The 116,149-nt window shown below is 46.4% G+C and overlaps 1 protein-coding gene across 3 annotated transcripts; it reads left to right on the forward strand.

The window, feature by feature from the left end:
* The first annotated feature begins 24,327 nt into the window (after positions 1-24,327).
* ces2b (carboxylesterase 2b) lies at positions 24,328-98,847 on the forward strand. Of its 3 annotated transcripts, XM_084169147.1 has the most exons (49): positions 24,328-24,467; positions 28,018-28,207; positions 28,330-28,468; positions 34,255-34,388; positions 35,457-35,610; positions 35,895-35,999; positions 36,180-36,281; positions 36,550-36,693; positions 37,112-37,189; positions 37,285-37,432; positions 37,612-37,758; positions 37,875-37,947; positions 38,264-38,443; positions 40,405-40,605; positions 40,881-41,019; positions 46,364-46,497; positions 47,559-47,712; positions 47,995-48,099; positions 48,280-48,381; positions 48,650-48,793; positions 49,214-49,291; positions 49,387-49,534; positions 49,714-49,860; positions 49,977-50,049; positions 50,350-50,529; positions 52,491-52,691; positions 52,967-53,105; positions 58,450-58,583; positions 59,652-59,805; positions 60,092-60,196; positions 60,363-60,464; positions 62,216-62,359; positions 64,064-64,141; positions 64,237-64,384; positions 64,564-64,710; positions 64,836-64,905; positions 72,877-73,056; positions 73,694-73,894; positions 74,123-74,261; positions 75,850-75,983; positions 88,742-88,895; positions 89,014-89,118; positions 89,242-89,343; positions 90,387-90,527; positions 92,913-92,990; positions 93,097-93,244; positions 96,999-97,148; positions 97,994-98,066; positions 98,249-98,847. In XM_084169147.1, the coding sequence occupies exons 1-49, from the start codon at positions 24,389-24,391 to the stop codon at positions 98,430-98,432; spliced, it is 6,489 nt and encodes a 2,162-aa protein (XP_084025273.1). In that variant the 5' UTR covers positions 24,328-24,388; the 3' UTR covers positions 98,433-98,847. The 3 variants fall into 3 exon arrangements, with proteins under 3 accessions (XP_084025273.1, XP_084025275.1, XP_084025274.1); XM_084169148.1 differs by lacking the exons at positions 24,328-24,467; positions 28,018-28,207; positions 28,330-28,468 and having other exon boundaries at positions 34,329-34,388; positions 35,462-35,610; XM_084169149.1 differs by lacking the exons at positions 90,387-90,527; positions 92,913-92,990; positions 93,097-93,244; ... (1 more) ...; positions 97,994-98,066; positions 98,249-98,847 and having other exon boundaries at positions 89,014-89,153.
* The last annotated feature ends 17,302 nt before the right edge of the window (positions 98,848-116,149 follow it).

Consider the following 116,149-nt stretch of genomic DNA (forward strand, 5'->3'; position numbering starts at 1 on the left):
ATGACATTCTCATATACTCCGCTACATGGGCCGAGCATGTGTCCCTGGTGCGTCAGGTGCTTGGTTGACTGTTGGTGCATGACCTGTATGTGAAGGCGGAGAAATGTCTGTTCTTCCAAGAGTCCATCTCCTTCATAGGGCACCGCCTGTCCGTGTCAGGTGTGGAGATGGAGATTGACCGCATTTCGGCCGTGCGTAATTGGCCGACTCCAACCACGGTGAAGGAGGTGCAGCGATTCTTGGGTTTTGCCAACTACTACCGGAGGTTTATCCGGGGCTTTGGTCAGGTAGCGGCTCCCATTACTTCCTTGCTGAAGGGGGGACCGGTGCGACTGCAGTGGTCAGCTGAGGCGGACAGGGCTTTTGGTCATCTGAAGGACCTGTTTACCTCAGCTCCAGTGCTGGCTCATCCGGATCCCTCCTTAGCATTCCAGGTTGAGGTGGACGCGTCTGAGGCTGGGATAGGAGCTGTACTGTCTCAGCGCTCGGGTACGCCACCAAAACTCTGCCCCTGTGCTTTCTTTTCAAAGAAGCTCAGTCCGGCGGAGCGCAACTATGATGTGGGGGACCGGGAGCTGTTAACTGTGGTTAAAGCTCTGAAAGTGTGGAGGCATTGGCTTGAGGGGCTAAACACCCTTTTCTCATTTTGACTGACCATCGCAATCGGGAGTACATCCGGGCAGCGAGGAGATTGAACCCTCACCAGGCAAGGTGGGCCATGTTCTTCACTCGTTTTGTGTTTACTCTTACTTACAGACCAGGTTCCCAGAACACTAAGGCAAACGCCCTGTCCCGACTGTATGACACAGAGGAGAGGTCCATTGAGCCCACTCCCATACTTCCGGCGTCGTGTCTGGTGGCACCGGTGGTGTGGGAGGTTGACGCGGACATCGAGCGGGCGTTACGTACCGAGCCCACTCCCCCCAGTGTCCAGAGGGTCGTATGTACGTGCCGCTCGAGGTTCGCGATCAATTAATCTATTGGGCTCACACGTCACCCTCCTCTGGTCATCCTGGCATCGGTCGGACAGTGCACTGTCTTAGTGGGAAGTACTGGTGGCCCACTTTAGCCAAGGACGTGAGGGTTTATGTTTCCTCCTGCTCGGTGTGCACCCAGTGTAAGGCACCTAGACACCTGAGGGAAATTACAACCCCTGCCCGTTCCACAACGGCCGTGATCCCACCTATCGGTGGATTTTGTTACGGACCTTCCCCCCTCACAAGGGAACACCACGATCCTGGTCGTTGTGGATCTGTTTTCTAAGTTCTGCTGTCTCATTCCTATGCCAGGTCTCCCTACGGCCCTACAAACTGCTGAGGCCCTATTTACACACGTCTTCCGGCACTACGGGGTGCCTGAGGATATCGGATCGGGGTCCCCAGTTGGGTGGGGAGCCTGCAGTATCTCGTGGAGTGGGAGGGGTACGGTCCGGAGGAACAGTGCTGGGTCCCTAGGAGGGACATCCTCGATCCCTCCATGTTGAGGGATTTCCACCTTAGTCATCCGACTCGCCCTGCTCCGCGTCCTCCTGGCCGTCCCCGAGGCCGGGGTCGGCACACGGCTGGAGCCGCGCATCAAGGGGGGGGTACTGTCACGAATTCAGCCGAGGCTGCCCCTCCTCCTTGCTCGGGCAGGCTTCGGCATTCGTCACCGGAGTACTAGCTGCTACCGATCCATGTTTCTATGTTCGACTTGTTTTGTCTGTATTGGTCTCACCTGTTTCCCATCATGTAATCATGTCTTCCCTATTTAACCCTCTGGCTCTCACTGTGTGTTGTGCGTGTTTGTCCATGTCTTGGTTGTGGTATGTGAGCGGGTTTGTTCCTCCCTGCGTGGAGGTATGTTATTTAAGATACCTACGAGTAAAGTACGTTTTTTCGATTAGCTCTGTGTCCTGCACCTGACTTCGTCCTACCGCATTACACTGACGCCTTGACACTCATGTTCACAAGTCTAGAAAGTAGTCGAAATTGATACCCAATGTGCTCAATTCGAAGTACCATAGCATCTTAATAAGTGATAACAGTCCAATTATGTTGTCCCTCAATCGTTCTTTACCAAAATATAATTACAGTTGGTGTTTTAACCCCTCCTTGCTCACTGACCAAGCATTCATTGATTTCATGACAGCCAAGTTGAATGAGTTCCTCAAGACTAATGACACAGAAGTGGTATCTCATTCTACACTATGAGAAACTTTTAACTGCCATTAAAAAAAGGGACTTGCATGAGACTGGATGAGATGGAAAAAACACTCCCAGCATTGGAGGAGACATACAGAACTTCACTCTCAGGTTGACTACAACAATATTTTGAAATTAAAATATGAATACAATTCTATTCTTGGTTCTCAGGACAGCAACCTCTTGTTAAAGCTGAGACAAAAACAATTTGAACTAGGTGACAAAACGTTTCTGGCTAGACAACTAAAGGGAGCACAGGCAAATAGAGCAATCCATAAAATCCAGTTTTGGGGTGGGCACCTTGCTTACAGATCCTAAAGAGATAAACAACTGCTTCAAAGAATTTTACTCAGAGCTATATTCTTCCAGATCCGATGCCTCTAGTTCTTATGTATAAGCCTTCTTTGATTCCATCAGCCTGCCAAAACTTGATGATAGCGCCAAAAGATTATTGTACTCAAATTTCACAACAGAGGAAATACTTGAGGTAAAAAAAGCTTTCCCATCTGGAAAGGCTCCAGGCACTGATGGTTCTGGCTGTACATTTGATAAAACATTCAGTGAAGTTCTCGCTCCCCTCTTACTCAGGGTGATCACAGATTCAACAGAAAATAATATTTTGCCGAAATAATTCTATGAAGCAAATAATTGCCTTCTGTTAAAAGGCAGAAAGGAAACAGATCCTGTAAATTATAGACATTTACATTTTTACATTTTACATTTTAGTCATTTAGCAGACGCTCTTATCCAGAGCAACTTACAGTTAGTGAGTGCATACATAGCATTGCTCAATTTCGATAAAACAATTGCTAACAGGTTGAACAAACATGTAACACCCATTATTAATCTGGATCAGATAGGGTTTATCCCTGGCAGGTTCTCTTTTTCTAATGTGTGCAGGCTGCTTAACATTCTATATGCAAATTATGGGAAAGGCTCTAAAGCGGCTATTATATCACTAGACGCTCAAAAATCGTTTAACCAAATAGAATGGTCATACGTGTTCGAAGCACTCACTAGGTTTGGATTTGGCGACTCATTTCCCGCCTGGGTCAAAATGCTTGCCCAACATTCTTTATTCTGACAAACAGCGACATATCCAGTCTGTCACGGATTCAGCCGAGGCTGCTCCTCCTCGCTCGGGCAGGCTTCGGCGTTCATCGTCCCCGGAGTACTAGCTGCTACCGATCGATGTTTCGGTGTTTGTCTTGTTTGGTCTTTATTGTTTACACCTGTTTCCCATTATGTTACATTGTATTCCCTTTAAAAACCCCTGTCTCTCATTGTTTGTTGTGTGTGATTGTTTTCCGTAAGGTCGGCAGTTGCTGTTTGTATGCGTGTATTGTTCCTCCCTGTTAGGAGGTTTTGTTTTGTATGTTCCTTTACTGTGCTAGTAAAGTACGTCTGCCAGTAGCTCGGTGTCCTGCACTTGACTTCGTTCACCGCATACATGTCACCTTGACACAGTCCCTTTGAACTACATAGATCTGTCCAGCAGGGTTGCCCACTCAGTCCTCTGCTCTTCGCTGTCACCCTTGAACCCCTAGCAATACAAATAAGGGATCATCCTAATAATTAAAGTAGGAAACATAGAAAGCCACATTTCGTTATATGCAGACAATGTGCTTCTATACCTCTCAGACCCAATATGCTTCAAACATTATTTTGTCTGATAAGGTGTTTGTTGAGTGGAGGGAGAAGGGACTGGCCACAATTGAAGACTTATACATACAGTGGGGGAAAAAAGTATTTAGTCAGCCACCAATTGTGCAAGTTCTCCCACTTAAAAAGATCAGAGAGGCCTATAATTTTCATCATAGGTACACGTCAACTATGACAGACAAAATGAGATTTTTTCCCCAGAAAATCACATTGTAGGATTTTTCATGAATTTATTTGCAAATTATGGTGGAAAATAAGTATTTGGTCAATAACAAAAGTTTCTCAATACTTTGTTATATACCCTTTGTTGGCAATGACACAGGTCAAACGTTTTCTGTAAGTCTTCACAAGGTTTTCACACACTGTTGCTGGTATTTTGGCCCATTCCTCCATGCAGATCTCCTCTAGAGCAGTGATGTTTTGGGGCTGTCGCTGGGCAACACGGACTTTCAACTCCCTCCAAAGATTTTATTAATTATTAATTAATTAATTAATATTAATATGCCATTTAGCAGACGCTTTTATCCAAAGCGACTTACAGTCATGCGTGCATACATTTTTTTTGTGTATGGGTGGTCCCGGGGATCGAACCCACTACCTTGGCGTTACAAGCGCCGTGCTCTACCAGCTGAGCTACAGAGGACCACCCATTTTCTATGGGGTTGAGATCTGGAGACTGGCTAGGCCACTCCAGGACCTTGAAATGCTTCTTACGAAGCCACTCCTTCGTTGCCCGGGCGGTGTGTTTGGGATCATTGTCATGCTGAAAGACCCAGCCACGTTTCATCTTCAATGCCCTTGCTGATGGAAGGAGGTTTTCACTCAAAATCTCACGATACATGGCCCCATTCATTCTTTCCTTTACACGGATCAGTCGTCCTGGTCCCTTTGCAGAAAAACAGCCCCGAAGCATGATGTTTCCACCCCCATGCTTCACAGTAGGTATGTTCTTTGGATGCAAATCAGCATTCTTTGTCCTCCAAACACGACGAGTTGAGTTTTTACCAAAAAGTTCTATTTTGGTTTCATCTGACCATATGACATTCTCCCAATCCTCTTCTGGATCATCCAAATGCACTCGAGCAAACTTCAGACGGGCCTGGACATGTACTGGCTTAAGCAGGGGGACACGTCTGGCACTGCAGGATTTGAGTCCCTGGCAGCGTAGTGTGTTACTGATGGTAGGCTTTGTTACTTTGGTCCCAGCTCTCTGCAGGTCATTCACTAGGTCCCCCCGTGTGGTTCTGTGATTTTTGCTCACCGTTCTTGTGATCATTTTAACCCCACGGGGTGAGATCTTGCGTGTAGCCCCAGATATAGGGAGATTATCAGTGGTCTTGTATGTCTTCCATTTCCTAATAATTGCTCCCACGGTTGATTTCTTCAAACCAAGCTGCTTACCTATTGCAGATTCAGTCTTCCCAGCCTGGTGCAGGTCTACAATTTTGTTTCTGGTGTCCTTTGACAGCTCTTTGGTCTTGGCCATAGTGGAGTTTGGAGTGTGACTGTTTGAGGTTGTGGACAGGTGTCTTTTATACTGATAACAAGTTCAAACAGGTGCCATTAATACCGGTAACGAGTGGAGGACAGAGGAACCTCTTAAAGAAGAAGTTACAGGTCTGTGAGAGCCAGAAATCTTGCTTGTTTGTAGGTGACCAAATACTTATTTTCCACCATAATTTGCAAATAAATTCATAAAAAATCCTACAATGTGATTTTCTGGATTTTTTTTTCTCAATTTGTCTGTCATAGTTGACGTGTACCTATGATGAAAATTACAGGCCTCTCTCATCTTTGTAAGTGGGAGAACTTGCACAATTGGTGGCTGACTAAATACTTTTTTCCCCACTGTAGATACAACAATGATATCAGGTTAATTAAAGTTTAATTCCCAGATAACCTATACAGGTATGATTAATCAATAACATTGCTTTTGCAAGTTCGTTAAAAGCCAACTCCAACATTACTGATCCAGTATTGATGATTCATTGTCATCTTTAAACCGAATAAAATCGTTTTTGCAGCTTCCAACGACTCAAAACCCAAAATTGTACAAAAGATTAAACAACTAATAATCATCAAAATGAGCACGCTATCAGAGGGGGTGCCATCTATTCCCCAGCTAATAAGTGAACCCTCACCCACAGAAAGATTGATCGCTGACCTCAGCAGTGATGCAAATCCAAACTATGCCGAAGGGTTGAGAATGTTAAATCACAATGCCATAAGCGCCCTCCAAAATAGGCCGGCAGGCACAGGCCTTGTAAAGGTTCTTTCCAGTTTAGCCGTGAACTATGCCCACCAGCAGAGATGGGCATTGGTCCAATACCGCTGTGCTCAGCAGAAGCACGAGCAAGAAACTGTTGAAATGAAGGGACAGGTGGAGAGAACCAGGAAGCTAATGACAAAAACGACAAAGACAAGATGCTGCTAGCCGAGGAGCTGCATTTGAGAACGGATCAATTAAAAGATCTGGCAAACACTTATGATGAAGAATGAGCACAAACTCTCGAACAAATCCGTTTTCTACAAGAACAACTTGATTTAGCCAACAGTAAATACGACGAAGTCCACGCAAAACTAGATGAATCTGACGAGCTAGCTAAAAACAAGGGCGACCAACTTGATGCCCTGCAAGCAGTTTTAAATGACACCACTCAAAGCAATAATGTTCTATTCCAAAAGCTGCAGACCAAAGACGATCAGTTAATGAACACCTTGACCAAGTTCGATGACAAAACAGCGGAACTCATTGAAGTCGCTGACCGAATGAATGATAAGAGAACCCAGGTGAGGAAGTTGGGAAACTTGACCTCTAAGCAAGCGGAGGCCATCTCATCACTGAATCTCTCGCTCCGCACTTGAGACCTCTCCCTGTTTACCATGACAGATAAGTATGAGGCCGAATGGAGCAACTGCGACACTCACGCGTCTAAAATAAATACCCTCAGCTCCCAAGTGGACTCTGCGATGCAGCAGAACACCACCCTTAAGTACCATCTGGAGGAACTCCAGAACAGCCACGCGCTACCGCGTGACTACCCAACAGAGCAACCAAGCTCGCAACCGGAGCCTGGGGAACGAAGGAGTGTAGACGACAGGAGGTTTCAGACTTCACCTCTCTTAGGGGTCCCTCAGTCTTTTCATCTTGGTCGTTCGGCCCAGAGTAACATGGCTCCTCTTCGCCAACTAAATTTAAATTTGGCTTTTCCTCTTGGCCCTTCGGTCAAAAATTCCCCACGGGAGGAAGCAGACGCTCCCCGCGCACTTGGCGCGGAACACCTTGAGAAAATCGTCAAAAACGTCCGCATCTTTGACGGGGTTCCAGGTAAGCCAAATGACACTGAGACGTTCTTAGCAGACATAGAGGACGCCTAGGATGGCTACCTGAACGCTACAAATGCTGACAGGCTTTACCTGTTGAAGCGAATGTCCAACAGACACGTGACAAGGTTCATCTGTCTACAACAGCAACACGTGCAAATGACTACTCTAAACTTGCCACAGCTTTGAAAATAGAATTCAGTGGTTCTGCGACTCACAAACACGACAGCTCACTGGCTAACACTGTCAAACAATCTCGGAATGAACACCCACAAGCCTACTATCATAGGCTTCGTTCAGCTTAGTTTGGCATGCTCACTGAAACAGGAATGGAAGAGCTATTACCATTCAAACAAATGTTTCTGTCAAACATGTATCCCAACTTGATTAACTACTTGGGCCCTACTGCCCACGTTGGTTTGCCAATCTCGGCACTCCGAGAGCTTGCGAGCACAGCTTTTGATGCATCCAAAGCGGGCTGGGCTGAGAGACAGACACTTCGGTTTTCAAGATTGGGGGGGTGCAATCACTCCAGTTGGAAGGTACGGCATCAGGGACAGGAGCGGGAAAAAATGACGCAACAGGTGTGCGGCTACCACGTACATACCACACCGATGACCACCGCAGTAACGATAGCTACAAAGAACGTCCCCAACCAAACAGGCCCCGCAGAGGTCGATCTGGCCACTACGTTCCTGCATCTAACCCTCACAAATGGTCAGGGAACAAGGGTAACAAGCGTATCAAGAGTAACAAAGGGTTCGATGACGACCAAAACGCAACCCAAGCCCTCTAGAAGCTCTGATAAGAGATGTACTGCAGCAAAAAAAAAAGAGAAAGGGGGAAAAGATAAGTCACCATGACTAGGCGTGAAATTGCCGGAGAATGGGTCCACGGAAATTAACACCATTTGCGAGGTCGGAAACGTTCACCTTAACCCCGCCCTCATCCCAGTCCAGGGCCCGCTCGATCTAGACACAAGCCCATGGGCTTTGTCTAGAGACCATGATATAGATGTTGCTGGGTCACGAAGTACAGCAATCTGTCTTAAAAATTGACACAGATAACTCACCACTCCGTTCTGCCAACCCACACCACTTTGTTGGCGATATGACAAGAAAAACCGACTCTAACAGGCCATACCTCAAAGCTGTCTTAGAGGACTGTTTGACCTGTGATGCACTGATAGATTCGGGTTCGACTATTTCCCTCATATCTCAAACTTTGCTCGATGAACTCAAAAGGGCAGTGGACCCAGCGAAACGTTGGTTAAAAACAGAACGATGCGACATTAAACTTCGAGGTTTCACTCAGGCTCTCGCCTCTTACCAAGCGTATCCTACTAAAACGGAACTTCTAAAGTGTGTCACTTGTCCACCCTGTGTACGTGACTTGCAATACGTTATGCAATACGTTATGCAACGACGACGGTTCGGCGTCATCAACTGACATACCCCAAGTAAACTTGGTAACGAGTCCGCCATTTGTGGCAGATGACAGGGTGGCTAGTTCAACTCGGAAACTAACCGAACATGAGGTTTTCCTATGTAGCTTGGGTGAATCACCAGCTGATACATACCGCCCGCCTAAACAGCACAATGGTTGAGGATGCCATACTGGCAACCTGGTCCGAAAAACCTGCAATCAGTTTGGAAATGTTCAACAACATTTCAAAAGCGGCTAACTGCCACCCCCTTGTTCCGAAAACGTTCAGATTCCCACTGGAAACAACTCCCCAGACGACACTCACCGCTTTAGGGGTATGTGCGCTGTCGATCCGCATTGGAAACAAGGAACAATTTCACTACTTACTGGTTGTCGCGAACCTCCCGCATACAGTCTACAGTGAGGGAAAAAAGTATTTGATCCCCTGCTGATTTTGTACGTTTGCCCACTGACAAAGAAATGATCGGTCTATAATTTTAATGGTAGGTTTATTTGAACAGTAAGAGACAGAATAACAACAACAAAAATACAGAAAAACGTATGTCAAAAATGTTATAAATTGATTTGCATTTTAATGAGGGAAATAAGTATTTGACCCCCTCTCAATCAGAAAGATTTCTGGCTCCCAGGTGTCTTTTATACAGGTAACGAGCTGAGATTAGGAGCACACTCTTAAAGGGAGTGCTCCTAATCTCAGTTTGTTACCTGTATAAAAGACACCTGTCCACAGAAGCAATCAATCAATCAGATTCCAAACTCTCCACCATGGCCAAGACCAAAGAGCTCTCCAAGGATGTCAGGGACAAGATTGTAGACCTACACAAGGCTGGAATGGGCTACAAGACCATCGCCAAGCAGCTTGGTGAGAAGGTGACAACAGTTGGTGCGATTATTCGCAAATGGAAGAAACACAAAATAACTGTCAATCTCCCTCGGCCTGGGGCTCCATGCAAGATCTCACCTCGTGGAGTTGCAATGATCATGAGAACGGTGAGAAATCAGCCCAGAACTACACGGGAGGATCTTGTCAATGATCTCAAGGCAGCTGGGACCATAGTCACCAAGAAAACAATTGGTAACACACTACGCCGTGAAGGACTGAAATCCTGCAGCACCCGCAAGGTCTCCCTGCTCAAGAAAGCATATATACAGGCCCGTCTGAAGTTTGCCAATGAACATCTGAATGATTCAGAGGAGAACTGGGTGAAAGTGTTGTGGTCAGATGAGACCAAAATTGAGCTCTTTGGCATCAACTCAACTCTCCGTGTTTGGAGGAGGAGGAATGCTGCCTATGACCCCAAGAACACCATCCCCACCGTCAAACATGGAGGTGGAAACATTATGCTTTGGGGGTGTTTTTCTGCTAAGGGGACAGGACAACTTCACCGCATCAAAGGGACGATGGACGGGGCCATGTACCGTCAAATCTTGGGTGAGAACCTCCTTCCCTCAGCCAGGGCATTGAAAATGGGTCGTGGATGGGTATTCCAGCATGACAATGACACAAAACACACGGCCAAGGCAACAAAGGAGTGGCTCAAGAAGAAGCACATTAAGGTCCTGGAGTGGCCTAGCCAGTCTCCAGACCTTAATCCCATAGAAAATCTGTGGAGGGAGCTGAAGGTTCGATTTGCCAAACGTCAGGCTCGAAACCTTAATGACTTGGAGAAGATCTGCAAAGAGGAGTGGGACAAAATCCCTCCTGAGATGTGTGCAAACCTGGTGGCCAACTACAAGAAACATCTGACCTCTGTGATTTCCAACAAGGGTTTTGCCACCAAGTACTAAGTCATGTTTTGCAGAGGGGTCAAATACTTATTTCCCTCATTAAAATGCAAATCAATTTATAATTTTTTTTACATGCGTTTTTCTGGATTTTGTTGTTGTTATTCTGTCTCTCACTGTTCAAATAAACCTACCATTAAAATTATAGACTGATCATGTCTTTGTCAGTGGGCAAACGTACAAAATCCTCGGCACATTCCATGATTTTGAACTTGTTGTTCCCGTAATTGGGCCTCTTCCTTCCTCCCTAGACCTATGTGGTGAGGAAGGGACGCTTTTTACTTGTCCGTCAAAGGCAATCGCAATAACTCCCGTATTGCCACTGGACGACACATCAACGTTCAGGCTGGATGTCAATTCTGACAACGACCTGTTGATACACTCCATCGTCACGGAGGATAATACTGCATCTTCTTCTGCACGTGAAGTACACACTGATAACGTAACAGCTAATGATTCCCCCACCATTGACAAGTCATCACCACCTGATGAAGACCTGTACAATGCTGCTGAACCATATCCTGGTTTCCATGCACAGGTACTACAGCTACTGATGGAGGCAGACGCACTTGTCAATGACACTGAAAGACATCAGTTGCGGGACTTATTTAACAAACTGAGAGATCTGGTCGACAGACTCACTGGATTGCGGGGTTACGGGTATTCATGTCGTGCGCATTCCTACGCCACCCGGAGCAGCTCCTACATTTGTGAGACAATACAAAATTCTGCTTGCAGCGTACTCGGCGGTAAGAGATTATCGACTCCCTATTAGCTAAACAGATAATCAGGGAATATAACAGTACGTACAGCGCTCCCGTGTGGCCTGTTTTGAAACCAACAGGTAAATGGCGTCTTACCATTGACTATAGACAACTCAACAAGCTGGTTCCGTTGTCTTGTTGGCCTATGACACAGCTCGACCAAGAGTTGCCAAAGGTGACAAACGCCAAATACTTCTCCACTGTCGACGTGGCGAATGGTTTCTGGACCATGACAGTCGACCCTCGTGACCAACACAAGTTGGCTTTCTCTTTCTCAAACAAGCTCTTCACGTTCAATCGTTGCCTATTCGGGTATTCGAACTCCGCCGCAGAGTTCAACATCTTCCTGCACAAGGCAATGCCAGATGCAGCCACCAGGGGAACCATAATCTATGTGGACGATGTTCTCATGAGGAGTGAAACTTGCTCACATCACCTCAACGAGATGGACCACGTTCTTAACCAACTAGGGACAGCAGGGGCTAAGCTGGCTATCATGAAAGGACAATGGTGCAGGACCAATGTCAACTATGTTGGACTTCTTTTGGGTGCTGAGGGCATCCTGCCACAATCTAGCAGAATCCAAGCAGTCCGCAACATCAAAACACCTGCTAACCTAAATGAGGTACGCAGCTTCTTGGGAGTATGTAATTACTCCCGTCAATTCATCGAAAATTGTGCTGACTTGTCAAAACCTTTGACCCGTCTTCTTCAGAAAGACACCCAGTTCATTTGGGATGCCACTCACAACGAAGCTGTGACTTCCTTGAAATACCTTCTTTGTGCAGCACCCTGCCTGGTCTACCCCAACAAAGACAATATGTTATTTTTGGAAGTAGGTTTCTCAGAGCACTGCCTTAGTGATGGGTTGTACCAAAAATACGACCAAGACATACGTGTGGTTGCTTACACAAGCAAAACACTCAACCCTGCTGAACACAAGTACTCAGACTGCGAAAAAGCGCTGCTGTCGAAATTCTGGGTGGTCAAGCACTTCACCTCTTATGTCAGAGGACAAAAGGTGATCATAGAAACATGTCACCAGCCGGTGACTTGTCTGAAAAGCCAAAGAAACAGTGAGGGTGCTGTACACAACAGCAGTATAGCAGCTTGGCTCATGACGCTGGAAAGCCATGATGTGGTTGTCACCCTTTGGGTGGTGCTTTGGCGGTGTGTCAACGCTGCGGTGAAGATGAAACCGACTTCGCACCAGCCATCGAACCATCACTACTTCGAAGACAACGTGTGTCTTGGCATGCCGATGGCATTTGTAGATGGCTGTTCTTACCGTCAGCTAGACCACTTGCAAGCTGGGGTGGGATTGGTATGGCACGACGACATTCCATGCAAACCGCTTCAATTTCAGCTAGGCAACAAGACCAGCCAGTTCGCAGAAGTAGATGGTTTACTTATCACACTGCAAACTGCGGTAAAACACGACTTGTCAGAACTGGTAATCTGCACCGACTCAAACTATGCCAGACTCACCTTCTTATGCCACTTGCCGTTTTGGAAACAAAAGCACATGACTACTTCAAGTGGCAAAGAAGTGAAAAACAAAGAGCTCATTCTAGCTTGCGATGACCTCATAACCAAACACAACATACAGGTGTATTGGAAAAAAGTAAAGGGACACTCCAAATCACCTGGTCGTGACAAACTTGGCAACGATCATGCTGACAGCATGGAGAAATCTGGTGCAATTCACGGCACCCCTTGGGTGTTCGATGCTTGGGATGCAATGATCACTGAGGAGCCCATGTTGTCTGCAGTAACGCGTAGCCATGTAGCACCGCAGGAATAATCTTCGCACAAACATAATGTGTTGCTAACTCATTCATTCTTGAATGGTGACCTGGAAGCAATGCAACACCAAGATTAGTCCCTCGCCACTTTCATGGCTTTCTTGTCTGATCCCATCAATCACCCAGTGTCCGAGCTGGCGTTCGCTGTACGCAACTAAACAGCACCTCACACTTGTAGATGACCTATTGGTTTATGTTTCAGAAACCGACACCACACAAAGGTGGGTGGTTCCTAAAACACAGAGGGGGATAATGATAGCTTATGCCCACGACGAGCCATGTGGGGGCCATAGGAGGGTCAAGGCTACATGTGAAACATTGCAACAGGTGGCCCACTGGCCTCACATGGAACAAGATGTGGCAGAATACATGAGGGGGTGTCTAGTTTGCTGCCAGTTTCAACCCTCCAAGCTACGTCACAGAGCACCCTTGCAGTGCAAGGGTGTGTCTTACCCTTGGAGCTTGATCCAGATCAACTGGGTCGGCCCAGTTGCCAGGTCGGCAAGAGGCAACAAGTATCTCCTCACAGTGACTTGCGCATTCACAAAGTGGGTAGAGTGCCTGCCCGCACCCAATGACACAACGGAAACCACAGCCGTTCTTTTGCTCAACCACGTTTTCTGTCATTTCGGCCTGCCAGGAGAAACCATGGACAGCGACAGAGGAACCCATTTTTCGGCTGCTGTAATGACCGAACTGTGGCGGCTCCTGGGAGTCAAAGCTAAACTCCACATTGTGTACCACCCTAGGAGCTCCGGCAGGGTAGAAAGGAGCAACCAAATAATCGTCACAATCTTGAGGAAATATGTGGCAGCCAACCACAAAGATTGGGCCCTCAAACTCCCACTCGTATTGATGGTGATCAGAGCCACAAGCAACAGGTCTACAGGAATAACACCATTTGAGATGATGACGGGCCAGCAAATGACGCTTCCACTGCATCTCCTGTACCAACCGGGAGATGTCGCCACGGCCACTGCGTACACGGCCCATCAATACGTGACAGACTTGCGAACCTACCTCCAGACTACCTTTGCGTACGCTCAAGGAAAGTTGGAAAGAAGTGCGGAAGATGACAAGACCCATGTCACGGTTTCGGCCGAGGCTGCTCCTCCTCCTTGTTCGGGCAGGCTTCGGCGGTCGTCGTCTCCGGAGTACTAGCTGCCACCGTTCTTTGTTTTCGATGTTTGTTTGGTTTGGTCTGTTTGGGACACCTGTTCACGTTTAGTGTTGATTATGTGTCCTATAAGTTCTCGTGGTTTCTGTCATGTGTTGTGTGTAATTGTTTCACCGGTCAGCAGGAGCTGTGAGTTATATTTCTCCATTTGTTTATTGAGAGAGTGTCCGCACTTGTGTGCACATTTAGTTTGTACTTTGTGGTTTACGCAGTGTGCGTAATTTTCACTTGCCTCCGGCTCTTTTGTAGCCATTTGTTTTTTCGTGTCTTTACTAAAGACTTTTGGACGAAGCCTCTGTGTCCTGTGCTTGATTTCCCACACCACATCCACGCTCGAACTGACAGAATTACACACCGCCTACATGGAATCAGCAGGAGCAGCAGCAGCGGCCGAGTCATTTGAGGAGCGCGTCCGCGGACAGGAGGACAGGATAAACCAAATCGGGACCGCTCTGCAGGGAGTAATAAATACCCTGCATAGATGGGAGACCAGTGGGGTACCCACGCCTCCCTCTACCTCACCACCACCATTGGTCAGTCCGCCCGTCCAAGCTCCGGAACCCAGTGGGATTCGGCTCTTGCTCCCGAGGGCGTATGATGGCACCGCTGCCGGGTGTCAGGGTTTCCTCTTACAAGTAGAACTCTACCTTGCCACCGTACACCCGTCGCCCTCGGGACACGAGAGCGTTTCCGCCCTCATCTCCTGTCTCACCGGCAAGGCGTTGGAATGGGCCAACGCCGAATGGAGGAGGATAGACGCCGCGACGATCACCTATGCGGAGTTCTCCCGCCGCTTCAGGGCTGTGTTCGACCATCCACCTGAGGGGAAAGCGGCGGGGGAGCGTCTATTCTACCTCCGGCAGGGGAGGAGGAGCGCCCAGGAGTTTGCACTGGAGTTCCGGACTCTAGCGGCAGATGCAGGGTGGAATGAGCGGGCCCTCATAGACCACTTCCGATGCAGCCTACGGGAGGACGTCCGTCGAGAGTTGGCTTGCAGGGACACCACCCTCACGTTCGACCAGTTGGTTGACATGGCCATTCGACTCGACACCCTGCTGGCCACCCGCGGACGTCCTGAGTGGGGGTCGTCCATTCCACCCTCCAGCACCTCCGAGCCGAGTCCTATGGAGCTCGGGGGTGCTGGCGCTAGAGAACGGAGGAGGAGTCCGAGGGGGGCCGTCCCCTGCACCAACTGTGGCCGTGGAGGAGACACTGCGGCTAGGTGCTGGGGGGGGTCTCCAGGGGGATGAGAAGGCAGGCCACGCACTTGGGGAGTCCTTCCAGGTGAGTAGGCGCCCCACTTACCCAGAGCTCTCTGTTGTGCACCTAACCATACCTGTTTGTTTTTCACAGGTTGCACCTCGTTCCCAGCATAAGGCGCTAGTAGATTCAGGCGCAGCTGGGAATTTTGTAGATCGGAAATTTTGTGTACAGTTAGGGATTCCTCTCCTTCCTGTCAACAATCCCTTCCCTGTACATGCTCTAGATAGCCGTCCGTTGGGATCGGGGTTGATTAGGGAGGTCACAGCGCCACTTAGGATGGGGACGCAGGGGGGTCATGAGGAGACTATTCAGCTATATCTGATCGACTCTCCTGCGTATCCGGTGGTGCTGGGGCTTCCCTGGTTGATTACCCATAATCCCTCTATTTCGTGGCAACAGAGGGCTCTTAAGGAGTGGTCTGACCAGTGTGTGGGGCGATGTCTGGGTGTTTCCGTGGGGGCGACCTCGGTGGAGAGTCCAAACCAAGTGCCCGCAATGCACGTTCCCCCCGAGTATGAGGATTTAGCACTCGTGTTTAGCAAGGCGAGGGCGACGCGATTGCCATCACATAGACAGGGGGATTGTGCGATAGACCTCCAGGTAGGAGCTGCGCTTCCGCGGAGCCATGTGTATCCTTTGTCTCAAGAGGAGAAGAGGGCTATGGAGACTTACATAGCCGAGTCTCTGAGACAGGGATACATACGGCCCTCCACTTCCCCTGCGTCCTTGAGCTTCTTTTTTGTGAAGAAAAAGGATGGAGGTTTGCGCCCGTGTATTGATTACCGCAGTCTCAATCAGATTACTGTGAAATACAGTTATCCACTCCCTCTGATTGCGACTATGACGGAGTCATTACACGGAGCGCGGTTCTTCACAAAGTTGGACCTCAGGAGCGCCTACAACTTGGTGCGCATTAGGGAGGGCGATGAATGGAAGACAGCATTTAGTACCACTTCGGGTCATTACGAGTATCTCGTCATGCCATACGGGTTAATGAATCTTCCAATCCTTCGTGGATGAGATCTTCCGGGATATGCAGGGGCAGGGAGTGGTCATGTACATTGACGACATTCTGGTGTACTCTTCTACCCGAGCCGAGCATGTAGCCCTGGTGCGCCGAGTGTTGAGGAGGTTGTTGGAGCATAACATGTATGTCAAGGCAGAGAAATGTCTGTTTTTCCAGGAGTCTATCTCCTTTTTGGGTTATCAGTTGTCCACGTCAGGGATGAAGATGGAGGTTGACCGTGTGTCAGCCGTGCGTAATTGGCAAACCCCAACCACGGTTAAAGAGGTGCAGCGGTTCTTGGGCTTTGCGAATTACTACCGGAGGTTTATCCGGGGTTTTGGACAGGTGGCAGCTCCCATAACGTCCCTTCTGAAGGGGGGTCCGGTGCGCTTGCAGTGGTCTGCTGAGGCGGATAGGGCTTTTAGGAGACTGAAGGACCTGTTTACTTCGGCCCCGGTGCTGGCGCATCCGGATCCCGCGTTACCATTCCAGGTAGAGGTGGACGCGTCTGAGGCCGGTATAGGGGCCGTGCTCTCGCAACGGTCCGGCACGCCACCTAAACTCCGTCCCTGTGCTTTTTACTCTAAAAAGCTCAGCCCGGCGGAGCGAAATTATGACGTAGGGGACAGGGAGCTGTTAGCCGTGGTACAGGCCCTAAAGGTGTGGAGGCATTGGCTTGAGGGGGCTCAACACCCTTTTCTCATTTTTACTGACCACCGTAACCTGGAGTACATCCGGGCAGCTAGGAGACTGAACCCTCGCCAGGCTCGGTGGAACATGTTTCTGGCCCGGTTCGTATTTAAGATCACGTACATCCTTGGGTCCCAGAACGGTAAGGCAGACGCCCTGTCCCGGCGGTATGACACGGAGGAGAGGTCCGTTGAGCCCACTCCCATACTACCGACGTCTTGTCTGGTGGCACCGGTGGTGTGGGAGGTCGATGCTGAAATCGAGCGGGCGTTGCGTACCGATCCTAGTCCTCCACAGTGTCCTGTGGGTCGGACGTACGTTCCGCTCGAGGTTCGGGATCAACTTATTTATTGGGCTCACACGTCACCCTCCTCTGGACATCCAGGTATTGGCCGGACAGTGCACTGCCTTAGCACTAAATACTGGTGGCCAACGTTAACCAGGGATGTGAGGGTTTATGTTTCCTCCTGCTCGGTGTGTGCCCAGTGTAAGGCACCCAGACACCTGCCCCGGGGTAAGTTACAACCCCTGCCCGTTCCACAACGACCCTGGTCTCACCTCTCGGTGGATTTTGTTACAGACCTTCCCCCCTCACAGGGGAATACCACCATCCTGGTCGTTGTGGATCGGTTCTCGAAGGCCTGTCGTCTCCTTCCCATGCCGGGTCTCCCTACTGCCCTACAGACCGCTGAGGCACTATTCACCCACGTCTTCCGGCATTACGGGGTACCCGAGGATATAGTGTCAGAACGAGGCCCCCAGTTTACCTCCCGAGTCTGGAGAGCGTTCATGGAGCGCTTGGGGGTCTCGGTGAGCCTTACCACGGGGTACCACCCAGAGAGCAATGGGCAGGTCGAACGTGTAAACCAGGATGTGGGTAGGTTTCTGAGGTCGTATTGCCAGGGCCGGCCGGAGGAGTGGGCGAGGTATGTTCCCTGGGCCGAGATGGCACAGAACTCTCTCCGCCACTCCTCCACCAAACTAACTCCTTTCCAATGTGTGTTAGGGTACCAACCGGCTCTGGCACCTTGGCATCAGAGCCAGATCGAGGCCCCTGCGGTGGATGAGTGGGTGCGGCGCTCGGAGGAGACGTGGAACGCTGCACACGTCCATCTGCAGCGGGCCATCCGTCGACACAAGGCGAGCGCCGATCTCCACCGCAGTGAGGGGCCGGTGTACGCACCGGGAGATCGAGTCTGGCTCTCGACCAGAGACCTACCCCCCCGCCTGCCCTGCCGGAAGCTGGGTCAGCGGTTTGTGGGGCCTTTTAAAGTCCTGAGGAGGTTGAACGAGGTGTGTTACAGGTTACAACTGCCTATTGATTATCATGTTAACCCCTCGTTCCATGTGTCTCTCTTCAGGCCGGTGGTAGCTGGTCCACTCCAGGACTGTGAGATAGGAGAGACTCCTCCGCCCCCGCTGGACATTGAGGGGGCTCCGGCGTACACAGTTCGGTCCATCCTGGATTCGAGACGTCGGATGGGGGGTCTCCAATATCTCGTGGAGTGGGAGGGGTACGGCCCGGAGGAGCGGTGCTGGGTGCCGAGGAGGGACATCTTAGACCCGTCTCTTCTGACTGAGTTCCATCGTGGTCATCCCACGCGCCCTGCTCCGCGTCCTCCTGGTCGTCCCCGAGGCCGGGGTCGGCGCACGGCTGGAGCCGCGCGTCAAGGGGGGGGTACTGTCACGGTTTCGGCCGAGGCTGCTCCTCCTCCTTGTTCGGGCAGGCTTCGGCGGTCGTCGTCTCCGGAGTACTAGCTGCCACCGTTCTTTGTTTTCGATGTTTGTTTGGTTTGGTCTGTTTGGTACACCTTTTCACGTTTAGTGTTGATTATGTGTCCTATAAGTTCTCGTGGTTTCTGTCATGTGTTGTGTGTAATTGTTTCACCGGTCAGCAGGAGCTGTGAGTTATATTTCTCCATTTGTTTATTGAGAGAGTGTCCGCACTTGTGTGCGCATTTAAGTTTGTACTTTGTGGTTTACGCAGTGTGCGTAATTTTCACTTGCCTCCGGCTCTTTTGTAGCCGTTTGTTTTTTCGTGTCTTTACTAAAGACTTTTGGACGAAGCCTCTGTGTCCTGCGCTTGATTTCCCACACCACATCCACGCTCGAACTGACAACCCATTACGACAAAAAGGCCTCACACCAGGAGTTTGAGGTCGGGTATATGATGTGGTACTACGTATACACCAAACCCATGGGCGTTGCGAAAAAGTTCCTGCCCCACTGGACAGGGCCACATGAGATCGTGTTAAAGCTGTCACCAGTTGCTTATCAAATCAGAATCAGCAAAGGTCGACAGAACATCACGTTCAAGTGGGTCCACAGGAACCAAATCAAGTTGTACACTCCCCCCATGGGAATAGAAGGGGTGCAAGCCAGCCCCAAATAGATAGAAACCTAGCCAATCAGAGGAACTAACAAAAGTCTTAAGTATCCTCAGCTGATCCCTTCCGGAAGGTCAGTACATTGCGCCTAACAGTACATATTTTCTTCTCTTCCCAGCTACAAGACACACATTTCGTTGTCATTGTTGATATTGTCCTGCGTTGTGCTGTTCAAAATAGGAAAATCAGCTACTTTTGTTGTCAAAATGTTTTTCTTTCAAAAAACAAACAAACAAAAACAAAATAAAACAAAACTGAGATAATCAAACAATATCTCTAATTATGCGTTTTTGTAGGATGGAGTTCCTTTGGATGATCCTGACACTCTGCGTCTTGGTCAAAACCAATCCAGCAGATGTACTCATGAGTGGACCCCCTACGGGAATCGTTCTCCATGATGATCCAGGACTCCTTATAACCAAATGCAGAGTACATAAGCAGAGGGTGTACGTCTGCCTAGATCCAGAGAACGTGTACCGCCAACACATTTCCCCTGCGGCACATATGAGTTGGGCCGGGGCTTACTGGACCACCCAGGCAGTTAAGCACGCTCAGCTAGACACTGCCCACATGTTGGCCCAACTCCAAAAGCTCACAGTCACCCAGTCAGAACTAGCAGAGCCCAGGCTAGAAAAACGATTCCTCAGGGCGCTACTCTCAATAGGTGTAGCCGTAGGGTCACTATTTGCTCTACGTACCACTGCCATCAACGCAGTCAGTCTAGCCACAGTCAAAGTAAATGTTAGGGAGATTACTGAAGAGATGCCACTTATCCAGAAACAGATGCAATCACACACACTCAGGTTGCAGCATGTGGGAAGGTCTCTCTAGGACACTATTCTGGTGGTAAACACACACGCTACTCTCATGAACAAAACCCTCCTGTCGGTAGGCAAGCTAGTAGAGATCATGAACCATGACTATGCCCATGTCCAATTGGTTCGATTGTTGTTGGAGGATTTTCTCTGTGAAGTTAGCTCTTCTATGGACCACTTAGCTATTAATAGAATCCCCTCATATCTAGTGCCACTCTCAATGGTGCACAACATATTGACCTCAGCTACCACAACCATGATAAAGCTATTACAGTCACACCTGGCCTATAGTCTGGGGTCTGTAATTCCAATACACGTTGATGTTAATCGAAATGAAATGGGATTTTTACTGACACTGCCGGTTGTTGAACTGGAGAATAGCTATAGGTTGAAAACAGTTCTAAACATAGGAGTTTGGCGCGACAACACCCATGTGAAAATCATCACACCTCCAGTCATAGCTTATCAGGAACACAATACAGATTTCTATCTCACCCCTAACCTGTTAATGTGTACTCTAACCAAAGACGTCCACTACTTGTGTCCTAGCAAACCCTTCGTCAGGGATAACACTGAGTGCCTTTGTGGCCTTAAGCCTATCACCAGCGAAGAACGCTGTAGAGCCAAACTAACAGCAAGAGGTGGAGTCACCACCACGCAAGTGGTAGGGAATCAATGGCTGATTAACACCCCATTCACGTCCGCCACTATGTCTTACGAACGCGATGACTCAACCACCCAGCTGAACCTCCCCAATCAGACAATTTTTGTTAAGGTAACAGAGGGGGCGATAATCCACATAGATGACCTAGCTCTATACCAACTTCCTGACAACTTCAGCTCAAGGGCACATCAACAGATTTTTCACCTAGTCGGCTCGGGGATTAGAACCAGCGACCTTTCGGTTACTGGCACAACGCTCTTAACCACTAAGCTACCTGCCGCCCACGGTACATGGTACTCACGAGATCAACGCACATGGGACAATAATGGACAAGGACAATGGGGAACAGAGGGCACATATATACACATACTAATCAGGGAAAATGGGAACCAGGTGTGTGTAATGAGACAAGACAGTCTGGGGTAGGTGGTAATGATCCATGTCAGTGATACCTAGAAGACCGGTGACGTAGACCTCCGGAGCTGGTGAATGGAATGAGCAGCAGTACCAGGGGGATCCGTGACAACTATTGGACTTTCAGCTGTTTGAAGCTGGTGTACAAAACCGAAAGTAAAAGGCGCAAAAACAAAACTTAAGTACGGGAAGCAAAGAAATAGCGCACACAGAACAGACATATCGCTTCTTAGACTTGCTTTCAATGAGAATGACAGATCTATAACACACATTTCTATGTGAATTTGGTCAGGTCATCCAAAAAGTTACATACTGCAGCTTTAAGGAGGTATTTCTCATTTAATTCAATTAAAATTCATTAAAAAATTACAAAGTCAAAAAGCTTTTGCCGTGGATTGGAGGGAAGAGGTCCCTAAACCAATAACAGTTGGTTGTATTCATGAAAGTCATATGGAATGGAAGCTATTGAAGTTTTAAGGAAGTATTTTTTAAATGTAAAGTCAATTAAAATTTATAGAAAATAGACAGTCAAAAGATACAAAAGGAATTGCAGTGGATTGTAGGCGAGGTCCCTTAACCAATAACAGTTGGTTGTATTCATGCAAGTCATATAGGGTGAAAGCTACGAATTTCCCTCAAAGAATTTCAGTTGACTGAATTTAAATTGAAATTACACACAGTCATTTCAAGCAATGAATAGCCCGTGTGAAGTTTAATGTAGCCTACTCGCATGCATTTCAAAACATCATAATTTTTCTTGTGTTGTGACATAGGCCTACCTGTTGTAAATAATGCAGGCCAAATGTGCAGGGCAGGCTAATGGTGGATCATTAACTGATAAAAAAACAATGACAAGTAGCCTTTGTACCTTAGGAAATAGTACAAAGGTTCTGTTAAGTAAGTGAGTGACAGGTAATCAGCCAGATTGTGGCAGAGCCATATACAGTGCATTTGGAAAGTATTCAGACCCCTTCACTTTTTCCACATTTTGTTACGTTACAGCCTTAAATTACTTTTTTCCCTCATCAATCTACACACAATACCCCATAACGGTAAAAAATGGAAATATCACATTTACATAAGTATTCAGACCGTTTGCTATGAGACTCGAAATTGAGTTCAGGTGCATCCTGTTTCCATTGATCATCTTTGAGATGTTTCTACAACTTGATTGGAGTCCAACTGTGGTAAATTATATTGATTTGACATGATTTGGAAAGGCACACACCTGTCTCTATAAGGTCCCACAGTTGACAGTGCATGTCAGAGCCAAAACCATGCCATGAGGTCGAAGGAATTGTCTGTAGAGCTCCGCGACAGGATTGTGTCGAGGCACAGATCTGGGGAAGGGTACCAAAAAATGTCTGCAGCATTGAAGGTCCCAAGAACACAGTGGCCACCATCATTCTTAAATGGAAGAAGTTTGGAACCACCAAGACTCTTCCTAGAGCTGGCCGCCCGGCCAAACTGAGCAATCAGGGGAAAAGGGCTTTGGTCAGGGAGGTGACCCAGAACCTGATGGTCACTCTGACAGAGCTCCAGAGTTCCTCTGTGGAGGTGGGAGAACCTTCAAGAAGGACAACCATTTCTGCAAAACTACACCAATCAGGCCTTTATGGTAGAGTGGCCAGACGGAAGCCACTCCTCAGTAAAAGGCACATGACAGACGCTTGGAGTTTGCCAAAAGGCACCTAAAGGACTCTCAGACCATCAGAAACAAGATTCTCTGGTCTGATGAAACCAAGATTGAACTCTTTGGCCTGAATGCCAAGCGTCACGTCTGGAGGAAACCTGGCACCATCCCTACGGTGAAGCATGGTGGTGGCGGCGTCATGCTGCGGGAATGTTTTTCAGTGGCAAGGACTGGGAGACTAGTCAGGACCGAGGGAAATATTAAACCTGCTCCAGAGCGCTCAGGACCTCAGACTGGGGCGAAGGTTCACCTTCCAACAGCACAACGAGCCTAAGCACACAGCCAAGACAACACAGGAGTGGCTTCGGGACAAGTCTCTGAATGTCCTTGAGTGGCCCAGCCAGACCCCAGACTTGAACCTGATCTAACATCTCTGGAGAGACCTGAAAATAGCTGTGCAGCGATGCTCCCCATCCAACCTGACAGAGCTTGAGAGGATCTGCAGAGAAGAATTTGAGAAACTTCCCAAAAACTGGTTTGCCAAGCTTGTAACGTCATACCCAAGAAGACTCGAGGCTGTAATCTGCCAAAGGTGCTTCAACAAAGTAATGAGTAAACGGTCTAAATACTTATGTAAATGTAATATTTCCGTTTTGTATTTTTAATACATTTGCTAAAATTTCTAAAAAACGTTTTTTGCTTTGTCATTGTGTGCTATTGTGCATAGATTGATGAGGGGAAAAAAACAATTTAATTCTTTTAGAATAAGGCTGTAACTTAACAAAATGTCGAAAAAGTCAAGGGGTCTGAATACTTTCCGAATGCACTGTAGCCTAGAGCTGTGGTGTATACAGTATTTTCTAGTCACGACACTGATAAGATACACAAGTGCAGCAAAAATAGAATTGTACTTTAGGTTGTATGTATGTTGGCCTATGCCATAATAATAATAATAATATTGGCTAAGGCTAAGCAGTTTTATTTGTAAAGGCTACATTCACATCTCTAAAACGTGAAGGACAGAATAAATGGCCATTGCAGAATAATTTACAGTGGTAGGATAAAAACTTTAACCTAAAAGATGTGATAATGCAGTTTTGCTTCTATAGGGTAATTGACTTGTTATACATACACAATTGACATGACCTCAAAGTCAAGGCTTTGGTCATTTAAGGACAACAACTCACGCCAACAATGAATTGCCCCACTCTCCCTATTCGGTACAAAGGTAAACGGCACACCTGTAAGGGTAAAACTATAAAGCCTAAGCAAATCCTTTCAACACAACTCTTTCCCGCAGTCTGTTGAGGTCTGGGGTTGTATAACAATAGGCGTGTCGCTGAGCCCTCAAATCATTGAATGTTGAGGCCATGAAGAAACCTACAGACTTACTGAGACTTTCACTGTCAATTGGCCTACTAATTCTATATACTTCGGCCGAATCCAATGGTAAGTAGGCTGATATCAGTCGTTGAAATATTGCATAGGCTAACAACTGTGGTCAGGAAATATAGAAGATATAGGATGTTGCCTAACTACCGTAGGCTACATGGCAGGTTGATATTTAAGTTTACATAATATAGGCTAGGGCTGGCACAAATACCGTGTAACCAATGGCTATGGATGAAGACGCCATGGAAATAAAATAACCGTCATAACCGGAAAAATATATTTTGGGTGTGTCGAATGAACAGCTGACTGAATGACCACTATGCAGCAGCAGCACACATAGAAATAGCATGAATAGAACAGGCTTGGAACCTCTAACCCTGGCAATTTGACTGGTAAACTCATTTGTACACTCGCAATGACTACCTGGTATTGTGATGCAATAATTTTCATGGTAATGTAGAATGTTCATTCAAATGATGTTAACTGATGTGACTCCTGCAATGGAATAGATGCGGTAAAGAGGTCATTCGAACTCGACCAAAACAATGGAATTGCCATGGAAACGCGTGGGGGGAAGGGCCATAGGGGAAAGGTCACGAGTTTCCTCATTGCCCGCCCAGCAAATTTAGTCTATATTTAGGCTATTGTTTATATGTGTATTTCACACTATGTTGAGGTACAAATCAGAGTATAATGCTTGTATGGAGGTCAACCCTAACACATGTTCATGTCATCGTTACCAATCAACTGCATTACAGTTAAAAAACGACTTTGACTACCATCAACGATTTCTGTATGCTAGCTATGCTAACCAGCTTATACGAATTGGAGTTAGAATTTAGCAGTCACTTCTTCTAAACCTGAAAAGGGACAACTAGTGCTTTTCTTTGAAAACATGCAATGCAATGGGACATTTGCATGATACCCAATTAGGAATATGTAGGCAAAAAAAATGGCTCCCGGCTTCCCAAGCCCAATCGAAGACACTGATCTGGTCTAGCCGCTACCCCCTTTGCTTCTGCAGGCCAGGGGCTACTCAGTCTCTCTTCAAGTGGACATGTGTAATGGAGTGCGTGGACAGAAAACCACATCCTTCATGTCCTCTGGAAATAAAGTTCCCTTTTGTGTGTCACTTATGTATAACTCTGTGAGATTGCTTAATTCCTCTGACCAGGAAAGGTGTCAGTGAGTCACAGACCAGGCCATCAGTATTCCGTTTTACATGATTGGGCCCTACCTATCCTCAGAGAGAGGATAATTACAGATATTTCACACACAGTTTAATAACACATTTATAATGGGATACAAATAAGCACAAGGTTTTTGGAGACTTTGATTTAGGGTAATTGAAAAATATATATTTAGATTTGTCCTGTACAGTTGTCCCTTTGGTCAAAGAGACACATTTAAGATTATTACAGCAACATACCCTGCTAGTGATTTTATTCACAACAGATCTACAGATCCTTGTACTTTAGTTTCTTCTTAAGTGGAAACTGTATTTTTTTCCTGCCCATGTTCTAAGCAACCTTTCATAGATATTAGTTGATGGCTGTCTTTTGAAAATTCCTGAAATACCACTCCTATCATTTTTATATGGATGTTATTCAAGATAGCATTTCTGACTTAATAAATGTGATCATTAATATGGGTAAATATCATATACACTACCGGTCAAACGTTTTAGAACACCTACTCATTCAAGGGTTGTTCTTGAGTTCCTACATTGTAGTATAATAGTGAAGACATTAAAACTATAAAATAACATACGAAATCATGTAGTAACCAAAAAAGTGTTAAACAAATCAAAATATATTTATATTTGGGATTCTTCAAATAGCCACTCTTTGCCTTAATGACAGTTTGCACACTCTTGGCATTCTCTCAACCAGCTTCATGAGATAGTCACCTGGAATGCATTTCAATTAACAAGTGTGCCTTCTTAAAAGTAAATTTGTGGAATTTCTTTCCTTCTTAATGCGTTTGAGCCAATCAGTTGTGTTGTGACAAGGTAAGGGGAGTATACAGAAATAGCCCTATTTGGTAAAAGACCAAGTCCATATTATGGCAAGATTATGGCAAGAGAAACGACAGTCCATCATTACTTTAAGACATGAAGGTCAGTCAATACTGCTGCAGAGGATAAGTTCATTAGAGTTACCAGCCTCAGAAATTGCAGCCCAAATAAATGCTTCACAGAGTACAAGTAACAGACACATCTCAACATCAACTGTTCAGAGGAAACTGTGTGAATCAGGCCATGGTCGAATTGCTGCAAAGAAACCACTACTAAAGGACACCAATAAGAATAAGAGACTTGCTTGGGTCAAGAAACACGAGCAATGGACATTAGACCGGTGGAAATGTGTCCTTTGGTCTGGAGTCCAAATTGGAGATTGTTGGTTCCAACCGCTGTGTCTTTGTGAGAAGCGGTGTGGGTGAACGGATGATCTCTGCATGTGTATTTCCCACCGTAAAGCATGGAGGAGGAGGTGTGAGGTCTGTGATTTATTTAGAATTCAAGGAACACTTAACCAGCATAGCTACCACAGCATTCTGCAGTGATATGCCATCCCATCTGGGTGGGCTTAGTGGGACTATCATTTGTTTTTCAACAGGACAATGACCCAATACACCTCCAGGCTGTGTAAGGGCTATTTTACCAAGAAGGAGAGTGATGGAGTGCTGCATCAGATGACCTGGCCTCCACAATCCCCCAACCTCAACCAAATTGAGATGGTTTGGGATGTGTCGGACCGCAGAGTGAAGGAAAAGCAGTCAACAAGTGCTCAGCATATGTGGGAACTCATTCAAGACTGTTGGAAAAGCATTCCAGGTGAAGCTGGTTGAGAGAATGCCAAGAGTGTGCAAAGCTGTCGTCAAGGCAAAGTGGGGCTATTTGAAGAATCTCAAATATTAAATATATTTTGATTTGTTTAACAATTTTTTGGTTACTACATGATTCCATATGTGTTATTTCATAGTTTTGATGTCTTCACTATTATTCTACAATGTATAAAATGTAAAAAATCAAGAAAAACCCTTAAGTGAATAGGTGTTCTAAATCTTTTGACCGGTAGTGTACATGTGTGTGGAAAGGCATTTTCTAATGACTTATTAATTAACAAAACATCTGAGAAGATATTGCTATCAGTAAATGTCTCACTACCTTATTTTTTAATGTGACCATTCTCTGCTCCAATGGAACTGCCGTATCCCTTGAAATATAACCCCCTTGTAGTTATTTCTGTGTTTTTTTTTGTCTAATAATCCCTAGTTTGTTCTGGGTTTTTTCCTCGTGCAATAATGTATTTGATGTTCATGCAATAAAAAACATATTTTATGCTAGTGCTATGGGAGAGGTACTTTCGACATACTGTGGCCTATAGCTATAGCACAGATATACATTATAGACAAAGGGTTACATTCAAAGCTGTTGACATGAGTTGTCAACAAGAATGGTATATGATCTGGATAAACAGACTGGATTATACACATTTGAAGGGTGTTTGAAACCTATTTTTACTCAATGAAAAGGAGTAACCATACATTCCCCTGTTTTTCTAAAGTAACACACCTATAACTAACTGCCTTAACATCTCAACAGCACCTGTGGTCCAGACCAAACTGGGGGGACTGAGAGGGCAGTATGTGAGCGTAAAGGGGAAGGAGACCGTGGTGCAGGCCTACCTGGGTGTGCCGTTTGCCAAACCACCTATTGGCCCCCTGAGACTGGCCCCGCCCCAGCCTGTGGAGGGATGGGAGGGAGTGAGGGACGCCACCCAGCAGCCTCTCATGTAAGACCCAGCAAGGTCACAAACAAACCATTCATCTCAAGTTCCTGGTTATTTGAATAAGGGTTAGATAAACAATGAGATTGAATACAATCAGACTTCTCAATGAGTTTTATGTTTTTCAGGTGTCTTCAAGACAGACAAATTACAAAAGACCTTTTCTCCAATGTGTCCATGACAGTGGAAATCCCAGAGGTGTCAGAAGATTGTCTTTATCTCAACATTTACACTCCAGTTAAACCTGCTGAGAAAACAAGGCTTCATGTAAGTAATATCAGACACTTAGCCAACAGTTGATTGACTTCCCAGTGATGCTGTTGAAACAATATAGAGTTGCGGGGACCAGAAAGTTAGGTCACACCGCGGTAGTGGCAGATTTGAATAATACAGGACATACTGGGTTAAAAAATATATTTGTAGTGCTTTAATGTTATTGTCATCAGCGATGCACTTTTTCAATGCAAATTTGTTAGGTGTGTATAGGCTACTGAAATGTATTATGTTTGTGATTTGTATTATTTTACATTTACATTTAAGTCATTCAGCAGACACTCTTATCCAGAGCGACTTACAAATTGGTGCATTCAACTTAGGATAGCCAGTGGGACAACCACCTTTTTTTTTTCCTGGGGTGGGGGGGGGGGGGGTAGAAGATTACTGTTATACTATTCCAGGTATTCCTTAAAGAGGAATTATGATTATGATTGATAATCATACTTTTTCAGGCAGTTATCGTAGTGAATAACTCCCAGTCATGTTGTCACGCGACGTGTATGCGGTCAGCGAAGTCAAACGCAGGACACAGAGCGGCTGGCAACGTACATTTACTGAACACAGTAAATATAGTGCAAAAACAACAAACCTCCAAACAGGGAGGAAAACACAATAACCCGTACACCAAAGCAACTGCCGGAATGACAAAGAACAATCACACACAATAACCAATGAGAGACAGGGGGTAATATAGGGAATACAATACAACATAATGGGAAACAGGTGTAAACAATAAAGACCAAACAAGACAAACACCGAAACATCAATCGGCAGTAGCTAGTACTCCGGGGACGACGAACGCCGAAGCCTGCCCGAGCAAGGAGGAGGAGCAGCCTTGGCTGAATCCGTGACAGTATCCCCCTCTTGACGCGTGGCTCCAGCCGGAGCCCAGGAGGACAGGAGGACGCGGAGCAGGGCGAGTCGGATGACTCCGGTGGAAATCCCTCAACAGGGAGGGATCTAGGATGTCCCTCCTAGGGACCCAGCACCGTTCCTCCGGACCGTACCCCTCCCACTCCACGAGACACTGCAGACCCCCCATCCGACGCCTCGAATCCAAGATGGAACGGACTGAGTACGCCGGAGCCCCCTCGATGTCTAGTGGGGGCGGAGGAGCCTCTCGTACCTCATTCTCCTGGAGTGGACCAGCTACCACCGGCATTAGGACAGACACATGGAACGAGGGGTTAATGCAGTAAATAATGGGCAGTTGTAACCTGTAACATACCTCATTCAATCTCCTCAGGACTTTAAATGGCCCCACAAACTGCCGACCCAGCTTCCGGCAGGGCAGGCGAAGGGGCAGGATTCGGGTCGAGAGCCAGACCCGATCTACCGGTGCATACACCGGAGCCTCACTGCGGTGGCGATTGGCGCTCGCCTTTTGCCGCCTGACAGCCCGCTGCAGATGGACATGCGCAGCGTTCCATGTTTCCTCCGAGCGCTGAAACCACTCATCCACCGCAGGGGCTTCGATCTGGCTCTGATGCCAGGGTGCCAGGACCGGCTGATAACCCAGCACACACTGAAAAGGCGGAAGATTAGTGGAGGAGTGGCGGAGTGAGTTTTGGGCTATCTCTGCCCAGGGGATAAACCCCGACCACTCCTCCTGCCGGTCCTGGCAATAGGACCTCAGAAACCTACCCACATCCTGGTTTACTCTCTCCACCTGCCCATTACTCTCAGGGTGAAAACCTGAGGTAAGGCTAATCGAGACCCCCAGACGTTCCATAAACGCCCTCCAGACTCTAGAGGTGAACTGGGGACCCCGATCAGACACTATATCCTCAGGCACCCCGTAGTGCCGGAAGACGTGAGTAAACAGGGCGTCGGCAGTTTGTAGGGCTGTAGGGAGACCTGGCATAGGAATGAGACGGCAGGCCTTAGAAAACCGATCCACAACGACCAAGATCGTAGTGTTCCCCTGGGAGGGGGGAAGGTCCGTGACAAAATCCACCGATAGGTGAGACCACGGCCGTTGTGGAACGGGTAGGGGTTGTAACTTCCCTCTGGGCAGGTGTCTAGGCGCCTTACACTGGGCGCACACCGAGCAGGAGGAAACGTAAACCCTCACGTCCCTAGCTAAAGTGGGCCACCAGTACTTCCCACTAAGGCAGTGCACTGTCCGACCAATACCAGGATGACCAGAGGAGGGTGACGTGTGAGCCCAATATATCAGTCGATCACGAACCTCGAGCGGCACGTACTTCCGTCCCTCTGGACACTGTGGGGGAGTAGGGTCGGCACGTAACGCCCGCTCGATGTCTGCATCGACCTCCCACACCACCAGTGCCACCAGACAAGACTCCGGAAGTATGGGAGTGGGCTCAATGGACCTCTCCTCTGTGTCATATCGTCGGGACAGGGCGTCTGCCTTAGCTTTCTGTGACCCTGGTCTATAGGTGAGCTTAAATACAAATCGGGTAAGAAACATGGCCCACCTAGCCTGGCGAGGGTTCAGTCTCCTCGCTGCCCGGATGCACTCCAGGTTACGATGGTCAGTCAGAATGAGAAAAGGGTGTTTAGCCCCCTCAAGCCAATGCCTCCACACCTTCAGGGCTTGAACCACCGCTAGCAGCTCCCTGTCCCCCACGTCATAATTGCGCTCCGCCGGACTGAGCTTCTTAGAATAGAAAGCACAGGGGCGGAGTTTGGGTGGCGTACCCGAGCGCTGAGACAATATAGCACCGATCCCCGCCTCGGACGCATATACCTCAACTTGGAACGCCAAAGAGGGATCCGGATGTGCCAGCACCGGAGCCGAGGTGAACAGGTCCTTCAGATGTCTAAACGCACTGTCCGCCTCAGCCGACCACTGCAGACGCACCGGGCCCCCCTTTAGCAGGGAGGTGATGGGAGCTGCTACCTGTCCAAAGCCCCGGATAAACCTCCGGTAGTAATTGGCAAAACACAAGAACCGCTGCACCTCCTTCACCGTGGTGGGAGTCTGCCAATTACGTACGGCTAAAACACGGTCAATCTCCATCTCCACCCCTGACGCGGACAACCGATGTTCCAGGAAGGAGATGGACTCCTGGAAGAACAGACATTTCTCCGCCTTCGCATACAGGTCAAGCTCCAACAGTCTACCAAGCACCCGACGCACCAGGGACACATGCTTGGCTCGTGTAGCGGAGTATATTAGAATGTCATCAATATACACCACTACACCCTGTCCATGCAAATCCCGGAAAATCTCGTCCACAAACGATTGGAAGACTGAAGGAGCATTCATTAAACCGTATGGCATGACGAGGTACTCATAGTGACCCGAGGTAGTACTGAATGCTGTCTTCCACTCATCTCCCTCCCTAATGCGCACTAGGTTGTACGCGCTCCTGAGATCCAATTTTGTGAAGAATCGCGCCCCGTGTAATGACTCCGTCATACTAGCAATCAGAGGGAGAGGATAGCTGTATTTGATTGTAATCTGATTGAGACCACGGTAATCAATACACGGGCGTAAACCCCCATCCTTCTTCTTCACAAAAAAGAAACTCGAGGACGCAGGGGAAGTGGACGATCGTATGTATCCCTGTCTCAGAGATTCGGTGACGTATGTCTCCATAGCCGCCGTCTCCTCCTGAGACAGAGGATACACATGACTACGAGGAAGCGCAGCGCCTACCTGGAGGTCTATCGCACAATCCCCCTGTCGATGAGGTGGTAATTGAGTCGCCTTCTTTTTACAGAAGGCGAGTGCCAAATCGGCATACTCAGGAGGAATGTGCATGGTGGGAACTTGGTTCGGGCTTTCCACCGTCGTTGCCCCTACGGAAACACCTACACACCGCCCGACACACTGATCAGACCATCCCTTGAGAGCCCTCTGTTGCCATGAAATGTTGGGGTCATGAGATGTTAACCAGGGAAGCCCCAACACCACGGAAAACGCAGGAGAATCAATCAAATATAACCGTATAATCTCCTCATGGCCCTCCTGCGTCTTCATCTTAAGTGGCGCTGTGACCTCCCTAATCAATTCCGACCCCAAAGGGCGGCTATCTAGGGCATGGATGGGAAAGGGCACATCAACTGGTACAATAGGAATCCCTAATTTATACGTGAACCGGCAATCGATAAAATTCCCAGCTGCGCCTGAATCTACTAGCGCCTTATGCTGGGAGTGAGGAGAAACCTCGGGAAACACAACTTTAATACACATATGCGCAACAGAGAGCTCTGGGTGAGTTTGGTGCTTACTCACCTGGAATGACTCATCAGTGCGCTGCCTACTGCCTCGATTCCTAGGAGACCCTCCCCAGCACCGACCCGCAGTGTGTCCTCTGCGGCCACAGTTGGTGCAGGGGACGGCCTCTCTCCTGGTCTCTCTCCTGGTCTCCCTAGCACCAGCACCCCCGAGCTCCATAGGGCTCGGCTCGGAAGTGCTGGGGGATGGAATGGACGGCCCGACTCCGGACGTCCGCGGGTAGCCAACAGGGTATCTAGGTGAATCGACATGTCCACCAGCTGATCGAAGCTTAGGTTGGTGTCCCTGCAGGCCAATTCCTGACGCACGTCCTCCCTCAGGCAACACCTGTAGTGGTCGATGCGGGCCCTCTCATTCCATCCCGCGTTGGCAGCCAGAGTCCGGAAGTCCAGTGCGCCCTCCTGCGCGCTCCTCTTCCCCTGTCTGAGGTGGAACAGATGCTCACCCGCCGCCTTCCCCTCTGGGGGATGATCGAATACCGCCCTGAAGCGGCGGGTGAACTCCGCATAGTTGACTGTAGCGGCGTCTATTCCCCCCCACTCGGCGTTGGCCCACTCCAGCGCCTTGCCGGACAGACAGGAGATGAGGGTGGACACGCTCTCGTATCCCGAGGGCACCGGGTGAATGGTTGCCAGGTAGAGTTCCACTTGGAGCAGGAAACCCTGACACCCGGCCGCTGTGCCATCATAAGCCCTCGGGAGCGAGAGCCGAATCCCACTGGTCCCCGGAGGTGAAGCGATGGGTATAGCTGATGGTGGTGGTATCGTCGGAGGAGGTGTGGGCAAACCTCCTCTTTCCCATCGCTCCATGGTGTTCACCACCCGTTCCATGGCGGTGCCGAGTGCCTGGATCATGGCCGCTTGTTGTGCTACGCGCTCCTCCATTGATCCAGCTGGCACCGCCGCTCCTGCTGACTCTTTGTCTAGGTGTGTGATTCTGTCACGCGACGTGTATGCGGTCAAACGCAGGACACAGAGTGGCTGGCAACAGAAATATAGTGCAAAAACAACAAACCTCCAAACAGGGAGGAAAACACAATAACCCGTACACCAAAGCAACTGCCGGAATGACAAAGAACAATCACACACAATAACCAATGAGAGACAGGGGGTAATATAGGGAATACAATACAACATAATGGGAAACAGGTGTAAACAATAAAGACCAAACAAGACAAACACCGAAACATCGATCGGCAGTAGCTAGTACTCCGGGGACGACGAACGCCGAAGCCTGCCCGAGCAAGGAGGAGGAGCAGCTTCGGCTGAATCCGTGACACATGTTTAGTGGAATACTTGTCAATGAGCAGTGAAGCTGTGCAGGGAAGATGTTTTCATCATTAGTCAAAGCTAATGATAACTGCTAAAAACGTCCAGGTCATCAAAGGCTACAAGTCCACACAGAAGCATAGTTCCCGAAGGGCAATTTGAGTTCAGCATAAAATAAGTTTAAAAATACAAAAAACATGAAACCATATAATACAACATACGTACGATGAGAAGTGCAAAGTGAATCTAAATGCAGCTGGTATTTACTTTTTTCAGCATGTATTGCTTGTGTTTCTCAGGTCATGGTTTGGATCCATGGTGGAGGATTCGCCATTGGCTCTGCATCAACATATGATGGTTCTGCTTTGGCTGCATCCCAGGATGTGGTTGTAGTGCTGATCCAATACCGTTTGGGACTGCTGGGGTTCTTCAGGTAAGACTGGAACCATTACAGAACCACACACAATTTGAGATTTTATATAGCCTGGTTATTGTTTTTATTGCGTTACGATTTCCTTATTGTTTAATTTTTTTGTCTTACTTTTTAACTCTGCACTGTTGGGAATGTGCTCATAAGTAAGCATTTCACGTTGAAGTCTACACCTGTTGTATTCATGGTATGTGACCAATAAAATTGGGTTTGATTTGATTTGGAAGTACAGTATTTCACGACTAGATGTTATAGATGGTTCCTCACCCTGAAAGTAGTCTATGGGCCGGGAGAAACTGTAATCCATGGTTCCCTTTTCTTTAAACAGTCACAACAAACGTCAGCTAACTTTAGCCTCCGCTAGCTAGAAATCAATGGAAGTGATCAGGACAACCGTGCAATTTTCTAAATGTCATGGTCAAATCAACTTGATTATTTGGTTTGACATTCCGTAAAGGTGATTTGGCCTTTTTTTAACATTGCACGGTTGCCCCTATAAAAGTGTTGGATTCGTAACCTCACTCCTCAGCCTGAAATGTCTCGACTTGCGTTGCTGAACTGCTATTTTTGCCGTGGCGCAACTGGCTAAGAACATACTGTAGTGTGATTTTAGGAGGCAGAGGATCCGAGTTCAAGTACTAGTAAGGACTTGTGAGGAAGGAAGCTATACTGTTAAAGGCCCAGTGCAGTCCAAATGTAGGGTTTTCTTGTGTTTTGTATCATATTGAACAACAGCTGATGAAACTAACACTGTCAAAGTGTGATCAGTGTTATTTTCTGATAGTTACTGGTTGAAAATACAATCTACGCAGGACCTTCTACTCATCAGGCTTTGCATGGGTGGAGTTTTGGCTTGCCTGGTGACATGAAGTTTTAATAGACCAATAACAAAGAGAGTTCCAAAGCTCTCTGCCAATACAGCTAGTTTTCAGTTTTCCCCTCCCCACTCAGATCACTCCCAGACAGTCCTAGGAAAATGTTTTTTGGTGTTGTAGTGGTTGCTGCAAGATAGTGTATTTGGAGTCTGCTGTTTTGGGCTCATTTTACTGGTTTCACATCTCTTCCATACAGCACAGGTGACAAGTATGCCCCAGGGAACATGGGACTAATTGACCAGGTGGAAGCTTTGCGGTGGGTCAAGGAGCACATACACAACTTTGGGGGCGACTCCAAGTCGGTCACCATATTTGGAGAGTCTGCTGGTGGAGTGAGTGTATCATTACTGGTGAGGACACACACACACACACACACACACACACACACACACACACACACGCACAACATATATTCAGCAATTTATGTAAATTGTAAAATATAATGCACTAAACATTTTGTCTAATGTATTTATTGTATCACTTATATTACCAAATAATTTCGGATTAAAATATGTTTCCACAAATACAGTATAATGTATGTATACTATTGTGTGTGTAATATAGTTGTATGTATTGAGAGACATCACTATCTTGAATAGCATCTTGATTCTTGTTGTGTTTCTTTCATCGCTAGCTTCTCTCTCCGTTGTCTACTGGTTTGTTCCATGGTGCGATAGCCGAGAGTGGTACCGCAGTGATGGACGCGCTCTTCAATCCCAATCCCCTGCCTGTGGCCCAGGTATTTTCAAACCTTCTCTGAACCAAACTCAGTACTGTGAGAGAGATACAGTATGAATAGCACAAAGCACATACATAAACAGATGTACTACAAAATCAATAGTTGTCATCCATCAATCAATGTCCTGATAGTCATTACAACCATGCCATGTCAAGCTATTCTATTGATCTCGTTTTATAGATGGTGGCAAACATGTCTGGTTGTGAAAGCACCAACACAGAGAAGATAGCAGACTGTGTGAGGAAGTTGACCGCTGACGACATTTTAAACATTCACAAACAGGTGAGACATCCTGGACAGTAGTCTATCTTGCCAGGGTTCTAGGTATCTCGAGGAAGGGCACCAGCCTTAACATTCGGTTATACTAAGCAGCAGGCAACATGTACGAATTATAATCGTAACATATGCTACTGTGTTGCCTAGTGAGGTAGGTGAATGAAAACACTGAGCCTAGAAATGCCAATGGTGTGACAGGAAACAGGCTTGATGTGGATAGAGGTTGCATCATAAAATATGCCTGACATGATTTATCAATCTTGTCTTTTTTAAGAATCAAATGCTAGCGTTTGTTGTGACTGTTGACGGGCAGTTCTTGCCAAAGTCGGCGATGGAAATTTCCCAAAACCATGAGATGCACAAGGTGCCGTTTATGACTGGAGTCAATGACAACGAAGGTGGCTGGATTATAGGAAAGGTGAGAGTCGGTTTTGAATTTGTGTCAACAATCAATGCTAGATTTTAGGCTGATAAAGATGGTGTCTCAATACAATGATAATACTTTTTTGCTGAAAGTTTTATGAGCCTAAAAGGTGTTGGAAAATGTGATTATTGAGTGACACAGGAGAAAGATCATTAGTTAACAAACATCATGTTAAATAACGTGATGCTAAAATTAATGGCATTGTCATTGTCAAGGTAAAAGCATTCAATGAACTAATGGTGAGGAGTGGATATAATCCTTTGACATCCTCAGTTTTAGTGCTCTGCGCAACCCAAATTTGACCTCAAATCTTCCATTTACACCATTGCATGATTTACACAATTAGCATATGTACCGTATTAAGATCATACTGTGGATTTTAGACAAGTAATAATGTGTTTTCTTCCCATAGTTATTTGCTCCTCCAGGTTGGGAGAATGGAGTGGACCGGGTGAAGGTCATGCCCATTATGGCCATGTTCTACCCTGATGTGAGACAAAAGCACACCATCACTCAGATGATATTGTCTAACTACTGATTACAATACATGTTGTGGCTACACTGAATGGTTGTTGTCTCCTTCAGCCCAAGGATCAGTGGATAACTGAGCTGATAGCAGATGAATACCTGGGAACCTCTGGAAATCGGGTGAAAAACCGTGATGGGTTCACTGAGCTGGTTGGGGACATTATGTTTACCATTCCTGCCCTTCAAACAGCAAACTTCCACAGAGGTAAGAGCACTATTTTAGGGCCAATAGAGTTCAGCATTAGGACTGGTATATCAGACACTAGACCTACTTCAGAGGTTTTCTCACAAAGCAATCACATTCTGAGGTCTTTGTACAGAAATCAAGTTTATTTCCAGAGAGGCCAATTCACCTTAATGTTACTGTCTTATCCCACACAACAGATGCAGGTGTGCCTGTGTACCTGTATGAGTTCCAGCAAACTCCCAGCATGCTTAAGAAGATGAGGCCGAGTTTTGTTGGGTCTGACCACGGAGATGAGCTTATGTTTGTTTTTGGATCCTGCTTCACATCACATGTTATAATGGATGGTAAAGGAATAATCTACCAATTCTACATGGACTACCCCTGATTTTTCCATAAATACTGAATATATTACAAGCACTCACCCCCAACTACTAACTAACTCTGGAATTGTTTATCTCAGTCTTGTGTACAGAGGAAGAGGAACAACTAAGCAAAATCATGATGAGTTACTGGGGTAACTTTGCTCATACAGGGTAGGGAACTGTTCTCCACCAGCAGTGGAAGCTGGTGGGGGGAGCTATAGGAGGACGGGCTCATTGTAATGGCTGGAATGGAATTACTGGAACGGAGTCAAACGTGGTTTTCATATGTTTGATCTGTTTGATACCGTTCCAATTATTCCATTCCAGCCATTGCAATGAGCCCGTCCTCCTATAGCTCCTCCGACCACCCTCCACTGTCCACCAGTTTCCAGAACATATCTGTAGAACCAAATTAATATGTAGGAACAGTGTATCATTCACAATTGTGTGTGTGTGTGTGTGTGTGTGTGTGTGTGTGTGTGTGTAGGTCTCCTAACGGGGCAGGCCTGGTTCAGTGGCCACAGTACGGACCAGAAGGAGATTACTTGGGTATTGGGCTGGAGCAGGTACCTGGTCAACACCTGAAGAGGGACCGCTTCACCTTCCTGACACAGACTGTTCCTGAGAAACTGCGCTTGGGTCGAGAGAAGATGGAGCACAGTAATCTGTAGGGTGCCACTATTTTATTTATGGTTAATTTACTGTATATCAGGGAGACGCAGGATGGCTAATGTGAATTAGATTTTGGAGCAATATGACTCCACTGAGAGGTGTCGGCAGCTGGGGCTATCTTTTCCACTGGGGGCATATTAATATTAAACTTTATTCATTTATTGTATTCCCTGATCCAAACAGACACCATACTGGAATGAATAATTGTATTACTTATAGGGATAGTTCATCTAAATTACAAAATGACATATTGGTGTTTTTATATGCTGACTAGACCGGGCACGCACATGCGCTATTGCACGCATGTTGATTTTGTCCATCCACACTATTTTAATTTTATTTTTTTAGTCATTTAGCAGACGCTCTTATCCAGAGCGACTTACAGGAGCAATTAGGGTCAAGTACCTTGCTCAAGGGCACATCGGCAGATTTTTCACCTAGTCGTCTCTGGGATTAGAACCAGCAACCTTTCGGTTACTGGCACAATGCTCTTAACCACTAAGCTACCTAGACGCGATCAGGACACGCAGGTTGAAATATCAAAACGAACTCAGAACCAACTATATGAATTTGGGGACAGGTCGAAACACATGAAACATTAATGGACATTTAGCTAGGTAGCTTGCTGTTGCTAGCTAATTTGTCCTGGGATATAAACATTGGGTTGTTATTTTACCTGAAATGCACAAGGTCCTTTTTTTCTGGAACTTTGTAGAATTTTTACCTATTTTGAGTCACACAAAATCGTGTGTTCTCTACTCCAACAATTAATCCACAGATTAAAGGGGAAACCTAGTTAGTTTCTAGTAATCTCTCCTTCAGTCTTCTTCTTCTGTGGACTTAATATGGCGGTTGGCAACCAACTTTGACTGGAGTGTGGACCTCAGTTCATCTTTCAGTCACCCACGTGGGTATACAGTACCAGTCAAAAGTATGGAAACACCTACTCATTCCAGGGTTTTTCTTTATTTTTACTATTTTCTACATTGTAGAATAATAGTGAAGACATCAAAACTATGAAATAACACATATGGAATCATGTAGTAACCAAAAGAGTGTTAAACAAATCTAAATATATCACACAGAAAAATACAATATAAAATTATATGAAATAAAAGTTACAAATAATTAAAGAGCAGCAGTAAAATAACAATAGCGAGGCTATATACAGGGGGTACCGGTACCGAGTCAATGTGCGGGGGCACCGGTTAGTCGAGTTAATTGAGGTAAATGCTAGAAAGTTAGCATTTGGAGATATTGGCCAGGTAAGAATGAACCAAAATCATGACTTAATCCTCTTGGTTCCCTTGTACTCATGGGGGTCATGTGTGGCTCAGTTGGTAGAACATGGCACTTGCAATGCCAGGGTTGTGGGTTAGATTCCCATGGGGGACCAGTACGAAAAAGTACAAAAATGTATGTACTCACTACTCTAAGTCGCTCCAGAGTGTCTGCTAAATGTAATTTTTGATTTAACTCATAAGGCATCTACCAGGGCTCTTAAAGATGCAGTCAGGGATCTTAACCACTTACAAATTCTTAACATATCATACGAATTTCCAATAAATAAATACAATTTTCACAGGATGTAACAAATCATATGAAATGGATGACATAGTACACAATTGTGCACAATGTTTGGCTTGTGAGCACTACTTTCAAAACTACTGGCTGAAATTATACAAAACCTCTGGAACATCACTTTAAGCCAACTCTTTTCAACCAGAGGGCTTTCATTCCTGTAGAATGGAGCATCTGTAGTAGTTTTTTTGCCTTCTCTGCTTTCTTTTTGCTTGTAGGTTGTAGTCCATTGCCTGTCTTGTTATATTTGTGGGTTTTCTGAATGTGAATGTATTTGCCTCTGTCATTGCCTCCCACTTTCAGTTGTTTCCTTCCCTCTATAGAACGTCATTCAGAGTTATCGTAAAACAATGTCAACTGGTGATTTCTCCACAGACCAAAAACTGGGCCGGTGGTCCAGACCAAACTGGGGGGTCTGAGAGGGCAGTATGTGAGCGTAAAGGGGAAGGAGATGGTGGTGCAGGCCTACTTGGGCGTGCCGTTTGCCAAACCACCTATTGGCCCCCTGAGACTGGCCCCGCCCCAGCCTGTGGAGGGATGGGAGGGAATTAGGGACGCCACCCAGCAGCCTCTCATGTAAGACCCAACAAGGTCACAAACAAACCATTAATATCAAGTTCCTGGTCATTTGAATAAGGGTTAGATAAACAATGAGATTGAATACAATCAATAAATACAGTGAGGCAAGCTGAATGCGCACAACTGAATTCTGAAAGCTTAACCTGTCTCGAGCAATGCTTTGCCATAAAGAAGACACAATTCAAATAATTATATTGGTTGTGTTGTAAATTAGTTTATTTAACACAAATCTGATTAAATTTGGACTTCTCAATGAGTTTTATGTTTTTCAGGTGTCTTCAAGACAGACAAATTACAGTAGACCTTTTCTCCAATGTGTCCTTGACAGTGGATATCCCAGAGGTGTCAGAAGATTGTCTTTACCTCAACATTTACACCCCGGTTAAACCTGCTGAGAATACCAAGCTTCCTGTAAGTAGACACCTATGGCCAACATAAGTGTGAGTGTGTCACGGTACACTAGTGGATGTGGTGGTAAAGTCAGGCGCAGGACACAGCGGATAAGTCCAACGACTTTACTGAGACTCAAATATGATAATAAAAAAATAAATGGCCTCGAAACCCACAGGAGGCAAAGAATACGCGCAACGCGTAAAATACACAAATGCAAACAGGTACCGACCAAAGACAAACGACAGGCGGACAACAACACACAACTCCAAAACATAACACAGGGAAACTTATAGGTGACATAATCAGGACAGAAAACGAAACAGGTGCACTAAACTAGACATGACCAAACAAACATCGAAACATCAAACGGTGGCAGCTAGTACTCCGGGGACGACGAACGCCGAAACCTGCCTGAACAAGGAGGAGGGGCAGCCTCGGCGGTATTCGTGACAGTACCCCCCACTTGATGCGCGGCTCCAGCCAGGAGGACGCGGAGCAGGGCACGTGGGATGGTTTCGGTGGAACTCCGTCAGGAGGGAGGGATCTAAGATATCCCTCCTAGGCATCCAGCACCGTTCCTCTGGACCGTACCCCTCCCACTCCACGAGACCCCCCATCCGACGTCTCGAATCCACGATGGACCGGACTGAGTACGCCGGAGCCCCCTCGATGTCCAGTGGGGGCGGGGGAGTCTCTTTTATCTCACAGTCCTGGAGTGGACCAGCTACCACCGGCCTGAGGAGAGACACATGGAACGAGGGGTTAATGTGATAATCATTAGGCAGTTGTAACTTGTAGCATACCTCGTTCAATCTCCTCAGGACTTTAAATGGCCCCACAAACCGCCGACCCAGCTTCCGGCAGGGCAGGCGAAGGGGCAGGTTTCGGGTCGAGAGCCAGACCCGATCTACCGGTGCATACACCGGAGCCTCACTGCGGTGGCGATCGGCGCTCGCCTTTTGCCGCCTGACAGCCCGCTGCAGATGGACATGCGCAGCGTTCCATGTTTCCTCCGAGCGCCGAAACCACTCATCCACCGCAGGGGCTTCGATCTGGCTCTGATGCCAGGGTGCCAGGACCGGCTGATAACCCAGCACACACTGAAAAGGCGGAAGATTAGTAGAGGAGTGGCGGAGTGAGTTTTGGGCTATCTCTGCCCAGGGGATAAACCCCGACCACTCCTCCTGCCGGTCCTGGCAATAGGACCTCAGAAACCTACCCACATCCTGGTTTACTCTCTCCACCTGCCCATTACTCTCAGGGTGAAAACCTGAGGTAAGGCTAATCGAGACCCCCAGACGTTCTATAAACGCCCTCCAGACTCTAGAGGTGAACTGGGGACCCCGATCAGACACTATATCCTCAGGCACCCCGTAGTGCCGGAAGACGTGAGTAAACAGGGCGTCGGCAGTTTGTAGGGCTGTAGGGAGACCTGGCATAGGAATGAGACGGCAGGCCTTAGAAAACCGATCCACAACGACCAAGATCGTAGTGTTCCCCTGGGAGGGGGGAAGGTCCGTGACAAAATCCACCGATAGGTGAGACCACGGCCGTTGTGGAACGGGTAGGGGTTGTAACTTCCCTCTGGGCAGGTGTCTAGGCGCCTTACACTGGGCGCACACCGAGCAGGAGGAAACGTAAACCCTCACGTCCCTAGCTAAAGTGGGCCACCAGTACTTCCCACTAAGGCAGTGCACTGTCCGACCAATACCAGGATGACCAGAGGAGGGTGACGTGTGAGCCCAATATATCAGTCGATCACGAACCTCGAGCGGCACGTACTTCCGTCCCTCTGGACACTGTGGGGGAGTAGGGTCGGCACGTAACGCCCGCTCGATGTCTGCATCGACCTCCCACACCACCAGTGCCACCAGACAAGACTCCGGAAGTATGGGAGTGGGCTCAATGGACCTCTCCTCTGTGTCATATCGTCGGGACAGGGCGTCTGCCTTAGCGTTCTGTGACCCTGGTCTATAGGTGAGCTTAAATACAAATCGGGTAAGAAACATGGCCCACCTAGCCTGGCGAGGGTTCAGTCTCCTCGCTGCCCGGATGCACTCCAGGTTACGATGGTCAGTCAGAATGAGAAAAGGGTGTTTAGCCCCCTCAAGCCAATGCCTCCACACCTTCAGGGCTTGAACCACCGCTAGCAGCTCCCTGTCCCCCACGTCATAATTGCGCTCCGCCGGACTGAGCTTCTTAGAATAGAAAGCACAGGGGCGGAGTTTGGGTGGCGTACCCGAGCGCTGAGACAATATAGCACCGATCCCCGCTTCGGACGCATATACCTCAACTTGGAACGCCAAAGAGGGATCCGGATGTGCCAGCACCGGAGCCGAGGTGAACAGGTCCTTCAGATGTCTAAACGCACTGTCCGCCTCAGCCGACCACTGCAGATGCACCGGGCCCCCCTTTAGCAGGGAGGTGATGGGAGCTGCTACCTGTCCAAAGCCCCGGATAAACCTCCGGTAGTAATTGGCAAAACCCAAGAACCGCTGCACCTCCTTTCACCGTGGTGGGAGTCTGCCAATTACGTACGGCTAAAACACGGTCAATCTCCATCTCCACCCCTGACGCGGACAACCGATGTCCCAGGAAGGAGATGGACTGCTGGAAGAACAGACGTTTCTCCGCCTTCGCATACAGGTCATGCTCCAACAGTCTACCAAGCACCCGACGCACCAGGGACACATGCTTCGCTCGTGTAGCGGAGTATATTAGAATGTCATCAATATACACCACTACACCCTGTCCATGCAAATCCCGGAAAATCTCGTCCACAAACGATTGGAAGACTGAAGGAGCATTCATTAAACCGTATGGCATGACGAGGTACTCATAGTGACCCGAGGTGGTACTGAATGCTGTCTTCCACTCATCTCCCTCCCTAATGCGCACCAGGTTGTACGCGCTCCTGAGATCCAATTTTGTGAAGAATCGCGCCCCGTGTAATGACTCCATCATACTAGCAATCAGAGGGAGAGGATAGCTGTATTTGATTGTAATCTGATTGAGACCACGGTAATCAATACACGGGCGTAAACCCCCATCCTTCTTCTTCACAAAAAAGAAACTTGAGGACGCAGGGGAAGTGGACGATCGTATGTATCCCTGTCTCAGAGATTCGGTGACGTATGTCTCCATAGCCGCCGTCTCCTCCTGAGACAGAGGATACACATGACTACGAGGAAGCGCAGCGCCTACCTGGAGGTCTATCGCACAATCCCCCTGTCGATGAGGTGGTAATTGAGTCGCCTTCTTTTTACAGAAGGCGAGTGCCAAATCGGCATACTCAGGAGGAATGTGCATGGTGGGAACTTGGTTCGGGCTTTCCACCGTCGTTGCCCCTACGGAAACACCTACACACCGCCCGACACACTGATCAGACCATCCCTTGAGAGCCCTCTGTTGCCATGAAATGTTGGGGTCATGAGATGTTAACCAGGGAAGCCCCAACACCACGGAAAACGCAGGAGAATCAATCAAATATAACCGTATAATCTCCTCATGGCCCTCCTGCGTCTTCATCTTAAGTGGCGCTGTGACCTCCCTAATCAATCCCGACCCCAAAGGGCAGCTATCTAGGGCATGGATGGGGAAGGGCACATCAACTGGTACAATAGGAATCCCTAATTTATACGTGAACCGGCGATCGATAAAATTCCCAGCTGCGCCTGAATCTACTAGCGCCTTATGCTGGGAGTGAGGAGAAACCTCGGGAAACACAACTTTAATACACATATGCGCAACAGAGAGCTCTGGGTGAGTTGGGTGCTTACTCACCTGGAATGACTCATCAGTGCGCTGCCTACTGCCTCGATTCCTAGGAGACCCTCCCCAGCACCGACCCGCAGTGTGTCCTCTGCGGCCACAGTTGGTGCAGGGGACGACCTCTCTCCTGGTCTCTCTCCTGGTCTCCCTAGCACCAGCACCCCCGAGCTCCATAGGGTTCGGCTTGGAAGTGCTGGGGGATGGAATGGACGGCCCGACTCCGGACGTCCGCGGGTAGCCAACAGGGTATCTAGGCGAATCGACATGTCCACCAGCTGATCGAAGCTTAGGTTGGTGTCCCTGCAGGCCAATTCCTGACGCACGTCCTCCCTCAGGCAACACCTGTAGTGGTCGATGATTGCCCTCTCATTCCATCCCGCGTTGGCAGTCAGAGTCCGGAAGTCCAGTGCGACCTCCTGCGCGCTCCTCTTCCCCTGTCTGAGGTGGAACAGACGCTCACCCGCCGCCTTCCCCTCTGGGGGATGATCGAATACCGTCCTGAAGCGGCGGGTGAACTCCGCATAGTTGACTGTAGCGGCGTCTATTCCCCCCCACTCGGCGTTGGCCCACTCCAGCGCCTTGACGGACAGACAGGAGATGAGGGTGGACACGCTCTCGTATCCCGAGGGCACCGGGTGAATGGTTGCCAGGTAGAGTTCCACTTGGAGCAGGAAACCCTGACACCCGGCCGCTGTGCCATCATAAGCCCTCGGGAGCGAGAGCCGAATCCCACTGGTCCCCGGAGGTGAAGCGATGGGTATAGCTGATGGTGGTGGTATCGTCGGAGGAGGTGTGGGCAAACCTCCTCTTTCCCATTGCTCCATGGTGTTCACCACCCGTTCCATGGCGGTGCCGAGAGCCTGGATCATGGCCGCTTGTTGTGCTACGCGCTCCTCCATTGATCCAGCTGGCACCGCCGCTCCTGCTGACTCCATGTCTAGGTGTGTGATTCTGTCACGCGACGTGTATGCGGTCAGCGAAGTCAAACGCAGGACACAGAGCGGCTGGCAACAGAAATATAGTGCAAAGACAACAAACTTCCAAACAGGGAGGAAAACACAATAACCCGTACACCAAAGCAACTGCCGGAATGACAAAGAACAATCACACACAATAACCAATGAGAGACAGGGGGTAATATAGGGAATACAATACAACATAATGGGAAACAGGTGTAAACAATAAAGACCAAACAAGACAAACACCGAAACATCGATCGGCAGTAGCTAGTACTCCGGGGACGACGAACGCCGAAGCCTGCCCGAGCAAGGAGGAGGAGCAGCCTCGGCTGAATCCGTGACACATGTTTAGTGGAATACTTGTCAATGTGCAGTGAAGCTGTGCAGGGAAGATGTTTTCATCATTAGTCAAAGCTAATGATAACTGCTAAAAACGTCCAGGTCATCAAAGGCTACAAGTCCACACAGAAGCATAGTTCCCGAAGGGCAATTTGAGTTCAGCATAAAATAAGTTTAAAAATACAAAAAACATGAAACCATATAATACAACATACGTACGATGAGAAGTGCAAAGTGAATCTAAATGCAGCTGGTATTTACTTTTTTCAGCATGTATTGCTTGTGTTTCTCAGGTCATGGTTTGGATCCATGGTGGAGGATTCGCCATTGGCTCTGCATCAACATATGATGGTTCTGCTTTGGCTGCATCCCAGGATGTGGTTGTAGTGCTGATCCAATACCGTTTGGGTCTGCTGGGGTTCTTCAGGTAAGACTGGAACCATTACAGAACCACACACAATTTGAGATTTTATATAGCCTGGTTATTGTTTTTATTACGTTACGATTTCCTTATTGTTAAATTTTTTTGTCTTACTTTTTAACTCTGCACTGTTGGGAATGTGCTCATAAGTAAGCATTTCACGTTGAAGTCTACACCTGTTGTATTCATGGTATGTGACCAATAAAATTGGGTTTGATTTGATTTGGAAGTACAGTATTTCACGACTAGATGTTATAGATGGTTCCTCACCCTGAAAGTAGTCTATGGGCCGGGAGAAACTGTAATCCATGGTTCCCTTTTCTTTAAACAGCCACAACAAACGTCAGCTAACTTTAGCCTCCGCTAGCTAGAAATCAATGGAAGTGATCAGGACAACCGTGCAATTTTCTAAATGTCATGGTCAAATCAACTTGATTATTTGGTTTGACATTCCGTAAAGGTGATTTGGCCTTTTTTTAACATTGCACGGTTGCCCCTATAAAAGTGTTGGATTCGTAACCTCACTCCTCAGCCTGAAATGTCTCGACTTGCGTTGCTGAACTGCTATTTTTGCCATGGCGCAACTGGCTAAGAACATACTGTAGTGTGATTTTGCGAGTCAGAGGATCCGAGTTCAAGTACTAGTAAGGACTTGTGAGGAAGGAAGCTATACTGTTAAAGGCCCAGTGCAGTCCAAATGTTCTTGTGTTTTGTTTCATATTGAACAACAGTTGATGAAACTAACACTGTCAAAGTGTGATCAGTGTTATTTTCTGATAGTTACTGGTTGAAAATACAATCTACGCAGGACCTTCTACTCATCAGGCTTTGCATGGGTGGAGTTTTGGCTTGCCTGGTGACATGAAGTTTTAATAGACCAATAACAAAGAGAGTTCCAAAGCTCTCTGCCAATACAGCTAGTTTTCAGTTTTCCCCTCCCCACTCAGATCACTCCCAGACAGTCCTAGGAAAATGTTTTTTGGTGTTGTAGTGGTTGCTGCAAGATAGTGTATTTGGAGTCTGCTGTTTTGGGCTCATTTTACTGGTTTCACATCTCTTCCATACAGCACAGGTGACAAGTATGCCCCAGGGAACATGGGACTAATTGACCAGGTGGAAGCTTTGCGGTGGGTCAAGGAGCACATACACAACTTTGGGGGCGACTCCAAGTCGGTCACCATATTTGGAGAGTCTGCTGGTGGAGTGAGTGTATCATTACTGGTGAGGACACACACACACACACACACACACACACACACACACACACACGCACAACATATATTCAGCAATTTATGTAAATTGTAAAATATAATGCACTAAACATTTTGTCTAATGTATTTATTGTATCACTTATATTACCAAATAATTTCGGATGAAAATATGTTTCCACAAATACAGTATAATGTATGTATACTATTGTGTGTGTAATATAGTTGTATGTATTGAGAGACATCACTATCTTGAATAGCTTCTTGATTCTTGTTGTGTTTCTTTCATCGCTAGCTTCTCTCTCCGTTGTCTACTGGTTTGTTCCATGGTGCGATAGCCGAGAGTGGTACCGCAGTGATGGACGCGCTCTTCAATCCCAATCCCCTGCCTGTGGCCCAGGTATTTTCAAACCTTCTCTGAACCAAACTCAGTACTGTGAGAGAGATACAGTATGAATAGCACAAAGCACATACATAAACAGATGTACTACAAAATCAATAGTTGTCATCCATCAATCAATGTCCTGATAGTCATTACAACCATGCCATGTCAAGCTATTCTATTGATCTCGTTTTATAGATGGTGGCAAACATGTCTGGTTGTGAAAGCACCAACACAGAGAAGATAGCAGACTGTGTGAGGAAGTTGACCGCTGACGACATTTTAAACATTCACAAACAGGTGAGACATCCTGGACAGTAGTCTATCTTGCCAGGGTTCTAGGTATCTCGAGGAAGGGCACCAGCCTTAACATTCGGTTATACTAAGCAGCAGGCAACATGTACGAATTATAATCGTAACATATGCTACTGTGTTGCCTAGTGAGGTAGGTGAATGAAAACACTGAGCCTAGAAATGCCAATGGTGTGACAGGAAACAGGCTTGATGTAGATAGAGGTTGCATCATAAAATATGCCTGACATGATTTATCAATCTTGTCTTTTTTAAGAATCAAATGCTAGCGTTTGTTGTGACTGTTGACGGGCAGTTCTTGCCAAAGTCGGCGATGGAAATTTCCCAAAACCATGAGATGCACAAGGTGCCGTTTATGACTGGAGTCAATGACAACGAAGGTGGCTGGATTATAGGAAAGGTGAGAGTCGGTTTTGAATTTGTGTCAACAATCAATGCTAGATTTTAGGCTGATAAAGATGGTGTCTCAATACAATGATAATACTTTTTTGCTGAAAGTTTTATGAGCCTAAAAGGTGTTGGAAAATGTGATTATTGAGTGACACAGGAGAAAGATCATTAGTTAACAAACATCATGTTAAATAACGTGATGCTAAAATTAATGGCATTGTCATTGTCAAGGTAAAAGCATTCAATGAACCCTAATGGTGAGGAGTGGATATAATCCTTTGACATCCTCAGTTTTAGTGCTCTGCGCAACCCAAATTTGACCTCAAATCTTCCATTTACACCATTGCATGATTTACACAATTAGCATATGTACCGTATTAAGATCATACTGTGGATTTTAGACAAGTAATAATGTGTTTTCTTCCCATAGTTATTTGCTCCTCCAGGTTGGGAGAATGGAGTGGACCGGGTGAAGGTCATGCCCATTATGGCCATGTTCTACCCTGATGTGAGACAAAAGCACACCATCACTCAGATGATATTGTCTAACTACTGATTACAATACATGCTGTGGCTACACTGAATGGTTGTTGTCTCCTTCAGCCCAAGGATCAGTGGATAACTGAGCTGATAGCAGATGAATACCTGGGAACCTCTGGAAATCGGGTGAAAAACCGTGATGGGTTCACTGAGCTGGTTGGGGACATTATGTTTACCATTCCTGCCCTTCAAACAGCAAACTTCCACAGAGGTAAGAGCACTATTTTAGGGCCAATAGAGTTCAGCATTAGGACTGGTATATCAGACACTAGACCTACTTCAGAGGTTTTCTCACAAAGCAATCACATTCTGAGGTCTTTGTACAGAAATCAAGTTTATTTCCAGAGAGGCCAATTCACCTTAATGTTACTGTCTTATCCCACACAACAGATGCAGGTGTGCCTGTGTACCTGTATGAGTTCCAGCAAACTCCCAGCATGCTTAAGAAGATGAGGCCGAGTTTTGTTGGGTCTGACCACGGAGATGAGCTTATGTTTGTTTTTGGATCCTGCTTCACATCACATGTTATAATGGATGGTAAAGGAATAATCTACCAATTCTACATGGACTACCCCTGATTTTTCCATAAATACTGAATATATTACAAGCACTCACCCCCAACTACTAACTAACTCTGGAATTGTTTATCTCAGTCTTGTGTACAGAGGAAGAGGAACAACTAAGCAAAATCATGATGAGTTACTGGGGTAACTTTGCTCATACAGGGTAGGGAACTGTTCTCCACCAGCAGTGGAAGCTGGTGGGGGGAGCTATAGGAGGACGGGCTCATTGTAATGGCTGGAATGGAATTACTGGAACGGAGTCAAACGTGGTTTCCATATGTTTGATCTGTTTGATACCGTTCCAATTATTCCATTCCAGCCATTGCAATGAGCCCGTCCTCCTATAGCTCCTCCGACCACCCTCCACTGTCCACCAGTTTCCAGAACATATCTGTAGAACCAAATTAATATGTAGGAACAGTGTATCATTCACAATTGTGTGTGTGTGTGTGTGTGTGTGTAGGTCTCCTAACGGGGCTGGCCTGGTTCATTGGCCACAGTACGGACCAGAAGGAGATTACTTGGGTATTGGGCTGGAGCAGGTACCTGGTCAACACCTGAAGAGGGACCGCTTCACCTTCCTGACACAGACTGTTCCTGAGAAACTGCGCTTGGGTCGAGAGAAGATGGAGCACAGTAATCTGTAGGGTGCCACTATTTTATTTATGGTTAATTTACTGTATATCAGGGAGACGCAGGATGGCTAATGTGAATTAGATTTTGGAGCAATATGACTCCACTGAGAGGTGTCGGCAGCTGGGGCTATCTTTTCCACTGGGGGCATATTAATATTAAACTTTATTCATTTATTGTATTCCCTGATCCAAACAGACACCATACTGGAATGAATAATTGTATTACTTATAGGGATAGTTCACCTAAATTACAAAATGACATATTGGTGTTTTTATATGCTGACTAGACCGGGCACGCACATGCGCTATTGCACGCATGTTGATTTTGTCCATCCACACTATTTTAATTTTATTTTTTTAGTCATTTAGCAGACGCTCTTATCCAGAGCGACTTACAGGAGCAATTAGGGTCAAGTACCTTGCTCAAGGGCACATCGGCAGATTTTTCACCTAGTCGTCTCTGGGATTAGAACCAGCAACCTTTCGGTTACTGGTACAATGCTCTTAACCACTAAGCTACCTAGACGCGATCAGGACACGCAGGTTGAAATATCAAAACGAACTCAGAACCAACTATATGAATTTGGGGACAGGTCGAAACACATGAAACATTAATGGACATTTAGCTAGGTAGCTTGCTGTTGCTAGCTAATTTGTCCTGGGATATAAACATTGGGTTGTTATTTTACCTGAAATGCACAAGGTCCTTTTTTTCTGGAACTTTGTAGAATTTTTACCTATTTTGAGTCACACAAAATCGTGTGTTCTCTACTCCAACAATTAATCCACAGATTAAAGGGGAAACCTAGTTAGTTTCTAGTAATCTCTCCTTCAGTCTTCTTCTTCTGTGGACTTAATATGGCGGTTGGCAACCAACTTTGACTGGAGTGTGGACCTCAGTTCATCTTTCAGTCACCCACGTGGGTATACAGTACCAGTCAAAAGTATGGAAACACCTACTCATTCCAGGGTTTTTCTTTATTTTTACTATTTTCTACATTGTAGAATAATAGTGAAGACATCAAAACTATGAAATAACACATATGGAATCATGTAGTAACCAAAAGAGTGTTAAACAAATCTAAATATATCACACAGAAAAATACAATATAAAATTATATGAAATAAAAGTTACAAATAATTAAAGAGCAGCAGTAAAATAACAATAGCGAGGCTATATACAGGGGGTACCGGTACCGAGTCAATGTGCGGGGGCACCGGTTAGTCGAGTTAATTGAGGTAAATGCTAGAAAGTTAGCATTTGGAGATATTGGCCAGGTAAGAATGAACCAAAATCATGACTTAATCCTCTTGGTTCCCTTGTACTCATGGGGGTCATGTGTGGCTCAGTTGGTAGAACATGGCACTTGCAATGCCAGGGTTGTGGGTTAGATTCCCATGGGGGACCAGTACGAAAAAGTACAAAAATGTATGTACTCACTACTCTAAGTCGCTCCAGAGTGTCTGCTAAATGTAATTTTTGATTTAACTCATAAGGCATCTACCAGGGCTCTTAAAGATGCAGTCAGGGATCTTAACCACTTACAAATTCTTAACATATCATACGAATTTCCAATAAATAAATACAATTTTCACAGGATGTAACAAATCATATGAAATGGATGACATAGTACACAATTGTGCACAATGTTTGGCTTGTGAGCACTACTTTCAAAACTACTGGCTGAAATTATACAAAACCTCTGGAACATCACTTTAAGCCAACTCTTTTCAACCAGAGGGCTTTCATTCCTGTAGAATGGAGCATCTGTAGTAGTTTTTTTGCCTTCTCTGCTTTCTTTTTGCTTGTAGGTTGTAGTCCATTGCCTGTCTTGTTATATTTGTGGGTTTTCTGAATGTGAATGTATTTGCCTCTGTCATTGCCTCCCACTTTCAGTTGTTTCCTTCCCTCTATAGAACGTCATTCAGAGTTATCGTAAAACAATGTCAACTGGTGATTTCTCCACAGACCAAAAACTGGGCCGGTGGTCCAGACCAAACTGGGGGGTCTGAGAGGGCAGTATGTGAGCGTAAAGGGGAAGGAGATGGTGGTGCAGGCCTACTTGGGCGTGCCGTTTGCCAAACCACCTATTGGCCCCCTGAGACTGGCCCCGCCCCAGCCTGTGGAGGGATGGGAGGGAATTAGGGACGCCACCCAGCAGCCTCTCATGTAAGACCCAACAAGGTCACAAACAAACCATTAATATCAAGTTCCTGGTCATTTGAATAAGGGTTAGATAAACAATGAGATTGAATACAATCAATAAATACAGTGAGGCAAGCTGAATGCGCACAACTGAATTCTGAAAGCTTAACCTGTCTCGAGCAATGCTTTGCCATAAAGAAGACACAATTCAAATAATTATATTGGTTGTGTTGTAAATTAGTTTATTTAACACAAATCTGATTAAATTTGGACTTCTCAATGAGTTTTATGTTTTTCAGGTGTCTTCAAGACAGACAAATTACAGTAGACCTTTTCTCCAATGTGTCCTTGACAGTGGATATCCCAGAGGTGTCAGAAGATTGTCTTTACCTCAACATTTACACCCCGGTTAAACCTGCTGAGAATACCAAGCTTCCTGTAAGTAGACACCTATGGCCAACATAAGTGTGAGTGTGTCACGGTACACTAGTGGATGTGGTGGTAAAGTCAGGCGCAGGACACAGCGGATAAGTCCAACGACTTTACTGAGACTCAAATATGATAATAAAAAAATAAATGGCCTCGAAACACACAGGAGGCAAAGAATACGCGCAACGCGTAAAATACACAAATGCAAACAGGTACCGACCAAAGACAAACGACAGGCGGACAACAACACACAACTCCAAAACATAACACAGGGAAACTTATAGGTGACATAATCAGGACAGAAAACGAAACAGGTGCACTAAACTAGACATGACCAAACAAACATCGAAACATCAAACGGTGGCAGCTAGTACTCCGGGGACGACGAACGCCGAAACCTGCCTGAACAAGGAGGAGGGGCAGCCTCGGCGGTATTCGTGACAGTACCCCCCACTTGATGCGCGGCTCCAGCCAGGAGGACGCGGAGCAGGGCACGTGGGATGGTTTCGGTGGAACTCCGTCAGGAGGGAGGGATCTAAGATATCCCTCCTAGGCATCCAGCACCGTTCCTCTGGACCGTACCCCTCCCACTCCACGAGACCCCCCATCCGACGTCTCGAATCCACGATGGACCGGACTGAGTACGCCGGAGCCCCCTCGATGTCCAGTGGGGGCGGGGGAGTCTCTCTTATCTCACAGTCCTGGAGTGGACCAGCTACCACCGGCCTGAGGAGAGACACATGGAACGAGGGGTTAATGTGATAATCATTAGGCAGTTGTAACTTGTAGCATACCTCGTTCAATCTCCTCAGGACTTTAAATGGCCCCACAAACCGCCGACCCAGCTTCCGGCAGGGCAGGCGAAGGGGCAGGTTTCGGGTCGAGAGCCAGACCCGATCTACCGGTGCATACACCGGAGCCTCACTGCGGTGGCGATCGGCGCTCGCCTTTTGCCGCCTGACAGCCCGCTGCAGATGGACATGCGCAGCGTTCCATGTTTCCTCCGAGCGCCGAAACCACTCATCCACCGCAGGGGCTTCGATCTGGCTCTGATGCCAGGGTGCCAGGACCGGCTGATAACCCAGCACACACTGAAAAGGCGGAAGATTAGTAGAGGAGTGGCGGAGTGAGTTTTGGGCTATCTCTGCCCAGGGGATAAACCCCGACCACTCCTCCTGCCGGTCCTGGCAATAGGACCTCAGAAACCTACCCACATCCTGGTTTACTCTCTCCACCTGCCCATTACTCTCAGGGTGAAAACCTGAGGTAAGGCTAATCGAGACCCCCAGACGTTCTATAAACGCCCTCCAGACTCTAGAGGTGAACTGGGGACCCCGATCAGACACTATATCCTCAGGCACCCCGTAGTGCCGGAAGACGTGAGTAAACAGGGCGTCGGCAGTTTGTAGGGCTGTAGGGAGACCTGGCATAGGAATGAGACGGCAGGCCTTAGAAAACCGATCCACAACGACCAAGATCGTAGTGTTCCCCTGGGAGGGGGGAAGGTCCGTGACAAAATCCACCGATAGGTGAGACCACGGCCGTTGTGGAACGGGTAGGGGTTGTAACTTCCCTCTGGGCAGGTGTCTAGGCGCCTTACACTGGGCGCACACCGAGCAGGAGGAAACGTAAACCCTCACGTCCCTAGCTAAAGTGGGCCACCAGTACTTCCCACTAAGGCAGTGCACTGTCCGACCAATACCAGGATGACCAGAGGAGGGTGACGTGTGAGCCCAATATATCAGTCGATCACGAACCTCGAGCGGCACGTACTTCCGTCCCTCTGGACACTGTGGGGGAGTAGGGTCGGCACGTAACGCCCGCTCGATGTCTGCATCGACCTCCCACACCACCAGTGCCACCAGACAAGACTCCGGAAGTATGGGAGTGGGCTCAATGGACCTCTCCTCTGTGTCATATCGTCGGGACAGGGCGTCTGCCTTAGCGTTCTGTGACCCTGGTCTATAGGTGAGCTTAAATACAAATCGGGTAAGAAACATGGCCCACCTAGCCTGGCGAGGGTTCAGTCTCCTCGCTGCCCGGATGCACTCCAGGTTACGATGGTCAGTCAGAATGAGAAAAGGGTGTTTAGCCCCCTCAAGCCAATGCCTCCACACCTTCAGGGCTTGAACCACCGCTAGCAGCTCCCTGTCCCCCACGTCATAATTGCGCTCCGCCGGACTGAGCTTCTTAGAATAGAAAGCACAGGGGCGGAGTTTGGGTGGCGTACCCGAGCGCTGAGACAATATAGCACCGATCCCCGCTTCGGACGCATATACCTCAACTTGGAACGCCAAAGAGGGATCCGGATGTGCCAGCACCGGAGCCGAGGTGAACAGGTCCTTCAGATGTCTAAACGCACTGTCCGCCTCAGCCGACCACTGCAGATGCACCGGGCCCCCCTTTAGCAGGGAGGTGATGGGAGCTGCTACCTGTCCAAAGCCCCGGATAAACCTCCGGTAGTAATTGGCAAAACCCAAGAACCGCTGCACCTCCTTTCACCGTGGTGGGAGTCTGCCAATTACGTACGGCTAAAACACGGTCAATCTCCATCTCCACCCCTGACGCGGACAACCGATGTCCCAGGAAGGAGATGGACTGCTGGAAGAACAGACGTTTCTCCGCCTTCGCATACAGGTCATGCTCCAACAGTCTACCAAGCACCCGACGCACCAGGGACACATGCTTCGCTCGTGTAGCGGAGTATATTAGAATGTCATCAATATACACCACTACACCCTGTCCATGCAAATCCCGGAAAATCTCGTCCACAAACGATTGGAAGACTGAAGGAGCATTCATTAAACCGTATGGCATGACGAGGTACTCATAGTGACCCGAGGTGGTACTGAATGCTGTCTTCCACTCATCTCCCTCCCTAATGCGCACCAGGTTGTACGCGCTCCTGAGATCCAATTTTGTGAAGAATCGCGCCCCGTGTAATGACTCCATCATACTAGCAATCAGAGGGAGAGGATAGCTGTATTTGATTGTAATCTGATTGAGACCACGGTAATCAATACACGGGCGTAAACCCCCATCCTTCTTCTTCACAAAAAAGAAACTTGAGGACGCAGGGGAAGTGGACGATCGTATGTATCCCTGTCTCAGAGATTCGGTGACGTATGTCTCCATAGCCGCCGTCTCTTCCTGAGACAGAGGATACACATGACTACGAGGAAGCGCAGCGCCTACCTGGAGGTCTATCGCACAATCCCCCTGTCGATGAGGTGGTAATTGAGTCGCCTTCTTTTTACAGAAGGCGAGTGCCAAATCGGCATACTCAGGAGGAATGTGCATGGTGGGAACTTGGTTCGGGCTTTCCACCGTCGTTGCCCCTACGGAAACACCTACACACCGCCCGACACACTGATCAGACCATCCCTTGAGAGCCCTCTGTTGCCATGAAATGTTGGGGTCATGAGATGTTAACCAGGGAAGCCCCAACACCACGGAAAACGCAGGAGAATCAATCAAATATAACCGTATAATCTCCTCATGGCCCTCCTGCGTCTTCATCTTAAGTGGCGCTGTGACCTCCCTAATCAATCCCGACCCCAAAGGGCAGCTATCTAGGGCATGGATGGGGAAGGGCACATCAACTGGTACAATAGGAATCCCTAATTTATACGTGAACCGGCGATCGATAAAATTCCCAGCTGCGCCTGAATCTACTAGCGCCTTATGCTGGGAGTGAGGAGAAACCTCGGGAAACACAACTTTAATACACATATGCGCAACAGAGAGCTCTGGGTGAGTTGGGTGCTTACTCACCTGGAATGACTCATCAGTGCGCTGCCTACTGCCTCGATTCCTAGGAGACCCTCCCCAGCACCGACCCGCAGTGTGTCCTCTGCGGCCACAGTTGGTGCAGGGGACGACCTCTCTCCTGGTCTCTCTCCTGGTCTCCCTAGCACCAGCACCCCCGAGCTCCATAGGGTTCGGCTTGGAAGTGCTGGGGGATGGAATGGACGGCCTGACTCCGGACGTCCGCGGGTAGCCAACAGGGTATCTAGGCGAATCGACATGTCCACCAGCTGATCGAAGCTTAGGTTGGTGTCCCTGCAGGCCAATTCCTGACGCACGTCCTCCCTCAGGCAACACCTGTAGTGGTCGATGATTGCCCTCTCATTCCATCCCGCGTTGGCAGTCAGAGTCCGGAAGTCCAGTGCGACCTCCTGCGCGCTCCTCTTCCCCTGTCTGAGGTGGAACAGACGCTCACCCGCCGCCTTCCCCTCTGGGGGATGATCGAATACCGTCCTGAAGCGGCGGGTGAACTCCGCATAGTTGACTGTAGCGGCGTCTATTCCCCCCCACTCGGCGTTGGCCCACTCCAGCGCCTTGACGGACAGACAGGAGATGAGGGTGGACACGCTCTCGTATCCCGAGGGCACCGGGTGAATGGTTGCCAGGTAGAGTTCCACTTGGAGCAGGAAACCCTGACACCCGGCCGCTGTGCCATCATAAGCCCTCGGGAGCGAGAGCCGAATCCCACTGGTCCCCGGAGGTGAAGCGATGGGTATAGCTGATGGTGGTGGTATCGTCGGAGGAGGTGTGGGCAAACCTCCTCTTTCCCATCGCTCCATGGTGTTCACCACCCGTTCCATGGCGGTGCCGAGAGCCTGGATCATGGCCGCTTGTTGTGCTACGCGCTCCTCCATTGATCCAGCTGGCACCGCCGCTCCTGCTGACTCCATGTCTAGGTGTGTGATTCTGTCACGCGACGTGTATGCGGTCAGCGAAGTCAAACGCAGGACACAGAGCGGCTGGCAACAGAAATATAGTGCAAAAACAACAAACCTCCAAACAGGGAGGAAAACACAATAACCCGTACACCAAAGCAACTGCCGGAATGACAAAGAACAATCACAAACAATAACCAATGAGAGACAGGGGGTAATATAGGGAATACAATACAACATAATGGGAAACAGGTGTAAACAATAAAGACCAAACAAGACAAACACCGAAACATCGATCGGCAGTAGCTAGTACTCCGGGGACGACGAACGCCGAAGCCTGCCCGAGCAAGGAGGAGGAGCAGCCTCGGCTGAATCCGTGACACATGTTTAGTGGAATACTTGTCAATGTGCAGTGAAGCTGTGCAGGGAAGATGTTTTCATCATTAGTCAAAGCTAATGATAACTGCTAAAAACGTCCAGGTCATCAAAGGCTACAAGTCCACACAGAAGCATAGTTCCCGAAGGGCAATTTGAGTTCAGCATAAAATAAGTTTAAAAATACAAAAAACATGAAACCATATAATACAACATACGTACGATGAGAAGTGCAAAGTGAATCTAAATGCAGCTGGTATTTACTTTTTTCAGCATGTATTGCTTGTGTTTCTCAGGTCATGGTTTGGATCCATGGTGGAGGATTCGCCATTGGCTCTGCATCAACATATGATGGTTCTGCTTTGGCTGCATACCAGGATGTGGTTGTAGTGCTGATCCAATACCGTTTGGGACTGCTGGGGTTCTTCAGGTAAGACTGGAACCATTACAGAACCACACACAATTTGAGATTTTATATAGCCTGGTTATTGTTTTTATTGCGTTACGATTTCCTTATTGTTTAATTTTTTTGTCTTACTTTTTAACTCTGCACTGTTGGGAATGTGCTCATAAGTAAACATTTCACGTTGAAGTCTACACCTGTTTTATTCATGGTATGTGACCAATAAAATCGGGTTTGATTTGATTTGGAAGTACAGTATTTCACGACTAGATGTTATAGATGGTTCCTCACCCTGAAAGTAGTCTATGGGCTGGGAGAAACTGTAATCCATGGTTCCCTTTTCTTTAAACAGCCACAACAAACGTCAGCTAACTTTAGCCTCCGCTAGCTAGAAATCAATGGAAGTGATCAGGACAACCGTGCAATTTTCTAAATGTCATGGTCAAATCAACTTGATTATTTGGTTTGACATTCCGTAAAGGTGATTTGGCCTTTTTTTAACATTGCACGGTTGCCCCTATAAAAGTGTTGGATTCGTAACCTCACTCCTCAGCCTGAAATGTCTCTACTTGCGTTGCTGAACTGCTATTTTTGCCATGGCGCAACTGGCTAAGAACATACTGTAGTGTGATTTTGCGAGGCAGAGGATCCGAGTTCAAGTACCAGTAAGGACTTGTGAGGAAGGAAGCTATACTGTTAAAGGCCCAGTGCAGTCCAAATGTAGGGTTTTCTTGTGTTTTGTATCATATTGAACAACAGCTGATGAAACTAACACTGTCAAAGTGTGATCAGTGTTATTTTCTGATAGTTACTGGTTGAAAATACAATCTACGCAGGACCTTCTACTCATCAGGCTTTGCATGGGTGGAGTTTTGGCTTGCCTGGTGACATGAAGTTTTAATAGACCAATAACAAAGAGAGTTCCAAAGCTCTCTGCCAATACAGCTAGTTTTCAGTTTTCCCCTCCCCACTCAGATCACTCCCAGACAGTCCTAGGAAAATGTTTTTTGGTGTTGTAGTGGTTGCTGCAAGATAGTGTATTTGGAGTCTGCTGTTTTGGGCTCATTTTACTGGTTTCACATCTCTTCCATACAGCACAGGTGACAAGTATGCCCCAGGGAACACGGGACTAATTGACCAGGTGGAAGCTTTGCGGTGGGTCAAGGAGCACATACACAACTTTGGGGGCGACTCCAAGTCGGTCACCATATTTGGAGAGTCTGCTGGTGGAGTGAGTGTATCATTACTGGTGAGGACACACACACACACACACACACACACACACACACACACACACACACGCACAACATATATTCAGCAATTTATGTAAATTGTAAAATATAATGCACTAAACATTTTGTCTAATGTATTTATTGTATCACTTATATTACCAAATAATTTCGTATGAAAATATGTTTCCACAAATACAGTATAATGTATGTATACTATTGTGTGTGTAATATAGTTGTATGTATTGAGAGACATCACTATCTTGAATAGCTTCTTGATTCTTGTTGTGTTTTTTTCATCGCTAGCTTCTCTCTCCGTTGTCTACTGGTTTGTTCCATGGTGCGATAGCCGAGAGTGGTACCGCAGCGATGGACGTGCTCTTCAATCCCAATCCCCTGCTTGTGGCACAGGTACTTTCAAACTTTCTCTCCACCAAACTCAGTACTCTGAGAGAAATAAATAGCATTGCACATATTTAAACAAATGTACTGCCCAATCAATAGTTGTCATCCATCAATCAATGTCCTGATAGTCATTACAACCATGACGATTTATTCTATTGGTCTTGTCTCATAGACGGTGGCAAACATGTCTGGCTGTGAAAGCACCAACACAGAGAAGATAGCATACTGTGTGAGGAAGTTGACCGCTGATCACATTATGAACATTCAAAAACAGGTGAGATATCCTGGACAGTAGCCTATCTTGCCAGCGTTCTAGGTATATCTTTGGAAAGGACATCAATCTTAACATTTGGTTATACTTAGCATCATGCAACATGTATGAATGAGTATAACCATTCCATATAACATGAGAGAGAATGTTTTTTTTTACTTCAAGAGATTTTGCAACTCGCAGTAACAAGCTGAATTGCGAGTACAATTTACAGTGTGAAAATACACTGAGTGTACATTACATTTTAGTCATTTAGCAGACAACTTACAGGAGCAATTAGGGTTAAGTGCCTTGCTCAAGGACACATCGACAGATTTGTCCACCTAGTCGGCTCAGGGATTAGAACCAGCAACCTTTCGGTTACTGGCACAACACTCTTAACCACTAAGCTACCTGCCGCCCTAAGAACATTAAGAACAGCCTCAATTCATCAGTGCATGGACTCTACAAGCGTTCCACAGGGATGCTGGCCTATGTTGACTCCCACAGTCAAGTTGGCTAAATGTACTTTGGATGGTGGACCATTCTTGATACACACGTGAAACTGTTGAGCGTGAAAAACCCTGCAGCGTTACAGTTCTTGACACAAACCGGTGCGCCTGGCACCTACCCTGTCCAAAGGCACTTCAATCTTTTGTCTTGCCCATTCAGCCTCTGAATGTCACACATACACAATACATGTCTCAATTGTCTCAAGGCTTAAAAATCCTTCTTTAACCTGTCTCCTCCCCTTCATCTACACAGATTGAAGTGGATTTAAGTGACATCAATAAGCGATCCTAGCTTTCACCTGGATTCACCTGGACATCTATGTAATGGAAAGAGCAGGTGTTCTTAATGTTTTGTATACTAAGTTTATATTATACTAAAACACAATTAACTAAGTATATCAGCTGTTGAGCAGTTGGCTTGAAAGAAGCTGTTGGGCAGGGCTTGAGCAGAACTGTTGGGCAGGGCTTGAGCAGAGGGGGCATTGATATTACAGCCAGGGTAAAAACCGTCAGTCTGACAGACAGGTCAGGAGCTCTTTATCAGGGCACCTTGCCGCCCAGGACATTCACACTTTGCAATAGCCACTCCTCTGAAGGTATCTAGTCCTCCGTGGACGAAAGCATAGCACCCATCTGGGTGATGCCTTGGCAGCTGAAGTGCCAAAGCACACCATACATCACCCAGGGTCCGTAAAAGTCCCCACTACGAGCCTCATCAGCCTCACACCTCAACACACAGTCCCTATCCTTACAGGAACCGGCAGGTGAAACAAAAACTGTTAGGTGAAACAAAAAAGCCAGTGCTTTATCCAGATGAAATCAGAATTAAAATACATTAGCTAGCTAGCTACACCTGCAACAGTAAGTCAGCATGCATGTTGTGTGTGTGGTCAAAACAGAGATATGAAAAATAAAAAGTTTAATAAAAAATGCAATGAAAACCAAACATAATTAAAATATACGTACAAAACAACCAGCATATTAACATATTCTGCTGTGTTGCCTAGTGAGGTAGATGAACGAAAACACTGAGCCTAGAAATGTCCATAGTGTGACAGGAAATAGGTTTGATGTGGATAGAGATTGCATCATAGACTATAACTGTTTTATGAGCATTAGAAGGTAATATCAGAGATTATGATAACCAACCCCCTTTCATCTGTGGTAATATTTTGTGACCACATTTTCTAGAGGGTCTCTGCTTGTTTGTCATGTCTTGTTGACATGTTTTTCTCACTTTTTATCAATCTTGTCTTTTTAAAGAATCAAATGCTATACTTTGGTGTGACTGTTGACGGGCAGTTCTTGTCCAAATCAGCAATGGAGATTTCCCAAAACCATGAGATGCACAAGGTGCCGTTTATGACTGGTGTCAATGACAACGAAGTTGGCTGGCTTTTAGCAAAGGTGAGTCGATTTTGAAAGACGATTTGAATTTGTTTCAACATTCAATGCTAGATGTTAGGCTGATAAAGATGGTCTCTCCATCATTTTTTCGTCAAACTTTTTTGAGCCTAAGAGGTGTTGGAAAATGTGATTATTGAGTGACACAGGAGAAAGATCATTAGTTAACAAATAGCCTAAAATTAATAGCATTAATAATGTCAAAGTGAAAGCATTCAATGAATCCTAATGGTGAGGAGTGGATATAATCCTGTGACATCCTCAGCTTTAGTGCTCTGCTACAAACACTGAACAACAATATAAACGCAAAACGATAAGGTGTTGGTCCCATGTTTCATTAGCTGAAATAAAATATCCCAGACATTTTCTATATGCACAAAAAGCTTACTTCTCTCAAATTGTGTGCACAAATTTGATTACATCCCCGTTAGTGCGCATTTCTCCTTTGCCAAGATAATCCATCCACCTGACAGGTGTGTAATATATCAAGAAGCTGATTAAACAGCATGATTATTACACAGGTGCACCTTGCGCTGGGCTCAATAAAAAGCCACTCTAAAATGTGCAGTTTTGTCACACAACACAATGCCACAGATGTCTCATGTTTTGAGGGAGCATGCAATTGGCATGCTGACTGCAGGAATATCTACCAGAGCTGTTACCAGAGAATTTAATGTTAATTTCTACGTCCAATCGGCCTCACAACCGCAGACCACATGTAACCACGCCAGCCTAGGACCTCGATATCCGGCTTCTTCACCTGCGGGATCGTCTGAGACCAGCCACCCGGACAGCTGATGAAACTGTGGGTTTGCACAACCGAAGAATTCCCGCCAAACTGTCAGAAATCATCTCAGGGAAGCTCATCGGCGTGCTCGTCGTCCTCACCAGGTTCTTGACCTGAATGCAGTTCGGCGTCATATCCGACTTCAGTGGGAAAATGCTCACCTTCGATGGCCACTGGCACTATGGAGAAGTGTGCTCTTCACGGATGAATCCCAGTTTCAACTGTACAGGGCAGATGGTATGGCGTCGTGTGGGTGAGCAGTTTGCTGATGTCAACATTGTGAACAGAGTGTCCCATGGTGGCGGTGGGGTTATGGTATGAGCAGGCATAAACTACGGACAACGAACACAATTGGTATCTGTGACCAACAGATGCATATCTGTATTCTCAGTCATGTGAAATCCATAGATTAGGGCCTAATGAATTTATTTAAATTGACAGATTTCCTCATATGAACTGTAACTCAGTCAAATCTTTGAAATTGTTCCATGTTGCGTTTATATTTTTGTTCAGTGCATTTTGACTCCGGTTTAGACACATCGCTTGCGCAACCCACATTTTCCCTCAAATTTTCCATTTACACCATTGCATGATTTATGCATCAAGCGTATGTACCGTATTAAGATCATACTGGCCATTGAATCGGATCATTTTCAGTGGCGCAACTGGTATGTACGTTATCAAGCAGGTGGTCACATGTGTTCGCGAGGCAGAGGACCCTAGTTCAAGGCAAGTTGAGGGAGGAAGCAAAGCTGCTAAGCTAGAACAGTGAAGTTAGGATTCCACCCATGATTAAAATTCCCCTTTAACATACTATTGCCAAAATGAGTGAATTTAATATAATGTAAGGCTTTATACTCCTCTTTAAATAGTGAAAAGACTGGATTTTAGACAAGTAATAATGTGTTTTCTTCCCATAGTTATTTGCTCCTCCAGGTTGGGAGAATGGAGTGGACCGGGTGAAGGTCATGCCCATTATGGCCATGTTCTACCCTGATGTGAGGCAAAAGCACACCATCACTCAGATGATATTGTCTAACTACTGATTACAATACATGCTGTGGCTACACTGAATGGTTGTTGTCTCCTTCAGCCCAAGGATCAGTGGATAACTGAGCTGATAGCAGATGAATACCTGGGAACCTCTGGAAATCGGGTGAAAAACCGTGATGGGTTCACTGAGCTGGTTGGTGACATTATGTTTACCATTCCTGCCCTTCAAACAGCAAACTTCCACAGAGGTAAGAGCACTATTTTAGGGCCAATAGAGTTCAGCATTAGGACTGGTATATCAGACACTAGACCTACTTCAGAGGTTTTCTCACAAAGCAATCACATTCTGAGGTCTTTGTACAGAATTCAAGTTTATTTCCAGAGAGGCCAATTCACCTTAATGTTACTGTCTTATCCCACACAACAGATGCAGGTGTGCCTGTGTACCTGTATGAGTTCCAGCAAACTCCCAGCATGCTTAAGAAGATGAGGCCGAGTTTTGTTGGGTCTGACCACGGAGATGAGCTTATGTTTGTTTTTGGATACTGCTTCACATCACATGTTATAATGGATGGTAAAGGAATAAACCTCAACCTTGAATCTATCGTACTACATGTCATCAATCCAGTTCCCCAACTTCTCCATAAATACTGTATATCATACAAGCACTCACCACCAACTACTCACTCTTTTTCTCAGGTTGTACAGAGGAAGATGAACAACTAAGCAGAATCATGATGAGTTACTGGGGTAACTTTGCTCGTACAGGGTAAGGAACTGTTCTTCATCAGTTTCCAGAACATACAGTGGCGGTATAAGTAGAAATGTAAGGAAAACAATTGGGTCTCCACACATTGTTATTGGATTTTCAACATTGCAGAACCAATTTAGTTTTTTGAAACTTCAGTTTATAATTTAAATGTAGAAAAGAAGGACTCAATTATTAGCATCCAATAATACTTGGTTATGCAGCCTTTGGCCAAGATTACTGCTGACAAACACAGTGGCGTCAGTTCAGCTAAACCTGGGTATGGCAAAGTAGGGTGTGGGGGAAGTTGTAGACCACTGACTGCATTTCTACACAATTTAAAAACTGTAAAATGCTATTTGGAGAAAAGCAAAAGCAAACAATGACCGCAGTGTAACGTATACTCAGGGAGTGAGGAAACAGGTGCAGAAGGTGAGTTTAATAATAAGAAACATGACAATAATCAAAACAGGAGTAGCATACTGAACGTAAACAAAACCAATACTGCCTGAAGACTGAGGCTACTGAGGGCTAAATAAAGGGAGAGTAAACAGGGTGATGATGAAGTCCAGGTGTGTGTAAGATTTCACCCTAAAATTGCATCTTTCTAATAAAGGATTGCATGCATCTGTCATCGCATTTGCAGACTAATGTAAGATAGGCTACTATACCTAATGTGATGAGTAGATTGCATAGTCATAATTTAGGATGATTAATATAACTCAATCACAGTAAGTAAAACAGACATTTCTGAATGCATGTAGTGTATGTATGTACAGTGGGGGAAAAAAGTATTTAGTCAGCCACCAATTGTGCAAGTTCTCCCACTTAAAAAGATGAGAGAGGCCTGTAATTTTCATCATAGGTACACGTCAACTATGACAGACAAATTGAGAAAAAAAAATCCAGAAAATCACATTGTAGGATTTTTAATGAATGTATTTGCAAATTATGGTGGAAAATAAGTATTTGGTCACCTACAAACAAGCAACATTTCTGGCTCTCACAGACCTGTAACTTCTTCTTTAAGAGGATCCTCTGTCCTCCACTCGTTACCTGTATTAATGGCACCTGTTTGAACTTGTTATCAGTATAAAAGACACCTGTCCACAACCTCAAACAGTCACACTCCAAACTCCACTATGGCCAAGACCAAAGAGCTGTCAAAGGACACCAGAAACAAAATTGTAGACCTGCACCAGGCTGGGAAGACTGAATCTGCAATAGGTAAGCAGCTTGGTTTGAAGAAATCAACTGTGGGAGCAATTATTAGGAAATGGAAGACATACAAGACCACTGATAATCTCCCTCGATCTGGGGCTCCACGCAAGATCTCACCCCGTGGGGTCAAAATGATCACAAGAACGGTGAGCAAAAATCCCAGAACCACACGGGGGGACCTATTGAAAACCTGCATAGAGCTGGGACCAAAGTAACAAAGCCTACCATCAGTAACACACTACGCCGCCAGGGACTCAAATCCTGCAGTGCCAGACGTGTCCCCCTGCTTAAGCCAGTACATGTCCAGGCCCGTCTGAAGTTTGCTAGAGTGTATTTGGATGATCCAGAAGAGGATTGGGAGAATGTCATATGGTCAGATGAAACCAAAATAGAACTTTTTGGTAAAAACTCAACTCGTCGTGTTTGGAGGACAAAGAATGCTGAGTTGCATCCAAAGAACACCATTCCTACTGTGAAGCATGGGGGTGGAAACATCATGCTTTGGGGCTGTTTTTCTGCAAAGGGACCAGGACGACTGTTCCGTGTAAAGGAAAGAATGAATGGGGCCATGTATCGTGAGATTTTGAGTGAAAACCTCCTTCCATCAGCAAGGGCATTGAAGATGAAACGTGGCTGGGTCTTTCAGCATGACAATGATCCCAAACACACCGCCCGGGCAACGAAGGAGTGGCTTTGTAAGAAGCATTTCAAGGTCCTGGAGTGGCCTAGCCAGTCTCCAGATCTCAACCCCATAGAAAATCTTTGGAGGGAGTTGAAAGTCCGTGTTGCCCAGCGACAGCCCCAAAACATCACTGCTCTAGAGGAGAGCTGCATGGAGGAATGGGCCAAAATACCAGCAACAGTGTGTGAAAACCTTGTGAAGACTTACAGAAAACGTTTGACCTGTGTCATTGCCAACAAAGGGTATATCAAAGTATTGAGAAACTTTTATTATTGACCAAATACTTATTTTCCACCATAATTAGCAAATAAATTCATTAAAAATCCTACAATGTGATTTTCTGGATTTCTTTTGTCTCATTTTGTCTGTCATCGTTGACGTGTACCTATGATGAAAATTACAGGCCTCTCTCATCTTTTTAAGTGGGAGAACTTGCACAATTGGTGGCTGACTAAAAAAGTTTTTTTCCCCACTGTATGTACTGACATGTATGTGTAACTGATAGATGCGCGTGCGCACACACACACACTACATGTTAATGTTTTTAAATGTATATAAATTGCAATGTCTTTTGTGTGTAATGTCTTTTTTGTTATGTGTCGGACCCCAGTAAGACTATCTGTCGCCATTGGCGTCGGCTAATGGGGATCCTAATAAATCAAATAAAATGCCTGTGCGAGTAGTGGCATAGAGTAGGCCTAATCAGGGGTGTCATGCACCCCAAAAATCTAAGGTGGCACAAAGTATGTGAGGATGGCTGGGGGGGTGGTCCGGAGGGGGGCTTGGAGAATTTGGACAATTTAGCATTTTTCAAACACCTGATGCACCCTTTTCCTGCAATCTAGAGCCATAATCATTATGCTTAATTCTATGACAAAAAATATATAATTTTTCAAGCTGTTGATTGTGGCATGTGGAATGTTGTCCCACTCCTCTTCAATGGCTGTGAGAACATGCTGGATATTGGCGGGAACTGGAAAACGCTGTCGTACACATCGATCCAGAGCATACCAAACATGCTCAATGGGTGACATGTCTGGTGAGTATGCAGGCCATGGAAGAACTGGGACATTTTCAGTTTCCAAGAATTCAGTACAGATCCTTGCGACATGGGGCTGTGCATTATCATGTTAAAACATAAGGTGATGGCACGACAATGGGCCTCAGGATCTCGTCACGGTATCTCTGTGCATTCAAATTGCCATCGATAAAATGCAATTGTGTTCGTTGTCCATAGCTTATGCCTGCCCATACCAAATCCCCACCGCCACTATAGGGCACTCTGTTCACAACATTGACATCAGCAAACCGCTTGCCCACACGACACCATACATGTGGTCTGCGGTTGTGAGGCCGGTTGGACGTACTGCCAAATGATCTAAAACGACATTGGAGGCGGCTTATGGTAGAAATTAACATTACATTCTCTGGCCACAGCTCTGGTGGACATTCCTGCAGTCAGCATTCCAATTGCACGCTCCCTCAAAACTTGAGACATCTGTGGCATTGTGTTATGTGGCAAAACTGCACATTTTAGAGTGGCCTTTTATTGTCCCCAGCACAAGGAGCACCTGTGTAATGATCACGCTGTTTAATCAGCTTATTGATATGCCACACCTGTTAGTTGGATGGATTATCTTGGCAAAGGAGAAATGCTCACTAACAGGAATGTAAACAAATTTGTGTACCAAATTTGAGAGAAATAAGCTTTTTGTGCGTATGGAACATTTCTGGGATTTTTACATGTTGCATTTATATTTTTGTTCAGTATAAATATGCTTCTCTGCATCTCTGCTAAAATCTGGGTAAAAGATTGAAAGGAATGTGAGCGTTATTTAGTACATTTAGTAATTGCTTGCTTTTCTAAAGTCCACCAACCTTGCCAGCAGGCATGCCAACTAAGATTGTTAGACATGCTAGCTACTCTAACTTAATTGATAGCCTGAAATGGCTTCTTGGTAGTTAGTTATGAGGTTGGGAGATTGGGAACCTAACTTGGCTAGCTAAAGCCAACTTGTAGTATTACAAACAAAACACTTTTATTTTATTTTTACAGGACACGTTTAAGGGACATGTGGGCATGATGCCTCTGGGCCTAAAAATCTGATATGTTTGTTCTCCTTTCTTTGCACGAGAAATGTTTACTTTTATAAACACATTTCATGCAATTCTACTACACTTTATATGACTGGAGGCGTGAGAAACATCCCCTAGAGTCGAAGTCTGCATCCTCGTGGAAATTAAATTAGCATAATAATGAAAATCTCCATAAATTTGCATGGGCTCAATCCACTGCATCCGCCGATGTCAGCCTTCAGCATCTGCGATGGTGTTTTTTGTGTTCTACGGGAGTTGAGAATTTTGGTAACTAGAGACAGATTACAGTATTTTCTTTGTCTTCTCTTTTCAGTGACAGCCATTTGCTTTCTAAACTATGTTTTTATTACGATTTTATTTTAAATATTGCGATATCCCTAGGTATATTTAACTGCTTTTCCCTGACCGCTGCAATTCAACAATGAGCTATTTATTTGGTAGGCTATTTGCTGCACGCTGCCCAAATTGCACACTTAAAACAATCCACAGCTAATATTTTATTTTGAATGATTTTATTTATGTATAGGCACGAGTAATTATATAGCAAATTTTGGCTAAATTAATTTAATTTACTTTCAATTGACTTTTGGACGCGCAGCCTATGCCGACATCAATGTGAAAGTAACGGTGCATAAAACAGCTGGCGGGAGGATTACAAGGCCGAGTTCAAATTCCTTAAGCAATCGGCGCACTGCCTAAACTGCTGACCGGCGAAGCAAACTGTCTGGCACTGTCTCTAATCTCTGCTTTCTTAAAGTGAGAGAAAGGCACACAGCTGGCAGCTTCTCTCCGAGTGATTCTCCGCATTGTCCTAAATTCAGCTAAACAATAGGTTAAAAAAACGTTGCATTTTAATCGGGATTAGAATGATTTTAGGCTACTTTTTTGTAGCCTACTTTGACATTTTTGGTCTTGATCTAGGGCAACAGCCATACCCTGCCATGGTGGACATTTATATATTTCTTAATTCCATTCTTTTACTTTTTTAGATTCCTGTGTATTGTTGTGTATTGTTAGATATTACTGCACTGTTGGAGCTAGGAATACAAGCATTTCGCTACCCCAGCAATACAATCTGCTAAATATGTTTACATCACCAATAACATTTGATTTGACCTTTCTAATGGAAGTTTGGCCTACTCTTCAGCTGCATACTGCACCAGGTGTTTCAGGGAGGTTTGTTAATGCCACCAGGTGGCACCAGGGAGGTTTGATAATGCTGTTGTGTTGCTTTGCTGCCTCTGGTACTGGGGGCCTTGAACGTGTGCAAGGCATCATGAAATCAGCAGATTATCAAGGTGTATTGGAGTCCAATGTTCAACCCAGTGTCCACAAAACTGGGACTCGGTTAAAAGTTGTGGGTCTTCCAGCAGGACAAGGACCCCAGACATTTAAAAAGGTATCCAGGAATGGTTCAAGAAGAAACGCTAGACTGTTCAAATCAAATCAAATCAAATGTTATTGGCCACATGCGCCGAATACAACAGGTGTAGACATTACAGTGAAATGCTTACTTACAGCCCTTAACCAACAATGCATGTATTTTTAATAAAAAAAGTAAAATAAAACAACAAAAAAGTGTTGAGAAAAAAAGAGCAGAAGTTAAATAAAATAACAGTAGGGAGGCTATATATACAGGGGGGTACCGGTGCAGAGTCAATATGCGGGGGCACCGGTTAGTTGAGGTAGTTGAGGTAATATGTACATTTAGGTAGAGTTAAAGTGACTATGCATAAATAATTAACAGAGTAGCAGCAGCGTAAAAAGATGGGGTGGGGGTGGGGGGGGGGGGCAGTGCAAATAGTTCGGGTAGCCATGATTAGCTGTTCAGGAGTCTTATGGCTTGGGGGGTAGAAGCAGTTGAGAAGTCTTTTGGGCCTAGACTTGGCACTCCGGTACCGCTTGCCGTGCGGTAGCAGAGAGAACAGTCTATGACTAGGGTGGCTGGAATCTTTGACAATTTTGAGGGCCTTCCTCTGACACCGCCTGGTATAGAGGTCCTGGATGGCAGGAAGCTTGGCCCCAGTGATGTACTGGGCCGTACGCACTACCCTCTGTAGTGCCTTGCGGTTGGAGGCCGAGCAGTTGCCATACCAGGCGGTGATGCAACCAGTTACGATGCTCTCGATGGTGCAGCTGTATAATTTTTTGAGGATCTGTGGACCCATGCCAAATCTTTTCAGTCTCCTGAGGGGGAATAGGCTTTGTCGTGCCCTCTTCACGACTGTCTTGGTGTGTTTGGACCATGATAGTTCGTTGGTGATGTGGACACCAAGGAACTTGAAGCTCTCAACCTGTTCCACTACAGCCCCGTCGATGAAAATTGGGGTGTGCTCAGTCCTCTTTTTTTTCCTGTAGTCCACAATCATCTCCTTTGTCTTGGTCACGTTGAGGGAGAGGTTGTTATCCTGGCACCACACGGCCAGGTCTCTGACCTCCTCCCTATAGGCTGTCTCATCGTTGTCGGTGATCAGGCCTACCACTGTTGTGTCGTCGGCAAACTTAATGATGGTGTTGGAATCGTGCCTGGCCATGCAGTCATGGGTAAACAGGGAGTACAGGAGGGGACTGAGCACGCACCCCTGAGGGGCCCCCGTGTTGAGGATCAGTGTGGCAGATGTGTTGTTACCTACCCTTACCACCTGGGGGCGGCCCGTCAGGAAGTCCAGGATCCAGTTGCAGAGGGAGGTGTTTAGTCCCAGGATCCTTAGCTTAGTGATGAGCTTTGAGGGTACTATGGTGTTGAATGCTGAGCTGTAGTCAATGAATAGCATTCTCACGTAGGTGTTCCTGGTATTACAGATTCAGTCAGGGACATGTTGAAAATGTCAGTGAAGACACTTGCCAGTTGGTCAGCACATGCTCGGAGTACACGTCCTGGTAATCCGTCTGGCCCTGCGGCCTTGTGAATGTTGACCTGCTTAAAAGTCTTACTCACATTGGCTACGGAGAGCGTGATTACATAGTCATCCGGAACAGCTGGTGCTCTCATGCATGCTTCAGTGTTGCTTGCCTCGAAGCGAGCATAGAAGTGGTTTAGCTCGTCTGGAAGTCTTGTGTCACTGGGCAGCTCGCAGCTGTGCTTCCCTTTGTAGTCTGTAATAGTTTTCAAGCCCTGCCACATCCGACGAGTGTCAGAGCCGGTGTAGTACGATTAGTCCTGTAATGACTCTTTGCCTGTTTGATGGTTCGTCGGAGGGCATAGCGGGATTTCTTATAAGCATCCGGGTTAGAGTCCTGCTCCTTGAAAGCGGCAGCTCTACCCTTTAGCTCAGTGCGGATGTTGCCTGTAATCCATGGCTTCTGGTTGGGGTATGTACGTACGGTCACTGTGGGGACGACGTCATCGATGCACTTATTGATGAAGCCAGTGACTGATGTGGTGTACTCCTCAGTGCTATCTGAAGAATCCCGGAACATGTTCCAGTCTGTGCTAGCAAAACAGTCCTGTAGCTTAGCATCTGCGTCATGTTCTGGAATGGCCAGCGCTGAGTCCAGATTTGAATCCCATCGAAAACCTATGGCGAGATCTGAAAACATAAGTTGGTGGAGGGTACCCCTGAAACATTGCAGAATTGGAGCAGTTTGCAGCTGAAGAATGGGCCAAACTTCCATTAGAAAGGTGCAGCAAGCTCATTGATAGCTACAAGAAGTGTTTGTCAGCAGTTATCCTGGCCTAAGGCTGAGCAACCAAATATTAGCTCTTCTTTCTTTTCTAAATGAAAATTGTAAACTTAAGTTTCAAAAAACAAAATTGATTCTACAATGTTAAAAATCCAATAGCAATGTGTAGAGACCAAATGTTTTTTGTTGTTGTTGTTTTTTTCAACTTATTTTAGAAGAAATAGGGAATTATTTAAGAAAAGTGTAAGGGTGCCAATATATATTTGCCACCACTGTATCTGTAGAACAAAATTAATATGTAGGAACAGAGTATTGTTTACAATTGTGTGTGTGTGTGTGTTTGTGTGTGTGTGTGTGTGTGTGTGTAGGTCTCCTAACGGGGCTGGCCTGGTTCAGTGGCCACAGTACGGACCAGAAGGAGATTACCTGGGGATTGGGCTGGAGCAGGTACCTGGTCAACACCTGAAGAGGGACCGCTTCACCTTCCTGACACAGACTGTTCCTGAGAAACTGCATTTGGGTCGAGAGAAGATGGAGCAAAGTGATCTGTAGGGTGCCATTATTTTATTTATGGTTCATTTATATCAGGGAGACATGGGACGACTGAGTAACATTCCTTCTTTGTGAATTAGAGTTTTGAGCAGTCTGACTTTGCGTCGGATGCCATTTCATCCAATTCTTCCTCTTCATCTGATTCGTAATCGCACCGATATAATTTATGTGTGGGGAAAAACTTCAAGGTGTCAAGAGCTGGGGAATTTGTTTCAGACACGGGTGTACTCCTTTTAGTCCCTCTTATTACTCCTGATCCAAACAGATACAATTTCTATTACTGGAATGAATAACTTGATTGACGAAATTCCTTGAGTTAAAACAGTGACTACTTGACTTACTTGACTTAATCCTCTTGGTCTCATTAGGATCTTAGGGCGTCCACCAGGGCTCTTAAGCCTACTCTTTTCAACCGAAGGGCTTTTTTTCTTGTGGAGTGGAGCATCTCTAGTTGTTTTATGGCCTTCCCTGCTTTCTCTGTCCTTGTAATTGCAGCCCAATTCCTGCTTTGTTATATTTGTTGTGTGTTTTCTGAATGTGAATGTATTTGCCTCTGTCCTTGCCTCCGACCTTCAGTCGTTTTCCTTATTCAGAGTTCTTGTAAAGCAATGTCAACTGTGGATTTCTCCGCAGGCCAAAAACAGGGCCGGTGGTCCAGACCAAACTGGGGGGTCTGAGAGGGCAGTATGTGAGTGTAAAGGGGAAGGAGATGGTGGTGCAGGCCTACCTGGGCGTGCCGTTTGCCAAACCACCTGTTGGCCCCCTGAGATTGACCCCGCCTCAGCCTGTGGAGGGATGGGAGAGAGTGAGGGACGCCACCCAGCAGCCTCTCATGTAAGATCAGCAAGGTCATGAACAAACAATTCATCTCAAGGAAGTTCTTGGTTGGTTGAATAAGGGTTAGATCAACAATCAGTAAATAATTAGATAAATCAACAAATTAAGCACAGTCAATGTACACAGTGAGGCAAGCAGAATGTGCAAAGCACTACCTGGCTCACACAATGTGCACAAAGAGACCTGGTGAAACTTGGACATTAAAAGGTGTTTCATGTTTTACAGGTGTCTTCAAGACGGACAGCTCACAGTAGACCTTGCGTCCAATTGGTCAATCAAAGTGGAAATCCCAGCAGTGTCAGAAGACTGTCTTTATCTCAACATATACACCCCGGCTAAACCTGCTGAGAATACCAAGCTTCCTGTAAGTTTAATAGCAGACACGGCCTCCCGAGTGGCACAGCAGTCTAAGGCACTGCATCGCAGTGCTACAGGCGTCACTACAGATCTGGGTTCGATCCCGGGCTGTGTCGCAGCCGACTGTGACCGGGAGACCCATGAGGCAGCCTACAATTGGCCCTGCGTTGTCTGGGTTAGGAGAAGGTTTGGCTGGCTGGAATGTCCTTGTCCCATTGTGCTCTAGCGACTCCTTGTGGCGGTCGGGCGCATGCACGCTGACTTCGGTTGCCAGCTGTACAGTGTTTCCTCTGACCCATTGGTGCGTCTGGCTTCCGGGTTAAGTGAGTAGTGTGTCAAGAAGCAGTGCGGCTTGGTGGGGTCGTGTTTCGGAGGACGCATGGCTCTCGTCCATCGCCTCTCCCAAGTCAGTACGGGAGTTGCAGCGATGGGACAAGACTGTTACTACCAATATAATGAAAAATAGGTAAAAAGTACCAAATAATAAAGTTTAATAGCAGACACACACAGATTATAACGTTGTGTTATTGAGTCTTGGTCCAGGGGACCCAAAGAGGTACACAATTTTGTTCTAGCCAAGCACTAACACACTGGATTCAACTAGGCCAGAGATGGGCAACTTTGATGGGGCTGGGGGCCACAAAAAATCAGAACTCATCATGAGGGGCCGCAGTGGCTCGGGGGTCTGCATACCCTCATCCATACATTTACATTTACATTTAAGTCATTTAGCAGACGCTCTTATCCAGAGCGACTTACAGTTAGTGCATACATTACTTTTTATTTATTTATTTTTTTCATACCCCCCGTGGGAATCGAACCCACAACCCTGGCGTTGCAATCGCCATGCTCTACAAACTGATCCAGTGCTAGCGTTTTGGGGCCCTAAGCGAAAGTTTGTTGGGGGGCCCCCTCCATCTTGCTTAGCAAAATATTTTAGCGGCCCCCCTCTTGACAGCGGAGAGAAGATTTAGCAATTTTATAACTAATTTCATGCAATTCAACTCATTTTGCCATGAGGCGGAGAGAAAAATTAGCAGTTATACAGCTAATTTCCTTCAATTCTACACACTTTGCCATAGGGTGGAGAGAAATGTTTGTAGTTTTGAATATGCTATCTGAGTGAGGGTGACTAACAAAATCAATGGGGGCAACCCGGTTGGTAATTCAACCATGATTGCTACAAGTTTAGATAGCTGACATGGGCTAATTGATTGACTGTCAGTCAATCAATCAAATGTATTTATAAAGCCCTTTTTTACATCAGCAGATGTCACAAAGTGCTTATACAGAAACCCAGCCTAAAACCCCCAAAAGCAAGCAATGCAGATGTAGAAGTCAGTGACTGACCTAACAAGAGAAAAACTGCTGATGCACAACAGAATTTCGAAATTGCACCTTGTGTATTCTGCTATTCTAACTCTTAACAGTAAGTTTAGACCAGACTGAGTTCCTAAAAAAACAAAAACAAATTGGTTTGTTTTTGGAAATTGATGCGCAGGCCTACAAAAGGTAGGCCACTAATCAATGAATCATCAATCACTCCGGTACACTGTGAGTTCAGATGATCAGCATGTATTGCTTGTGTTTCTCAGGTCATGGTTTGGATCCATGGTGGAGGATTCGTCATGGGCTCTGCATCAACATATGATGGTTCTGCTTTGGCTGCCTACCAGGATGTGGTTGTGGTGCTGATCCAATACCGTTTGGGACTGCTGGGGTTCTTCAGGTAAGACTAGAACCACTACTGAACCACACACAATTGGAACCAACTTTTCTGCAGCCGTCAGTGACAATTGACAAGGTTTATGGCGAACAGCCGTCAGTGACAAGCATTCGCCATAAACCTTATAATTATTTATTTTTTGTATGTATTTTTTTCTTCTTCTTACAATACAAAAATATACACTACCGTTCAAAAGTTTGGGGTCACCTAGAAATGTCCTTGTTTTCGAAAGAAAAGCAATTTTTTTGTCAGTTGAAGTCGGAAGTTTACATACACTTAGGTTGGAGTCATTAAAACTCGTTTTTCAACCACTCCACAAATTTCTTATTAACAAACTATAGTTTTGGCAAGTCGGTAAGGACATCTACTTTGTGCATGACAAAGGTAATTTTTCCAACAATTGTTTACAGACATATTATTTCACTTATAATTCACTGTATCACAATTCCAGTGGGTCTGAAGTTTACATACACTAAGTTCACTGTGCCTTTAAACAGCTTGGAAAATTCCAGAAGATGATGTCATGGCTTTAGAAGCTTCTGATAGGCTAATTGATATCATTTGAGTCAATTGGAGGTGTACCTATGGATGTATTTCAAGGCCTACCTTCAAACTCAATGCCTCTTTGCTTGACATCATGGGAAAATCAAAAGAAATCAGTCAAGACCTCAGAAAAGAAATTGTAGACCTCCACAAGTCTGGTTCATCCTTGGGAGCAATTTCCAAACGCCTGAAGGTACCACGTTCATCTGTACAAACAATAGTATGCAAGTATAAACACCATGGGACCAAGCAGCCGTAATACCGCTCAGGAAAGAGACGCGTTATGTCTCCTAGAGATGAACGTACTTTGGTGCGAAAAGTGCAAATCAATCCCAGAACAACAGCAAAGGACCTTGTGAAGATGCTGGAGGAAACAGGTACAAAAGTATCTATATCCACAGTAAAACGAGTCCTATATCGACATAACCTGAAAGGCCGCTCAGCAAGGAAGAACCCACTGCTCCAAAACCGCCATAAAAAAGCCTGACTACAGTTTGCAACTGCACATGGGGACAAAGATCGTACTTTTTGGAGAAATGTACAGTCGTGGTCAAAGGTTTTGAGAATGACACAAATATTAATTTTCACAAAGTCTGCTGCCTCAGTTTTTATGATGGCAATTTGCATATACTCCAGAATGTTATGAAGAGTGATCAGATGAATTGCAATTAATTGCAATGTCCCTCTTTGCCATGAAAATGAACTTAATCCCCAAAAAACATTTCCACTGCATTTCAGCCCTGCCACAAAAGGACCAGCTGACATCATGTCAGTGATTCTCTCGTTAACACAGGTGAGAGTGTTGACGAGGACAAGGCTGGAGTTCACACTGTCATGCTGATTGAGTTAGAATAACAGACTGGAAGCTTTAAAAGGAGGGTGGTGCTTGAAATCATTGTTCTTCCTCTGTTAATCATGGTTACCTGCAAGGAAACACGTGCCGTCATCATTGCTTTGCACAAAAAGGGCTTCACAGGCAAGGATATTGCTGCTAGTAAGATTGCACCTAAATCAACCATTTATCGGATCATCAAGAACTTCAAGGAGAGAGGTTCAATTGTTGTGAAGAAGGCGTCAGGGCGGCCAAGAAAGTCCAGCAAGCGCCAGGACCGTCTCCTAAAGTTGATTAAGCTGCGGAATCGGGGCACCACCAGTGCAGAGCTTGCTCAGGAATGGCAGCAGGCAGGTGTGAGTGCATCTGCACGCACAGTGAAGCAAATACTTTTGGAGGATGGCCTGGTGTCAAGAAGGCCAGCTAGGAAGCCACTTCTCTCCAGGAAAAACATCAGGGACAGACTGAGGACTGGGGTAAAGTCATTTTCTCTGATGAATCCCCTTTCCGATTGTTTGGAGCATCCGGAAAAAAGCATGTCCGGAGAAGACAAGGTGAGCGCTACCATCAGTCCTGTGTCATGACAACAATAAAGCATCCTGAGACCATTCATGTGTGGGGTTGCTTCTCAGCCAAGGGAGTGGGCTCACTCACAATTTTGCCTAAGAACACAGCCATGAATAAAGAATGGTACCAACACATCCTCAGAGAGCAACTTCTCCCAACCATCCAAGAACAGTTTGGTGACGACCAATGCCTTTTCCAGCATGATGGAGCACCTTGCCATAAGGCAAAAGTGATAACTAAGTGGCTCGGGGAATGAAACATCGACATTTTGGGTCCATGGCTGTCAGGGCCGTGTAGAAATGGTGTGGTGTGGAATCAGGTGCAGAAGCAGATTGATAGTCCAATAAACTTTACTGGAAAGTGCGAGGCAATAATCCAAAAACAGCCAGAGGCAAAACGCACACAGGCGTAAATTACAAGCGCGCATAAACAGGCGCGCAAAACTCTTCTCAACTGAGAAGTAAGCAATACAGTAGAGGCGTACCAAACACAGGTACGAAATGACACCTAACACGAAACAATTACACACAACACTACACTAACAACAAGGAAACTAAATAGGGTGCTTAATTAGACATAACACAAGACAGGTGTGGCTAACAGACAAAACTAGTCAAACAGAAAACATAGAGCGGTGGCAGCTAGTACTCCGGAGACGACGACCGGCGAAACCTGCCCGAACAAGGAGGAGGAGCTGCCTCGGCCGAAACCGTGACAGTACCCCCCCCTTGACGCGCGGCTCCAGCCGTGCGCCGACTTCGGCCTCGGGGACGCCCAGGAGGGCGCGGCGCCGGGTGCGTAGGATGACCACGATGGAATTCGGTCATCAGGGACGGATCCAGAATATCCCTCCTCGGCACCCAGCACCGCTCCTCCGGACCGTACCCCTCCCACTCCACGAGATATTGGAGACCCCCCATCCGGCGTCTGGAATCCAGGATGGTCCGAACAGTGTACGACGGAGCCCCCTCGATCTCCAACGGGGGCGGAGGAGTCTCCTCAATCCCGAAGTCCTGGAGTGGACCAGCTACCACCGGCCTGAGGAGAGACACATGGAATGAGGGGTTAATATTCTTGTAATCAATAGGTAGTTCTAACCTGTAACACACCTCATTAAATCTCCTCAGGACTTTAAAAGGCCCCACAAACCGCCGACCCAGCTTCCGGCAGGGCAGGCGGAGGGGTAGGTTTCTGGTTGAGAGCCAGACTCGATCTCCAGGTGCGTACACTGGCCCCTCACTGCGGCGTAGGTCGGCGCTCGTCTTTTGTCGAAGTATGGCACGCTGCAGATGGACATGAGCAGCGTTCCACGTCTCCTCCGAGCGCCCTACCCACTCATCCACAGCGGGGGCCTCGATCTGGCTCTCATGCCACGGTGCCAGAACCGGCTGATACCCTAAGACACACTGAAAAGGGGTTAGTCTAGTGGAGGAGTGGCGGAGAGAGTTCTGTGCCATCTCGGCCCAGGGCACATATCTCGCCCACTCCTCCGGCCGGTCCTGACAATATGACCTCAGAAACCTACCCACATCCTGGTTGACTCTTTCGACCTGCCCATTGCTCTCCGGGTGGTAACCCGAGGTAAGGCTCACCGAGACCCCCAAACGTTCCATAAATGCTCTCCAGACTCTGGAGGTAAACTGGGGGCCTCGATCAGACACTATATCCTCGGGTACCCCGTAATGCCGGAAGACGTGAGTAAATAGAGCCTCAGCGGTCTGTAGGGCAGTAGGAAGACCCGGCATGGGAAGGAGACGACAGGCCTTAGAGAACCGATCCACAACGACCAGGATGGTGGTATTCCCCTGAGAGGAGGGAAGATCGGTAACAAAATCCACCGATAGATGAGACCAGGGCCGCTGTGGAACGGGCAGGGGCTGTAATTTACCCCTGGGCAAATGTCTGGGTGCCTTACACTGGGCACATATTGAGCAGGAGGAGACATAAACCCTCACATCCCTGGCTAATGTTGGCCACCAGTACTTCATACTAAGGCAGTGCACCGTCCGGCCAATACCCGGATGTCCAGAGGAGGGCGACGTGTGAGCCCAATAAATCAACCGATCCCGGACCTCGAGCGGGACGTACGTCCGACCCACCGGACACTGTGGAGGACTAGGGTCGGTACGTAACGCCCGCTCGATCTCCGCATCGACCTCCCACACCACCGGTGCCACCAGACACGACTCCGGTAGTATGGGAATGGACTCCACGCACCTCTCCTCCGCGTCATACCGGCGGGACAGAGCATCTGCCTTCCCGTTCTGGGACCCAGGGATGTAAGTGATCTTAAACACAAACCGGGCGAGAAACATAGTCCATCGAGCCTGGCGAGGATTTAGTCTCCTAGCGGCCCGAATATATTCCAGGTTACGGTGATCGGTCAGAATAAGGAAAGGGTGCTGAGCCCCCTCAAGCCAATGCCTCCACACCTTTAGGGCCTGGACTACGGCTAACAGCTCCCTGTCCCCTACGTCATAATTCCGCTCCGCCGGACTGAGCTTCTTAGAATAAAAAGCACAGGGGCGGAGCTTAGGTGGTGTACCCGAGCGTTGAGATAGAACGGCCCCAATACCGGCCTCGGACGCGTCTACCTCAACTTGAAACGGTAAAGTGGGATCCGGGTGCGCCAACACCGGAGCCGAGGTAAACAGGTCCTTCAGTCTCCCAAAAGCCCTGTCCGCCTCAGCCGACCACTGCAAGCGCACCGGACCCCCCTTCAGAAGAGACGTAATGGGAGCTGCCACCTGTCCAAAACCCCGGATAAACCTCCGGTAGTAATTCGCAAAACCCAAAAACCGCTGCACCTCTTTAACCGTCGTTGGGGTTTGCCAATTACGCACGGCGGACACTCGGTCCACCTCCATTCTCACCCCTGACGCAGACAACTGGTAACCCAAAAAGGAAACTGACTCCTGGAAGAACAGGCATTTCTCAGCCTTGACATACAGGTCATGCTCCAACAGTCTCCTCAATACCCTGCGCACCAGGGCTACATGCTCGGCCCGAGTAGGGCTGTACACCAGAATATCATTGATGTACACCACCACTCCCTGCGCCTGCATGTCCCGGAAAATTTCATCTACAAACGATTGGAAGACTGATGGAGCATTCATTAACCCATATGGCATGACGAGATACTCGTAATGGCCGGAGGTAGTACTAAATGCTGTCTTCCACTCATCGCCCTCCCTAATGCGCACCAAATTATATGCGCTCCTGAGGTCCAATTTTGTGAAGAACCGGGCCCCGTGCAATGACTCCGTCATAGTCCCAATCAGCGGAAGTGGATAACTATATTTAACAGTCACCTGATTGAGACCGCGGTAGTCAATACACGGACGCAGACCTCCATCCTTCTTCTTCACAAAAAAGAAGCTTGAGGACGCGGGAGAAGTAGAGGTCCGTATGTATCCCTGTCTCAGAGACTCGGCAATGTAAGTTTCCATTGCCCTTTTCTCCTCCTGTGACAAAGGATACACATGGCTCCGCGGAAGCGCGGCTCCTGTCTGGAGGTCTATCGCACAATCCCCCTGTCTATGAGGTGGCAATCGTGCCGCTCGGGTTTTACTAAACACGAGTGCCAAATCCTCATACTCAGGAGGAATGTGCAGTGCGGACATCTGGTTCGGACTTTCCACCGAGGTCGCCCCTACGGAAACACCCAGACATAACCCCTCACACTGAGCAGACCACCCTTTAAGAGCCTTCTCTCGCCACGAAATAGTAGGATCATGGGTAGTCAACCAGGGAAGCCCCAGTACCACCGGATACGCAGGAGAGTCAATCAGATAGAGTTGAATCATCTCCTCATGACCCCCCTGCGTCATCATCCTAAGTGGCGCTGTGAGCTCCCCAATCCACCCAGATCCTAACGGACGACTATCTAAGGCATGTACGGGGAAAGGCTTATCGACTGGAAGGAGGGGAATCCCTAACTTAACACAGAATTTACGATCTATAAAATTCCCAGCTGCGCCTGAATCGACTAGCGCCTTATGCTGGGAACGAGGTGCAACCTGTGGAAAACAAACAGGTAATGTAAAGTGGACGACAGAAAGCTCTGGGTAAGTAGGGCGCCTACTCACCTGGGAGAACTCCCCACTGTATGGCCTGCCATCTCCCTCCTCAGGGAACCCTCCCCGGCACCTAGCCGCGGTGTGCCCTCCGCGGCCACACTTGGTGCAGGAGACTGCTCCCCTCGGGTTCCTACCTCTTTTCGTTCTAGCACCAGCCCCTCCGAGCTCCATCGGACTCGGCTCGGAGGTGCTGGAGGGTGGAATGGGAGGCCCCCATCTGGGACGCCCGCGGGTCGTGAGTAGGTTGTCCAGACGAATAGCCATGTCCACAAGCTGGTCAAAAGTTAAAGTAGCGTCCCTACACGCTAACTCCCTGCGGACGTCCTCCCTAAGGCTACACCTAAAATGGTCTATGAGGGCCCTCTCATTCCACCCCGCGTCAGCCGCTAGAGTCCGGAACTCCAGTGCGAATTCTTGAGCGCTCCTCATCCCCTGTCGGAGGTGGAATAGACGTTCCCCCGCCGCTCTTCCCTCTGGTGGATGGTCAAAGACCGCACGAAAGCGGCAGGAGAACTCCGCATAGGTGACTGTGGCGGAGTCTATTCCCCTCCATTCGGCGTTGGCCCACTCCAACGCCTTGCCGGTGAGACAGGAGATGAGGGCGGAAACGCTCTCGTATCCCGAGGGCGCCGGGTGTATAGTGGCCAGGTAGAGCTCCACTTGCAAAAGGAAACCCTGACACCCGGCAGCGGAGCCGTCGTACGCCCTCGGGAGCGAGAGCCGAATCCCACTGGGTTCCGGTGGATGAGTAGGCAGGTTCTCTGGTGGTGATGGAGCGACCGGTGGGGCTGTGGGAACACCGCTGATCTCCCAGCGCCGAAGAGTGTCCATGACGCCCTCCAACGCGTGCCCGATCCGATTGATGCGATGTTCCTGTCCCTGGAGACGGTCCTCCACGCTGTCGACTTGTGCTCCTGCTGATTCCATCGAAGTGGTGTGTAATTCTGTCAGGGCCGTGTAGAAATGGTGTGGTGTGGAATCAGGTGCAGAAGCAGATTGATAGTCCAATAATCTTTACTGGAAAGTGCGAGGCAATAATCCAAAAACAGCCAGAGGCAAAACGCACACAGGCGTAAATTACAAGCGCGCATAAACAGGCGCGCAAAACTCTTCTCAACCGAGAAGTAAGCAATACAGTAGAGGCGTACCAAACACAGGTACGAAATGACACCTAACACGAAACAATTACACACAACACTACACTAACAACAAGGAAACTAAATAGGGTGCTTAATTAGACATAACACAAGACAGGTGTGGCTAACAGACAAAACTAGTCAAACAGAAAACATAGAGCGGTGGCAGCTAGTACTCCGGAGACGACGACCGGCGAAACCTGCCCGAACAAGGAGGAGGAGCTGCCTCGGCCGAAACCGTGACAATGGCCAGGAAACTCCCCAGACCTTAATCCCATTGAGAAACTTGTGGTCAATCCTCAAGAGGCGGGTGGACAAACAAAAACCCACAAATTCTGACAAACTCCAAGCATTGATTATGCAAGAATGGGCTCCCATCAGTAAGGATGTGGCCCAGAAGTTAATTGACAGCATGCCAGGGCGGATTGCAGAGGTCTTGAAAAAGAAGGGTCAACACTGCAAATATTGAATCTTTGCATGAACTTAATGTAATTGTCAATAAAACCTTTGACACTTATGGAATGCTTGTAATTATACTTCAGTATACCATAGTAACATCTGACAAAAATATCTAAAAACACTGAAGCAACAAACTTTGTGAAGACCAATACTTGTGTCATTCTCAAAACTTTTGACCACGACTGTACTCTGGTATGATGAAACAAAAATAGAACTGTTTGGCCATAATGACCATCTTTATGTTTGGAGGAAAAAGGGGGTTGCTTGCAAGCCGAAGAACACCATTCCAACCGTGAAGCACGGGGGTGGCAGCATCATGCTGTGGGGGTGCTTTGCTGCAGGAGGGACTGGTGCACTTCACAAAATAGATGGCATCATGAGGAAGGAAAATGATGTGGATATATTGAAGCAACATCTCAAGACATCAGTCAGGAAGTTAAAGCTTGGTCGCAAATGGGTCTTCCAAATGGACAATGACCCCAAGCATACTTCCAAAGTTGTGGCAAAATGCCTTAAGGACAACAAAGTCAAGGTATTGGAGTGGCCATCACAAAGACATGACCTCAATCCTATAGAACATTTGTTGGCAGAACTGAAAAAGCGTGTGCGAGCAAGGAGGCCTACAAACCTGACTCAGTTACACCAGCTCTGTCAAGAGGAATGGGCCAAAATTCACCCAACTTAATGTGGGAAGCTTGTGGAAGGCTACCTGAAACGTTTGACCCAAGTTAAACAATTTAAAGGCAATGCTACCAAATACTATTAGTGTATCAACTTCTGACCCACTGGAAATGTGATGAAATAAATAAAAGCTGAAATAAATCATTCTCTCTACTATTATTCTGACATTTCACATTCTTAAAATAAAGTGGTGATCCTAACTGACCTAAAACAGGGAATTTTTACTAGGATTAAATGTCAGGAATTGTGAAAAACTGAGTTTAAATGTATTTTGCTAAGGTGTATGTAAACTTCCGACTTCAACTGTACATTAATTTCTACAAACATTAATGACATCACACTTGCTCAGATCAACATGTTCTCACATGTTCCCACTGTATCCACACCCATCATGCCCATCTCACAATATTTTCTCTCCTTCCTCATCCTTTGAATATCTCCAGTGCTTGTAATATTTTATGCCATATGGCTTCAAATTGTACTATTTTGTTTGTCTCTCTAGCCCAAATGTTTTCAATATTTAGATAGTTATGCATTTGATTCATCCACTTTCTTAACGATGGAGGGTCATTTGATTTCCAGTTTTTAAGCAAACATTTTTTTCAAAATGATTGACGAGTCCAACTCCATTGGGTGTTTTTCCTCACCCTCATATGCCATGTTTTGAAATATGCAGATAGAAGTTTAACAATATAAGTTTAATCTGTCTGACAGCCAACTTTCTACCTCCGCCCATAACTTTTGGACATTATAGTAGGCATGAATCATTTAGTCACTGTTAGTTTTACACTTAAGCCATGACTCTGCCGTTGTGCTTTAGAATTTGTCAATTTTGTCTCTTGTATAACAAATTCTGTACATTAGTAAATGTCCAATAACTGTAATTTCGTTAGTTCTGTTCCAACACTCCCTCCATCTTGTGCCAATATCAGTTATTTTTAGGTCTTGGTTCCAATAGTTTATATATTTTTCTAAGAAATTGTCAGTTGGATAGGCTTTAATTCTTAATGACCAAGGGGTTTTCAGTATCAACACTGTAAGGTTAATTTTGGTGGTGTAGTTAATGAGTATATTTGATGTCTATTTCACCTGTTTTGGGTCTATGTTTCAAGAACAGCGCCGGAGAAGATGGCTGCCGTTTTACAGCCCTCTAACCAATTGTACTATTATGTGTGTTTTTCCGCGTTATTTGTAATTTATTTTGTAAATAATGTTTCTGCCATCGTCTCTTATAACCAAAAAGAGCTTCTGGATATCAGGACAGCGATTACTCACCTCGTATTGGACGAAGATTTTTTCTTCAACGAGGCGGCCGCGAAGGATATCATACAAACACCCGACAAGGCCCAAATCCCCGTCATTCGCGTGAGGAAGAGACGGAGATATCGTGGACGTAGATCGGGGTGCCTTGTAAGGATCCGACGGCGAGCGAGTAAACTGCCTCTTCCATCAATCCTATTAGCCAACGTTCAATCATTTGAAAATAAATTGGATGACTTAAGATTACGGTTATCCTACCAACGGGACATTAAAAACTGTAATATCTTATGTTTCACCGAGTCGTGGCTGAACGACGACATGGATTTCATACAGCTAGCGGGCTATACGCTACATCGGCAGGATAGAACGGCTGACTCCGGTAAGACAAGGGGTGGCGGTCTGTGTATATTTGTAAACAACAGCTGGTGCACAAAATCAAATACTAAGGAAGTCTCGAGGTTTTGCTCGCCTGAGGTAGAGTATCTTATGATAAGCTGTAGACCACACTATTTACCAAGAGAGTTTTCATCTATATTTTTCATAGCTGTCTATTTACCGCCACAAACCAATGCTGGCATTAAGATTGCACTGAATGAGTTGTACAAGGCCATAAATCAACAGGAAAATGCTCATCCAGATGCAGCGCTCCTAGTGGCCGGGGACTTTAATGCAGGGAAATTTAAATCCGTTCTACCTAATTTCTACCAGCATGTTAAATGTGCAACCAGAGGAAAAAAAAACTCTAGACCACCTTTACTCCACACACAGAGACGCATACAAAGCTCTCCCTCGCCCTCCATTTGGCAAATCTGACCATAACTCTATCCTCCTGATTCCTGCTTATAAGCAAAAACTAAAGCAGGAAGCACCAGTGACTCGGTTAATAAAAAAGTGGTCAGATGACGCAGATGCTAAGCTACAGGACTGTTTTGCTAGCACAGACTGGAACATGTTCCGGGATTCTTCAGACAGCATTGAGGAGTACACCACATCAGTCACTGGCTTCATCAATAAGTGCATCGATGATGTCGTCCCCACAGTGACCGTACGTACATACCCCAACCAGAAGCCATGGATTACAGGAAATATCCGCACTGAGCTAAAGGGTAGAGCTACCGCTTTCAAGGAACGGGACTCTAACCCGGACGCTTATAAGAAATCCCGCTTTGACCTCTGACGAACCATCAAACAGGCAAAGAGTCAATACAGGACTAAGATTGAATCGTACTACACTGGCTCTGATGCTCGTCGGATGTGGCAGGGCTTGAAAACTATTACAGACTACAAAGGGAAGCACAGCCGCGAGCTGCCCAGTGACACAAGCCTACCAGACGAGCTAAACCACTTCTATGCTCGCTTCGAGGCAAGCAACACTGAAGCATGCATGAGAGCACCAGCTGTTCCGGATGACTATGTGATCACGCTCTCCGTTGCCGATGTGAGTAAGACTTTTAAGCAGGTCAACATCTCACAAGGCCGCAGGGCCAGACGGATTACCAGGACGTGTACTCCGAGCATGTGCTGACCAACTGGCAAGTGTCTTCACTGACATTTTCAACATGTCCCTGACTGAATCTGTAATACCAACATGTTTCAAGCAGACCACCATAGTCCCCGTGCCCAAGGACTCTAAGATAACCTGCCTAAATGACTACCGACCCGTAGCACTGACGTCTGTAGCCATGAAGTGCTTTGAAAGGCTGGTCATGGCTCACATCAACAGCATTATCCCAGAAACCCTAGACCCACTCCAATTTGCATACCGCCCCAACAGATCCACAGATGATGCAATCTCTATTGCACTCCACACTGCCCTTTCCCACCTGGACAAGAGGAACACCTACGTGAGAATGCTATTCATTGACTACAGCTCAGCATTCAACACCATAGTGCCCTCTAAGCTCATCACTAAGCTAAGGATCCTGGGACTAAACACCTCCCTCTGCAACTGGATCCTGGACTTCCTGACGGGCCGCCCCCAGGTGGTAAGGGTAGGTAACAACACATCTGCCACACTGATCCTCAACACGGGGGCCCCTCAGGGGTGCGTGCTCAGTCCCCTCCTGTACTCTCTGTTCACCCATGACTGCATGGCCAGGCACGACTCCAACACCATCATTAAGTTTGCCGACAACACAACAGTGGTAGGCCTGATCACCGACAACGATGAGACAGCCTATAGGGAGGAGGTCAGAGACAACCTCTCCCTCAACGTGACCAAGACAAAAGAGATGATTGTGGACTACAGGAAAAAAAAGAGGACTGAGCACGCCCCCATTCTCATCGACGGGGCTGTAGTGGAACAGGTTGAGAGCTTCAAGTTCCTTGGTGTCCACATCACCAACGAACTATCATGGTCCAAACACACCAAGACAGTCGTGAAGAGGGCACGACAAAGCCTATTCCCCCTCAGGAGACTGAAAAGATTTGGCATGGGTCCTCAGATCCTCAAAAAATTCTACAGCTGCACCATCGAGAGCATCCTGACTGGTGGCATCACCGCCTGGTATGGCAACTGCTTGGCCTCCGACCGCAAGGCACTACAGAGGGTAGTGCGTACGGCCCAGTACATCACTGGGGCCAAGCTTCCTGCCATCCAGGACCTCTATACCAGGCGGTGTCAGAGGAAGGCCCTCAAAATTGTCAAAGACTCCAGCCACCCTAGTCATAGACTGTTCTCTCTGCTACCGCATGGCAAGCGGTACCGGAGTGCCAAGTCTAGGTCCAAAAGACTTCTCAACTGCTTCTACCCCCCAAGCCATAAGACTCCTGAACAGCTAATCATGGCTACCCGGACTATTTGCACTGCCCCCCCACCCCATCCTTTTTACGCTGCTGCTACTCTGTTAATTATTTATGCATAGTCACTTTAACTCTACCCACATGTACATATTACCTCAACTACCTCAACTAGCCGGTGCCCCCGCACATTGACTCTGCAACGGTACCCCCCTGTATATATAGCCTCCCTACTGTCACTTTATTTTACTTCTGCTCTTTTTTTTCTCAACACTTTTTTTTGTTGTTGTTCTATTTTTACTTTTTTTGTTAAAAATAAATGCACTGTTGGTTAAGGGCTGTAAGTAAGCATTTCACTGTAATGTCTGCACCTGTTGTATTCGGCGCATGTGACCAATAAAATTTGATTTGATTTGATATGTTGAAGACATTATTTGACTTAAGTTTCCCATCTCTTCCATACAGCACAGGAGACAAGTATGCCCCAGGGAACATGGGACTACTTGACCAGGTGGAAGCTTTGCGGTGGGTCCAGGAGCACATCCACAACTTTGGGGGCGACTCCAAGTCGGTCACCATATTTGGAGAGTCTGCTGGTGGAGTGAGTGTATCATTACTGGTGAGGACACAAACACACACACACACACACACACAAACAGAAGCACACACACATATACACTCACATATTGTTTGTGCTTTTGAATAGGCTCTTAACATTGTCGTTTTTTTATCGCTAGCTTCATTCACCGTTGTCTGCTGGTCTGTTCCATCATGCGATAGCTGAGAGTGGTACTGCAGCTATGGAACCTATCATAAATTCCGACCCCTTGTCTGTGGCCCAGGTATTTTCAAACTCTGTCTCTCCACCAAAAGAAAGGTAAACACAGTCATAGGTCTACCTCACACCATCAATATCCTATTTTTCATCACAACCATGGCAAGTGATTATTATGTTTGTCTCATAGATGGTGGCAACCATATTGGGCTGTAACAGCAACAACACAGAGCAGATTGCAGACTGTGTGGAGAAGTTGACTGCTGATGACATAGTTAATGTTCATAAACAGGTGAGATGTCCTGGACACCAGAATGATTTGAGCACTGTTCTCTGATACAAAAGCCACAACAAACTTTTAGGCTCAGTTATATTTTCATTTTTGTCTTAAAAAAAAAAAAATCAGTAGGGGTCTCAATTTACTATTGAGAGTAAGAATAGTAGAACACACCAGGTGCCATTTTCTCTTGTTATGCCAGTCACTGACAGTCACTCAATTAGCCATGTCAGCTAACAATTTTTAGATTGGTAGTTAGTCTAGCCAGCTATCTAAACTTGTAGTAATCATGGCCGTATACCGACGGGGCACGCAGGGCACATTCCCAGGGTCCCTGACCTTCAGGGGTCCCCCATTGATTTTGTTAGTAATTTTCACTCAGATATCACATTAACATGGCATAAGTTATTACAAAATGTGTAGAATTGCAGGAAATCTGCTTTAAAACTGCAACAATTTATCTCCATCCCCCAGAATTGCAGAACATTATATGTAAAAATAAACAATTTCTCTTTGACCCATGGCAAAATGAGTATATTTGCTTGACATTTGTTCTAAAATTGCAACATTTTCTCTCCACCCCATGGAAAAATGTGTAGAATTGCAGAACATTTGCTTTAAAACTGCAAAATTTTCTCTACACCCCATGGCAAAATGTGTAGAATTGCTGGAAATGTACTTTAAAACAAAAATATTTATCTCCACCATCAAGAGGGGGGCCACCAAAATGTTTTGCCACAAGGTGTGAGGCCCCCCAACCAAATCTCGCTTAGGGCCCCCAAAAGGCTAAAGCCGGCCCTGTATTTGCAGTAAGCAACATTTACATTTTTACATTTTAGTCATTTAGCAGACGCTCTTATCCAGAGCGACTTACAGTTAGTGAGTGCATATGAATTATACTAAAAACATAGCCTACAGTGTTTTCCAGCGAGCCATGTTTGTGAGCGAGTACTGAGCCTAACTTTCCCCTTAGGCATACTGCTTGAATGCAGTGTGACTTTTCAGTTTTATCTGGCAACGCCTGAATAATTATGTTCTCAACATCTGTCTTTTTAAAGAACAAAATGTTGCGAATTGGTGTGACTGTTGACGGGCATTTCCTGCCCAAGTTGTTGACTGAGAGTTTCCAAAACCATGAGATGCACAAGGTGCCATTTATGACGGGCACCAATACTGACGAAGGTTGGCTACTGGCGAACGTAAGTCAGCTTTGAACATGTATTTCAATATGTATAACAACTGAATATTGGATGTGATATTTTACGTGACTTGGATAGCACTTTAAGTTAAGATCATTAAGTTAACAACATAAAGTTGTTATTTCTGCTGTTTAGGAATGGTTTCAACAACTACAGGTAAAAGTCAGTAAATTAGAATATTTTGAAAAACTTGATTTATTTCAGTAATTGCATTCAAAAGGTGTAACTTGTACATTATATTTATTCATTGCACACAGACTGATGCATTCAAATGTTTATTTCATTTAATTTTGATGATTTGAAGTGGCAACAAATGAAAATCCAAAATTCCGTGTGTCACAAAATTAGAATATTACTTAAGGCTAATACAAAAAAGGGATTTTTTAGAAATGTTGGCCAACTGAAAAGTATGAAAATGAAAAATATGAGCATGTACAATACTCAATACTTGGTTGGAGCTCCTTTTGCCTCAATTACTGCATTAATGCGGCGTGGCATGGAGTCGATGAGTTTCTGGCACTGCTCAGGTGTTATGAGAGCCCAGGTTGCTCTGATAGTGGCCTTCAACTCTTCTGCGTTGTTGGGTCTGGCATTCTGCATCTTCCTTTTCACAATACCCCACAGATTTTCTATGGGGCTAAGGTCAGGGGAGTTGGCTGGCCAATTTAGAACAGAAATACCATGGTCCGTAAACCAGGCACGGGTAGATTTTGCGCTGTGTGCAGGCGCCAAGTCCTGTTGGAACCTGAAATCTCCATCTCCATAGAGCAGGTCAGCAGCAGGAAGCATGAAGTGCTCTAAAACTTGCTGGTAGACGGCTGCGTTGACCCTTGATCTCAGGAAACAGAGTGGACCGACACCAGCAGATGACATGGCACCCCAAACCATCACTGATGGTGGAAACTTTACACTAGACTTCAGGCAACGTGGATCCTGTGCCTCTCCTGTCTTCCTCCAGACTCTGGGACCTCGATTTCCAAAGGAAATGCAAAATTTGCTTTCGTCAGAAAACATGACTTTAGACCACTCAGCAGCAGTCCAGCTCTTTTTTTCCTTAGCCCAGGTGAGACGCTTTTCGCGCTGTTTCTTGGTCAACAGTGGCTTGACACGAGGTATGCGGCAGTTGAAACCCATGTCTTTCAAGCGTCTCTTGGTGGTGGATCTTGAAGCCCTGACTCCAGCAGCTGTCCACTCCTTGTGAATCTCCCCCACATTTTTGAATGGGTTTTTTTTCACAATCTTGACTAGGGCGCGGTGATCCCTATCGCTTGTACACTTTTTCTGACCACAGTTTTTCCTTCCCTTTGCCTCTCTATTAATGTGTTTGGACACAGAGCTCTGAGAACAGCCAGCCTCTTCTGCAATAACCTTTTGTGTCTTTCCCTCCTTGTGCAATGTGTCGATGGTCGCCTTTTGGACAGCTGTCAAATCTGAAGTCTTCCCCATGTTTGTGTAGGCTTCAGAACTGGACTGAGAGACCATTTAAAGCCCTTTGCAGGTGTTTTGAGTTAATCAGCTGATTATTTTGTGGCACCAGGTGTCTTCAAAATGTAACCCTTACACAATATTCTAATTTTGTGACACACGGAATTTTGGATTTTCATTTGTTGCCACTTCAAATCATCAAAATTAAATGAAATAAACATTTGAATGCATCAGTCTGTGTGCAATGAATAAATATAATGTACAAGTTACACCTTTTGAATGCAATTACTGAAATAAATCAAGTTTTTCAAAATATTCTAATTTACTGACTTTTACCTGTATAGTAACAGCTTTAGGTTATATTAACATGTTATATCGTTCTTTAGCAATTGCTTTTCAAATGCATAGGAATGTAGTCGTTTTTTAAAATTAATATACAAGTGGAATGAGGGAGAGTCACTATTTCACTTTTATACACAATTACAATGCTCTTACCAAAGTACTGTGTAAGATGATAATACAATGTTGTTACTATGGAGAGTAACACATGTTTAAAGGGATAGTTTGGGATTTTTGCAATGCCCCTTTATCTACTTCCCTAGAGTCAGATGAACTTGTGGATACCATTTTTATGTATCTGCATCCAGTATAAAGGTACTTAGAGGTAGTTTCGCAAGCCAATGCTAAGTAGCATGCTAGCTGTTCACATAGACTTCAAGTCATTGCGCTAACACTAGTTAGCAATTGCGTTAAGCTAGTTAGCAACTTCCTTCAAACTGTATGCAGATGCATAAAAATGGTATCCACGACTTCATCTGACTCTGGGGAAGTAGATAAAGGGCCTCATTGCAAAAATCCACAACTATCCCTTTAAGAGTAACTTAACGTAAAGTGTCACTGTGACTTGATTTTCATTTTCCAATTGCAATGGTTGAATGTTGTACTCCCTGTACTCCCTAGATGATGGCACCTCCTGGTTGGGTGGATGGAATAGACCGGGATCAGGTCATGCCTCTTCTGGCATTATGTTACCCTGATGTAAGTATATGCAGTCACACCTGCCAAGAAATTGCTCAGATGAAATGCCTCATTACTGATTACAATACATGATGTGGCTTCACTGAATGGTCTTTGTCTCCTTCAGCCCAAGGATCAGTGGATAACTGAGCTGATAGCAGATGAATACCTGGGAACCTCTGGAGATCGGATTAAAAACCGTGATGGGTTCACTGAGCTGGTTGGGGATGCTTTGTTTACCATTCCTGCTCTTACGACAGCAGGCTTCCACAGAGGTAAGCTCAGGAGTCAATGACATTAAAGTGGATGTAGATGTTTCCTCACCCTGAAATTAGTGTATGGGCCGGGAGAAACTCTAATCCATGTTTTTTTTTTTTTTAAACAGCCGCTACAAACGTAAACTAACTTTAGCCACCGCTAGCTAAAATCAATGGAAGTGATAGGGGCAACCGTCCAATATTGTACATTTCATCATGACCAAATCAACAAAAATCAACTCCATCTAACATCAAATAAAATTCAAATACATTTTTATTGGTTGCATACACATATTTAGCAGATGTTATTGCGGGTGTAGTGAAATGCTTGTAAATCAAGTTATAAAATTCGGAACTTCCACTTTTTACTCTATTAATTATTAGAGGTTCAAGCGGCTAAACTGGGTGAAACCGTATTACATTTGTTGCCGTTTATTATTATTAATCCGGTTCTGCCAAAATTTGGTGAAAATATGCAAATTCCCGTGAGATAATAAGGAGGATGCAACCCTGCATGAAGGACCATGGGCCACACCCTCTCATGCAATGCCATGCTAATTGGCCACATGGTGGCGCTATTACAAGCAATTAAAAATGCACATTTTTGAAAGGTCACGCCCTCACCCGGTGTGACCTAGAGTCCTGAAATTTGGTATATTTATCCATCTCTTCACATTAAACAAAAAAGGATCAAATATGATGGATTTTACTCCATTTTGAATTTAGTGGAAAACACTTAAAACGCTACTCCTCTGGCACCGAATGACCGATCTGCACGAAACTTGATATATGGCATCAATGGACCAAGGTAAGTCAACACAATATTTTCCAGGCTAGCATCTCAAACAACATGGCCGCTACTTACCAATAAACATTAATGTGGCCGTGGTCTGGCACATAAATGCATATAAATCAGACACGGATATTAGTATTTTAACAAAACTTGATACACATCTTCCAAACACTGATAAGACTCAACATAAGCACACACATTGAGATCCACCACACAATGGTGCTATATCTCTTGATCTATTTGACTCGGCGATGACATTTTTCAAACATGCTCAGGGATGTGAGTCTAGGTTTGACCTTATGGTGGCGCTGTTGGACAGGAAAAACAATAATACAAGCTCATTGGCTTATAGCGGCCATGTTGTTTAAGGTAGAGTCTTGGGAAAAAAATATGTGTGTCCATAGATGCTATTGTGATGAGGTGTGAAGGAAGGAGTTAGGCGCAGGAGGTAAAATACCGAAGTCAAGAGTTTATTCCGTTTACATAAATCAAACACTCCCAGCATGAAAACGAAACTAATATAAGGGAAAATATTCCACCTTGGCAAGTACAAATGGAAGCTCAACCGAGCTACTCGCTCTCAAAATAAACAATCACTCACAAAGACAAGGGAAACAGAGGGAACACTTATACACATACTAATTAGGGGAATGAGCACCGGGTGTGTGTGATTGACAAGATAAGACATGACAAGTGGAGTGATGAGAATGGGATCGGCAGTAGCTAGTAAGCCGGTGACGACGAACGCCGAAACCTGCCCGCACAAGGAGGGGAGGCAGCCTCGGCGGAAGTCGTGACAGTACCCCCCCCCCCCCCCTTGACGCGCGGCTCCAGCAGTGCGCCAACCCCGGCCTCGGGGACGGACAGGAGGACGTGGAGAAGGCTGAGTCAGATGGCGACGGTGGAAATCCCTCAACAGGGAGGGATCGAGGATGTCCCTCCTTGGGACCCAGCACAGTTCCTCCGGACCGTACCCCTACCACTCCACGAGATACTGAAGGCCCCCCACCCGACGCCTCGAATCCAGTATGGAACGGACTGAGTACGCCGGGGCCCCCTCGATGTCCAGAGGAGGTGGAGGAACCTCCCGCACCTCAGACTCCTGGAGTGGACCAGCTACCACCGGCCTGAGGAGAAACACATGAAAGAAGGGGTTAATACAGTAATCAGTGGGGAGTAACATGCTGTAAGTTACCTCGTTTATCCTCCTCAGGACTTTAAACGGCCCCACAAACCGCGGGCTCAGCTTCCGGCAGGACAGGCGGAGGGGTAGATTCCGGGTCGAGAGCCAGACCCGATCCCCCGGTACGAAAACCGGGGCCTCCCTGCGGTGGCGGTCAGCGTTCGCCTTCTGACGACGCACGGCGCGCTGGAGGCGAACGTGGGCAGCGTCCCAAGTCTCCTCCACGCGCCGAAACAAGTCATCCACCGCAGGAGCATTGTTCTGGCTCTGGTGCCTATCCCTACCTCGGACGCATCCACCTCCACTACGAATGGTAGTGATGGATCGGGGTGAGCCAGTACCGGGGCGGAGGTGAACAGATCCCGCAATCTACTGAAGGCCAAATCAGCCTCAGCAGACCAGCGGAGCCGGGACGGCCCACCCTTCAACAAGGAGGTAATGGGAGCTGCGACCTTGCCAAAGCCCTGAATAAACCTCCGATAGTAGTTGGTAAAGCCAAGGAAGTGCTGCACCTCCTTCACCGTGGTTGGAGTCGGCCAATTACACACGGCTGCAATGCGATCTCCCTCCATCTCCACACCTGTGGTAGTAATGCGGTATCCGAGGAAGGAGATTGACTGCTGGAAAAACTCACTTCTCTGCCTTGGCATAAAGATCATTTTCCAGCAGTCGGACCAGTACCATGCGAACCAGGGACACATGCTCGGCGCGCGTAGAGGAATACACCAGGATGGAAGAGTAGCTCAACCGAGCTACTCGCTCTCACAATAAACAAAGACAAGGGGAACAGGGGGAACACTTATACACATACTAATTAGGGGAATGGTGTGTGTGATTGACAAGACAAGACATGACAAGTGGAGTGATGAGAATGGGATCGGCAGTAGCTAGTAAGCCGGTGACGGCGAACGCCGAAACCTGCCCACACAAGGACGGGAGGCAGCCTCGGCGGAAGTTGTGACAGCTATATACTAAATTTTGGTCCAATTGGTCAAGCGGTTCTGGAGAAGAAAACGTTTAAAGTAGTCAACATCATAAAAAAGAGTCCAAAATACAGGTAACTACTAAAATGAAGGAAACACCAACATATAGTTTCTTAATAATGCTTTGGGCGACCACGAGCCACCAGAACAGCTTCAATGTGCCTTGGCATAGATTCTACAAGTGTCTGGAACTCTATTGGATGGATGCGACACCATTTTTCCACAAGAAATTCCACAATTTTGTGTTTTGTTTGAAAACGCTGTCTCAGGTGCCACTGTTCAATTGGGTTGAGATCTGGTGACTGAGACACACACACACACACACACACACACACACACACACACACACACACACACTTTAAACCCCCCTATGCTCCTTTGAGACCCTTCTTTCAAAGTCACTGAGATCTCTTCTTCTAGCCATGGCAGCCAAAAATAATGGCCAACTGGGCATTTTCATACATGACCCTAAGCATGATGGGATGTTAATGAGTTAATAAACTCAGGAACCACAGCTGTGTGGAAGCATCTGCATTCAATATACTTTGTATCCCTCATTTACTCAAGTTTTTCCTTTATTTGGTAGTAACCTGTACATCAAAAGCATGTTGCATGATCTGTTTGATTTTGAGTTCTGATATTCAGCAAGCATGGTAAGAGTACAGAAGTAGCTCATCCTAGAGTGATGTGTCCAATTTGTCCTGATAGTGGTGCTGTGGCTGCTTGCAGCTATGTTTTATATATGTTCTTAGTTTGTGGAGATGGTTGTGTGCAATCTTTCCATAATTGTTACTGTCTTATCCCACACAACAGATGCAGGTGTGCCTGTGTACCTGTATGAGTTCCAGCAAACTCCCAGCATGCTTAAGAAGATGAGGCCGAGTTTTGTTGGGTCTGACCACGGAGATGAGCTTATGTTTGTTTTTGGATACTGCTTCACAACATCACATATTACAATTGATGGTAAATAAATACTCTACCAACTCTACCTGCAATATATACAAAAGTATGTGGACACCGCTTCAAATTAGTGGATTTGGCTATTTCAGCCACACCCGTTGCTGACAGGTGTATAAAATCGAGCACACAGCCATGCAATCTCCATAGACAAACATTGGCAGTAGAATGGCTTTACTGAAGAGCTCAGTGACTTTCAACGTGGCACCGTCATAGGATGCCACCTCTCCAACAAGTCAGTTCATCAAATTTCTGCCCTGCTAGAGCTGCCCCGGTCAACTGTAAGTGCTATTTTTGTGAAGTGGAAACGTCTAGGAGCAACAACGGATCAGCCGCGAAGTGGTAGTCCACACAAGTTTACAGACAGGACCGCTGAGTGCTTCCAACTTTGTGGCAACAGTTTGGGGATGGCCCTTTGCTGTTTCAGCATTACAATGCCGCGTGCACAAAGCGAGGTCCATACAGAAATGGTTTGTCGAGATCGGTGTGGAAGAACTTGACTGGCCTGCACAGAGCACTGACCTCAACCCCATTGAACACCTTTGGGATTAATTGGAACACTGACTGCGAGCCAGGCCTAATCGCCCAACATCAGTGCCCGACCTCACTAATGCTCTTGTGGCTGAATGGAAGCAAGTCCCCGCAGTAATTTTCCAACATCTAGTGGAAAGCCTTCCCAGAAGAGTGGAGGCTGTTCTAGCAGCAAAGGGGGGACCAACTCCATATTAATGCCCATGATTTTGGAATGAGATGTTCGACGAGCAGGTGTCCACATACTTTTGGTAATGTAGTCTATGTCATACAAGCACTCACCACTAACTAGCTACTAACTCTGGAATTGTGTCTTACAGCCTTATGTACAGAGGAAGATGAACATCTTAGCGGAATCATGATGAGTTACTGGGGCAACTTTGCTCGTACAGGGTAGGAGCTTGTTCTATGTTTTTAAAACAAATATTTTAAACAAAAATAATAGGTAACAGTTATAGATTCTTAACTTCACTGTGTGTGTGTGTGTGTGTGTGTGTGTGTGTGTGTGTGTGTGTGTGTGTGTGTGTGTGTGTGTGTGTGTGTGTGTGTGTGTGTGTGTGTGTGTGTGTGTTTAGGTCTCCTAACGGGGCTGGCCTGGTTCAGTGGCCACAGTACGGACCAGAAGGAGATTACCTGGGGATTGGGCTGGAGCAGGTACCTGGTCAACACCTGAAGAGGGACCGTTTCACCTTCATGACAAAGATCCTCCCTGAGAAAGTGCGTTTGGTTCAAGAGAAGATTAAGCACAGCGAGCTGTAAAGCTCATCTCAAAGGTTTTGCATTATTCAACTCAGACTGTTAACTGAAATCAAACTTCAAATGTACTGTGGTATTGCTAACAATTGAAGGTTTTATTTTATATCTGAATGCCTTACAGGATCAAGAGCACAATGTAACATGACCTAGAGCACAAATTAACAATGATATGGATGCACTGAATGTATGAATACAATCTCATATTAACTTTTAAGGAAACACTGAAACACTTATTCTACCGTGAGCTACCTCATTGACCCTTACTAATCCAAGTTGATCTTATGGCATTTACATGGAGAATTTAGTCCTGTGTAGCTCAGTTGGTAGAGAATGGCGTTTGCACTAACTGTAAGTCGCTCTGGATAAGAGCGTCTGCTAAATGTTTTAAAAAATAAATAAAAATCCAAATGCAACAGTTCATTGACTAAAAAAGACTGTGTTTTTTTCATTTTCCAACCCACTGCTATTCACTGGAGTCATTTGAGGCGGCTCTAGTAGTAGGCCTACAGTATGTGAAGCGAGCATGACATGCCTTGGATATTTTCTGGGAATAGGGCAGCAGGGGTTCTGCAGGGGTCAACAAATGAGGCTCTTCCTGAACTTTTTCTCTGCTCTCCCAGTGTCACCTGCCTGCAATTGCTAATAACCCATCCTCAACCACCCAACTAGGCTATATGGGCCCGATTTCGACTTAGGAAATCATGCTCTTCTTATGCATGCCTTTCCTATGCACTTCCCAGTAGTTGTTATTCAGACTTACCTTATGAAGGTGTGTAAGTACATTTATCTTAGCCATCCCTTTAAATATGTGTAGCCTACCTTTCAGTTCGAATTTTGTCGACAGACTCAATAGAATATATTGAGAGAAGGGGTTAAGAATATTAGGGATCAATTAAAGAAAGCCATCTAAATATATGCATATTCAGCTTCAGCACCAATTGATAGATTTAAAAAATACTCTGATCTTGTAGATTATTTAGGGTTAGGAAAGTATTTATGAATCATAAAAAACAGGTTTGGAGAGCCTTTATGCACGAATGAAAGAAAACGATGGTTTGATTCATTCAGAAAATGACACTTTCAGTTCTTTAACCCATGGTAATGTTGGAAGATTAGTGTACATATAATTATAATAGGGAGAATAGTGTACAATAGTAGGCTATACCCTCGTCTATTGCCCACACTAACTATGGAACTGTGTGATGACACAGCCAAGTATTGCGTCATGCATCGGCTTCAAACAGTTAAGGCTTGGTCTGCGTTCCACTCCATAACGATTTGATTAGCCGACATGTCTTTTTTTTTTATATTATCAACTGTTACAAATGATCCTCAGCAACAACCACATGTCCGTGATGGCGTTTACAGAGGAAGCAAATGAAGCTAAAGAAACAATGTAATTAAATGGAATGATAATGTAGGCCATACCAACTGAAGGGAACTAACAGTAAATTGGCAGTTGATATGTGTTGTTATTTGTCTCCAGCGATTATAAGGTAAAGTATTTCTAAAACAAGTCATCAAAGCAAATGTATTTATAAAGCCCTTTTTACATCAGCAGATGTCACAAAGTGCTTATACAGAAACCCAGCCTAAAACCCCAAACAGAAAGCAATGCAGATGTAGAAGCACGGTGGCTAGGAAACCTATCTAGAAAGTCAGGAACCGAGGAAGAAACCTAGAGAGGAGTACTAAAGTACTTGGAACCGATGGGTTCGCTAGACATTATTAATGGTTTCCTCACGTGTAAAGGAGGGGGAATTATTGAGAAGGGTGCTACTGCAGCCCGCAATTCGACGCGTTCGAACCCCTCTTTATACTTTTATTGGTACATATTTAAGCTATGACTCCTGTACATAGGAAGAGGCCTTCCAGTACAGTAGATGGTGGTAATGCACTATAACGTTGGGTGCCAACCGCCGATAAACCCCACAGAAGAAGAGGCGGGGATAGCTAGGAAACACCGGTAGTGTCCTTCGCCCCAACCTGTCGGGCACTGTTTTCCTGCAGTTCTGTTAAAGATGGCGAGGGCAGATGGGAGCAAAGAACACTGTGTGCTAGCTTAGCCAGCTAGTCCTAAGGAGGACTCTGTTACACAGCAGGCTGAGGCAAAAATACCTATAGATAATACTTTTATTTCCCTTTTGTACCACATTCAAAAGTGTCACACAAGCATGAAAAGGAATGCCCACATGCAGGAACGCCCCCGAATTGCGGGCTGCAGTTGCACACTATTGGAATTATTTGGGATTTAAATCAAAGTCAGAATACAGCATATCTGTAGACACACCTCCGCCACACCTTCATTTATTCGATCTCCACCCAAAACGAATAGCAGGTGAATAGCACTATTCCCATGCTTAAATTCAAGGTCAGAATACGCATAGAGAGAAAAGTGCATAAAAACATTATGTTCCATTTACACGCGCTTAACTCAGGTCGGGATCTGGCCTATCGTGATATAGTCCCCTGTAGCTCAGTTGGCAGAGCATGGCGCTGGCAACGCCAGGGTTGTGGGTTCGTTTCCCACGGGGGGCCAGTTTGAAAATGAATGCACTCACTAACTGTAAGTCGCTCTGGATAAGAGCGTCTGCTAAATGACTAAAAATGTAAATGTAATAAAGTGAAAATCTGAGGCCCGCACCCGACCCTAACCTGCAAAAATTGAAAATCTGCTGTAGGCTACAGTCAGAGACAGCAGAACGTTTTTTGACAGGGGTGCAGGATTTTTTGGGGCCCAATTTAGATATGTTTCTGCTTATAGTTTCCAACATTTTGGTGGGTATTTGTTAGTCAACCTGTCTATAAGATACATGCAGCTTCTCTTCTGTCATTATATGTTGCCCTAGAGGACTAAATAAACCCTTGTTCACCATAATAATGTCATAAATTATAGAACATCTGTAAAGTTTTCTCTGCTTTGTAAGCGGAGCAAAGACGTTTAGGGACCCGGGAGAAAATGCAATTTAAAACAACTAAAACTAGTGGATAAGATTTTATTTGCAAAATTTCCAAATAACATCAGTTTGACCAGTTGTAAGGAAATAGAAAGCTGGGAAAAATACCCAACATGTTTCTGATAAGATTTCAGTTCGGCTTGGATGCATATTTAAAGTGGTTGGAATACTAAAGCTTTTATGATGCTGATATAACAGCACCTCTACAGATGGTCCCTAAATGTGTATTCCCATTCTCTCATGATGCTGAAAGAAATAAATCTCTACTCCTGTTCCCGAGACAAAATGTACATTTGGTGTATAATTTTACTGCAAGAAATATTTAATTCTGCAGGAGTTAGTCTTTAATATTATGTGAGAGGTTCAGAGGAGGCTGGTGAGAGGAGCTACAGGAACAGGCTCATTGAAATGTCTGGAATTGAATTTTTGGAAAGGTATCAAGCACAAACATATGGAAACCACATGTTTGACTCCGTTCCATTTATTCCATTCAAGCCATTACAATGAGTCCGCACTCCTATAGCTCCTCCCACCAGCCTCCACTGGAGAGGTTATAGACCTACAGTCAGTGTCCAGATTTAAGTTTCCATTTAACCCATCTGAACAGTAGGCTACAGTTCCCTTGACGTGCCATAGGCCTATTTGAAGTCCCCTTCTTGTGGCTGTCAAATTTGTATAGCGGCTCACAATCATCACATATAACATACAGTGAGGGAAAAAAGTATTTGATCCCCTGCTGATTTTGTACGTTTGCCCACTGACAAAAAAATGATCCGTCTATAATTTTAATGGTAGGTTTATTTGAACAGTGAGACAGAATAACAACAAAAAAATCCAGAAAAACGCATGTCAAAAATGTTATAAATTGATTCGCATTTTAATGAGGGAAATAAGTATTTGACCCCCTCTCAATCAGAAAGATTTCTGGCTCCCAGGTGTCTTTTATACAGGTAACGAGCTGAGATTAGGAGCACACTCTTAAAGGGAGTGCTCCTAATCTCAGTTTGTTACCTGTATAAAAGACACCTGTCCATAGAAGCAATCAATAAGTCATATTCCAAACTCTCCACCATGGCCAAGACCAAAGAGCTCTCCAAGGATGTCAGGGACAATATTGTAGACCTACACAAGGCTGGAATGGGCTACAAGACCATCGCCAAGCAGCTTGATGAGAAGGTGACAACAGTTGGTGCGATTATTCGCAAATGGAAGAAACACAAAATAACTGTCAATCTCCCTCGGCCTGGGGCTCCATGCAAGATCTCACCTCGTGGAGTTGCAATGATCATGAGAACGGTGAGGAATCAGCCCAGAACTACACAGGAGGATCTTGTCAATGATCTCAAGGCAGCTGGGACCATAGTCACCAAGAAAACAATTGGTAACACACTACGCCGTGAAGGACTGAAATCCTGCAGCGCCCGCAAGGTCCCCCTGCTCAAGAAAGCACATATACAGGCTCGTCTGAAGTTTGCCAATGAACATCTGAATGATTCAGAGGAGAACTGGGTGAAAGTGTTCTGGTCAGATGAGACCAAAATCGAGCTCTTTGGCATCAACTCAACTCGCCGTGTTTGGAGGAGGAGGAATGTGTCAAGGTAGATGTAGGTGGGTGTGGTGGTGGAATCAGGCGCAGGACGCAGAACGTTAGTCCAACAGACTTTAGTAGATGCACACAAAAACAATCACGAATCAATGCCCTGAGGCGAAAACTCCGCACGTAGGCGAAAATAACGGGCGCACTAACAGGTGCGACAAAACACTCCAAACAATATGGAGAAATAGCTCAACCGAGCAAACAGTAGAATAACAGCCTACCGGCACGACAGTAAAACAATAACACACAACACTAGACAAACACAACAAGAACTTATAGGACACTAATTACACTAAACGATAACAGGTGTAACAACAATCAGACAAAAGCAAACGAACATAGAAACATGCAACGGTGGCAGCTAGTATTCTGGAGACGACGAACGCCGAAGCCTGCCCGAGCAAGGAAGAGAGGCAGCCTCGGCCGAAACCGTGACAGTACCCCCCCCCTTGACGCGCGGCTCCAGACGTGCGCCGACTCCGGCCTCGGGGACGACCAGGAGGACGCGGAGCAGGGTGCGTCGGGTGCCCACGATGGAATTCCGTCAGGAGAGACGGGTCCAAAATGTCTCTCCTCGGCACCCAGCACCGTTCCTCCGGGCCGTACCCCTCCCACTCCACTAGATATTGGAGACCCCCCATCCGACGTCTCGAATCCAAGATGGACCGCACGGAGTACGCCGGTGCCCCCTCGATGTCCAATGGGGGCGGAGGAGTCTCCCTGATCTCACTTTCTTGGAGTGGGCCAGCTACCACCGGCCTGAGAAGAGACACATGGAACGAGGGGTTAATACTTTTATACTCAACAGGTAGTTGTAATTTGTAACACACCTCGTTCAACCTTCTCAGGACTTTAAATGGCCCTACAAACCGCCGACCCAGTTTCCGACAGGGCAGGCGGAGGGTCAGGTTTCTGGTAGAGAGCCAGACTCGATCACCAGGTGCGTACACCGGTCCCTCACTGCGGTGGAGATCGGCGCTCGCCTTATGACGACGGAGGGCCCGCTGCAGGTGGACGTGTGCAGCGTTCCATGTCTCCTCCGAGCGCCGCACCCACTCATCCACCGCAGGAGCCTCGATCTGGCTCTGCTGCCAAGGTGCCAGAACCGGCTGGTAACCCAACACACATTGGAAAGGGGTTAGGTTAGTGGAGGAATGGCGTAGGGAATTCTGGGCCATTTCGGCCCAGGGAACGTACCTGGCCCACTCCTCCGGCCGGTCCTGGCAGTATGTTCTAAGAAACCTACCCACATCCTGGTTCACACGTTCCACCTGCCCATTACTCTCCGGGTGGTAACCCGAGGTGAGGCTCACCGAGACCCCCAACCGCTCCATAAAAGCTCTCCAGACTCTGGAGGTAAATTGGGGACCTCGATCAGACACAATATCCTCGGGTACCCCGTAGTGCCGGAACACATGGGTGAATAGTGCTTCGGCGGTTTGCAGGGCAGTAGGAAGGCCCGGCATAGGGAGCAAACGACAGGCCTTAGAAAACCGGTCCACAACGACCAGTATAGTGGTATTCCCCTGTGAAGGAGGAAGGTCAGTGAGGAAATCCACCGAGAGGTGAGACCATGGTCGTTGTGGAACGGGCAGGGGTAGTAACTTACCCCTAGGCAGATGTCTAGGCGCCTTACACTGGGCGCACACCGAGCAGGAGGAAACATAAACCCTCACATCCCTTGCCAACGTGGGCCACCAGTACTTGGCACTAAGACAGTGCACTGTCCGGCCGATACCAGGGTGTCCAGAGGAGGGTGACGTGTGAGCCCAATAGATCAATCGATCCCGAACCTCGAGCGGAACGTACTTCCGACCCTCCGGGCATTGAGGTGGACTAGGGTCGGTGCGTAACGCCCGCTCGAGTTCAGCATCGACCTCCCACACTACCGGTGCCACCAGACAAGACTCCGGCAGTATGGGAGTGGGCTCCACGGACCTCTCCTCCGTGTCATACCGCCGAGACAGTGCGTCTGCCTTACCGTTCTGTGACCCAGGGATGTACGTGATCTTAAACGTGAACCGGGTCAAAAACATATTCCACCTCGCCTGGCGAGGGTTCAGCCTCCTCGCTGCCCGGATGTACTCCAGGTTACGGTGGTCCGTCAAAATGAGGAAAGGGTGTTGAGCCCCCTCAAGCCAGTGCCTCCACACCTTTAGGGCCTGTACCACGGCTAACAGCTCCCGGTCCCCTACGTCATAGTTTCGCTCCGCCGGACTGAGCTTCTTGGAATAAAAAGCACAGGGGCGGAGTTTAGGTGGCGCGCCGGACCGTTGCGAAAGCACGGCTCCTACACCGGCCTCTGACCACCTCTACCTGAAATGGCAAAGAGGGATCCGGATGCGCCAGCACCGGGGCCGAGGTAAACAGGTCCTTCAGCCTCCCAAACGCCCTGTCCGCCTCGGCTGACCACTGCAGACGCACCGGACCCCCCTTCAAAAGAGACGTTATGGGAGCTGCCACCTGTCCAAAACCCCGGATAAACCTCCGGTAGTAATTCGCAAACCCCAAAAACTGCTGCACCTCCTTCACAGTGGTTGGCGTTTGCCAATTACGCACGGCTGACACCCGGTCTACCTCCATCTTCACCCCTGACGCAGACAACTGATAACCCAAAAAGGAGACCGACTCCTGGAAGAACAGACACTTCTCTGCCTTGACATACAGGTCGTGCTCCAACAGCCTCCGCAACACTCGGCGCACCAGGGCCACATGCTCGACTCGGGTAGGCGAGTACACGAGAATGTCATCTATGTACACGACCACCCCCTGCATGTCCCTGAAGATCTCATCCACGAATGATTGGAAAACTGAAGGAGCGTTCATCAACCCGTATGGCATGACAAGATACTCGTAATGGCCCGAGGTGGTACTAAAGGCTGTCTTCCATTCATCGCCCCCCCTAATGCGCACCAAGTTGTACGCGCTCCTGAGATCTAATTTAGTGAAGAAACGCGCCCCGTGCAATGACTCCGTCATGGTCGCAATCAGCGGGAGTGGATAACTGTACTTCACCGTGATCTGATTGAGACCACGGTAGTCAATGCACGGGCGTAACCCCCCATCCTTTTTCTTCACAAAAAAGAAACTCGAGGACGCAGGGGAAGTGGAGGGCCGTATGTATCCTTGTCTCAGAGATTCGTCTATGTAAGTCTCCATAGCTCTCTTCTCCTCCTGAGACAGAGGATACACATGGCTCCGTGGGAGCGCAACTCCTGCCTGGAGGTCTATCGCACAATCTCCCTGCCTATGGGGAGGCAACTGCGTCGCCCTCGACTTACTGAACACAATAGCCAAATCCCCATACTCAGGGGGAACGTGCAATGCGGGCACCTGGTTTGGACTCTCCACCGAGGTAGCCCCTACGGAAACGCCTAAACATCGACCCACACACTGGGCAGACCACTCCATCAGAGCCCTCTCCTGCCACGAAATAGATGGGTTATGGGTACTCAACCAGGGCATGCCCAGCACCACCGGATACGCAGGCGAGTCGATCAGAAATAGCTGGATCATCTCCTGATGACCCCCCTGCGCACACATCCTAAGTGGCGCCGTGACCTCCCTGATCAAGCCCGCACCCAACGGACGGCTATCTAGGGCATGAACGGGGAAGGGAACGTCAACAGGGAGAAGGGGAATCCCTAAGGCTAAACAAAATTTTGTTATCAACAAAATTCCCAGCCGCGCCTGAATCTACCAGCGCCTTATGCTGGGAATGAGGTGCTACCTGTGGAAAACGCACAGGCATACAGAAGTGTGCAACAGAGAGCTCTGGGTGAGTGGGGCGCCTACTCACCTGGAAGGACTCCCCAGTGCGGGACCTGTCGTCTTCTCCCCTAGGAGGCCATCCCCAGCACCTAGCCGCGGTGTGTCCTCCCCGACCACAGTTGGTGCAGGAGATGGACCCCCTCGTCATCCGACCCCTCCTCTCTCTAGCGCCAGCGCCCCCGAGCTCCATGGGGCACGGCTCGGAGGCGCTGGAGGGTGAAATGGACGGACCCCCCTCGGGACGTCCGCGGGTAGCTAGCAGGGTATCCAGCCTGATGGACATGTCGACCAACTGGTCGAACGAGAGGCTGGTGTCCCTACAGGCCAGCTCCCTACGGACGTCCTCACGTAGACTACATCGGTAGTGATCGATGAGGGCCCGCACATTCCACCCTGCATCCGCCGCTAGAGTACGGAATTCTAAGGTGAACTCCTGGGCACTCCTCTTCCCCTGCCGGAGGCAGAACAGACGCTCCCCCGCCGCTTTCCCCTCCGGGGGATGGTCAAACACCGCCCTGAAGCGGCGGGAGAACTCGTCGTAGGTGATGGTGGTAGCGTCGATTCTCCTCCACTCTGCGTTGGCCCATTCCAACGCCTTACCGGAAAGGCAGGAGATCAGGGCGGACACGCTCTCGTGTCCCGAGGGCGCCGGGTGCACGGTGGCCAGGTAAAGCTCCACCTGGAGAAGGAATCCCTGACACCCGGCAGCGGTCCCATCGTAGGCCCTCGGGAGCGAGAGTCGAACTCCTCTGGGTTCCGGAGCGGGGATGGGCTGACTTGCCGATGGTGCGGGCAGGGAGGATGGTGGTGGAGGTGTCCCTCGGGTCTCCCAGCCTCGGATGGTGGTGATCACCTCCTGCAGTGCGGACCCCATCCGCAGGATCTGGTCATTCTGCTCGCGGACCCGGTCCTCCAGCGTCGCCTGTGCTGCTGCGGCTCCTGCTGATTCCATTCTTGTGGTGTGTTATTCTGTCAAGGTAGATGTAGGTGGGTGTGGTGGTGGAATCAGGCGCAGGACGCAGAACGTTAGTCCAACAGACTTTAGTAGATGCACACAAAAACAATCACGAATCAATGCCCTGAGGCGAAAACTCCGCACGTAGGCGAAAATAACGGGCGCACTAACAGGTGCGACAAAACACTCCAAACAATATGGAGAAATAGCTCAACCGAGCAAACAGTAGAATAACAGCCTACCGGCACGACAGTAAAACAATAACACACAACACTAGACAAACACAACGAGAACTTATAGGACACTAATTACACTAAACGATAACAGGTGTAACAACAATCAGACAAAAGCAAACGAACATAGAAACATGCAACGGTGGCAGCTAGTATTCCGGAGACGACGAACGCCGAAGCCTGCCCGAGCAAGGAAGAGAGGCAGCCTCGGCCGAAACCGTGACAGAATGCTGCCTATGACTCCAAGAACACCATCCCCACCGTCAAGCATGGAGGTGGAAACATTATGCTAAGGGGGTGTTTTTCTGCTAAGGGGACAGGACAACTTCACCGCATCAAAGGGACGATGGACGGGGCCATGTACCGTCAAATCTTGGGTGAGAACCTCCTTCCCTCAGCCAGGGCATTGAAAATGGGTCGTGGATGGGTATTCCAGCATGACAATGACCCAAAACACACGGCCAAGGCAACAAAGGAGTGGCTCAAAAAGAAGCACATTAAGGTCCTGGAATGGCCTAGCCAGTCTCCAGACCTTAATCCTATAGAAAATCTGTGGAGGGAGCTGAAGGTTCGAGTTGCCAAACGTCAGGCTCGAAACCTTAATGACTTGGAGAAGATCTGCAAAGAGGAGTGGGACAAAATCCCTCCTGAGATGTGTGCACACCTGGTGGCCAACTACAAGAAACGTCTGACCTCTGTGATTGCCAACAAGGGTTTTGCCACCAAGTACTAAGTCATGTTTTGCAGAGGGGTCAAATACTTATTTCCCTCATTAAAATGCAAATCAATTTATAACATTTTTGACATGCGTTTTTCTGGATTTTTTTGTTGTTATTCTGTCTCTCACTGTTCAAATAAACCTACCATTAAAATTATAGACTGATCATGTCTTTGTCAGTGTGCAAACGTACAAAATCAGCAGGGGATCAAATACTTTTTTCCCTCACTGTAGGCACTGCTATCATCATCTTTTAACCAGTGCCGATTTTAGCATGCAAATATTGGTGGGGCAAAAAACAACAACACTAAACAATATATTAATTGCACAATAACGGTGACAAACGGTGCCCACAAACTGTTAGGGCCTACATAAAGCTGTCCCAACTGCAGAGTCCCAACAGCAGTCCCAACACCTTACCACTGCTACACCTGGCTATCAGCGGAGCCTCTTGCAGCCTCATTTACTGCCTTTAAAAAAAACATAGCTGATATGGCTGACTTGCTTAAACAAATGTGGTTTCTACTGACAATTGAGTTGTACAAGCTATGGCATAAGGGTACGACGAGCAGATAAGAGGAAATCCATAATTTCGATTAAGACATTAATGAGCGAGCTAAGACGGACGTAGTCAATATAACTATTTGTTCAGCACTTTTGAAATGTACATTTCCATTTCCATTTACATCATTTAGCAGAAATGTACAGCGACATAATTCAGAACATGGGCCGTTCTTACAGTTTTCTATCTGTACACCAAGTCAGAACCGTAGGATAAATAAAGGGGACACAGAAGAAGACAATGAAAGCTCTTACAATATTCGATTATGAAATTTCTCTAAAACAGGCTATAGGCTATACAGTTGAAGTCGGAAGTTTACATACACTTAGGTTGGAGTCATTAAAACTCGTTTTTCAACCACTCCACACATTTCTTGTTAACAAACTATAGTTTTGGCAAGTCGGTTAGGACATCTACTTTGTGCATGAAACAAGTAATTTTTTCAACAATTGTTTACAGACAGATTATTTCACTTGTAATTCACTGTATAACAATTCCAGTGGGTCAGAAGTTTACATACACTAAGTTGACTGTGCCTTTAAAAAGCTTGGAAAATTCCAGAAAATGATGTAATGGCTTTAGAAGCTTCTGATAAGCTAATTGACATCATTTAAGTCAATTGGAGGTATACCTGTGGATGTATTTCAAGGCCTACCTTCAAACTCAGTGCCTCTTTGCTTGACACCATGGGACCACACAGCTGTCATACCTCTCAGGAAGGAGATGCGTTCTGTCTTCTATAGATGAACGTACTTTTGTGCAAAAAGTGCAAATCAATCCCAGAACAACAGCAAAGGATCTTGTGAAGATGCTGTAGGAAATAGGTACAAGAGTATCGATATCCACAGTTAAACGAGTCCTATATCGACATAACCTGAAAGGCCGCTCAGCAAGGAAGAAGCCACTGCTCCAAAACTGCCATAAAAAAGCCAGACTACGGGGACAAAGATCATACTTTTTGAAGAAATGTCCTCTGGTCTGATGAAACAAAAATAGAACTGTTTGGCCATAATGACCATCGTTATGTTTGGAGGAAAAAGGGGTTGCTTGCAAGCCGAAGAACACCATCTCAAACGTGAAGCACGGGGGTGGCAGCATCATGCTGTGGGGGTGCTTTGCCCTGACCTCAATCCTATAGAACATTTGTGGGCAGAACTGAAAAAGCGTGTGCGAGCAAGGAGGCCTACAAACCTGACTCAGTTACACCAGCTCTGTCAGGAGGAATGGGCCAAAATTCACCCAACTTATTGAGGGAAGCTTGTGGAAGTCTACCCGAAACGTTTGACCCAAGTTAACAATTTAAAGGCAATGCTACCAAATACTAATTGAGTGTATGTCAACTTCTGACCCACTGGGAATGTGATGAAAGAAATAAAAGCCGAAATAAATCACTCTCTACTATTATTCTGACATTTCACATTCTTAAAATAAAGTGGTGATCCTAACTGACCTAAGACAGGGAATTTTTAGTAGGATTAAATGTCAGGAATTGTGAAAAACGGATTTTAAACATATTTGGCTAAGGTGTATGTAAACTTCCGACTTCAACTGTATGTGCACCACCAAGTCAGAAAAGAAGGCTAAGTTATTAGGGGGCTACTAACAGCTTACTACACAACATACACTTAGTATTACTTTCTTAGCTACAGTATACATATCTCCCTGGCATATTACATCATTTATGCAGCAGCATACAAGACATTTTTGGACTCACCTTCTTGTGCTGTGCTCACTTGAACAGGAAGGTGGCACGGCGGTCCTTCGTGGGCAAATTTTCTCATCAAACTTTGTCATCAAAGTCTGTCATTCTCTGGATTTATGGTGCTTTCAAGACAACTGGGAACTCAGAACAAAACAAGGTCGAATCATGACATCAGTGATCTTCAGTTCGGCGCTCTAGAAAGAGGACCAAGTTCCAGACTTGGAATTCTGAGTTGGATGACCGTTCTAAACGTATTTTCCAGAGTTCCCAGTTGTCTTGAACTCACTGAAGACTGAGATTTCCCAGTTTCCAGTTGTTTTGAATGCGGCAGAAGTCATGCTGGATTGACAGCATGGTCAATGTTGAATCCTTTTAAGCTTGGACCCTTAAATCCAGACATGGACCACATACCCACTCCACTGAATAGCAGGCTAGTGATTGCTTTGCAATGCTTGCAGTTAGCCACTGATTCCTTCCAAACCACTAATTGTTGAATTTGCGATTTCCAACTTGTTGTGTAATGTTTATGTCCAATGGCCGATGAGCACTGACAAGTTTTATTTATAATTTATCTTCATATGACAAGGATTGAAAAGGATTTGCCAGTAGATTGTCGACTTGATTCATGATGATGACTGCTAGCTTACTAGCTAAGATTTAGAAAGTATGACGTTGACATGATCAGTCCAATCAAAGCTACGGTAGATATAATGTGATTTGACATAATTTTATCTGTGGCCAATGACCTTGAGCCTTCTTCTAATGTAATTATTTGGCAGCACCCAAGGGGCTTGACTTTTCGAGCTCTCCCCATAGATTTTGCGGTGACATAGTGTCCCCATGAGTGACAGAACACTGAGCCAATTACGGCGCAACTAGAGAACATTACCAACCCCTACACTCCGTATTTTCCGCTGGCTGCCCCACCACCACAGAAAGCACTGAGCTAGGCTGAAACACCTGCATTTTGGAGCTGCCTTACTCAAGAAAGCAAAAAAGAGACCATGTTTGTATGCGGCTTTTGAACTCAATGATTTTTTTAAAACATTGTTTGCAAACTGATATGTGACACGTATTAATGCCAAAATAGCATGCAAAACAGGCACACAAAAAAAGCTAAACAGGTGGGGCTCGAAACAGGTGGGGCTATTTCTCAAGTGAAAAAATGTGCATGAAAACTTGTCTTGCATTGAATGACAAACACTTCCTTGAAGAAGCCTGTCCATAGTTCCCACTTGTACTCGGAGTAGGCAGGCCTAGTACTGTTGACCAACCACAGGTGAAGCGGCGTAACTTCGGCTTCGACTTGCATCTGGTAAAAATGTTGTTTGCGTGAACAGCTGGAAAAACAACAACAGCCGAACACCAAAACATCACAAAATGTTGTCATAATATATGCGCAAACTGGTAAGCATGCGACAGGCTTTAGAATGCTATCCGGCATCCTTGGGATGTCCAACTCTGACATCATCCCGTTGAAGTTTACATTTAAAATGGTTAAGGTTAGGTAAGGGCAGTGCTTGACTTGGACTGAAATAGATTCCGGTACTCATTTTAGCTGCCGGTACTGTTTATACAGTTGAAGTCGGAAGTTTACATACACTTACAGTGGGGAAAAAAAGTATTTAGTCAGCCACCAATTGTGCAAGTTCTTCCACTTAAAAAGATGAGAGAGGCCTGTAATTTTCATCATAGGTACACGTCAACTATGACAGACAAATTGAGATTTTTTTTTCCAGAAAATCACATTGTAGGATTTTTTATGAATTTATTTGCAAATGATGGTGGAAAATAAGACTGAATCTGCAATAGGTAAGCAGCTTGGTTTGAAGAAATCAACTGTGGGAGCAATTATTAGGAAATGGAAGACATACAAGACCACTGACAATCTCCCTCGATCTGGGGCTCCACGCAAGATCTCACCCCGTGGGGTCAAAATGATCACAAGAACGGTGAGCAAAAATCCCAGAACCACACGGGGGGACCTAGTGAATGACCTGCAGAGAGCTGGGACCAAAGTAACAAAGCCTACCATCAGTAACACACTACGCCGCCAGGGACTCAAATCCTGCAGTGCCAGACGTGTCCCCCTGCTTAAGCCAGTACATGTCCAGGCCCGTCTGAAGTTTGCTAGAGTGCATTTGGATGATCCAGAAGAGGATTGGGAGAATGTCATATGGTCAGATGAAACCAAAATATAACTTTTTGGTAAAAACTCAACTCGTCGTGTTTGGAGGACAAAGAATGCTGAGTTGCATCCAAAGAACACCATACCTACTGTGAAGCATGGGGGTGGAAACATCATGCTTTGGGGCTGTTTTTCTGCAAAGGGACCAGGACGACTGATCCGTGTAAAGGAAAGAATGAATGGGGCCATGTACCGTGAGATTTTGAGTGAAAACCTCCTTCCATCAGCAAGGGCATTGAAGATGAAACGTGGCTGGGTCTTTCAGCATGACAATGATCCCAAACACACCGCCCGGGCAATGAAGGAGTGGCTTCGTAAGAAGCATTTCAAGGTCCTGGAGTGGCCTAGCCAGTCTCCAGATCTCAACCCCATAGAAAATCTTTGGAGGGAGTTGAAAGTCCGTGTTGCCCAGCGACAGCCCCAAAACATCACTGCTCTAGAGGAGATCTGCATGGAGGAATGGGCCAAAATACCAGCAACAGTGTGTGAAAACCTTGTGAAGACTTACAGAAAACGTTTGACCTGTGTCATTGCCAACAAAGGGTATATAACAAAGTATTGAGAAACTTTTGTTATTGACCAAATACTTATTTTCCACCATAATATGCAAATAAATTCATTAAAAATCCTACAATGTGATTTTCTGGATTTTTTTCCCTCATTTTGTCTGTCATAGTTGACGTGTACCTATGATGAAAATTACAGGCCTCTCTCATCTTTTTAAGTGGGATAACTTGCACAATTGGTGGCTGACTAAATACTTTTTTCCCCCACTGTAGGTTGGAGTCATTAAAACTCGTTTTTCAACCACTCCACAAATGTCTTGTTAACAAACTATAGTTTTGACAAGGCGGTTAGGACATCTACTTTGTGCATGACACAAGTAATTCTTCCAACAACTGTTTACAGACAGATTATTTCACTTAAAATTCACTGTATCACAATTCCAGTGGGTCAGAAGTTCACTAAGTTGACTGTGCCTTTAAACAGCTTGGAACATTCCAGAAAGTACCTGTGGATGTATTTCAAGGCCTACCTTCAAACTCAGTGCCTCTGTTACAGATACAGGTATCCTGTGTCTTTTTGTGTTTTTCCTCTCCTTCTGCCCTAATCACAGGTGTCCTGTATGTTCCTGATTGGTGGTCGTTGGGGTGTCTGCTGATTGCTGAGGTGGACCAATCAGTGGACATTCCTCTGCATTTCACCACCTGTTTCTGATTTTTCAATCACACATCCCATTGTTTAAAAGCCGGTCAGTTGTGTTTGTTGTTAGAGACTATTTCTGTATGTGAGTATGGATACTGTGGTGTCCTGTGTACTCACTCATTTGCTGGTTACTCTGTTTTGGTAACTTTGTTTGTTTCTGGGAAAAGGGGAATTTAAGCAAGTTGCCCTTGGGTGTACATTACCCGTAGGAAGAAAACTGTCTAAAAACATTAGTTAGACCTGAGCGGATCACCCACTGTAATTTTTGTATGATTAGCAGTAGCTTAGCGGTTCTTGAGGCAGGCAAGATCAGTTTAGTTTTTTTTTACACTATTGTTTTATTTCTTGGATCCTGCTCAGCCCTTTTTCCCAAACCTTTACCGTGTGTTCAAAAATAAACCTTTTATGTTTGACGGTAGTTTATGGTTGTCGTGTAGTTTTTGTTCTCACTGTTCCATGTCACGCTTCTAATTTGCATGAATTATGTTACGGGTCTCTTGTCCATCCACCCTAGACGTTTAAAGCCACGGGTTTCGTAACAGCCTCAATGCTTGACATCATGGGAAAATCAAAACAAATCAGCCAAGACCTCAGAAAAAAATGTGTAGACCTCCACAAGTCTGGTTCATTCTTGGGAACAATTTCCAAACGCCTGAAGGTACCACGTTCATCTGTACAAACAATAGTACGCAAGTATAAACATCATGGGACCATGCAGCCGTCATACCGTTCAGGAAGGGGACGCGTTCTGTCTCTAGAGATGAACGTACTTTGGTGTGGAAAGTACAAATCAATCCTGAACAACAGCAAAGTACCTTGTGAAGATGCTGGAGGAAACAGGTACAAAAGTATCTATATCCACAGTAAAACGATTCCTGTATCGACATAACCTGAAAGGCTGCTCAGCAAGGAAGAAGCCACTGCTCAAAAACCGCCATAAAAAAGCCAGACTACGGTTTGCAACTGCACATGGGGACAAAGATCGTACTCTTTGGAGAAATGTCATCTGGTCTGATGAAACAAAAATAGAACTCATTGGCCATAATAACCATCGTTATGTTTGGAGGAAGAAGGGGGTTGCTTGCAAGCCGAAGAACACCATCCCAACCGTGAAGCACGGGGGTGGCAGCATCATGCTGTGGGGGTGCTTTGCTGCAGGAGGGTCTGGTGCACTTCACAAAATAGATGGCATCATGAGGAAGGACAATTATGTGGCTACATTGAAGCAACATCTCAAGACATCAGTCAGGAAGTTAAAGCTTAGTCGCAAATGGGTCTTCCAAATGGACAATGACCCCAAGCATACTTCAAAAGTTGTGGCAAAATGGCTTAAGGACAACAAAGTCAAGGTATTGGAGTGGCCATCACAAAGCCCTGACCTCAATCCTATAGAAAATGTGTGTGCAGAACTGAAAAAGCGTGTGCGTGCAAGGAGGCCTACAAACCTGATTCAGTTACACCAGCTCTGTCAGACGGAATGGGCCAAAATTCACCCAACTTATTGTGGGAAGCTTGTGGAAGGCTACCTGAAACGTTTTACCCAAGTTAAACAATTTAAAGGCAATGCTACCAAATACTAATTGAGTGTATGTAAACTTCTGACCCACTGGGAATGTGATGAAAGAAATGAAAGCTGAAATAAATCATTCTCTCTATTATTATTTTGACATTTCACATTATTAAAATAAAGTGGTGATCCTAACTGACCTAAGACAGGGACTTTTTACTAGGATTAAATGTCAGGAATTGTGAAAAACTGAGTTTAAATGTATTTGGCTAAGGTGTATGTAAACTTCCGACTTCAACTGTATTTAGGTGCAGGTGCTCCACA

This window comes from Coregonus lavaretus (assembly GCF_964263955.1).
Source record: "Coregonus lavaretus genome assembly, chromosome: 9".
NCBI lineage: Eukaryota > Metazoa > Chordata > Actinopteri > Salmoniformes > Salmonidae > Coregonus > Coregonus lavaretus.

Excerpts from the sequence above, each read along its gene's own strand:
- ces2b (XM_084169147.1), top strand. The coding sequence starts at position 24,389 with ATGAAGAAACCTACAGACTTACTGAGACTTTCACTGTCAATTGGCCTA. Across the intron at positions 52,692-52,966 it reads GCCACCCAGCAGCCTCTCAT|GTGTCTTCAAGACAGACAAA; the intron begins GTAAGACCCAAC and ends TATGTTTTTCAG. Across the intron at positions 73,895-74,122 it reads GCCACCCAGCAGCCTCTCAT|GTGTCTTCAAGACGGACAGC; the intron begins GTAAGATCAGCA and ends CATGTTTTACAG.